Here is a 121,896-nt window from a genome sequence, read left to right as displayed (position 1 = left end):
CACCAGTCTACTCAACCCCTGTCCAACTGATCTCCGCCCATCCCACTGATCTCCACCTGGCTCCACTCAACTCCTGTCCCACTGATCTCCACCCTACTTCACTCAACTGCCGGTCCACTGATCTCCACACTAACATAGTCAACCCTTGTCCCACAGACCTCTCCCCAACCCCACTAAACTCCTGCCCCACTGATCCCCCACCCACCCTACTCAACTCCCGTCCCACTGAACTCCCCCCTAACCTAGTCAACCATTGTCCCAGAGACATCCCCCCGACCCCACTCAACTCCTGTCCCACTGAACTCCCCCCAGCTTCACTCAACTCACTTTCCACTGATTTCCCCCTATCCCACTCAACTCCTGTCCTACTGATCTCCTCGCTACTTCACTCAACTCCCATCCAACTGATTCCCACCCAACTTGTGCTGTCCCCTATTCTCCAGCCCACTCCACTCAAATGCTGTTCCACTGCTCTCACTCCCTACGCTACTCAACTACTGATCTCACCGCCAGCCCTCTCAACTCTGTACCACTAATCTCCTCCCCAGCCCACTCAACTCCTATCCCACTGATCTCTCCACAAATCCACTCAACTCCTGTCCCACTGATCTCCCCCCAACTCCAGTCAACTCCCATTCCACTGATCTCTCCCCGACCCCACTCAACTACGGTCCCACTGATCTCCGCGCAACTCTACTCAAGTGCTGTCCCCAATCTCCCGCCTGCTCCAATTAACTGCTGTTCCACTGATCTCCACTCAACTCCCATTCCACTGATTTCACCCCAACTCACTCAACTCCTGTCCCATTGATCTCCCCCGACTCCACTCAACTCTGTCACACTGATCTCCCCACCACTCCACTCAAGTGCTGTCCCTTGATCTCCCCACCCACTCCACTCCACTCCTGTAAAACTGATCTCCGCCCACCCCACTCAACTCCCATTGCACTGATCTCCCCGCAACTCCATTCAACTCCCATTCTACTGATCTCCCCCAACTCCACTCAACTCACGTCCCATTGATCTCCCACCTACTCCACTCAACTCCTGTTCCACTGATCTCACCCACAATGAACTCAACCCTCGCCCCTGATCTCCTCCCTGCTCCACTAAACTCCTGACCCATTGATCTCCCCCATACTCTATTGAACTCCTGCCCCATTGATCTCCACCCCATTCCACTCAACACCAGTTCCATTGATCTCCCCCAAACTCCAATCAACTCCCGTCCCACTCATTTCCACCTTGCCTCACTCAACTCCCTTCCCACCAATCTCCACCTAACTGCAATCAAGTCCTGTTCCACTCATCCTTCCCCCAACACCACTCAACTCCCGTCCCGCTGATTGACCCGCAAGGCCACTCAACTCCCATCTCATAGATGGACTCCCCCAACTCCCCCTAACTCCTAGCAACTCTTGTCCCACTGATCTCCCCTACCCCAATCAACTCCCGTCCCAATGATTTCCTCACAACTCCATTCAACTCCTGTCCCACTGATCGCCACCTTATTTCACTCAACACCCCTTCCATTGATCTCCCCCCGATTGCACTCAACTCCCCTCCCACTGATCCTGCCCCCCACCCCACTCAACTCTTGACCCACTGATCTCCCACCCACTTCACCCAACTCCCGTCCTGCTGATCTCCACCTTACTTCACTCAATTCCCATCCCACTGATCTCCCCTATCTCCCCCCGACTCCACTCAACTCCCATCCCATGGATCTCCCCCCCCACCGCACTTAACTGCAGTCTTACTGATCTCACCCCCACTCCACTCCACTCCAGTCCCACTGATATTCCGCCCACCCCACTCAACTGCAGTCCCACTGATCTCCCCCGCAACTCCACTCAACTCCAGTCCCACTGATCTCCGACCCATTCCACTCAGCTCCAGTTCCGCTGATCTCCCTCCCACTCGACTCAACTCCAGTCCCACTGATCTCCCCCCACTCCACTCAACTCCTGACCATTGATCTCCCCCACAATACTCGTGGCCCATTCAACATCATCTCAAAGCCCACCTGCTTATTGATATTGTTAATAGCTCCATTTCCTGATGCACTGTCCTTTCTCTTTGAACACTGCTGTCTTCAATCGCTTCAAAATTCACTCAACCCATCCATTGTCATCAACTTGTGTCCCATCTATAACTTTCTTTTCCTAAGATATTCAAATTGTGTGTGTTGGAAGGTTACAGTACCTTTCAATACTCTACCCATTTTTCAGTTTTTCAGATGCTTCCTGTCAGACTGCTCACAGCACCCATATTGCGTTTGCAAAATTCACAAACCACTGCAACCAAGGTGCACCGTCCTTCCTTAAGTTCTTAGATTTCTCTGAAATGTTGGAAAATGCGGCCAATGCCACCCTCCTCCATTCCTACCTCTCCGAATGCAGTCGGAACATCACCAGCAATGGTTTCTCTATTGACCTCCAAAACTTAACTTCCTAACGGTTTATCCTTGGCATCCTCCTCTTCCTTATCTACATGCTGCCGCACATCTACAGATATTAACAAAGAGCTCGACCTCTCCAGCACATCTCCCAACCATGTCAGCACACATTTGTCACACTGCTTGCTCATCAGCAATTGTGGATGAGTCACAATCTCTTTCAACTGAACTTGAGGAAAACTGAAGCCATCGTTTTCAGTTCGGGTTCACTGCCACTGACTCCCCTTTCCCTAACCATGAACTGTGAAAAAACCTGTTCAACTACAACTAAGCTTCAGAATCCATACCCTATCCATTACCAAGACTGCCTACTTCAAACAATCATTGCCCATTTCTGTTCTTACTTCAGTCAATCCAGAGTTGAAATTCTAACCCTTGCCTTTGCCATCTCTAGATTACTACACGTATTAAATTTACATCCTCATTCTCATCCTCATCCTCCCAAGATGTGCATAGTCTTGCCTCACTCCTCCAATCATATATCCTCTCCCTGTTTTCTTCAATCCGATAACGCTGGTCTTTTATATATCGTCCCCCACAGCTCAGCTCAGCACCGCTATCTGAATTTTGATCCCTAGCTCCTTGACATCTCCATTTCTCACTCCTCCTTTGAAAACCTTGGCAAGACTAATTTTTACAATTAAGCATTTGGTCACCTATTGGAGCCTCCCACTCCAACGGCATGGTATTCATTTCCAATTATTGAGGGTTGTGAAGTACCTTGTGGCCTTTTTAAAGATAATGGTGTTATTTGGATGATTTATAGGGGACATAGAGGGAAATAATTTCCTCAAATGAGGGAAACCAAAACATAGGGTTCCCAATCCTCTCACAATCAGTCAATATAGGGTAGGGCACTGCCTCTAACAGCACACAGGTTCTTGAAATGAATGCAATTGGACCATGGGATCCTTCACCACAAGTGACTATGAAGGTGGGGACTAAATTTAATATAAAAGGGAATGAGGATAAATATCTGAAAAGGAGAATATAAAAGGATCTGGGGATTTCAGGAGAGGGTGACAGTACTTGGTGCAACTTCTGCAATTTCTTGCTTTCTCCTCACACCTGCTCATGAGCGTCCTCCTGGTTCTTCAAATTACTCTTATAACATAGAGTCATTTATGGCACAGAGGAAGGCCATTCCATCCATCAAGTCCATGCTGGCTCTCCAAGGAGAACTCTAATCAATCCTGTTTCTGTTCTACCCCCATAGCCCTGCAGGTTTGTTTCCTTCAAGTGTCCATCCATTTGAAATCATTGGTTGTTTCTGCTTCCAGCACCATCATGGGCAGCGAGTTCCAGGTCATTACCACTCATTGTGTAAAGCTCTTTTTAATTCCCCCTGCACCCCTTGCCTAAAACCTTAAATCTGTGCCTCCTAGACTTTCTACCATCAGGTAATGGGAACAGTTTTTTTTTGTTTACCTTATCTAAACCTACCATTTTCTTGTTCACCTGTGTCAAATAGCCCCTCAATCTCCTTTGCTCCAGATAGAACAACCCCAATTTCTCCAACCCAATGTTGTAGCTATAATCCCCCATCTCTGGAACCATTCTGGTAAATCTCCTCTGAATGTTCTCAAAGACCCTCATGTTCTTCCTAAAGTGTGGTGACCATAACTGGATACAATACTTTAGATGTGGCCAAACCAGAGCTTTATAAAGGTTCAGCATAATCTCCCTATTTTTGTACTCAATACCTCTATTTATGAAACACAAGATCCCATATGTTTTGCTAACCACTCTCTCAATATGTCCTGCCACCTTCAATGCCACCATGCAAATGCCAGGACACTATGCTCCTTCACACTCTTTAGAAATGTGCCATTAAGTCTACCTCTCCTTATCCCTTCTGCCAAAATATATCACATCACACTTCTGCTGTGAAACCACAAGTAAATATTCACAACGTCAGGGAATCCATTAAGGTAAATGCAATAACATTTTTATGTGTCATATAGCCAGAATGTCACATTATGAAAGATTTAGAAGCGCCTGTATCCAGGCTGTTCTGCGGTGATTCTAGAATCATAGAATGGTTATAGCACAAAAGGAGGCCATTTGGACTGTCGAGTCTGTGCTGGATCTCTGCAAGAACAACTCACATTTTTGCATTCCCAGCCTTTTCCCTGTAGAAATACGCATTTTTTTCTTCATATAATTATCCAATTCTCTTCTGAAAGCCTCAACTGAATCTGTCTCTCAGGCAGGGCATTCCAGATCCTAATCACTTGCTGTGTGAAAAAGATTTTCTTCATGTTGCTGTTGTTTCTTTTGTTAATCGTCTTAAATCAGCATCGTCTGGTTCTTGACCCTTCCACCGATGGGAATAGCTTCTCCCACACTGCCCAGACCTTTCTAATTTTGAGCACCTTTATCAAATCTCCTCTTAATCTTCCCTTCATTAAGAACAACCTCAGCCTCTCTAATCTATCTATGTAACTGAAATCACTCATCACTATTCTCAGAAAGTCAGGAGATAGTGAAACTCTAGAGCTCTCTCCCATGAAAAGATGTTGAAGCTGGGGGTTGATTTAAAATTCCAAAATTGCCATCAGTAGATTTTTGAAATAAAAACAGAAAATGCTGGAAATACTCAAACATTTTGACATCTGCAGAGAGAGAAAAACATAGTAAAAATTAGGGTGACCAACCGTCCGGAATTGTCTCGGAATTTGGCTTCCCATCCCGCTTCCTGGGACACCATTTGTCCCGGATTCCTCAGGGCAATGACTGTGGAGACTGCTCAGAGTGTACCCTCTTTCCACTGCCAAACATCTTTGGTGTCTGCATATGCACATTCCGGAGCCTACGCTCAGGCATGAAGGAGGAGGACAGGTTGACACTCTCCTCCCTAAGAGTTGTTTGACTTCGGCAAGTTGTTGGGGTTAGGGGGTCCAGCAGTGGGAAAGGGGTCCCAGCTGGCGGCGGCAGCAGTACTCAGGCCTGATTCAGGCTGGGGGTGTTACTGATCGGATCTGGTGGCAGCATTCTTGCGCCCGAATCCAGGGTATCGAGACCTGCAGAATCCCAGGAGGAAGGGGGTACTTGGCAGGCCCAAAGGGGAGGGGGGTGTGGCAGGTCTGAGAAGGGAGGGGGGTCTGGACAGACTCAAGGGGGATGGGGGCCTGGCAGGTCAGCGGGCGAGGGTGGGGTCTGGCAGATCTGAGGCAGATGGGAGTCTGGCAGGTTCGAGGGGGTGGTTGGGGAGAGGGCTTCTGAGTGAGCAGGGAAAGGGGGATTTGGGGAGAGGGGATTTTGAATATGTCTGTCAGGGGAGGGGAGCTGAGCAAAGGATGTTTATTTGTTGAGGAGCAGTATGGAACTTCGAGGAACAAAATCAAAAAGGAAAAATGTAAGTGAAGAAATTTATATGCAGTATGTTGTGATAGGCATAACCTTTTACCTGAACAATTTATTTGGGCTTCCTCGACCCTGATGATGCTGATTCCCTAAACCTCCCGCCCCCAGGTCTCTGACCCCCCTCTCCACTGGTGAGGTGACTACTCTCATTTACCCTCAGTTGGTTAACATATCAGGTCAGTAACCTTTCCATAGATGCTGCCTGACCTGCTGAATACTTCCAGTTTTGCCCATTTTTATTTTCGATTCTCAGTATTCTGCTTTTGGACCAATAGATTTTTGTTGGTTAAAGAGTATTTAAGGATATGGAACCAAGGTGGGTGGATGAGGTTAAAATACAGATCAGCCATGACCGAATTAAATGGCTAGACGACTTGACCGTCCTCCTCTTGCTCCTAGACACAAGGCGTTATGGGAAAGGGAATTAATTAAACAATATTTTGGGTGTTTGGTTTAAATTTCTGGCCTGAGGCCTATCTCACCACCCCGTTGCCATGACGCCGGAGTGGCTGACGGGCGCATGCGCACTGGCTCCCGGAGCCGCTGAGCGCCGCCGCCATCTTGGAGCCGCCTCTCCTCGGGTCAGTGACCTTTAACCCGGCTCTGACGGTCCGGCCCGCGCCGCCGTTCCACGTGAGTTAATGTTCGATACCAGCCGCCCCTCCCCCTCTCACTCCTGCCACTTCCACCGGCACCGGGCTGCCCCGGGCCCTGTCCAATCCACAGGCAGTTCCCGGCTTCCGCGGCTGCCCGTTCCCCTAGCCAGCTGCCGGGCCGCGGCTCGGACAACCACTTGACCCCCAAACCCGAGCCCCCAACTCCCTCCCCGAACCCCAAACCCGGGCCCCCAACTCCCTCCCCGAACCCCAAACCCGAGCCCCTAACTTCTTCCCTGACCCCCAAAGCCGGGCCCCCGCCCCCAACTCCCTCTTCGATCCCTAATCTCCACCCCAACCCCCAAACCTGGACCACCAATGCCCTCCCTGACCCCCAAACCCGGATCCCCAATCCCCTCCCCGGCCCCCAATTCACTCCCTGACCCCCAACCCCTCCCCAGCCCACAGCTCCCTCCCCGACCCCCAAAACGCAGGCGCCCAACCCACTCCCCGGCTCCCGACCCCCAAACCTGGACCCCCAATTCCCTCCCTGCCCCCTCCCCCCCTCCCCTCCCCTCCCCTCCTCTCCCCTCCCCTCCTCTCCCCTCCCCTCCCCTCCCCGGCCTCCAAACTCCTGCCCGACCCTGACCACCCCAACTCTCACTCCAACCCCCCCCCCAAACTTTCACTCTGAACGCACCCTGGCCCCCCGACTCCTCTCCCCCCCCCAACTATTTCTTCCCCACTGGCCCCCAACTACTCCACCCCCCCACTTCCACTTCCTGCCTCCCACCCCTCACCTTCTTCCCCTAGTCCATCTCGTGGCCCCTGCTTACCCCCAACTCCTCTCCCCCCTACCCTATCATTCCCCCCCCCCCAACCTTCCCTGCCCCTTTTATTCATACCATTGTGGTTTTGAGTTCACTCGAGGCTTTTTGCACAAGAGTGTAGGCTGACATTCCAGTGCAGTACTGAGGAAGTGCTGTACCGTTGTCAGAAATGCCATTTTTCAGATATGATGTTCTAAGAGGCCCCATCTGTCCTCTGAGCTGTTTGTGAAAGATCCCATGGTTGGATTTGAATAAGGGTGGGGCATTCTCCAGGCCAATATTTATTCCTGAACCATCATCCCAAACTGATGATCTGGTCATTATCACATTGCTGTTTGTGGGAGCTTGCTGTGTACAAATTGGCTGCTGTGTTTCCGACACTACAACAGTGACTACACTTCAAAAGTACCTCATTGCCTGGAAAGCATTTTGGGACATCTGGTCTTCATGAAAAATGCTATATACATGCAGGTTACTGTCTTTTTCTTCACATAGACCTGGACTCTCTTTCCCCCATTGCTTTCCTCCCCCTCCCCTGTACTCCCGTCTTTTACACACCCATACACCACCTCCCTCTTCCCTTGTATCACCCCCGCCACCCCTGGACAGAGTAGATAGGGTGAAACTGTTCCCATTGATGGGAGAACCAGAAGCAGAGGACACTGATTTAAGGCAAAAACAAAACAAAGGTGACTTAGAAAAACTTTTTTTTATGCAGTGAGTGCTTAGGATCTGGAATGCACTGCCTCAGAGTGGTGAAAGCAAATTCATTTGTGGATTTCAAAAGGGAATTGAATAAGCTAATAAAGGGAAAAAATTTGAAGGGCAATCAGTACAAGCTATATAGAGAATAGCTAAGTATCTCTTGCAGCTGACATGGGCTAGTCGGGCTCAGTGGCTCCTTCATTTTGTCAACACCATCTTCTTCAATCTATCCACACATCTCTGGAACCATTCTCAGAAAGCTGCATCCTCTCTAAAAATCTTCACATCTTTCCTAAAGTGCTCATAATTGGACACAATACCAGGTGAGGCTGAACAAGTGTTTTTTAAAGGCTTACTTGCTTTTGCACTCGATGCTGCTATTTAGACAACCTGGAACCCATTTGCCATTTTAATGACTTTCACCATCTGCTCTATACCTTCAATGATTTGTGTACATATACCCAAGCTCTCTTTTCCTACACCCACTTTAGAATTGTACCCTTTACTTTATATTGCACCTCCTCATTCTCCCTACCAAAATGTATTACTTCAAACTCTGCATTAAATTTCATCTGCTACCTGTCCATCCATTCCACAAGCCTGTCTGTGTCCTGTTGAAGTCTATCACTGTTCTCCTCACAGTTCACACTCAATGTTGTCGTTGTGTTCTGTAAAAGTAAGTGAAGCAAATTTAAGTGAATCATGGGTTCCCATAGGAATCAGTGTTAAAACTGGAGTTAGGTTCCTTCGGATGTTTCTTGCTTAGAAAACCCAACGTACAAGCTGACATACTGTACTGTGCATTCTTAGCTGAAATAACTATAAATTGTATAATAAACAAACTGTACCAAATGTTGTGTAAATTCTAATTAGAGAACACTAACCAGTCCCTCACCTTAGACAGGCCCTCGGGTTTGGAGATAACTTGCCTTCACTCAAGTTCGTTAGGTTCTGAGATGGCTGTAAGTCCAATGCATGATCTGCAGACTCTGCTACTATACATGTGGGTCAGGTGTTGCTTGGAATGCCAGTTAAATGAGTCATTTGGAGGCTTTTGCACTCTCTTCGTGGTTTTGATTTCCCCTTTCTACATTCACAATGAAGTCTCTCTGTGTTCGGTGCCTTACCAAATGAATGTTCTCTCATTTCAGTCGACCGCCATGAGGCAGTGGAGATGTTTGACCCCTTAAGGGATCCTTTAAGGACATCCTTAAAGCTTTTCAATGGAGGTGACTTTGAGTGATTAGCGCCTCGATGATGCTGTGATTAGAACCTCGAAAATGGGTGTGATTGGCGCCTCGAAGATGGGCATGAGTAACGCCTCGAAGATGGGCGTCATTGGTGCCTCGAAGATGGGCGTCGTTGGTGCCTCGAAGATGGGCGTTATTGGTGCCTCGAAGATGGGCGTGATTGGCGCCTCGAAGATGGGCGTGATTGGCGCCTCGAGGATGGGCGTGATTGGCGCTTCGAAGATGGGCGTGATTGGCGCCTCGAAGATGGGCGTGATTGGCATCTCGAAGATGGGTGTGATTGGCGCCTTGAAGATGGGCGTAACTAGCACCTCTGGGCATGCCTCGTGCCTCAAAGGAGGGCGTGATTAGCATCTCGAAGATAGGCATGACTAGTGCCTCGAAGATGCGCATGATTAGCGCCTCTGATGGGCGTGATTGGTGCCTTGGTGATGGGCGTGATTGGTGCCTTGGTGATGGGCGTGACTAGTGCCTCGGTGATGGGCGTGACTAGCGCCTCAAAGATGGGCGTGACTGGCGCCTCGAAGATGGGCGTAACTAGCACCTCTGGGCGTGCCTCGTGCCTCAAAGGTGGGCGTGATTAGCATCTCGAAGATAGGCATGACTAGTGCCTCAAATTTGCGCATGATTAGCGCCTCTGATGGACGTGATTGGTGCCTTGGTGATGGGCGTGACTAGTGCCTCGGTGCTGGGCGTGACTAGCGTCTCGGTGATGGGCGTGACTAGTGCCTCGGTGATGGGTGTGACTAGCGCCTCAAAGATGGGTGTAACTAGAGCCTCTGGGTGTGACTCGCGCCTCAAAGATGGGCATGATTAGCATCTCGAAGATGGGCGTGACTAGTGCCTTGAAGATGCGCGTGATTAGCGCCTCTGGGCGTGACTAGCGCCTCAGTGATGGGCCTGATTAGCGCCTCGGTGATGGGCCTGATTAGCGCCTCGGTGATGGGCCTGATTAGCGCCTCGGTGATGGGCCTGATTAGCGCTTCGGTGATGGGCCTGATTAGCGCCTTGGTGATGGGCCTGATTAGCACCTCTGATGGGCGTGATTGGCGCCTCAGTGATGGGGGTGATTGGTGCCTCGCTGATGGGCGTGATTAGCGCCTCGATGATGGGCGTGATTAGCGTTTTGATGTTGGCTTGGAAAAAGACCTTGCTGTTGTACTGTCTGTCTTGTCACTGGACCTGGAGGATCTTTTGAAGACATTGCTGATGGTGCTTTGAGGTCCCTGCTGCAACCCGCAAGCAATTGAGACTCCCAAGTCTCAAAAACATAGCTAGGAGTGAAGAAACCACTGCTGCCTGGTGAACCATCGCCCTTAGTCTTGGGTTTCAAATCCTGGTTTTCAAATGCTCTTATTCTCAGTCGGCTGAGTTGGCACATCGGCAGCAATGATGAATTTCATCCTGTTTGCCCCAAATTAATCTTAATTGACAGAAGGGTGTTGTGCTATGGGCAGGCTGAAAGAGGAACTTTGTTTTCTGGGCATTGGTCGTAAAAGGCCCATTTTCTCATATGTTTTCTGAGTGGGCATAGGCACAAATGTCTTCTATATATAGAAACTAGGAGCAGGAGTAGGCCATTTGGCCCTTCGAGCCTGCTCCGCCATTCATTATGATCATGGCTGATCATCCAACTCAGTAGCCTGCTCCTGCTTTCTCCACATACCTTTTGATCCCTTTCACACCAAGAGCTATATCTAACTCCTTCTTGAAAACATACAATGTTTTGGTCTCAACTACTTTCTGTGGTAACGAATTCCACAGGCTCACCACTCTTCTGGGTGAAGAAATTTCCCCTCAGCTCAGTCCTAAATGATCTACCCCATATCCTCAGACTGTGACCTCCTGGTTCTGGACTCCCCTACCATCGGGAACATCCTTCCTACATCTACCCTGTCCTGTTTGAATTTCATAGGTTTCTATGAGATTCCCCCGACATTTTTCTGAACTCCAGCGAATATAATCCTAATCGACTCAATCCTTCTTCATATGTCAGTCCCGCCATCCCAGGAATCAGTTGGATAAACCTTCATTGCACTCCCTCTATAGCAAGAACATCCTTCCTCAGATAAAGAGACCGTAACTGCACATAATATTCCAGGTGTGGTCTCACCAAGGCCCTGTACAATTGCAGCAAGACATCCCTGTTCCTGTACTCGAATCATCTCGCTACGCAGGCCAACATACCATTTGCCGCCTTTACTGCCTGCTGCATCTGCATGCTTACCTTCAGCGACTGGTGCACGAGGATACCCAGGTCTCGTTGCACATTCCCCTCTCTCAATTTATAGCCATTCAGATAATAATCTGCCTTCCTGTTTTTGCTACCAAAATGGATAACCTCACATTTATCCACATTATACTGCATCTGCCATGAATTTGCCTACTCACTCAGCTTGTCCAAATCACACTGAAGCATCTCTGCATCCTCCTTGCAGCTCACCCTCCCACCCAGCTTTGTGTTATCTGCAAATTTGGAGATATTACATTTAATTCCCTCATCTAAATCATTAATATATATTGTGAATAACTGGGGTCCTAGCACCGATCCCAGCGGTACCCCACTGCGTGCCATTCAGAAAATGACCCGTTTATTCCTACTTTTTGTTTCCTGTCTGCCAACCAGTTTTCTATCCATCTCAATACACTACCCCCAATCCCATGCACTTTAATTTTACACGCCAATCTCTTATGTGAGATTTTATCGAAAGCCTTCTGAAAGTCCAAATAAACCACATCCACTGGCTCCCTCTCATCAACTCTACTAGTTACATCCTTGAAAAATTCCAGTAGATTTATCAAGCGTGATTTCCCTTTCATAAATCCATGCTGACTCTATCCGATTTTGCCACTGTTTTCCACATGCTCAGCTATTAAATCTTTTATAATGGACTCTAGAATTTTCCCCACTACCGACGTCAGGCTGACTGGTCTATAATTCCCTGTTTTCTCTCTGCCTCCCTTTTTAAATAGTGGGGTTACATTAGCTACCCTCCAACCTATAGGAACTGTTACACAGTCTATAGAATCTCAGAAGATGACCACCAATGCATCCATTATTTCTAGGGCAACTTCCTTAAGTACTCTGGGATGTCGATTATCAGGCCCTGGGGATTTATTGGCCTTCAATCCCATAAATTTCCCCAACACCATTTCCCTACCGATACTGATTTCTTTCAGTTCCTCCGTCTCACTAAATCCTGTGTTCCCCAACATTTCTGATATGTTATTAGTATCGTCCTTTATGAAGACAGAACCAAAGTATGTATTTAGTTGGTCAGCCATTTCTTTGTTCCCCATTATAAATTCCCCTTGTTTCTGACTGTAAGGGACTTACATTTGTCTTCACCAATCTTTTTCTCTTCATACACCTATAGAAACTTTTATAATCAGTTTTTAGGTTCCCTGCAAGCTTACTCTCGTACTCTATTTTCCCCTTCTTAATCAATCCATTGGTCCTCCTTTGCTGAATTTTAAACTGCTCCCAATCCTCAGGTCTGTGTTATTTCTGGCCAATTTGTATGCCTCTTCCCTGCCTCTAATGCTATCTCTAATTTCTCTTGTAAGCCATGGTTTGGCCACCTTTCCTGTTTTACTTTTGCGCCAGACAGGAATAAACAATTGTTGCAGTTCACCCATGCGCTCTTTGAATGTTTGCCATTTCCTATCCACCGTCATCCCTTTAAGTAACGTTTCCTAATCCATCATAGCCAACTCACGCCTCATACCACTGTAGTCTCCTTTATTAAGATTCAGGACCCAAGTTTCAGAATCAACTACGTCAGTCTCCATCTTGATGAAGAATTCTATCATATTATGGCCGCCCATCCCCAATGGGCCTCGCACAACAATTGCCAATTATTCCTTTCTCATTACACAATACCTAGTCGAGGATGGCCTGTTCTCTAGTTGGTTCCCCAATGTATTATTCCAGAAAAACATCCCATATACACTCCAGGAATTCGTCCTCTACGGTATTGTTACTAATTTGATTTGCCCAATCTATATGCATATTAAAGTCACCCATAATTACAGATGTTCCTTTATTACATGCATCTCTAATTTCCTGTTTAATGCCATTCCCGACATCACCACTACAGCTTGGGGTCTATATACAATTCCCACTGACGTTTTTTGCCCCTTATTGTTTCTCAGCTCTACCCATACAGATTCCACATCGTCGAAGCTATCTTTCCTCACTATTGTGTTAATTTCCTCTTTAACCAGCAATGCAACTCCACCCCCTTTTCCTTTTTGTCTGTCCTTCCTAAATACTGAATACACCTGGATGTTCAGTTCCCATCCCTGGTCACCCTGCAGCCATGTCTCTGTAATCCTGACTATATCATACCTGTTTACATATATTTGCACGGTTAATTCATCCACTTTATTTCGAATGCTCCTCGCGTTAAGGCACAAAGCCTTAAGGCTTGTGTTTTTAACATTACTTGTCCTGTTCCCACTATTTTTCATTGAGGCCCTGTTTGATTCTTGCCCTTGATTTTTCTATCACTGTTCTTATTCCGCTTTCTGTCTTTTGTCCTTGTCTTTGATTCCTCTTCCTCTGACTCCTTGCATAGGTTCCCATCCCCCTGCCATAAAAGCTCAATGACTGAAGTTGGAGTGATTTTGGTTTTGAATTGAAGGCGGTGTAGGTTGAACAGCCAGGTCCTGGTAGACTTAATGGAACAAAGGGTCAGGATCGTCAACAAGTTTGAAAAATTTATCCAAGGACAGTTGGATGGTTTTCTTTTTCTTCTGCTGGTAAATCTTGTAGCAGTTAATGGTACCATTTGGCCAACCTAACCCCGTTTGTTTGGGTTATCCTTGTGAAGATTTCCTTTGCTTCTTCCATGAGTTGGAAAGCTCTTGACGGTTGTTTCGTTGACAAAATTCAAGGGGGTCTTCAGTTCTTGATTCTCTAGCTGCATTAAGTCTTCAAAGGACTGGCTTCTCTGCCTCACCTTTAACAAATGCCTCTCTCACTGGCTTTAAAATGTGCCTCACCTGCTGCAAAGTTAAAAATGGCCTAACTTGGGGCTCCAAAATTAATCAGATGATTGCAGAATCAGGCTCCTGAAGGCTAAGTACTGCACCCTGGATTTTTTACCCAAACAAGCCCTGAGATATGGAAAGCGATTGCACAGTAGCAAATGCCTCTCTCCCACAGTCTGCATCACCCAATGTAAAGCTCCACAGCAGGCACGACGGGCTGCAAAATTGAAATTGTCTCGCAGGACCAAGAAATGGTCCTTTTCTCCACAGAAATGAACATTCCTTGCTTCAACTTCTTCCTTGCAAAATAAACTTGTTGGTTTGAATATTCTTCATTGAGGACTTTGCTTCAGAATTTTTTGAAAAAAAAAATCACAGTTCCCTACAGTGTGAGCAAACACCTCTGGTTGCACTCACTTCAGAATAGCGGCGATCAGGTCACGGGACCCAACATTGGTGCACGACAATGTGAAATGACGCAAAGAACATTAAATCGATATTGAAGATGCAAATCGAGAATATTGGCCCTAAAACTGCATGACATTAAAACGGAAGGATTTAAAGGGACTTACTGTACTTCCAAGTTTTGTGTCTTCTGCAAATTTTGAAATAGTGTCATGCACACCCAGGTCCAGGTGGTTAATGTATATCGAGAAAAGGAATGATTCTCATTTTGATCCAGGAGCACCACCTTCCTTCAGACCACAAAACAACCATTCACCGCTACTCTAATATGAAAGCAAAATACTGCAGATGCTTGAGGTTGAAAATTAAAACACAAATTGCTGGAAAACCTCAGCAAGTCTGACAGCATCTGTGGGGAGAGAAACAGAGTTAACGTTTCAAGTCCGGTATGACTCGTATTCCGAACACAGCCTTTTGGAAATCCATATACACCAAATTACCCTCATCAACCTCCATCAGAAAACTCAAATTCGATAAGTTAAACATAATTTTCCCTTTACACACCTGTGCTGCTGGTTTTCCTTCATTAACCCACACTTGTCCACGTGACGGTTAATTTTGCCATGGATTATTGTTATTAAAAGCATTCCCACCACCAAGATTAAACTAACTGGCCAGTAGTTGTTGGGTTTAACCTCAGATCCTTTGTTGAACAATGGTGTAGATTTGTAATTCTCCGATCCTCTGGCACCACCATTGTATCTAAGGGGGATTGTAGGATTATGGGCATGCCTCTGTGATTTCCGCTGTTACTTCCCTCAGCACCTTAAGGTGTATTCCATTCAACTTCAAGTACAGCCAGCCTTTTTAATACCTCTTTATCATTGTCTGTACTTTGCCATGGGAGAGCAACTCATTGTGTATTTAAATTCTTATCGATTCGCAAACTTCCTGTTCCCAAAACTGCTTGATGGCCTGATTTTTGACTCTATTTCTTTTTGTGTCATCAATGAGCTGTTAAGATTCATGCCTCCAAACCAACAGATGGCCTCCCCCAGCACCTTTTACCCAGTATGTGTGTACCTGCATCATTGCATAACAGCCTGTCGTCTTGAACTCTGTCTGGACTCCAATTTGGGGAACTATTTCTCGAGCTTTTTGTTAGCCATTTTCCATACATCCCTTTAACTTAAAAGCAAAATACTGTGGATGCTGGAAATCTGAAACAAAAACAAAAATTGCTGGAAAAACTCAGCGGGTCTGACAGCATCTGTGGAGAGAAAGACAGAGTTAATGTTTCGAGTCCGTATGACTCTTCTTCAGAAGCTTTAATTTTCCCTTTCTATTTCTTCAATCTATGACAGTCTTGTTCTTTCATCTTAACCCATCCCCACACTTAGCCAGCACTGCTCCAAGGTTCATTTTAACTGGTAATCTACACCACTATCACATTTCCCAGCTGGTTCAGCAGAGAATCGATTAGGACGGAGAGCAAGGATAATGGGTATTGATGAAAAAAAGAGATACTGAGGAAGCTTTTCATCTTACACTCATCAGGTCAGAACCACAAGAATATCAAATTTCACAGAGAACGACAAATTTATACTGCATGAGAAAAGCATGTTGGTTGGATAGATAGTGGACTTTGAGTGGTAGAGGTGTTACCATGGAGAATGCACCAAGGAATAGTTATTTCCCAAGCTTCAACTTTGATTGGTCAAGGCGTTGCCAAGAGGAATGAACCAGGGAAAAAAATGCAATGCCTGGACATATTTTTTCTGTTTGCATAGGAGAGGCCCCTGCATATGAATATATATAGCTTCTAGCACACATAAGTGAGCCACATTGCAAGCTCAATTGATCATTTTAAATTGGCTGTTAGTTTAATTAGCACAATCAGGATCGTTTAGTAACTGTTGTGCAATCATAAAATCGCATCTGATGTTGGATACCGTATTCTGAGTTTTCCAAGCACAGACTGTACTGTATGGTCAGTACTTTGCCTGTTACGAACAGCTGAATGAACGTGCTGTTTGATATGATCCACCAGTTGGGACATATAGCCTTACATACCTGGCAACACACCAGCACTGAAATTCATACACCACATTATTCATTTGTGTGGTAGGCATTATGTCTTTTTGACTTGATGGCAGCATCCTGTTAGTGGAGAATACTATTCATGTTGCTACTGCATAGAAGCAGCATGAAATGGCTAGCTTCACCTGTTGCTCAAATGTTTGAGACACCTCACCCTTCCAGGATAATCTGAGGCACTGAAGTTCTGTACTACCAAATGACTATTGAGAGTGAGTATGTACACCAAGGCCTCAGCTATTATCAAGAGTTGCAGAACCAAGGTGGCGAGTTGGAGTTAAGGTGTGGATCAGCCACAATCTAATGGAATGGTGAAACAGGCTTGGGACCTGAATAGCCTCTTCCAGTCCCTGTTTTCCCCTCACTATCAAATATCCTGGCTCCACTCTATAGGACACCCTGTATCAAGGGCAAACCCAACCCCCTTTTCTTTCACTCTGCACACCAACCCATCCAGGCCCCATCTTTTCCCACCTGCTCCTGATTCACTTGTCCTTTTGATATTTGTTTATATCACAATTACTGCTCCTGTTTCCTTACTTTGAAGGTTCTATATAAATTCCAGTTATTTTAATTTCACACACAAACATTATGTAACCTGGTTTCATCCCTACCCCAACCCCTCCCCCTCCCCCATTTCTCTCTGTTTTTCTTTTAAATTCCGCTAGCTCTTTACTTAATAATATTTAGAATTGTGTGGCTATTACACGTTATTAGGAATTTAGCCTTGCAGTCTCCTTTGTATATAGTGGGTGGGATCATGCTGACGTGATTTGCCTGCTCATGGTAAGCAATTACCTAAGCAATAGGTAAAACCAATACAGTGAAGTAACTCCAGAGGTTACCTGAAGTCTTCACTTTCTGATTGCTGGGAAACACAAACTTGGACATGTGTAACTTGGTTGATGTATTTTCTTACACAGTTAACGGGGCAAAAGGCTGATGGAGACTCCAGGCAGCTTCGATCAGTTGACAAACTGCCTGAAACCAGTGGAGCTTTTAAATGGGTGAGTATTCATTGAACTGCCCACAATAGTTGGTGGTGCTGAATATCCTTTCATAATTGACACGTTTGATGATAACATATGGTTTGTGCCACTTGCCCAATATAGGGACTTTCCCAGCAGGTATAAATGGTGGTGGCTGTATTTATAATTTGCTGTATGAATCATTTTGGGAGATTTTCTGGGTCTGAATATGGGCGTGTTGGACTTTTTACAGTCCTGGTCCTGCACTGTGACCCATATCTGCTGCGTCCAGACAGCCCAGTGTGCTGGGCTATAGACGCTGGAGAATCATCCCCTCGCTTAATACTCGCATCTAATGACCGACATAGCTGGTTAATATCTATGCACTTAATTCCCAACGTATCTAATTAGAATTTCCTGGCTGTTTACACTGGTCTGTACCCCTCAGCCAGGACTGCTCAGTGCTAATCCCATTTGCTCTTTGATGTTTTTATAGCATGTATCCTGTGCACCATAGGAGTATTGCTGTGTGACATGTGATTAGCACAGCCTTCTAAAAGGCTGGAACCTTTATCAGCAGGTTAGGGCTGCAGTAACTAGGTTAATTATCAGGAGCTGTGAACATTGGCTCATGTGTTATTTTTGTGCCACTTTTTAAAGCATGTCTTCTAATGGAGGATCTGGGATCAACAGCCAAATGAGAGAGCATTGCAGTTCAAAGAGACAGAGGAGAAGAGCTCAAAATTTCACGGATAACGATCTCCAAACCCTTCTGAATGAGATGCAACCAAGGAGAGACAGATTGCTTGGTGTGCATGGCAGGAAACCTCAGAAACCTATTTCACGTGCCATGTGGAGGGAGGTGGCAATGGCACTGAATGCCACCTCTCTCACCTCCAGGACTGCAGACCAGTGCCGAAAAAAGTTCAATGACTTGACGAGGGCAGGCAAGGTAACACACTGGGCAAAAACAGAAAATGCTGGAAATACTCAGCAGGTCAGGTAGCATCTGTGGAGAGAGAAGAAAAGTTAACTTTTCTAGTCAAAGCCTTGTCATCAGAACTGGGAAAAGTTAAAAAAGGCAAGTGAAAGGAGGGAGGGTGGGAAAAAAAACAAAATTGTTGGAGTTAATTTTCAGTGCCCAATTCACAACGTAACCTTTGCTTTCATTTTCTTCTTTTTTTCCTTGCAGCTTTTGGTTTTCACAGAATCACAGTGCAGAAGAGGCCCTTCGGCCCATCGAGTCTGCACCGACATGTGAGAAACACCTGACCTACCTACCTACCTAACCCCATTTACCAGCACTTGGCCCATAGCCTTGAATATTATGATGTGCCAAGTGCACATCCAGGTACTTTTTAAAGGATGTGAGGCAACCCACCTCTACCACCCTCCCAGGCAGTGCATTCCAGACCGTCACCACCCTCTGGGTAAAAAGGTTTTTCCTCACATCCCCCCTAAACCTCCTGCCCCTCACCTTGAACTTATGTCCCCTCGTGACTGACCCTTCAACTAAGGGGAACAACTGCTCCCTGTCCACACTGTCCATGCCCCTCATAATCTTGTACACCTCAATCAGGTCACCCCTCAGTCTTCTCTGCTCCAATGAAGACAACCCAAGTCTATCCAACCTCTCTTTATAACTTAAATGTTTCATTCCAGGCAACATCCTGGTGAATCTCCTCTGCACCCCTTCCAGTGCAATCACATCCTTCCTGTAATGTGGCGACCAGAACTGCACACAGTACTCCAGCTGTGGCCTTACCAAGGTTCTTTACAACTCCAGCATGATCTCCTTACTTTCGTAATCTATGCCTTGATTGATAAAGGCAAGTGTCCCATATGTCTTTTTCACCACCCCACTAACATGCCCCTCCGCCTTCAGAGATCTATGGACATACATGCCAAGATCTCTTTGTTCTTCAGAACTTCCTAGTGTCATGCTGCTCATTGAATACTTCCTTGTCAAATTACTCCTTCCAAAGTGTATCACCTCACACTTATCAGTGTTAAATTCCATCTGCCCATTTGACCACCCGTCTATATCTTCCTGCAGCCCAAGACACTCAACCTCACTGTTAACCACCCGGCCAATCGTTGTGTCATCAGCAAACTTACTAATCCTACCCCCCACATAGTCTATGTCGTTTAAATAAATGACACTGGCTTCCAGTCACTAAAGCACCCTTCTGTCATCACCCTCTGCCTCTTACAACTAAGCCAATTTTGAATCCATCTTATCAAATTACCCTGTATCCCATTTGCCTCCTTTATAAGTCTCCCACGTGGGACCTTGTCAAAGGCTTTGATGAAATCCATATAAACTACATCAACTACACTACCCTCATCTACACACCTGGTCACCTCCTCAAAAAATTCAATCAAATTTGTTAGGCATGACCTCCCTCTGACAAAACCATGCTGACTATCCCTGATCAAACCTTGCCCCTCCAAGTGGAGATAGGTTCTCTCCTTCAGAACTTTCCCCAATAGTTTCCCTACCACTGACGTGCCACTCAGTGGCCTGCAGTTCCCTGGCTTATCTCTATAACCCTTCTTAAATAGCGGAACCACATTAGCTGTTCTCCAGTCCTCTGGCACCTCCCCTGTGGCCAGAGAGGAATTAAAAATTAGGGTCAAAGCCCCTGCGATCTCCTCCCTTGCCTCCCTCAGCAGTCTAGGACACAAATCATCCAGACCTGGAGATTTGTCCACTTTTAAACCTGCCAACACCTCCAATACCTTGTCACTCCCTATATCAATTTGCTCAAGAACCTCGCAGTTTCTCTCCCCGAGTTCGATACCTTCATCCTCATTTTCTTGGGTGAAGACGGATGTGAAGTATTCGTTCAACACTCTAGCGATGTCCTCTGGCTCCACCCATAGATTGCCCCCTTGGTCCCAAATGGGCCCTACTCTTTCCCGGGTTATCCTCTTCCCATTGATATACTTATAGAATATCTTGGGATTTTCCCCACTTTTACCAGGCAGAGCTTTCTCATATCCCCTCTTGGCTCTCCTATTTACTTTCGTAAGCTCCACCCTGCACTTTCTGTACTCCACAAATGCCTCTGATGATTTGCTTTCCTTGTACCTGCTAAAAGCCTCTCTTTTCCTTCTCATCGTATCCTGAACATCTCTGGCCATCCATGGTTCTCTGGGCTTGTTACTCCTTCCTATCACTTTAGAGGGAACATGTTGAGCCTGTACCCTCCCCATTTCCTTTTTGAATGCCCCACACTGCTCCTCTGTAGATTTCCCCACAAGTGGCTGTTCCCAGTCTACCTTGGCCAGATCCTGCCTTATTTTACTAAGATCCGCTCTCCCCAATCCAAAACATTTTTTGCAACTTGTCTATTTCTTTGTCCATAACAAGCTTAAATTGTACCATGTTGTGGCCGTTATCACTAAAATGCTCCCCCACCACCACCTAAAAAGTTCAAGAAATCCACTCCATCCAAGCCCTTAACATTATGTCTATCCCAATTAATGTTGGGAAAGTTGGAATCACCCTATTGTTATTGTTTTTACACACAACTGCAAATTGTGCACATATTTGCTGTTCAATTTCCCGCTGACTATCTGGAAGTCTATAATAAACACCTAACAATGTGGCTGCCCCTTTTTCATTCCTAAACTCTACCCACGAAGCTTCATTCTATGCCCCCTCCAAGATATCATCTCTCCTTACTGCAGCAACTGACTCCTTAACTAATAATGCAATGCCTCCTCTTCTTTTACCCCCTCCCCTGTCTTGCCTGAAGATTCTATACCCCAGAATGTTGAACTGCCAATCCTGTCCATTCTTCAACCACGTCTCAGTGATGACTACTATATCACAATTCCACGTGTCGATCCTCACCCTTAACTCATCTGTTTTACCTGTAATACTCCTGACGTTAAGGTAGAGGCCATCCACCTTGCCTTACTCCCTTGAAACCTAATGCAGCTGTACCGCCTCTGACTTGATTGTTTTACTGTATTATGATGTGTCCCTATTCTGCTAACTTATTGTCTTCCTATCCCCTGCCGAATTAGTTTAAACTCCTCCGAACAGCACTAGCAAACCCGCCGTCAAGGATGTTAGTCCCACTCTGGTTCGGATGCAGACCATCCTGCTTGTACAGCTCCCACCTTCCCCAGAAATGGTCCCAGTGATCCAGGAATCTAAAACCCTCCCTCTTCCACCAACTCTTAAGCCACATATTCATCTGCGCTATCCTCCTGTTTCTGAGCTCGCTAGCGCGTAGCACTGGGAGTAATCCAGAGATTACAACCCAAGAGGTCTTGCATTTTAGTCTACTGCCTAACTCCCTGAATTCTTGATGCAAGACCTCATCCTCTATCTACCTATGTCATTGATACCAACATGTACCATGATCTCTGCCTTATCACCCTCCCCCTTCAGGATGCCCTACAGCCATTCAGTGACATCCTGGACCCTGGCACCAGGTGGCAACACACCATCCTAGAGTCACGTTGACGGCTACAGTAGTGCCTTTCTGTTCGTCTGACTGTAGAATCCCCTATTACTATTGCTTTTCCTCTGTTCCTCCTTTCCTGTACAGACAGGCTGCTTGTGGTGCTAGAAGCTTGGCTCTGTCTGCATTCCCTGGAGGAACCAGCGCCCTCATCAGCCTCCAAAATGGAATACCATTTTGCGAGCGGGACCCCAGAGGACTCCTGAACTACCTGCCTGTTTCTCTTGGTCTGCCTGGTGGTCACCCATTCCCTTCCTTCCTCAAGTCCCTTCATCTGTGGTGTGACCATCTCTTTAAACGTGCTACCCACGATGCTCTCTGACTCACGGATGCTCCACAGTGTCTCCAGCTGCTGTTCCAGCTCTGAAACCCGAGCATCCACGAGCAGCAGCTGGACACACTTCCTGCACACATGCTGGTCCCGGACACTGGCAATATCCCCAGCTTCCCACATGGAGCATGAGGAGCACACCATGGCTTGAGCTTTCCTGCCTTGACATATCTTTTTAAATTAAACCTTTTAAATCAATTACTCTAGGGCCCTTCTTTCCTGATCCTCATTACTGCAGAATATACAAACTAAACCATAAAGGACCTTAAACTATAAGCGTTAAAGATAGTAAATACTTACCCGTCCTTACCCACTACTTATCAGTCATTCCTTTCCCTTGTAGCCTCTACTGCTGCAGCAGGGCAAGACCACTCTCTGAAGATTTAAGAAGTTGGAGAGCAAAGAAAAAATGCAAAGAGCACCTCTTACCCTATGCACCAAATTCCCACTGTGCACCAAATTGTCAATATCCACACTCACTCTGGCTGTGTCTCACTTAGGATGAGTTCTCTCCCCTGTTCGTGTGTAAGCACACTGTAGTGCGCATCTAAATAGTCCCTTTCACTGTTCTCTTGTTTTGCATTCACGCAACAGCTGTACATCATTCTGTGATTCACACCTCCTTTAGACACACCTTCCTTTTTCCATTATCACTTCCTTTAATAGCTTTTTTTCTAGTTCCGATGAAGGGTCATCAATCTGAAACATTAACTCTGTTTCTCTCCCCACAGATGTGATCTCCACCGAGCATTTACTGCACTTTGCTTTTATTTCAGATTTCCAACATTCACAGTATGTTGCTTTTGTAACACACTGGACACTTTGGTGCTATCATGTTGTTCACCTCTCTACTTAATAACTACATAGCCATTCCTGCACATGACACTGTGGTAAAGGGGAGGTGGGGGCACTGACTTGGGATTTCATAATACGTGTTGCCAGGACCCTGACTAATTCCTTGCACCCAAAACCTTAAACATCTTTGTGAACTTTAACTACCATATCTAGAACTTCAGTGTTTGATTCAATCTGGGAAAACTTTCTCAAATGCCAAGTGAAACCTAATGACCCATTCTTTTTACAGGAGAAACTTATGCACAATGCCCGTGAGAGGCAGGAGTGCAGAGGAGGCATTCCCAACATTAAGGAGCTCACCCCCTATGAGGAGCAGGCTGTGGAGCTGCTGGGCAGGCAGTGCGGTCTCGCCGTGGTGGCAGATGGAGAAATAGGTGTAACAGTGCAGACTGCAGGTTAGTGCCAGCCCATCTGGACAGACACCATAGTATCCCAGCCACTAACCACAAACTGACTCCTTGATCCCTTGGGTTGTTATGTTTAGAGATCCTGAGCTTATCTTGTTTTCTTGCAGAGCCATCACAGCAATGGGGGCCAGAGGATGATGATGATGATGATGATGATGAGGAGGAGGAGGAGAAACTATGCTTCCTCATAGATTATGATGATGAGGAAGAGGATGACGAGAACAAGCCAGATCGTGAGTCCTTGCAGCTTGATCCAGCTCCGTGTTCCTCTGTCCCAATTCCCTCAGTCTCACCCCCTGCATCTCTGGCTTTCTCACTCCCACGCTCGGGCTCAGATATGGTCACCCGAGCACAGTTAGATGGTGTTAGCGAGGAAGTGGCACTGGGTGATTCCCAAGGCATTAGGGAACCAGAGGAGTGGGGAATGAGTGATGATGTGCCACTCCCCCAGCGGAGGCTAAGGAGAAGAGTGCCCCTGACTTCAGAGCCCTGGGAGCCTGACTTCATGGGCACTCGCCCGAAGAGAAGGATGTTCAGTGAGCATCATACATACGTGCAGGCTCTGCGTTCAGTCTTCGAAGATGTGCAGCATCTGACAGCTGTGACTTTGGAATCTACAGCCCTCATTTGTAACAGCATCAAGGAAGCTTTCACTTCACTGCAGACATCAATGGAGCATGTGGCAGCTTCATTGGAATCTGCAGCACACCCTCACCTCAGAAATGCCCAGGAGCCAGTCCATACGCCCAACCCCACAGAAGTGCAAAGTGCTGCCCTGGCAGTAATAGGGGAGAGAATAGACAGTACCCTATGTGTTGGCTTTCAGACTCTGGGGGCTGGGATACAAGCTGCTGTGTCTCAGGGCTTTCAGGATCTGATAGCTGCCATTAGACCAACCATCCCGCTGGTCAATGGGAATACAAATCCAGGGCCTAGTGCAATGGCAGTGCCTGAGGGTGACTTGCCTGGAGCAGCTAGCTCTCAGGACAGCCATGCATGGCAGGCCTCTGACCTACCCTCTCATAGTACCAGGCCAGCAGACTTTAGGAGGCGATACCAGACTGCCCACACAGAAGCTCAAGCGATGCAACCAGCGGCGGCTCCCTGCCAGGAGCAAGCTGCCCTAGGAGGAGGGCCGCCTCAATCCCATGAGCCTTTTGTAGCGCAGGAGCAGCCAATCACCTCTTGTGATACTCACATTACACCGAGGAGAAACAGTAGAATAGGAGACAGAAAGGCCCGTTTAGCTACTCCAGGAAAACACTGCGTGAAAAGAAAGTAGGACAAAGTGTTTACTTTTGGGTTGATTGTAAAAAAGGAGAATGTGGACTTACTTTGTGCTCAGACATCCAATCAGTTAAGTAAGATTTGGATGATCATGTTGAGCCAACAAAGTATGATGTGATAATCTAGGATGGATACCAGAGTGAAGGATTTATCATTTGTCTGGAGGAGGGTAGGAGGAGTTCTTGGAGTTGTGGCAAAGGTGCTGTCCTAAGATGAGAGGACCTCAGTGCTCAGTTTTGTGCAGCCTCTGAGGAGTCCTTGTAGCAAAAGTCAGCCTGATGCTCCTCCATATTGATCTGCCTCCAGAACAGCTAGGCTTAGCTCCCCAGGCATGTACCTGTCCATGTCCAGGCCTTTTTTTTTTTAGATTGCTATGTTGTGCAGGCCACAGCAAGCATTAAGGATATGGGGCACATGATCTGGAGTGTACTGCAGAGCCCTGCTGCTTTAAGACATGGATGGTCCTCTCAGTGACCATTCTGGTAGAAGTGTAGCCCTTGTTTCATTTCTGCACACCTGTTCTCACACCTTTTAGTGAGGTCATTAACCACGGCAGCAAGGGCTAGACTTCGCCCCTCAAAGCAATCGTTGACCTCGTTAATGAGCAAGAATTCCTCAGAATGAATGCATCATGGCAACTTCATGCACATCTCCCATGGAGAATTTTTTGCACGCTGTTACAGACAACCTTGTCATTCACAGAGTGAAAGCTGTTTCTGCTCATGGTGGTCGCAGGACTGTCAGTGATGGAGGCAGTTGCTGTTGACCATGGGACCTTGTAAAACCACATTGATGGCAAACTGGGCGATTTTACACCGATCCCCTGTGTGCCTGAGATGACCGCGACAACTCAAAAGTTAAGTGCGGTCATCACTCTCACAGCTACAGACAGAGCTGTCTGGACCAGTGATCTTGACCGCAGATCTTCACGCAGTAACGGCCATAGTTCTTCTACTGCCTGTTTGTTCAAAGGCACTCTTCTCACTCAATGCTCCTCACTAAAGTCTGCATAAACTGTGTAGCCTGTAAATTATTTTAAAGGGAAGGTAATATATTGCTCAGAAGCTGCCTCAGTCTTCTTTCCTTCATCCTCTCCTATTCCTATCCTAACTTTATAATGGAAGAGAAAGGAATTCTCAAACCTGGTTCTTAGTGTCTCATTGGGGCTCAGAAGTAAAGGGTCTCAGACCCCCAGGCCAATAGAAACATGTCCGGTGCCATCTGTGGAGAAAAAAGCAAAACAAAGTAATTTACTCAACAAATCTTTCGAGCTGCAGAAACTTGTTGACAAAGTTCCTGCCCCTCTTAAGGGTCAAAAGTTCTTCACTTCCGCCAGTCTCAGCTGATCCTTGAAGCAAGTGAGCTTTCAGAACTTTGTTCTGTTTTCAGCCTCAGTACATTGGAAGTGTCACTTCCAGAAATCTGCTGCCCTAATTCTGCTGCCTTCATAATAATACGTTTAAATGATCAGCCTTAATCTATCCGAATGGCGGAGCAGGCTCAATGGGCTGAATGATCTACTCCTGTTCCTATGTTCCTAACTTCAGTGGGGCTTGGTGGTGGTATGTGGAGTGGATCAGCACGTGCTCAGGAACTTGGCTCTATTGATTTTAAGTTGAAAAACCAGCAGAATTGGCTTCCACCTCAATCTGCAGAGTAGATTCAGTTGTCCTGATTTTGCACCACAGAACGCAAAACTTTCAGGGCTCTTGAGCTTAGTGAGCTTCTATTTACACTGTGCCTTTACCACATTGGCCCTCCATTTCCCTATTGCCATTTTAGCTTGTCTCCTTGATCATACGTTCCATAAATTACAGCACATTCAAAATGCTGTTCCGTGTTTTTGATCCCCACATATTCCCCCACTCCCATCATCCTCCTCTTTCTAAGATCCACTGCCTCCCTGGCCCTCAGTGAAACAGTTATATGATTATTAATCATACTTTTAAGCCCTATTCTGGACCCTAACACTACCTGCTCGATCTGTCAGTCATACATTCATGACCTCAACACCTTATCTGCTATCAAGTGCCCACTGTTCTGGTCACTACATCCTTGTCTTCCTGTCTTACCAGCTCCCTGCTCTCAAAAGCTGCCTCAGAGCACATATTCTGACTCTGCCTTCATTTCTTGTGAATTATTTCCCAAGAAAGTTATGGATTGCTCTTGAAAGATCGAATGTTTTGGTCCCAGTAGACAGGCCCTGTTTTCTGTTCCGCTCAGAGTTGCTTTCTTATAGGCAATTTTTAAAGTGTAGCAGAAAGATTTCTGAGGGCTGTTGGGGTCCAGGAATTGTCACACCAAGGAAAGAAAAGTAAACCATGCAAGATGGACTGTCGTATAACCACATTAAATTTTGTGCAGCTTTTTCTCAGAAGATTAAATAGGTTGGATGAAGTTAGAAACATAGAAAAATAGAAGCAAGAATAGGTCATTTGGCCCTTCAAGCCTGCTCTGCCAATCAGTACGATCATGGCTGATCCTCTATCTCAATGCCATACTCCCACTCTCTCCCCATACTCCTTAGCGCCTTTAGATCATCCTTACTTCTTAAATATATCCAGTGACTTGGCTTCCAAAGCCTTCTGCGACAGAGAATTCCACAGGTTCACCACCCTCTGAGTGAAGAAGTTTCTCCTCTTCTCAGTCCTAAATGGCCTAGCCCGTATCCTGAGACTGTGACCCCTTGTTCTAGACCCCCCAGCCAGAGGAAGCACCATCCCTGCATCCAGTTTGTCTAGCCATGTCAGAATTTTATACGTTTCAATGAGATACTTTTTCATTCTTCTAATCACCAGTGAATATATGCCTAGCTGGCCCAGTCTCTTCTCATACGATAATCCTGCCATCCCAGGAATCAGTCTGGTGAACCTTTGCTGCACTCCCTCTATGGCAAGTATATCCTTTCTTTGGTAAGGAGACCGAAACTGCACACAATACTCCAGGTGTGGTCTCACCAAGGCCCCGTATAGCTGCAGTAAGACATCCTTGCTCCTGTACTCAAGTCCTCTTGCAATGAAGGCCAACATACTATTTGCCTTCTTAGCTGCATGTTTGCTTTCAGTGATTGGTGTACAAGGACACTCAAGTCCCTTTGTACATTAACATTTCCTGATCTATCACCATTTAAATAATACTCTGCCATTCTGTTTTCCCTACCAAAGTACACTTCTCCACGTTATACAGCATCTGCCATGTATTTGCCCACTCACTCAACTTGCCTAAATTGCCTTGAAGCCTGTTAACATCCTCCTCAGCACTCACATTCTCACAAGTTTTGAGTTGTCAGCAAACTTGAAAATATTACATATGGTTCCCTCATCCAAATCATTAATATATATTGTGAATAGCTGGGGCCCTAGCACTGATCCCTGCGGTACCCCACTATTCACCACCTGCCACTCTGAAAAAGACCCATTTATTCCTACTCTCTGTTTTCTGTCTGCCAAACAAGTTTCAATCCATGCCAATATATTACCCCCAATCCCATGTGCTTTCATTTTGCACGCTAACCTCTCATGTGGGACTTTATCAAAAGATTTCTGAAAATCCAAATACACCACAATCAGTGGTTCTCACTTATCTATTTGTCCTCAAAAAACTGCAGTAGGTTTGTTGATCATAGCTGGTTGCTAGAAAAGTGGTTACAATGGCCCAGTGGCTGGACAGCCCTTTTTTGTTATACTTTTCTTTTCATTTCAATGCATCTGCTATCCTTTTGCCCATTTAATTGATAGGTCTGATGTCTTGATTGGTTTAATCTCAACTGCACTGCTTGCTTGACATGTAGCTAAACGTCATCAGCTTTTTTTACAATATTATTGGAGTTATTATTAAAGTTTGACACTTTAGTGCAGTACTGAGGGAGCATAACACTGTTGGAGGTGCCGCCTTTCGGATGAGATGTTAAACTGAAGTCCCGGCTGCTTCTTCGGTTGGATGTAAGGGATTCCATGGCACTATTTCAAAGAAGCGCAGGGGTATTATACCAAGTGTACTTGCCAATATTTATCCCTCAATCAATGTCACAAAAATAGGTTATTCATTCATTGTCACAATCATGTGTGTGGGAGTTTGCTGAGCGCAAATTAGCTGCCACGTTTTCTACAATACAACTGTGGCTACACTTCGAAGAGTACTTTATCGACTGTAAAGCACTTTGTGACATCCAGTTGTCATGAGAAGTGCTATATAAATGCAAGTCTTTTCTTTGCCAACACCCTTCTTTGTACTTTTTGCACTCTTGTTACATGATCCAACCCCAAAATGAACATCCCACCCTCACCCCTCCATTACTAAACCATCTACCTGGCCAGCCTCCCATTCTCCACCTGTCGTAAAATTCACTTCATCCAAAATTCTGACCGTATCCTACCGCGTAGCAAGACCCTTTCACCCATTGCCTGCTCAAGGACAATTAGAGATGGCCAATAAATGTTGCCTTTGCCGATGACCCTCACACCCCAAAGATAAATAAAAATAAAATTACCCTTGTTCTTGATGACTTACATTTGCTTCCTAACCCCCAATTATTCAAACTTAAAATTCTCATCTTTGGGCTGAAATCCCATCATTGGTCTTGCCGTTCCCTAACTCAATAACCTTTGCCAGCCTTATAACCTGCTTCACCGCTCCTGCCTCCCGCTTGATTCACCCCATTATTGGATATTTGCCGTCAGCCATCCATGCCCAATGCACTGGAACTGCCTTTACCTCTCACTTCACCCGTATAAACCCACCCAATTAACAGGCTTAAAATTAACCTTCCTACTATCTCCTTTGTTGTAGCATCCATTTTTGTCCAAGTACACCCTTGAAAAATGAGTTCTGAGATGTTTTTCTGGATTGATAGTAGTATAGGAGTGAAAACTGATTTTGTCCAATGACTGAACAACAGCCTTTCCCTGTAACCAAGTTAGAATCACTGACATGTCATAGTCGTTCTAACAACCTCCAACCCTTCACTCACAGCCGCAGGGTCAGCATGAAGCTCACTGCTCACAACCCCACGGTCATAAAACCATGAGACGTAGGAGCAGAAATAGGCCATTCGGTCCATTGTGTCTGCTTCGCCATTCAATGATATCATGGCTGATCTGCTAACCCTTAACTCCACTTTCCTGTCTTTTCCCCATAACCCTTAATTCCCTTACTGATTAAAAATCTTTCCATCTCAGCTCTGAATATACTTAACCCAGCCTCTACAGCCCTCTGTGGTAAAGAATTCCACAGATTAATCACCTCTGAGTGAAGAAATTCCTCATCTTTGTCTAAAATGAGCGACCCTTTTCTCTGAGTTTATGCCCCCTGACCCTAGACTTTCCCACAAGGGGAAACATCCCCTCAGCATCTACCCTGTCAACCCTCTTAAGAATCTTATATGTTTCAATAAGGCCACCTCTCATTCTTCTAAACTCCAATGGGTATAGGCCCAACCTACTCAACCTCTCCAAATTAAAAAAATACCTCCTTCCTGGGATCAACCCAGTGAACCTTCTTTGGATTGCCTCTAATGCCAGTACGTAGAACCATAGAAAAGTTACAGCACAGGAGGAGGCCATTCGGCCCATCTTGTCCATGCCAGCTGGAGGACACCCAGGTGCCCTTTCTAATACCACCTTCCTGCACCCGGCCCATAGCCCTGCAGCTTAAAGCACTTAAGGTGCAGATCCAGGTACTTTTTAAGAGTTTAGAGTTTCTGCCTCTACCACCAACTTGGGCAGCGAATTCCAGACAGCCACTACTCTCTGCGTAAAAAAGTTCTTCCTCATGTCCCCCCTAAACCTTCTGCCACTTAACTTGAATCTATGTCTCCTAGTTCTAGAATTCTCCATGAAGGGAAACAATTTTATCCTGTCCACTCTATCTATTCCCCTAATAATTTTGTACACCTCAATCAAGTCACCTCTCAGCCTTCTTTGTTCCAAGGAAAATAACCCCAACCTATCCAATCTCTCCTCATAGCTACACTTTTCTAACCCTGGCAACAATCTTGTAAACCTCCCCTGCACTCTCTCCAGAGCTATTATGTCCTTCCTGTAATGTGGTGACCAGAACTGCACACAATACTCCAGTTGTGGCCTCACCAGTGTTTTGTACAATTCCAACATTATATCCTTATTTTTATATTCTATACCTCTGCCAATGAAGGAGAGCATTCCATATACCTTCTTTACAACCTTGTCTTCTTGAACTGCTACATTCATGGACCTGTGTATTTGTACGCCCAGATCTCTCACTTCATCTACCTCTCTTAGTATATTCCCATTGTGTAATCCCTGTAACTGTTTGACCTCCCTAAATGTATGACCTCACACTTGTGTATGTTAAAATCCATCTGCCACTTTACCACCCACTCCACCAACCTTTCTATATCTTTTTGGAGATCATGGCTCTCCTCTACACTATCCACTACTCGGACAATCTTTGTGTCATCTGCAAATTTCCCAATCGTGCCCCCCATGTTCACGTCCAAATCGTTAATATATAACACAGACAGCAAGGGTCCCAACACCGAACCCTATGGAACACCACTTGAGACTACTTTCCATTCGCAAGGGCATCCATCGACTATTGCCCTTTGTTTCCTGTTACAAAGCCAACCTTTTATCCAGTTTGCCATGTTACCCTGAATCCCATGGGCTTTTACTTTCCTGACCAATCTGCCATGTGGGACCTTGTCAAATGCCTTGCTAAAATCCATGTACACAACATCCTCTGCACTACCTTCATCAAACCTTCTTGTCACTTCCTCAAAGAATTCAATCAGATTTGTGAGGCAAGACCTCCCTTTAACAAATCCATGCTGACCATCCCTGACTAGTCCATGTCTTTCCACATGACAGTTAATCCTATCTCTCAGAATTGATTCTACTAATTTGCTCACCACTGATGTAAGACTAACTAGCCTATAATTGTTTGGCTTTTTAAAACCATTTTTAAACAATGGAACTATGTTTGCATTTCTCCAGTCCTCCAGTACCTCCCCTGTATATAGTGAAGATTGGAAAATCATCCTCAGAGCTTCTGCTATCTCCTCCGTGACTTCCTTCAGCAGCCTTGGAAACAATCCATCTGGCCCTGGTGACTTATCAACTTCGAAGGATTTCAACCCTTCGAGTACTTCCCCTCTCTTTATGACTAACCTGTCCAATATCTTGCAGTGTTCCTCCTGAACTACTATATCTGTAGTTTGTAAATGTGGAGACAAAATATTCATTTAAAACCCTTCCCACAGACTCTGCATCTACACACAAGTTTCCATCTTCATCTCTGATAGGTCCCACTTTTTCCTTAACTAACCTTTTAGCATTAATGTATTGGTAAAACATCTTTGGGTTATCTTTAACTTTCCTTGCTAATCTTTTTTCGTGCCCTCTCTGATTTCCTTATTTCCTTTTTACTCTGCCCCTGCACTTCCTATATTCACCTAGGCTAGTGCTTAGTTCTTTGTGCTTATTGTACATTTTCTTTTTCTGTTTGATCTTCCCCTGTATTCCTCTAGATAACCAGCGGGGTCTAGATTTGGCAGTACCACTCTTATTTTTGCAGAGGACATGTCTACTTTGTACAATTAGGATCTCTCTTTTTAGAGCTTCCCACTGGTTTCCAATGTTTTATCCTCCAGCAGTGCTGTCCCGTCCACCTCAGCCAAGTCCCTTCTCATTTCTGCAAAATTTGCCTTCCCCCAGTTCAAGACTTTTACTCCTGCCATATTTCTGTCCTTTTCCATGGTAATGCTAAATCTAACTGAATTGTGATCACTGTCCCCGATATGATCGCCAACTGTCACTTCACCCACTTGCCCTTCTTTGTTCCCCAAGACTAGGTCTAGAATTGCATCTCCTCTCATTGGGTTTGTCACTAATTGGTTGAAAAATTTTTTCTGGACACACTGCATGAATTTTTCTCCCTCAGTGCCCCTTATATTGTTTGAATCCCAGTTGATATTAGGATAGTTGAAGTCTCCTTCTTGTTCTTACAAGCAGAAATTTGCCTACATATTTGTTCTTCTATCTCCCTCTGACTATTTGGGGGCCTGTTGTATACTCCCAATAGTGTGACTGTCCCTTTTTTATTTCTAAGCTCAATCCATAAAGCCTTGTTTGTTGACCCATTTAGTATCTCATCCCTTCTCACAACTGGAATTGATTCTTTAACCATTAGTGCTACCCCCCTCCTTTTTTATCTCCTCCTCTATCGTGTCTGAAGACTCTATAACCAGGGATATTAAGCTGCCAGTTTTGTCCCTCCTTTAGCCAGGTCTCCGTCATAGCAATGACATCCTGCTGCCAGGTGTCTACCTGTGCCCTTAATTCATCTACCTTGTTTGTAATACTCCTTGCATTGAAGTATAAACTTCATGTCTATCACAACGTCCCTAGCTAATGTTCTACCTCCATTTTTCTGATCTGAATCTGAGCTATCTGATCCTACTCCTGGGATCCCATCATCCTGCCACACTAGTTTAAATACTCCCCAACAGAACTAGCAAAAGCCCCCGCAAGAACACTGGTCCCAGCTCTGGCTGGGTGCAGCCCGTCTGGTTTGTACAGGTCCCACCTTCCCCAGAACCGGTCCCAGTGCCTCAAGAATCTGAATCCCTCCCGGCTACACCATCTCTCCAGCCATGTGTCATTTGGTCTATCCTTTTATTCCTGCTTTCCTTAGATAAGAGGACCAAAACTGTTCACAGTATTCTAGGTGTGGTCTAACAAGTGCCTTGTATAATTTTGGCAAGACTTCCCTATATTTATACAGGGTCAATGTGATACTCGCCACTCCCATTCCTGGGTCTGTGTGGCACTCCCCATTCATTCCCCCCTCACTCCCCCAGGAACCTAAGAAATAGGAGCAGAAGTAAGTCATTCGGTCCATCGAGCCTGCTCCGCCTTTCAAACAGATCATGGCTGATCATCTTTCCCTACGTCATTTTCCTGCACTATTCCCTTATCCCTTGATTTCATTGGTATCCAGAAATCTATCAATTTCTGTCTTGAACACGCTCAATGATTGAGCTTCCACAGCCCTCTGGGGTGGAGAATTCCAAAGATTCACCACCCTCTAAGTGAAGAAATTCCCCCTCATCTCAGTCTTAAATGGCCTGCTCCTTATTCTGAGACTGTGTCTCTGGTTCTAGACTCACCAGGGCAAACCTCCTATCTACATCTACCCTGTCACGCCCTTTAAGAATTTTGTAAGTCTTAATGAGATCAACTCTCATTCAAAACTCTAGAGAATACAGGTCCAGTCTCCTCAATCTCTCCTCATAAGACAATACTGCCATCCTAGGAATTGGCTTGGTGAGCCTCCGTTGCACTCCCTCTATGGCAAGTATAACCTTTCTTCTGTAAGGAGTCCAAAACTGTACACAATAGTCCAGGTGCACTCTCACCAAGGCTCTAAAAGATTGCAACAAGACATCTTTACTCCTATACTCAAATCCTCTTGTGATAAAGGCCATCATTCTATTTGCCTTTCTAATTGCTTGCTGTACCTGCATGCTAGCTTTTAGTGATTCATGAACAAGCACACCCAGGTTGCTTTGGACATCAACACTTTCCAAACTCTCACCATTTAGGAAATACTCTGCCTTTCTGTTTTTTTTATGAAAGTGGATAGCTTCACACATTTTCACATTATTTTCCATCTGCTCACACACTTAGTCTGTCCAAATGCCCTTGAAACCTCCTTGCATCCTCTTCACAACTCACATTCCCACCTAGTTTTGTGGCGTCAGCAAATTTGGAAATATTACATTTGGTCTCTACATCCAAATCATTTCTATAGGTTGTGAATTGCTCTGGCCCCAGCACTGATCCTTGGGATACCCCACTAGTAATAGCCTACCATCCTGAGAATGACCCATTTATACCTACTCTTTGTTTTCTGTCTGTTAACCAATCTTCAATCCATGTCAGTGTATTAATTCCAATCCCATGTGCTCTAATTTTATTTACTAACCTCCTATATGGGACCTTATCAAAAGCCTTCTGAAAATCCATATACACCACATCTACTGATTCTCCTTTATCTATGCTACAAGTTACATACTCAAAAATCTCCAACAGGTTTGTCAAACTTGATCTCCCTTTCAAAAATCCATGTTGACTCTGCCCAATCTTATCATTATTTTCTAAGTGTCCAGTTATCACAACTTTTATAATAAAATCTAACATTTTCAGTACTACTGATATCAAACTAACAGGTCTGTAGTTCTCTGTTTCCTCCCTCCCTCCTTTCTTAAACAGTGGGGTGACATTTGCTACTTTCCAGTCTGCAGGAACCTTTCCAGAATCTATAGAATTTTGAATGATGACCACTAAATGCATCCACTATCTGCATAGCCATCTCCTTCAACACCCTAGGATGTAGCTCATCTGGTCCAGCAATTTAACAATCTTCTTTCCCATTAATTTTTGAGTACTTCTCCTCCTCTTTCAGGTACCAGGCCCTAAGAGGGCATTGGTGACCATGGACTTCCATTGGATTTGTCCATGATTATGTTTGGCAAAGTACTGCAGTGCTTTGCCGTTGCCTTCTGCAGTATGGCTGACCAGGAAACTCTCCCGTTCTTACCAGCTGCTATCAGGCGTATTGGAAGGATTTACAGGCGGATAATCAACCTGTTTGGCTCCAAAGCAGCGACACAACCCACTGCACCACAAGACCCCAATATTTGAGTCCTACTTTTTCATTAATTCTGGTGTCTTTCAGCTCTTCGTTTTTGCAATGCCTTAGTCCCCTAGTATTTCTGGGGAAAAAATTATGTACATTCATGAAGACAAACACAAAAAATAATCCAACTTTGTTCTTCTCCGCCGATACTGCCAGACTGGCTGAGTTTTTCCAGGTATTTCTGTTTTGGTGACAAAAAATAATTGTTAGTTTCTCTGCCATTTCCCTATTCTCCATTGTAAATTCCCCTATTTCCACCTGCAATGCACCCAGATTTCTTTTTGCTAACCTTTTCCAGGGACAGTGTGATCTACCCCTTTCACAGCCCCAGGGTCAGTGTGATCATCCCCACTCTCAGCCCCAGGGTCAGTGTGAAACTGCCCACACCCTGCCCCAGGGTCAGTGTGATAGTCCCCACTCTCAGCCCCAGGGTCAGTGTGAAAGTCCCCACTTTCAGCCCCAGGATCAGTGTGATACCCCCCACTCTCAGCCCCAGGATCAATGTGATACCCCCCAATCTCAGCCCCAGGGTCAGTATGATACTGCCCACACCCTGCCCCAGGGTCAGTGTGATAGTCCCCGCTCTCAGCCCCAGGGTCAGTGTGATACTGCCCACAACCTGCCCCGGGGTCAGTGTGTTACTCCCGATTCTCTGCCCCAGGGTCAGTGTGTTCCTCCCCACTCTCAGCCCCAGGGTCAGTGTGATACTCCCTACTGTCAGCCCCAGTGTCAGTGTGATACTCCCTTCTCTCAGCCCCAGGGCCATTGTGATACTGCCCACACTCAGCATCGGGGTCAGTGTGATACACCCCAGTTTCAGCCCCAGGTTCAGTGTTATACTCCCCACTCTCAGTGCCAAGGTCAGTGTGATACTTCACACACCCTGCGCCAGGGTCAGCATGTTACTCCTTACTCTCAACTGCATGGTCATTGTATTAATCCCCAATCTCAGCCCCAGGGTCAGTGTGTTACTCCCCACTCTCAGCCTGAGGGTCAGTGTGATACTGCTCACACCCTGCCCCAGTGTCAGTGTGTTACTCCACACTCTCAGCCCAGGGTCAGCGTGGTACAGCCCACACCCTGCTCCAGGGTCAGTGTGTTGCTCCCCACTCTTGGCCCAGGGTCAGCATGATACAGCCCACACCCTGCCCCAGGGTCAGTGTGTTACTCCCCACTCTCAGCCCCAGAGTCAGTGTGCTACTCCCCACCCTCAGCCCCAGGGTCATTGTGATACTGCCCACTCTCACCATCAGGGTCAGTACGATACTACCCCCTGTCACCCCCAGGGTCAGTGTGATACTCCCCACTCTCAGCCCCAGGGTCAGTGTGTTACTCCCCACTCTCAGCCCCAGGGTCCGTGTAATACAGCGCACACCCTGTCCCAGGGTCAGGGTGTTACTCCCCACTGTCAGCCCCAGGGTCAGTGTGATACTGCTCACACCCTGCCCCAGGGTCAGTGTGGTAAACCAAGCTCTCAGCCGCAGGGTCAGTGTGTTACTCCCCGCTCTCAGCCCCAGGGTCAGTGTGCTACTCCCCACTCTCAGCCCAGGGTCAGCGTGGTACAGCCCACACCCTGCTCCAGGGTCAGTGTGTTGCTCCCCACTCTTGGCCCAGGGTCAGCATGATACAGCCCACACCCTGCCCCAGGGTCAGTGTGTTACTCCCCACTCTCAGCCCCAGAGTCAGTGTGCTACTCCCCACCCTCAGCCCCAGGGTCATTGTGATACTGCCCACTCTCACCATCAAGGTCAGTACGATACTAACCCCTGTCACCCCCAGGGTCAGTGTGATACTCTCCACTCTCAGCCCCAGGGTCAGTGTGTTACTCCCCACTCTCAGCCCCAGGGTCCGTGTGATAAAGCGCACACCCTGTCCCAGGGTCGGGGTGTTACTCCCCACTGTCAGCCCCAGGGTCAGTGTGATACTGCCCAAAACCCTGCCCCAGGGTCAGTGTGGTAAACCAAGCTCTCAGCCGCAGGGTCAGTGTGTTACTCCCCACTCTCAGCCCCAGGGTCAGTGTGCTACTCCCCACTCTCAGGCCCAGGGTCAGTGTGATACTGCCCACAACCTGCCCCAGTGTCAGTGTGTTACGCCCGACTCTCAGCCCCAGGGTCAGTGTGTTACTCCCCATTTTCAGCCCCCGGGTCACTGTGATACTTCCCTCTCTCAGCCCCAGGGTCAGTGTGATACTCTCCACTCTCAGCTCCACGGTCAGTGCGATACTCCCCACTCTCAGCCTTAGGATTAGCATGATACTTCACTCTCTCAGCCCCAAGGTCAGTATGATACTCCCCACTCTCAGCCCCAGGGTCCGTGTGATACTCCCCACTGTCATCCCCAGGATCAGTGTGAGACTTCCCTCTCTCAGCCCAAGGGCCAGCGTGACACTCCCCACTCTCAGACCCAGGGTGAGTGTGATACTGCCCACACCCTGCCCCAGGGTCAGTGTGTTACCCCCCACTCTCAGTTTCATGGTCAGTGTGATACTTCCCTCTCTAAATCCCAGGGTCAGTGTGATGCACCCCACTCTCAGTCCCAAGGTCAGTGTGATACTTCCCACACCCTGCCCCATGGTCGGCGTGTTACTCCCCACTCTCAGCCCCATAGTCAATGTGATAGTCCCCAGTCTCAGCCCCAGGGACAGTGTGGTACTGCCCACACCCTGCCCCAGGGTCAATGTGTTACACCCCACTCTCAGCCCCTGAGTCAATGTGATACTCCCCACTCTCAGATCCCGGATCACTGTGATATTCCGCACTCAGCCCCTGGGTCAGTGTGCTACTCCCCACTCTCAGGCCCTGGGTCAGTATGATACTGCCCACACGCTGCCCCAGTGTCAGTGTATTACTCCACACTCTCAGCCCAGGGTCAGCGTGGTACAGCCCACACCCTGCTCCAGGGTCAGTGTGTTACGCCCGACTCTCAGCCCCAGGGTCAGTGTGTTACTCCACACTCTCAGCCCAGGGTCAGCGTGGTACAGCCCACACCCTGCTCCAGGGTCAGTGTGTTACGCCCGACTCTCAGCCCCAGGGTCAGTCTGATACTCCCCACTCTGAGCCCCAGGGTCAGTGTGATACTGCCCACAACCAGCTCCAGAGACAGTGTAATACACCCCACTCTCAGCCCCAGGGTCAGTGTGTTACTCCCCACTCTCAGCCCCAGGGTCAGTATGATACTGCTCACACTCTGCCCCAGGGTCAGTGTGTTACTCCCCACTCTCAGTCCCAGAGTCAATGTGATAGTCCTCACTCTCAGCCCCAGGGTCAGTGTGATACTGCCCACACCCAGCCCCAGGGACAGTGTAATACACCCCACTCTCAGCCCCAGGGTCAGTGTAATACTTAACTCTCTCAGCCCCCGGGTCAGTGTGACACTCCCCTCTCTCAGACCCAGGGTCAGTGTGATACTTCCCTCTCTGAGACCCAGGGTCAGTGTGATACTTCCCTCTCTCAGGCCCAGGGTCAGTGTGATACTGCCCACTCTCTGACCCAGGGTCAGTGTGATAGTCCCCTCTCTCAGCCCCAGGATCAGTGTGATACCCCCCACTCTCAGCCCCAGGGTCCGTGTGATACTCCCCACTGTCATCCCCAGGATCAGTGTGAGACTTCCCTCTCTCAGCCCAAGGGCCAGCGTGACACTCCCCACTCTCAGACCCAGGGTGAGTGTGATACTGCCCACACCCTGCCCCAGGGTCAGTGTGTTACCCCCCACTCTCAGTTTCATGGTCAGTGTGATACTTCCCTCTCTCACCCCCAGGGCCAGTGTGATACTCCCCACTCTAAATCCCAGGGTCAGTGTGATGCACCCCACTCTCAGTCCCAAGGTCAGTGTGATACTTCCCACACCCTGCCCCATGGTCGGCGTGTTACTCCCCACTCTCAGCCCCATAGTCAATGTGATAGTCCCCAGTCTCAGCCCCAGGGACAGTGTGGTACTGCCCACACCCTGACCCAGGGTCAATGTGTTACACCGCACTCTCAGCCCCTGAATCAATGTGATACTCCCCACTCTCAGATCCCAGATCAGTGTGATATTCCGCACACAGCCCCAGGGTCAGTCAGATACTCCCCACTCTGAGCCCCAGGGTCAGTGTGATACTGCCCACACCCAGCCCCAGGGTCAGTGTGTTACTCCCCACTCTCAGCCCCAGGGTCAGTATGATACTGTCCACACTCTGCCCCAGGGTCAGTGTGTTACTCCCCACTCTCAGCCCCAGGGTCAGTGTGATACTGCCCATACCCAGCCCCAGGGACAGTGTAATACACCCCACTCTCAGCCCCAGGGTCAGTGTGTTACTCCCCACTCTCAGCCCCTGGGTCAGTGTGCTACTCCCCACTGTCAGGGCCTGGGTCAGTATGATACTGCCCAGACCCTGCCCCAGTGTCAGTGTGTTACTCCACACTCTCAGCCCAGGGTCAGCGTGGTACAGCACACACCCTGCTCCAGGGTCAATGTGTTGCTCCCCACCCTCGGCCCAGGGTCAGCGTGAAACAGCCCACATCCTGCCCCAGGGTCAGTGTGTTACTCTCCACTCTCAGCCCCAGGGTCCTTGTGATACTGCCCACTCTCAGCATCAGGGTCAGTACGATACTACCCCCTCTCACCCCCAGGATCAGTGTGATACTCCCTACTCTCAGCCCCAGGGTCATTGTGATACTGCCCGCAGTCAGCATCAGGGTCAGTGTGATACACCCCAGTTTCAGCCCCAGGTTCATCGTTATATTCCCCACTCTCAGTGCCAAGGTCAGTCTGATACTTCCCACACCCTGCCCCAGGGTCAGCGTGTTACTCCTCACTCTCAACCGCAGGGTCAGTGTGATAGTTCCCACTCTCAGCCCCAGGGTCATTGTGTTACTCCCCACTCTCAGCCCCAGGGTCAGTGTGATACAGCGCACACCCTGTCCCAGGGTCAGGGTGTTCCTCCCCACTGTCAGCCCCAGGGTCAGTGTGATACTGCTCACACCCTGCCCCAGGGTCAGTGTGGGAAACCAAACTCTCAGCCGCAGGGTCAGTGTGTTACTCCCCACTCTCAGCCCCAGGGTTAGTGTGCTACTCCCCACTCTCAGGCCCAGGGTCAGTGTGATACTGCTGACAACCTGCCCCAGTGTCAGAGTGTTACGCCCGACTCTCAGCCCCAGGGTCGAGTGTGTAACTCCCCATTTTCAGCCCCCGGGTCACTGTGATACTTCCCTCTCTCAGCCCCAGGTCAGTGTGATACTCTCCACTCTCAGCTCCACGGTCAGTGTGATACTCCCCAGTCTCAGTCTTAGGATTAGCGTGATACCTCCCTCTCTCAGCCCCAAGGTCAGTATGGTACTTCCCACTCTCAGCCCCAGGGTCCGTGTGATACTTCCCACTCTCAGCTCCAGGTTCAGTGTGATACTTCCCTCTCTCAGCCCCAGGGTCAGTGTGATACTCCCTACTCTCAGCCCCAGGGTCATTGTGATATTACCCACTCTCAGCATCAGGGTCAGTGTGATAAACCCACTCTCAGCCCCAGGGGCAGCGTTATTCTCCCCACTCTCAGTCCCAAGGTCAGTGTAATAGTTCCCACACCCTGCCCCAGGGTCAGTGTGTTACCCCCCACTCTCAGTTTCATGGTCAGTGTGATACTTCCCTCTCTCAGCTCCAGGGTCAGTGTGATGCGCCCCACTTTCAGCCTCCGGGTCAGTGCGATACTTCCCTCTCTCACCCCCAGGGTCAGTGTGATACTCCCTACTCTCAGCCCCAGGGTCATTGTGCTACTACCCACTCTCAGCATCAGGGTCAGTGTGATAAACCCACTCTCAGCCCCAGGGGCAGCGTTATACTCCCCACTCTCAGTCCCAAGGTCAGTGTGTTACTTCCCACACCCTGCCCTATGGTCGGCGTGTTACTCCCCACTCTCAGCCCCAGGGTCAGTGTGATGCGCCCAACTCTCAGCCTCCGGGTAGGTGCGATACTTCCCGCTCTCAGCCCCTTGGTCAGTGTGATACTTCCCACACCCTGCCACATGGTCGGCGTGTTACTCCCCACTCTCAGCCCCAGGGTCAGTGTGATACTGCCCACACCCTGCCCCAGGGTCAGTGCGATACTCCCGACTCTCAGCCACTGGGTCAGTGTGACTCCCCACTCTCAGCCCCAGGGTGTGTGAAACTCCCCACTCACAGCCCTAGGGTCAGTGTGATACTGCCTCCACCCTGCTCTAGGGACAGTGTGATACTGCACTCACCCTGTCCCAGCGTCAGTGTGATACTCCCCACTCTTAGCCACAGGGTCAGTGTGACACGCCACACACCCTGCCCAGGGTCAGTGTGATACTTCCCTCTCTCAGCCCTAGGGCCAGCGTGACACTCCACACTCTCAGACCCAGGGTGACTGTGATACTGCCCACACCCTGCCCCAGGGTCAGTGTGTTACCCCCACTCTCAGTTTCATGGTCAGTGTGATACTTCCCTCTCTCAGCCCCAGGGTCAGTGTGATATCCCCACTCTCAGCCGGGTCAGTGTGATACTCCGCACTCTCAGCCCCAGGAACAATGTGATACTCCCCACTCTCAGCCACAGGGTCAGTGTGACATTCCACACACCCTGCCCCAGGGTTAGTGTGATTCTCCACACACCCTGCCCCAGGGTCAGTGTGATACTGTCCACACCCTGCCCCTGTGTCAGTGTGTTACTCTCCTTCTCAGCCCAGGGTCAGTGTGATTCAGCCCACACACTGCCCCAGGGTCAGTGTGTTACTCCCCACTCTCAGCCCCAGGGTCAGTGTGTTACTCCCCACTCTCAGGCCCAGGGTCAGTGTGATACTGCACACACTCAGTCCCAGGGTTACTGTGATACTCCCCACTCTCAGCCCCAGGTTCAGTGTTTTACTCCCCACTCTCAACCCGAGGGTCAGTGTGATACTCCCCACTCTCATCCCCAGGGTCAGTGTGCTACTCCCCACTCTCAGCCCCAGGGTCATTATGATACTGCCCACTCTCAGCATCAGAGTCAGTGCTATACTTCTCCCTCTCACCCCCAGGATCAGTGTGATACACCTTTCTCTCACCCCCAGGGTCAGTGTGAAACACCCCACTTTCAGCCCCAGGGTCAGTGTTATACTCCCCACTCTCAGACCCAATGTTAGTGTGATACTGCCCACGCCATGCCCCAGGGTCAGCGTGTTACTCCCCACTCTCAGCCCCAGGGTCATTGTAATACTGCCCACTCTCACCCCCACGGTCAGTGTGATATACCCCACTTTCAGCCCCAGGGTCAGTGTTATACTCCCCACTCTCAGTCCCAAGGTCAGTGTGACTTCCCACTCTCGGCCCCAGGGTCAGTGTGATACTTCCCTCTCTCAGCCCCAGGGTCAGTGTGATACTTCCCACTCTCAGCCCCAGGCTCAGTGTGATACTCCCCACTCTCGGCCCCAGGGTCAGTGTGATACTTACCTCTCTCAGCCCCTGGGTCAGTGTGATACTTTCCTCTCTCAGCCCCAGTGTCATTGTGATACTGCCCACAGCCTGCCCCAGGGTCAGTGTGATACCCCCACTCTCAGCCCAAAGGTTAGTGTGTTACTCGCCAGTCTCAGCCCCCGGGTCATTGTGATACTCCCCACTCTCAGTCCCGGGGTGTGTGATACTCCCTACTCATAGCCCCAGGATCAGTGTGGTACTGCCTCCACCCTGCCCTAGGGACAGTGTGATACTCCCCACTCTCAGCTCTAGGCTCAGTGTGACTCCCCACTCTCAGCCCCAGGGTCATTGTGATACTCCCCACTCTCAGCTCTAGGGTCAGTGTGATTCTCTCCACTCTCAGCCCCAGGGTCAGTGTGTTACATGCCACTCTCAGCCCCGGGGTGTGTGATACTCCCTATTCATAGCCCCAGGGTCAGTGTGGTACTGCCTCCACCCTGCCCTAGGGACAGTGTGATACTCCACACACCCTGCCCCAGGGTCAGTGTGGTACTGCCCACACCCTGCCCCAGTGTCAGTGTGTTACTCCCCTTCTCAGCCCAGGGTCAGTGTGATACAGCCCACACCCTGCCCCAGGGTCAGTGTGTTACTCCCGATTCTCAGCCTCAGGGTCAGTGTGTTACTTCCCACTCTCAGACCCAGGGTCAGTGTGATACCCCCACTCTCAGCCCCAGGGTCAGTGTGTTAATTGCCACTCTCAGCCCCTGGGTCATTGTGATACTCCCCACTCTCAGCCCCAGTGTCAGTGTGATACTTCCCTCTCTCAGCCCCTGGGTCAGTATGATACTGCCCATCTCAGCCCCAGGGTCAGTGGATAATCCCCACTCTCAGCCCCAGAGTCAGTGTGATACTGCCCACTCTCAGCCCCAGGGTCAGTGTGATACTCCCCACTCTCAGCCCCAGGTTCAGTGTGATACTGCCCACAGCCTGCCCCAGGGTCAGTGTCATACCCCCACACTCAGCCCCTTCGTCACTGTGATACTCCCCACTCTCAGCCCTAGGGTCAGTGTGATTCTCTCCACTCTCAGCATCAGGGTCAGTGTGATTCTCTCCACTCTCAGCATCAGGGTCAGTGTGATTCTCTCCACTCTCAGCCCCAGGGTCGGTGTGTTACTCCCCATTCTCATCCCCAGGCTTAGTGTGATACTCCCCATCTCAGCTCCAGGGTCAGTGTGATCCTCCCCATTCTCAGCTCCAAGGTCAGTGTGATGCTCCCCACTCTCAGCCGGGTCAGTCTTATACTCCGCACTCTCAGCCCCAGGGTCAGTGTGACACTCCACACACCTTGCCCCAGTGTCAGTGTGATACTCCACTCACCCTCCCCCAGGGTCAGTGTGATACTGCCCACGCCCTGCCCCCGTGTCAGTGTGCTACTCCCCAGTCTCAGTCCCAGGGTCAGTATGATACTGCCCACACCCTGCCCCAGTGTCAGTGTGTTACTCTACACTCTCAGCCCAGTGTCAGTGTGATACAGCCCACACCCTGCCCAAGGGTCAGTGTGATGCTCCCCACTCTCATCCCCAGCGTCAGTGTGATACTCCCCACTCTCATCCACAGGGTCATTGTGCTACTCCCCACTCTCAGCCCCAGGGTCATTGTGATACTGCCCACTCTCAGCATCAGGGTCAGTGCGATACTTCCCCCTCTCACCCCCAGGATCAGTGTGATACTCCCTTCTCTCACCCCCAGGGTCAGTGTGATACTCCCTACTCTCAGCCCCAGGGTCATTGTGATACTGCCCACTCTCAGCATCAGGGTCAGTGTGATACACCCCACTCTCAGCCCCAGGTTCAGTGTTATACTCCCCACTCTCAGTCCCAAGGTCAGTGTGATTCTTCCCACACCCTGCTCCAGAGTCAGTGTGATACTGCCCACTGTCAGCCCCAGGGTCAGTGTGATACTCCCCATTCTCAGCCCCAGGGTCAGTGCGATACCCTCCACTCTCAGCCCCAGGGTCACTGTGATAATCTGCACACTCAGCCCCAGGGTCAGTGTGACACTCCCCACTCTCAGCCCCAGGATCAGTGTGATACACCCCACTCTCAGCCCCAGGGTCTGTGTGATACTGCCCACAGCCTGCCCCAGTGTCAGTGTGTTACTCCCAACTCTCAGCCCAGGATATGTGTGATACAGCCCACACCCTGCCCCTGGGTCAGTGTGTTACTCCCCACTCTCAGCCCCTGGGTCAATGTGTTACTCCCCACTCTCAGCCATAGGGTCAGTGTGATACACCCCAATCTCATCCCCAGGGTCAGTGATATACTCCCCACTTTCAGTCCCAAGGTCAGTGTGATACTTCCCACACCCTGCCCTAGGGTCAGCGTGTTACTCCCCACTCTCAACCGCAGCGTAAATGTAATAATCCCCAATCTCAGCCCCAGGGTCAGTGTGATACTGCCCACACCATGCCCCAGGGTCAGTGCGATACTCCCCACTCTCAGCCCCAGGGTCAGTGCGATACTCCCCACTCTCAGCGCCAGGGTCAGTGTGTCTCCGCACTCTCAGCCCCAGGCGCAGTGTGATACTTTCCTCTCTCAGCCCCAGGGTCAGTGTGACACTCCCCACTCTCAGCCCCAGGATCAGTGTTATACTCCCCACTCTCAGTCCGAAGGTCAGTGTGATACTCCCCACTCTCAGCCCCAAGGTCAGTGTGATGCTCCCCACTCTCAGCCGGGTCAGTCTTATACTCCGCACTCTCAGCCCCAGGGTAAGTATAATACTCCCCACTCTTAGCCCCAGGGTCAGTGTGATATTCCCCACTCTCAGCCACAGGGTCAGTGTGACACTCCACACTCCCTGCCCCAGGGTCAGTGTGATACTCCTCACACCCTCCCCCAGGGTCAGTGTGATACTGCCCACACCCTGCCCCAGTGTCCGTGTGCTACTCCCCACTCTCAGGCCCAGGGTCAGTATGATACTGCCCACACCCTGCCCCAGTGTCAGTGTGTTACTCCACACTCTCAGCCCAGTGTCAGTGTGATACAGCCCACACCCTGCCCCAGTGTCAGTGTGATACTCCGCACTCTCAGCCCCAGCGTCAGTGTGATACACCCCATTCTCAGCCCCAGGGTTAGTGTTATACTCCCCACTCTCAGCCACAGGGTCATTGTGATACTGCCCACTCTCAGCATCAGGGTCAGTGCGATACATCCCCCTCTCACTCCCAGGTTCAGTGTGATACTCCCTTCTCTCAGCCCCAGGGTCAGTGTGATGCGCCCCACTCTCAGCCTCAGGGTCATTGCGATACTTCCCTCTCTCACCCCTAGGGTCAGTGTGATACTCCCTACTCTCAGCCCCAGGGTCATTGTGATACTGCCCACTCTCAGCATCAGGGTCAGTGTGATACACCCCACTCTCAGCCCCAGGGTCAGTGTTATACTCCCCACTCTCAGTCCCAAGGTCAGGATGATACTTCCCAAACCCTGCCCCAGGATCGGCGTGTTACTCCCCACTCTCAGCCCCAGGGTCAGTGCGACACTCCCGACTCTCAGCCTCAGGGTAAGTGTTATACTCCCCACTCTCAGTCCCAAGGTCAGTGTGATACTTCCCACACCCTGCCCCAGGGTCAGCATGTTACTTCCCGCTCTCAACCGCAGGGTCATTGTAATAATCCCCAATCTCAGCCCCAGGGACAGTGTGATACTGCCCACACAATGCCCCAGGGTCAGTGCGATATTCCCGACTCTCAGCCCCAGGGTCAGTGTGATAATCCCCACTCTCAGCCGCTGGGTCAGTGTGACTCCCCATTCTCAGCCCCAGGGTCAGTGTGATACTCCCCACTCTCAGCCCCAGGGTCAGTGTGATACTGCCCACTCTCAGCCCCCGGGTCATTGTGATACTCCCCACTCTCAGCCCTAGGGTTAGTGTGATTCTCTCCACTCTCAGCCCCAGGGTCAGTGTGTTACTCCCCACTCTCAGCCCTAGGGTGTGTGATACTCCCCACTCACAGCCCCAGGGTCAGTGTGTAACTCCCCACTCTCAGCCCTAGGGTCAGTGTGATACTGCCCACAACCTGCCCCAGGGTCAGTGTATTACTCCCGATTCTCAGCTTCAGTGTCAGTGTGTTACTCCCCACTCTCAGACCCAGGGTCAGTGTGTTAATTGCCACTCTCAGCCCCTGGGTCATTGTGATACTCCCCACTCTCAGCCCCAGGATCAGTGTGATACTCCCCAATCTCAGCCCCAGGGTCAGTGTGTTACTCCCAACTCTCAGCCCCAGGGTCGGTGTGTTACTCCCCATTCTCATCCCCAGGGTTAGTGTGATACTCCTCATCTCAGCTCCAGGGTCAGTGTGATACTCCCCACTCTCAGCCCCAAGGTCAGTGTGATGCTCCCCACTCTCAGCCGGGTCAGTCTTATACTCCGCACTCTCAGCCCCAGGGTAAGTATAATACTCCCCACTCTTAGCCCCAGGGTCAGTGTGATACTCCCCACTCTCAGCCACAGGGTCAGTGTGACACTCCACACTCCCTGCCCCAGGGTCAGTGTGATACTCCTCACACCCTCCCCCAGGGTCAGTGTGATACTGCCCACACCCTGCCCCAGTGTCCGTGTGCTACTCCCCACTCTCAGGCCCAGGGTCAGTATGATACTGCCCACACCCTGCCCCAGTGTCAGTGTGTTACTCTACACTCTCAGCCCAGTGTCAGTGTGATACAGCCCACACCCTGCCCCAGTGTCAGTGTGATACTCCGCACTCTCAGCCCCAGCGTCAGTGTGATACACCCCATTCTCAGCCCCAGGGTTAGTGTTATACTCCCCACTCTCAGCCACAGGGTCAGGGTGCTACTCCCCACTCTCAGCCCCAAGGTCATTGTGGTACTGCCCACTCTCAGCATCAGAGTCAGTGCGATACATCCCCCTCTCACTCCCCGGTTCAGTGTGATACTCCCTTCTCTCAGCCCCAGGGTCAGTGTGATGCGCTCCACTCTCAGCCTCAGGGTCATTGCGATACTTCCCTCTCTCACCCCTAGGGTCAGTGTGATACTCCCTACTCTCAGCCCCAGGGTCATTGTGATACTGCCCACTCTCAGCATCAGGGTCAGTGTGATACACCCCACTCTCAGCCCCAGGGTCAGTGTTATACTCCCCACTCTCAGTCCCAAGGTCAGGATGATACTTCCCAAACCCTGCCCCAGGGTCGGCGTGTTACTCCCCACTCTCAGCCCCAGGGTCAGTGCAACACTCCCGACTCTCAGCCCCAGGGTAAGTGTTATACTCCCCACTCTCAGTCCCAAGGTCAGTGTGATACTTCCCACACTCTGCCCCAGGGTCAGCATGTTACTTCCCGCTCTCAACCGCAGGGTCATTGTAATAATCCCCAATCTCAGCCCCAGGGACAGTGTGATACTGCCCACACAATGCCCCAGGGTCAGTGCGATATTCCCGACTCTCAGCCCCAGGGTCAGTGTGATAATCCCCACTCTCAGCCGCTGGGTCAGTGTGACTCCCCATTCTCAGCCCCAGGGTCAGTGTGATACTCCCCACACTCAGCCCCAGGGTCAGTGTGATACTGCCCACAACCTGCCCCAGGGTCAGTGTGTTACTCCCGATTCTCAGCCTCAGGGTCAGTGTGTTACTCCCCACTCTCAGACCCAGGGTCAGTGTGTTAATTGCCACTCTCAGCCCCTGGGTCATTGTGATACTCCCCACTCTCAGCCCCAGGATCAGTGTGATACTCCCCACTCTCAGACCCAGGGTCGGTGTGTTACTCCCCACTCTCAGCCCCAGGGTGTGTGATACTCCCCAGTCATAGCCCCAGGATCAGTGTGATACACCCCACTTTCAGCCCCAGGGTCAGTGTTATACTCCCCACTCTCAGTCCCAAGGTCAGTGTGACTTCCCTCTCTCAGCCCCAGGGCCAGTGCGATACTCCCCACTCTCAGCCCCAGGGTCAGTGTGAAACACCCCACTTTCAGCCCCAGGGTCAGTGTTATACTCCCCACTCTCAGACCCAATGTTAGTGTGATACTGCCCACACCATGCCCCAGGGTCAGCGTGTTACTCCCCACTCTCAGCCCCAGGGTCATTGTAATACTGCCCACTCTCACCCCCACGGTCAGTGTGATATACCCCACTTTCAGCCCCAGGGTCAGTGTTATACTCCCCACTCTCAGTCCCAAGGTCAGTGTGACTTCCCACTTTCGGCCCCAGGGTCAGTGTGATACTTCCCTCTCTCAGCCTCAGGGTCAGTGTGATACTTCCCACTCTCAGCCCCAGGCTCAGTGTGATACTCCCCACTCTCGGCCCCAGGGTCAGTGTGATACTTACCTCTCTCAGCCCCTGGGTCAGTGTGATACTTTCCTCTCTCAGCCCCAGTGTCATTGTGATACTGCCCACAGCCTGCCCCAGGGTCAGTGTGATACCCCCACTCTCAGCCCAAAGGTTAGTGTGTTACTCGCCAGTCTCAGCCCCCGGGTCATTGTGATACTCTCCACTCTCAGCCCTAGGGTCAGTGTGATACTCCCCACTCTCAGCCCCAGTGTCATTGTGATACTGCCCACAGCCTGCCCCAGGGTCCGTGTGATACCCCCACTCTCAGCCCAAAGGTTAGTGTGTTACTCGCCAGTCTCAGCCCCCGGGTCATTGTGATACTCCCCACTCTCAGCCCTAGGGTCAGTGTGATTCTCTCCACTCTCAGCCCCAGGGTCAATGTGTAACTCCCCACTCTCAGCCCCAGGGTCAGTGTGATACTGCCCACAACCTGCCCCAGGGTCAGTGTGTTACTCCCGATTCTAAGCCCCAGGGTCAGTGTGTTACTTCCCACTCTCAGCCCCAGGGTCAGTGTGACAATCCCCACTCTCAGTCCCAGGGTCAGTGTGATACTTCCCACTCTCAGCCCCAGGGTCAGTGTGATACTCCCTACTCTCAGCCCCAGTATCAGTGTGAGACTCCCCACTCAGCCCCGGGGTGTGTGATACTCCCCACTCATAGCCCCAGGGTCAGTGTGGTTCTGCCTCCACCCTGCCCTAGGGACAGTGTGATAGTGCACACACCCTGCCCCAGGGTCACTGTGATACTCCCCATCGGAGCTCCAGGGTCAGTGTGACACTCCCCATTCTCAGCCCCAAGGTCAGTGTGATGCTCCCCACTCTCAGCCGGGTCAGTGTGATACTCCGCATTCTCAGCCCCAGGGTCAGTGTGATACTGCCCACACCCTGCCACAGGGTCCGTGTGATACTCTCCACTCTCAGCCCCAGGGTCAGTGTGTTACTCCCCACTCTCAGCCCCAGGGTCAGTGTGTTACTCCCCACTCTCAGGCCCAGGGTCAGTGTGATACTGCACACACTCTGTCCCAGGGTTACTGTGATACTCCCCACTCTCAGCCCCAGGTTCAGTGTTTTACTCCCCACTCTCAACCCGAGAGTCAGTGTGATACTCCCCACTCTCATCCCCAGGGTCAGTGTGCTACTCCCCACTCTCAGCCCCAGGGTCATTATGATACTGCCCACTCTCAGCATCAGAGTCAGTGCTATACTTCTCCCTCTCACCCCCAGGATCAGTGTGATACACCTTTCTCTCACCCCCAGGGTCAGTGTGATACACCCCACTTTCAGCCCCAGGGTCAGTGTTATACTCCCCACTCTCAGACCCAATGTTAGTGTGATACTGCCCACACCATGCCCCAGGGTCAGCGTGTTACTCCCCACTCTCAGCCCCAGGGTCATTGTAATACTGCCCACTCTCACCCCCACGGTCAGTGTGATATACCCCACTTTCAGCCCCAGGGTCAGTGTTATACTCCCCACTCTCAGTCCCAAGGTCAGTGTGACTTCCCACTCTCGGCCCCAGGGTCAGTGTGATACTTCCCTCTCTCAGCCCCAGGGTCAGTGTGATACTTCCCACTCTCAGCCCCAGGCTCAGTGTGATACTCCCCACTCTCGGCCCCAGGGTCAGTGTGATACTTACCTCTCTCAGCCCCTGGGTCAGTGTGATACTTTCCTCTCTCAGCCCCAGTGTCATTGTGATACTGCCCACAGCCTGCCCCAGGGTCAGTGTGATACCCCCACTCTCAGCCCAAAGGTTAGTGTGTTACTCGCCAGTCTCAGCCCCCGGGTCATTGTGATACTCTCCACTCTCAGCCCTAGGGTCAGTGTGATACTCCCCACTCTCAGCCCCAGTGTCATTGTGATACTGCCCACAGCCTGCCCCAGGGTCCGTGTGATACCCCCACTCTCAGCCCAAAGGTTAGTGTGCTACTCGCCAGTCTCAGCCCCCGGGTCATTGTGATACTCCCCACTCTCAGCCCTAGGGTCAGTGTGATTCTCTCCACTCTCAGCCCCAGGGTCAATGTGTAACTCCCCACTCTCAGCCCCAGGGTCAGTGTGATACTGCCCACAACCTGCCCCAGGGTCAGTGTGTTACTCCCGATTCTAAGCCCCAGGGTCAGTGTGTTACTCCCCACTCTCAGCCCCAGGGTCAGTGTGACATTCCCCACTCTCAGACCCAGGGTCAGTGTGATACTCCCCACTCTCAGTCCCAGGATCAGTGTGATACTTCCCACTCTCAGCCCCAGGGTCAGTGTGATACTCCCTACTCTCAGCCCCAGTATCAGTGTGAGACTCCCCACTCAGCCCCGGGGTGTGTGATACTCCCCACTCATAGCCCCAGGGTCAGTGTGGTTCTGCCTCCACCCTGCCCTAGGGACAGTGTGATAGTGCACACACCCTGCCCCAGGGTCACTGTGATACTCCCCATCGGAGCTCCAGGGTCAGTGTGACACTCCCCATTCTCAGCCCCAAGGTCAGTGTGATGCTCCCCACTCTCAGCCGGGTCAGTGTGATACTCCGCATTCTCAGCCCCAGGGTCAGTGTGATACTGCCCACACCCTGCCACAGGGTCCGTGTGATACTCTCCACTCTCAGCCCCAGGGTCAGTGTGTTACTCCCCACTCTCAGCCCCAGGGTCAGTGTGTTACTCCCCACTCTCAGGCCCAGGGTCAGTGTGATACTGCACACACTCTGTCCCAGGGTTACTGTGATACTCCCCACTCTCAGCCCCAGGTTCAGTGTTTTACTCCCCACTCTCAACCCGAGGGTCAGTGTGATACTCCCCACTCTCATCCCCAGGGTCAGTGTGCTACTCCCCACTCTCAGCCCCAGGGTCATTATGATACTGCCCACTCTCAGCATCAGAGTCAGTGCTATACTTCTCCCTCTCACCCCCAGGATCAGTGTGATACACCTTTCTCTCACCCCCAGGGTCAGTGTGATACACCCCACTTTCAGCCCCAGGGTCAGTGTTATACTCCCCACTCTCAGACCCAATGTCAGTGTGATACTGCCCACACCATGCCCCAGGGTCAGCGTGTTACTCCCCACTCTCAGCCCCGGGGTCATTGTAATACTGTCCACTCTCACCCCCACGGTCAGTGTGGTACACCCCACTTTCAGCCCCAGGGTCAGTGTTATACTCCCCACTCTCAGTCCCAAGGTCAGTGTGACTTCCCACTCTCGGCCCAGGGTCAGTGTGATACTTCCCTCTCTCAGCCTCAGGGTCAGTGTGATACTCCCCACTCTCAGCCCCAGGCTCAGTGTGTTACTCCCCATTCTCGGCCCCAGTGTCAGTGTGATACTTCCCTCTCTCAGACCCTGGGTCAGTGTGATACTTTCCTCTCTCAGCCCCAGTGTCATTGTGATACTGCCCACAGCCTGCCCCAGGGTCATTGTGATACTCCCCACTCTCAGCCCTAGGGTCAGTGTGATTCTCTCCACTCTCAGCCCCAGGGTCAATGTGTAACTCCCCACTCACAGCCCCAGGGTCAATGTGTAACTCCCCATTCTCAGCCCCAGGGTCAGTGTGATACTGCCCACAACCTGCCCCAGGGTCAGTGTGACATACCCCACTCTCAAACCCAGGGTCAGTGTGATACTCCCTACTCTCAGTCCCAGGGTCAGTGTGATACTTCCCACTCTCAGCCCCAGGGTCAGTGTGATACTCCCTACTCTCAGCCCCAGTATCAGTGTGAGACTCCCCACTCTCAGCCCCGGGGTGTGTGATACTCCCCACTCATAGCTCCAGGGTCAGTGTGGTTCTGCCTCCACCCTGCCCTAGGGACAGTGTGATAGTGCACACACCCTGCCTCAGGGTCACTGTGATACTCCCCATCTGAGCTCCAGGGTCAGTGTGACACTCTCCATTCTCAGCCCCAAGGTCAGTGTGATGCTCCCCACTCTCAGCCGGGTCAGTGTGATATTCCGCATTCTCAGCCCCAGGGTCAGTGTTATATTCCACACACCCTGCCCCAGGGACTGTGTGATACTCCCCACTCTCAGCTGCAGGGTCAATGTGATACTGCCCACACCCTGCCACAGGGTCCGTGTGATACTCTCCACTCTCAGCCCCAGGGTCAGTGTGTTACTCCCCACTCTCAGCCCCAGGGTCAGTGTGTTACTCCCCACTCTCAGGCCCAGGGTCAGTGTGATACTGCACACACTCTGTCCCAGGGTTACTGTGATACTCCCCACTCAGCCCCAGGGTCAGTGTGATACTCCCCACTTTCAGCCCCAGTGTCAATACGATATCCCCCACTCTCAGCCCCAGGGTCAGTGTGACACCCCCCACTCTCAGCCCCAGGGTCAAAGTGATACCCCCCACTCTCTGCTCCAGGGTCACTGTGCTACTGTACACAACCTGCCCCAGGTTCAGTGTTTTACTCTCCACTCTCAGGCCCAGGGTCAGCCTGTCACTTCCCTCTCTCAGCCCCATGGTCAGCCTGTCACTTCTCTCTCTCAGCCCCAGGGTCAGTGTGATACTCTCCACTACCTGCTCAGAGTCAGTGTGAAACTCCCTTTCCTTGGTCAATGTGATATTTCCCCATTGACTATGCATGCTCGGCTCTACTGGCATCAATTTTTTTCATCTTCTGGATATTCAGATGCAGCTGATTTCTAGTTCCGCCATTCTTGTGCTGTTTTGCTTTCTTCCACCAGTCACTAAGACAGCTCCTAGAAACCAGGTGAATCCTCTGGCTGACAGTCTGTATCATTGATGATCCTTCATTTCCCATGAAATGATTAAGTTTGTGTGAAGAAGGGCATTGTTCCTTCTTGTTCCATTCATCTCCTGGTCTTAACAGCATTGGATTTATGCATTGTATTTGAAACTGCGAATGAGATCTGCTGTATTCCCTGCAGATTGTGTGCCATTTGCAGAGATCATAATGAGTGCAACTGGGTACAGAACAAGATGGCTCCTCTCACTGCATGAGAAGTCACACCAGAGAGCGGCAAAAAAATTAAGTAGCTGCAGTATAAATTACACAATGCCTAGTTTGACATTCTCTGTTGAGCATCGAGAATGAAGTTGACAATTTTCTATTTTAGCACTGCTAGGCAGTGCTGTTCACTGACACTGAGCACTCAGTCCCACTTTGAATGGGACTAAACTAAGTTAAATGTAGACTGATCTTTAAATCACTGTTTTAAGTGGAGAGGGGAGACTGAGCAGCTAACTGAAGAGCTGTTCAAAGTGAGAAATGAACTTTAAGCCCATTATATTAATTATTTGAATTATAGAGCAAACTGATCGTTCACGACCAGATTCAACTATGCCAAGATTTTGGATACTTTATCACTTTGGAATGGTTTAAGTATTGTGTAAATCAAGTATTGTAATGTTACTTGCTGTGTTTGTCTGTAATTTCTTACTTGTAAATAAATTGGAATATTACTTTTAGCCTGTGGTCCAATTATGTGTTATTTATTCTTTCCTGGACAGCAAAGGGTAGAGAGCAGCTAGTGTGGTCTCTGTTACATGATTGTGTGATGAACGGGCAATTGATAGCTTCATGACATAATTAGTTGTTGACCACATGCAGAAATTTGCAAGTGTCCGATCTGATCCGCTTGAGGAAACTCTTCTCTGCTGTTGATTTGACTGAAATGTGCGAGGACAGCTCATATTGTAACACTTAGAGGCAGCTATAGTGGGATCAATACAAACAGATTGTTTATAGTTTTAATTAAAATACCAAAAGCAAACAGCACTGACAGCAAGAACACAGATCTCAAACAGGCACAGGTAGAAAACTAAAATTGGCTGGTTTAGGAAAAGAAAATAGGTCCTACTGCATGAATGTATGTTCATGAATTGGTGGCTAGAAAGTACACGAGGAGGAAATGGCACAAACACAAGCATATTCTTCACAACAAAAACAAAAACAGAATTACCTGGAAAAACTCAGCAGGTCTGGCATCATCGGCGGAGAAGAAAAGAATTGACGTTTCGAGTCCTCATGACCCTTCAACAGAACTTGAGTTCGAGTCCAAGAAAGAGTTGAAATATAAGCTGGTTTAAGGTGTGTGTGTGGGGGGCGGAGAGAGAGAGAGAGAGGTGGAGTGGGGGTATGGTTGTAGGGACAAACAAGCAGTGATAGAAGCAGATCATCAAAAGATGTCAACAACAATAGTACAAAAGAACACATAGGTTTTAAAGTTAAAGTTGGTGATATTATCTAAACGAATGTGCTAATTAAGAATGGATGGTAGGGCACTCAAGGTATAGCTCTAGTTGGGGTGGGGAGAGCATAAAAGATGTAAAAAAAAAAAAAATTTTTTTTTTTCCTTTTTTTTTCCCTTTTTTCATATAATGGAAATAGGTGAGAAAAGGAAAATCTATATAATTTATTGGAAAAAAAAGAGAAAAGGAAGGGGGAAACAGAAAGGGGGTGGGGATGGGGGAGGGAGCTCATGACCTAAAGTTGTTGAATTCAATATTCAATCCGGATGGCTGTAAAGTGCCTAGTCGGAAGATGAGGTGTTGTTCCTCCAGTTTGCGTTGGGCTTCACTGGAACAATGCAGCAAGCCAAGGACATATTCTTCAATTCCTTTCCCCCTCATGCTTCTACAGTTCCCCATAAATGCATTTTTATTATTTACAGCAGCAGCCCCCTTTAGTAGTGAGTTCCACATTCTAATCACACTCTGGGTAAAGACATTTCTCTTGAATTTCTTATCAGATTTATTAGTGACTATCTTACACATATGGCCTCTAGTTACAGTCTCCCCCACAAGGGAAAACTCCCCCTCTAGGTCTACCCTTTAAAAGCTTTTCATAAACCTAACTCTATTGGGTCACTTCATCTTTCTCTTTTCTAGGGGAAATAATCCCTCTCAGTTTTTGCACCTTCTCCAGTACCTCTATATCTTTTTTATAATATGAAGACCAGCACCGTTCTAAGTACTACAAGTGTAGTCTAACCAAGGTTCAATACAAGTTTAACATAACTTTTCTGCTTTTCAATTCTATTCCTTGAGAAATATTTGCTTTTTTTAATGACTTTATTAGTTTGTGTTGGCATGATTATGATTTGTATATCTGTAACTCTAGATTTCTCTGTTCTTCTCACCCATTTAGACTCTTATTTCCAAGGAATATGTGTCCTCCTTATTCTTCCTATCAAATGCACCACCTCACATTAAATTATATTGAATTAATTTGCCAATTACGCACTCATCCTGCAAGTTTATTAACGCTTCCTTGTATTCTGTCACAGTCTTCTTCAGAATTAACAAAATCCCCCAAATTGGTGGTGTCCACATATTTTAAAATTGTACTTCCAATCCCCGAGTCCAAATCAAGAATGTTACTGGGGTGAAAAGGACTGTGCTTTGAGAAGTTGCACAGACCGAGTTTATAATTTCATAAGTATAAAAGATGAATGATTTAATTGCTGTGTTTAAGATGATTAAAGGTGTTGATAAAGTACGTAGAGAGAAACTATTTCCTTTGTAGCGGAGTCCAGAACAATGAGGCATAACCTTATGAATAGAGCCTGGCTGTTCAGGGGTGACATTGGGAAGCATCTCATCACACAAAGGGTAGTAGAAATCTGGAACTTCCCAAAAAACTGTTGGCATCCTTTCAAGAAGTGTCCTTCCTTGGTATTCTTTCTAATATTTGGTAGCCAGAACTGGATACAACGCCCTAGCTGAGGCAAAGGCAATGAGTTACAAAGGCTTATTGTTACTATTTTGCTTTTGCTCTCTGTATCTATTAATAAAGCCAAGGATCCCTTTTGCTTTTTAATGGCCTTTTCAGCTATTCTGGCATCTTCAAAGATTTGTGTATGTACACTCCCAGGTCCCCCTGTTCCTGCACTTACTTTAAAATTATACCATTTATATTGCATCTCCATATTGTTCCTTGCAAAATGTATAACTTCATACTTCCCTGCATTAAATTTCATCTGCCATGTGCCTGCCTATTTCATCAGTTGGTTCCAGTCTTCCTAAATCCTGCTATTGCTGTCCCCCTGTTTACTACATTTCTGAGTTTCCTGCCACCTACAAACAATTATTCCCCGTATAAATGTATATCAAAAAGAGATGACTCCTGAAAATACTGTACACTCCTCCAGCCTGTGAAACAACTATTCTCTTTGCTTTCTGTTTCTTAGTAAAATTTGTCTCCCCAATGCCCCTTTAATCCCACAAGCTTCAATTTTGGTCACCAACCAGGTGCTTTATCACCTCCTTTTGAAAGTCCATATGCACACCTTCAACCACACTACCCTTATCAACCATCTGCAGAACTTGATCAAAAATATCAATCAAGTTTTGTCAGATAAGATTTATCTTTGCAAATTATATGTGCTGGCTTTCATTTATTAATTCATTTTGTTCTGGATTTTGTTTCTAAAGGTTTCCCCACCACTGGTGTTAGGTTGACTGGCCTACAGTTACCTCTCTGCTTCTCCAGGTGACCCCATTGCTGTTTGAAGTGTGATTTTGTCTGAGGAGCTGCCCATTCCAGTTTGGGTTATGGCGTGCACCAGGCCCCACTGAAATATCACTGTACAATTCCGGGGATAGGCATCAAATTCCCTGTCCTTGTTGGAGATTGATGAATTATTGTGGGACCTGAGTGCCACCTGTATCAATTAGAAGAGAGAACAACTAAAGTATTATAGTTACATTCTCATCCAATCAGCAGCAATGTGGTCTTCAGCATTAAGGCTTATCACATTATGTCTATCTAATTCAGCACCTTCTCCTCACTTGAGCATCTTAAATTGCTCTGTCTGAATTCCTCCGAAGGTCCACATTGACTTCCTTATTAAGCTTTCTTCCTGACGTTTTCACACTCCTGTGCTCACACAACTTCATCCAGCCCATCAATTCACCAGCTGAAGTTATCCCCACAATCTTGCCATCACTTGAGTCCTGTGCTGACCTGAAGGTTTTGATTATTGGCAAAGGCTATCTACCCCATCCATAGCTACTTACTTTCCTCTAATTTACGAGTTATGTTGTACATTCCCAGAGCAAAATGATGCATCAGGGGTTGAGTTCTTTATTATAATTCAAAAATGAGGATTTAAAACTTGCTTTATCATTCTACAGAGATCATGGTGGGGTTTGACCTAGGCCGTAAACTCACCGGTAGTCCATGAAACCATCCCTCAAGTTTGTTCTTGTGACTCCCAGATTTTACATTCTCTAGCTTTCTCTGATTGCTGTGAGCATCAGTGAGCTACGATAAACACAAGGCCCAATACTGCGGGGAAAGGAAGTTTACGCCCGTGATTTGAGTTACATTGCTGAACCAGGACATCCAGGGCTCCACCTGATGTGCTGGACTGAGATTACTCAAGGGGAGAGTTCATACCTTTACATTCCCCTGTATGTATCTCAAGGGAAGGTTACTTGCCACTTGTCAGCCCAAGCCTAGATATTGTCCAGGCCTTGCTGCATCTGGATATGGACTGCTTCAGTATCTGAGAAGCCACGAATGGTGTTGAACTTTATGCAATCATTAGCAAATATCTCCAGTACTGACCTTATATTGGAGGGAAGGTCATTGATGAAGCAGCTGAAGATGGTTGGGCCTAGGACACTACCCTGAAGAATTCCTGCAATGATATCCTGGAACTGAGATGATTGACCTCCAACAACTACAATCATCTTCCTTTATGCTAGGTATGACTCCAACCAGTGGAGAGTTTTCCCCCTAATTCCCATTGAGTTCAGTTTTGCTGGGGCTCCTTGATGCCACACTTGGTCAAATGCTGCCTTGATGTCAAGGGCAGCTACTGTCACCTCAACGCTTGGGTTCAGCTCTTTTGTCCATGTTTGGACCAAGGCTGTAATGAGGTCAAGAGCTGAGAGGCCCCAGCAGAACCAAAACCTAGCATCAATGAGCAGGTTATTACCGAGGAAGTGCTGGTCGATAGCACTGTCGACGACACTTTCCATCATTTTGCTGATGATCGAGAGTAGACTGATGAGGTGGTAATTGGCCGGGTTGGATTTGTCCTGTTTTATGTGTACAGGACATGCCTGGGCAATTTTCCAAATTATCGGGTTTATGCCAGTGTTGTAGCTGTACTGGAACAGCTTGGCTGGGGGTGCAGCTAGTTCTGGAGCATTAGTCTTCAGAATGTTGTCAGGACCCATAGCCTTTTCAGTATGCAGTGCCTTCAGCCATTTCTTGATATCACAAGGAGTGAACTGAATTGGCTGAAGACTGGCATCTGTGGACCTCAGGAGGAGACCGAGATGGATCATCCACTTGACGCTTCTGCCTGAAGATGGTTGCAAATGCCTTACCTTTTGCACTGGTGTGGTGTCCTCCCTCCCCCATCATTGAGGATGGGGATATTTGTGGAGCCTCCTCCTCCTCCGGTGAGTTGTTTAATTGTCCACCACCATTCATGACTGGATGTGGCAGGACTACAGAGCTTAGATGTGATCCATTGGCTGTGGGATCACTTAGCCCTGTCTACCACTTGCTGCTTATGCTGCTTGACACGCAAGTAGTCCTGTGTTGTAGCTTCACCAAGTTGACACCTCATTTTTTGGTGTGCCTGGTGCTGCTCCTGGCATGCTCTCCTGCACTCTTCATTGAACCAGATCCCATGACATGGTGGTAATGGTAGAGTTGGGGATATGCCGAGCCACGGGGTGACAGATTGTGATTGAGTACAATTCTGCTGCTGCTGATGGCCCACAGTGCCTCATGGATCCCCAGTTTTGAGTTGCTAGATCTGTTCAAAATCTATCCCATTTAACACAGTGGTAGTGCCACACAACACAATGGAGGATATCCTCAATGTGAAGACAGGACTTCATCTCCACAAGGATCCTGCAGTGATCACTCCTACTAATACTGTCATGGTCACATGCATCTGCAGCAGCCAGGTTGATGAAGATGTCAAGTATGTTTTTCCCTCTTGTTGGTTCCCTCGTCAGCTGCCGCACACCCAGTCTAGCAGCTATGTCCTTTAGGACTTGGCCAGCCCGGTTTGGGCTGGTGCTACCAAGGCACTCTCGGTGATGGACATTGAAGTCCCCCACCCAGAGCACATTCTGCACCCTTGCCACTCTCATTTCTTCCTCCAATTAGAGTTCAACATGGAGGAGCACTGATTCATCAGCTAAGGGAGGGCGGTATGTGGCAATCAGCAGGAGGATTCCTTGCCCATGTTTGACCTGATGCCATGAGCTGTCATGGAGCCTGGAGTTGATGTTGAGGACACCCAGGCAATTCCCTCCCGACTGTACATCACTATGCTGCCACCTCTGCTGGGTCTGTCCTGCTGATGGGACAGGACTTACCCAGGGATGGGGATGGTGATGGTGGTGTCTGGGATCTGATCTGTATGGTATGATTCTGTGAGGATGGCTATGTCAGGCTTTTGTTTGACTGATCTGTGAGACAGCTCTCCCAATTTTGGCACAAGCCCCCAGATGTTAGTAAGGAGGATTTTGTAGGGTTGACAGGGCTGGAATTGCTGTTGCTGTTTCTGGTGCCTAAATCAATGCCGGGTGTTCTGTCTGATTTCATTTCTTTTTATTGACTTTTGAACGGTTGGACACAACTGAGTGGCTTGCTAGGCCGTTTCAGAGGGCGTTTAAGAGTCAACTACATTGTTGTTGATCTGGAGTCACGTGTAGGCCAGACCAGGTAAGGACAGCAGATTTCCTCCCCTAAAGGATGTTAGTGAACCAGTTGGGTTTTTACAACAGTCGACAATGGTTTAATAGTCATCATTAGACTTTTAATTCCGGATTTTTATTACATTCAAATTCCACCATTTGCCATGATGGGATTTGAATGCAGGTCTCCAGAGTATTACCTTGGGTCTCTAGATTGTCCAGTGACAGTACCACTACAAAAGCAAGGAAGTTTTGCTAATCTGAGCTAAAACACCAACTAGAGTATAGTGTCCAACTTTGGAGGGGTGGAGAGGTGTGAAGGCTTATTCGAGGTGATTTACCAGAAAGTTTCAAGGGAAGAGGGAGGACAGTGTTGTGGATAGACTGGAGAAGCTGGGATTATTCTCCTTAGAGCAGAGAAGACAGACATTTCATAGAGATGTTTAAAACCGTGAAGTGTTAAATAGAGTAAATAAAGAGAAACCGTTTCCAATGGCTGAAGGGTTAATAACCAAAAAGCATAGATTTAAGTTGATTGACAAAAGAAGGTGACGTAAGGAAAAGTGTTTTTACACATATGGTCAAGATTTGGAATGCACTGCAGATTCATTAGGAGCCTTCAAAAGAGATTTGCATAAACTCTTGAAGGAGGAAAAAAATTGCAGTGCTACAGTACGACTAACTTGATAACTCTTCAAAAGAACTGGCGCAGGTTTGGTGGGTTGAATACTCTCCTTCTGTGCTATAAGAATCCACGATCCAATTAAGTTCCTCTATTTTGCCTTTAACCCTTGGAAAAACTATCTGCCAACCAGCTCACAATTGTCCTCACACTCTAACTCCTCCCCCACCCCCGTTCTCCTGATGACAGTGATGCATCTGTCAATCTTCCAGAATATCAGACTGTCTCCATGCCATTACCAACCCATCCTTTTCTTCTGCTACAACAGTCCCCCTCTGTAGCACCAACTTTGCCACAGTACAATTAGTGCACAAATGTTCGTACATCACCCAATATATCTCAGCCACCTTAAGCCCCACTATCACTGTCTTACCATAATCTTCTCAAGGCATTTCAATGGCTCTATTAACCATTCAAATGTAGAATATACTAATACCTCCCCTTCAAAGTTAAAGTAATTTGCTTTTCTTCCTTAGCTGTGGGACAGATTGTCGGGTCTTACTCTTCATCACCCAACTGCACCCCACTCCCTCCCAAAATTCCTCATCACCATGGAAGACAGTTTGATGAGGTGCTCACTTACTCGGTTGGAGGAAATATCAAAGACTGCATTATCCTGGGAAGCTGTGGTCGGCTCCTAGCAGGTAGTTAGACTCACTTGGTCGTGATCTGATTCACAATTGACTCCTTATTTTTTTGGTGTTCTTTTATACTAGAGATTTTCTGTTTTATTCCCTCTTCCATATAGGGTTTCAATAGCCCTGTGGATCTGTATTGCCGAACAAATGACATTCTCTACTTGGAGCTGATTTCATATTGATTCAATGTCGTTCAATTCACCTTCCTTATTCCGAGAACTTGTAATATGATCAGAATAGGACCATTGGTAACATCCGGAATCTATAAATGACATACAAGAGCATAAGTTCCTCACTATTTTTAATTTGAATGTATAATGATACTGTTGTTTGCTTGAATGAATTGTACCCTTTAATCATAGAATAGAATCATAGAATGGTTACAGCACAGAAGGAGACCATTCAGTCCATCATGTCTATGCTGGCCCTATGATGGAATAGCTCACCTGGTGCAACTTTCCTGCGTTTTCCCCATGGCACTACAAATTTTTCCTTTTCAAGTAATGATCCAATTCGCTCTTGAATACCCCAATTGAACCTGCTTCCACTACTCACTTAGGCAGTGCATTCCTGATCCTAACATTTCATTGCATGAAATCAGTTTTTACTTGTGTCGCCATTACTTCTTTTGAAAGTTCTCGATCCTTCCATCAATAGGAACAGTTTCTCCCTATCTATCCTGTTCACACCCCTCGTGATTTTGAAAACCTCTATTAAATCTCCTCTCAAACCTCCATTCCCCAAGGACAACACTCCTAACTTCTCCAACTTATCCAGGAATGTTCCTCATCCCTGGAACCATTCTCATGAATATTTTCTGCACTCTCTGCAATGCCTTCACATCCTTCCTAAAGTGTGGTGCCCAGTACTGGGCAACTCCAGTTGAGGCCAAACTAGTGTTTTATACAATTTTAACATAACGTCCATGCTTTTGTACTCTATGCCCCTATTAATAAAGCCTAGATTGTGTAATGCTTAAATAATCGTGCTCTTAACCTCTCTTGTCACCTTCAATGATTTATGCACACACATACAGGGTTTTGGTGAGACCACATCTGGAATACTGTGTACAGTTTTGGCCTCCACATTTAAGGAAGGATATACTTGCATTAGAGGCGGTACAGTGAAGGTTCACTAAATTGGTCCCTGGAATGAGAGGCTGAGTAAATTGAGCCTACCTTCTCTGGAGCTTAGAATGAGAGGTGACCTCATTGAAACATTACAAATCTGAAGGGGTTTGATAGGGTGGACGCTGAGAGATTGTTTCTGCTGGTCGGAGAATTTAAAACACAAGGTCACTGTCTCAGGTATTGGCTGATCATTTATGACTGAGATGAGGAGAAACTACTTCACTTAAAGGGTTGTGAATCTTTGGAATTTTCTACCCCAAAGGCTTGTGGATGTTCCATCATTAAATATATTTAAGGCTGGCATAGACAGACTTTTAGTGTCTCAGGGAATTAAGGGATATGGGAAGCAGGTGGGAAAATGGAGTTGAAGTCCAAGATCAGCCATGATCATATTGAATGGCAGAGCAAGCTCAATAGGCCTTATGGTCTACTCCTGCTCCTATTTTTTATATTCTTATATTTTGTATTCAGTTTTGCCTGGTACTGGGAGTAATCCAGAGATTATTATTTTAGAGGCCCTGCTTGCTAATTTCCTACCTAGCTCCCTAAATTCTGACTGCAGGACCACATCCCTGTTTCTGCCTATATCATTGGTACTAATATTGACCAAGGCCACTGGCTGTTTACCCTCCCTCCTCAGGGAACTCTGAAGCCATTTGGTGATATCCATGACCTTGGTGATATCCTGGATTCACACCTGCAGCTGCAGAAACTCCTGTCCATACCCCTAACTATTGAATATTTTAGTACTATTGCTCTTCCAGTCTTCTGTGTCTCCTCCATGTACATCTGAGCCATCCTTAATGCCAGAGATTTGCCTCTGGTCACACTGCCCAGGTAAGCCATCACTTTCATCAGTATTCAGAAATGAATATTGGTTGGAGAGTGAGATGCACTCAGGGGACTCCTGCTCTACCTTTTTGGCTACCTGATAGTCACCTCCTCTCTCTCTCCCTGCATACTCTTAAGCTCTGGCATGACCACATGTGCAAACATAATATCCACATAGCTCTCAACATCGCTGATCCACAGTGACGCCAGTTGCAGCTCAAGTTCCGAAACCCAGTGCTAGAGCTACTGTAGCTGATGACACTTCCTGCATATATGGCTATCCAGACAGGAAATGGAGTTCCCCATGGAAGAAGATGTTCACTCCAGGGGTTGAAGTGGCCCTCCCATTCCTCTATCTATAATAAATCTTCAGAGATTAAAAAAATATAAAGACTCACCAGTGACTTATTTTTCTTCTGCTGTCACTTAAATATAGAGAGGTTAATTAAACAGCTTAACTCTTTTTTAAAAAGAATGACATTTTTAATTTTCCAGCTCAAACTAATTTCTTAACTTTGGAGAAAAGGAAACAAAGCCCACAATATTCAGCAGCCAATCAACGCAAGCCCTTCCTGTGGTGTTACAGTTTGATATATTTTCTCTTCAATTCAGTGATCCCGGTCTGCTTCACATCCCTCATGGTCTGCTTCACATCCCTCATTTCCTGCTTCACAGTGATCCCGGTCTACTTCACGCTCCTCCTAGTCTGCTTGACAGTGATCCCAGTTTGCTTCACGCTTTCCCGATCTGCTTTACACTCCTCCCGGTCTGCTTCATGGTGATCCAGGTCTACTTCACAGTGAAAACAGAATTACCTGGAAAAACTCAGCAGGTCTGGCAGCATCGGCGGAGAAGAAAAGAGTTGACGTTTCGAGTCCTCATGACCCTTCGACAGAACTTCAAGTTCTGCCAGACCTGCTGAGTTTTTCCAGGTAATTCTGTTTTTGTTTTGGATTTCCAGCATCCGCAGTTTTTTTGTTTTTATCTACTTCACAGTGATCCCAGTCTGCTTCACACTCCTCCTGGTCTGCTTCACAGTGATCCCAGTCTGCTTCACAGTGATCCCGATCTGCTTCACACTCCTCCTGGTCTGCTTTACAGTGATCCCAGAGATAAAAACAAAAAAACTGCGGATGCTGGGAATCCAAAACAAAAACAGAATTACCTGGAAAAACTCAGCAGGTCTGGCAGCATCAGCGGAGAAGATAAGAGTTGACATTGGCGGAGAAGAAAAGAGTTGAAGAAAAGAGAATCATCAACTCTTTTCTTCTCAGCCGATGCTGCCAGACCTGCTGAGTTTTTCCAGGTAATTCTGTTTTTGTTACAGTGATCCCAATCTGCTTTACCTTGATCCCAGTATGCTTCACAGTGATCCCCATCTTCTTCACAGTGATCCTGATCTGCTTGACACTCTTCCCAATCTGTTTCACAGTGATCATGGTCTGCTTTACAGTGAGCCTGACATTCACACTCCTCTTGGTCTGCCTTGCACTCCTACCAGTCTGTTGATAGTGATTGCCACCTGCTGCACATCCTCCCGGTCTGCTTCACAATGATCCTGACCTCCTTCACACTCCTCCTGGTGATTTTTTAAATTGTTTCATGGGATGTCAATGTCACTGGCTAGGCCATTATTTATTTCCCATTCCTAATTGCCCTTGTGAAGGTGATAGAGAGTCACCTTCTTGAACTGCTGCAGTCCATGTGGTGTAGGTACACCCACAGTTCTGTTAGGAAGGGAGCTCCAGGATTTTGACCCAGCAACAGTGAAGGAACAGCGATATATTTCCAAGTCAGGATGGTGTGTAGCTTGGAGGGGAACTTCAGGTGGTGATATTCCCATGCATCTGCTGTTCTTGTCCTTCTTGATGATATAGGTCGTGGGTTTGGAAGGTGCTGTCAAAGGAGCCTTGGTGAGATGCTGCAGTGCATCTTGTAGATGATACACATTGCTGCCACTGTGCATTGGTGGTGGAAGGAGTGAATGTTTGTGGATGTGGTGTCAATCAAGTGGACTGCTTAGTCCTGGATGGTGTCGAGCTTCTTGAGTGTTGTGGGAGCTGTGCTCATCCAGACAAGTGGAGAGTATTCCATCATACTCCTGAATTGTGCCTTGTAGATGGTGGACAAACTTTGGGGAGTCAGGAAATGAGTTACGTTCCACAGAATTCCCAGCCTCTGGCCTGCTCTTGAAGTCACAGTATTTATATGGCTGGTCCAGTTCAGTTTCTGGTCAATGGCAACCCTCAGGATGTCGATAGTGGGGGATTCAACGATGGTAATGCAATTGAATGTCAAGGGATGATGGTTAGATTCTCTCTTGTTAGAGATGGTCATTGCCTGCCACTTGTGTGGCGTAACTGTTACTTGCCACTTATCAGCACGAGCCTAGATGTTGCCCAGGTCTTGCTGAATTTGGACATGGACTGCTTCAGTATTTGAGGACTTGCGAATAGTGTTAAACATTGTGCAATCATCAGCAAACATCCCCACTTCTGACCTTATGATGGAGGGAAGGTCATTGATGAAGCAGCTGATGATGTTTGGGCCGAGGACACTACCCTGAGGAACTCCTGCAGTGATGTCCTGGAGCTGAGATGACTGACCTTCAACAACCACAGCCATCTTTCTTTGTGCTGGGAATGACTCCAACCAGTGGAGAAATTTCCCTCTGATTCCCATTGACTCCAGTTTTACCAGGGCTCCTTGACGCCACACTTAGTCAAATGCTGCCTTGATTCAAGGGCAGTCACTCTCATCTCACCTTGGGAGTTCAGCTCTTTTGTTCATGTTTATACCAATGCTGTAATGAAGTCAGAAGCTGAGTGGCCCTGGCAGAACCCAAACTAGGCATCAGTAAGCAGGTTATTGCTGAACAAGTGCCACTTGACAGCACTGTTGATGACCCTTCCATCAATTTACTGATGATGGAGAATAGCCTGAATGGGGCAGTAATTGGATGGGTTCGATTTGTCCTGTTTTATATGGAGAGGACTTACCTGGGTAATTTTCCACATTGCCAGGTAGACGCCAGTGTTGTAGCTGTACTGGAACAACTTGGCTAGGGGCATGGCAAGTTCTGGAGCACAAGTCTTCAGTACTATTGCTGGAATATTGTCAGGCCCCATAGCCTTTGCAGTATCCAGTGCCTTCAGCTTTTTTTTTATTCAGTCACAGGATGTGGGCTTCGCTGGCTGGGCCAGCATTTATTGCCCATCCCTAGTTGCCCTTGAGAAGGTGGTGGTGAGCTGCCTTCTTGAACTGCTGCAGTAGGTAAACCCACAGTGCTGTTAGGGAGGGAGTTCCAGGATTTTGACCCAGCGGCAGTGAAGGTACAGCGGTACATTTCCAAGTTGGAGTGGTGAATGACTTGGAGGGGAACTTCCAGGTGGTGGTATTCCCATCTATGTGCTGCCTTCGTCCTTCTAGATGGTACTGGTCATGGGTTTGGAAGGCGCTGTTGAAGGAGCCTTGGTGAATTCCTGCAGTGCATCTTATAGATGGTACACAGTGCAGCTACTGTGTGTTGGGGGTAGAGGGAGTGACTGTTTGTGGATGTGGTGCCAATCAAGCAGGGCTGCTTTGTCCTGCACTCAGCCAGGCAAGTAGGGAGTATTCCATCACACTCCTGACTTGTGCCTTGTAGATGGTTGACAGGCTCGGGGGAAGTCAGGATTTGGTCAATGGTATCCCCCAGGATGTTGATAGTGGGGGGTTCAGTGATGGTAATGCCGTTGAATGTTAAGGGCGATAGTTGGATTCTCGCTTGTTGGAGATGGTCATTGCCTGACACTTGTGTGTTGCGAATGTTACTTGCCACTTGTCAGTCCAAGCCTGGATATTGTCCAGGTCTTGCTGCATTTGGACATAGACTGCATCAGTATTTGAGGAGTCCCAAATGGTGCTGAACATTGTGCAATCATCAGCAAACATCCCCATTTCTGACCTCATGACGGAAGGAAGGTCATTGATGAAGCAGCTGAAGATGGTTGGGCCGAGGACACTACCCTGAGAAACTCCTGCAATGATGTCCTGGAACTGAGATGATTGACATCCAACAACCACAACCATCTTCCTTTGTGCTAGGTATGACTCCAACCAGTGGAAAATTTTCCCCTTGACTCTCATTGACTCCAGTTTTGCTAGGGCTCCTTGATACCACACTCAGTCAAATGCGACATTGCTGCCAAGGGCAGTCACTTTCACCTCACCTCAGGAGTTCAGCTCTTTTGTCCACGTTTGAACCAAGGCTGCAATGAGGTCAGGAGCTGAGTGGCCCTGGCAGAACCCAAACTGGGCATCAGTGAGCAGGTTATTGCTAAGTAAGTGCCACTTGATAGAAAGGGGTGACCCCTTCCACAACTTGACTGATGATGGAGAGTAGACTGATGGGGTGGTAATTGGTCGGGTTAGATTTGTCCTGCTTTTTGTGTACAGGACATACCTGGGCAATTTTCCACATAGCTGGGTAGTTACCAGTGTTGTAGCTGTACTGGAACAGCTTGGCTAGGGGTACGGCAAGCTCTGGAGCACAAGTCTTCGGTACTATTGCCGGGATATTGTCAGGACCCATAACCTTTGCAGTGTCCAGTGCCTTTAGCCATTTCTTGATATCATGTGGAGTGAATTGAATTGGCTGAAGACTGGCATCTGTGATGCTGGAGACCTCCAGAGGAGGCCAAGATGAATCATCCATTTAGTATTTCTGGCTAAAGGCTGTTGCAAATGTTTCAGTGATATCTTTTGCACTGATGTGCTGGGCTCGTCCATCATTGAGGATGAGGATATTTGTTGAGCCTCCACCTCCAGTGAGCTGTTTAATTGTCCACCACCATTCATGACTGGATGTGGCAGGACTGCAGAACTTAGATCTGATCCATTGGTTGTGGGATCGCTGAGCTCTGTCTATCACTTGCTGCTTATGCTGTTTGGCACGCAAGTCGTCCTGTATTGTAGCTTTACCAGGTGACACCTCATCTTTAGGTATGTCTGGTACTGCTCCAGGCATGCCCTCCTGCACTTTTCATTGAACTAGGGTTGATCCCCTGGCTTGATAGTAATGGTAGAGTGGGGGATATGCCGGGCCATGAGGTTACAGATTGTGTTTGAGTACAATTCCGCTGCTGCTGATGGCCCACAGTGCCTCATGGATGCCCAGTTCTTGAGTTGCTAGATCTATTCGAAATCTATCCCATTTAGCATGGTATTAGTGCCACACAACGTGATAGAGGATATCCTCAATGTGAAAGCGGCACTTCGTCTCCACAACGACTGTGTGGTGGTCACTCCTACTGATACTGTCATGGACAGGTCCATCTGCGACAGGCAGGTTGGTGAGGATGATGTTGAGTATGTTGTTCCCTCTTGTTGGTTCCCTCACCACCTGCTGCAGACCCGGTCTAGCAGTTATGTCCTTTAGGACTCAGCCAGCTCGGTCACTAGTGGTGCTACCAAGCCCCTCTTGTTGATGGACATTGAAGTCCCACCCAGAGTACATTATGTACCCTTCTCACACTCAGTGCTTCCTCCAAGTGATGTTCAATATCAGCTGAGGGAGGGCGTTATGTGGCAATCAGCTGGAGATTTCCTTGCACGTGTTTGACCTGATGCTATGAGACCTCATGGAGTTGATGTTGAGGACTCCCAGGGCAAATCCCTCCTGACTGTATACCACTGTGCTGCCACCTCTGCTGGGTCTGTCCTGCCAATGGGACAGACATACCCAGGGATGGTGATGGTGGAGTCTGGGCCATTATCTGTAAGATATGATTCCATGTGGATGACTATGGCAAGCTGTCGCTTGACTAGTTTGTGAGACAGCTCTTCTAATTTTGGCACTAGCTGCCAGATGTTAGTAAGGAGGACTTTGCAGGGTCGACAGGACTGCAATTGCCAATGTTGTTTCCGGTGCCTAGGTCAATGCCGTGTGGTCTGTCCGGTTTCATTCCTTTTTTGTGACTTTGTAGCGGTGTGTTACAACTGCTTCTGATTACCACCTACAGCCCCCTGACATCCCGATGGCCGCCCCGTGCCCACCCTCCTCGAGGGGAGGCAATGGCATAGTAGTAATCCAGAGACGCAGCGTAATGCTCTGGGGACCCGGGTTTAAAACCCACCTCGGCAGATGGCGGAATTTGAATTCAATAAAAATCTGGAATTAAAAGCCTATTGATGGCCATGAAACCATTGTCGATTGTTCTAAAAACCCATCTGGTTCACTAAAGCCCTTTTGGGAAGGAAATCGCCGTCCTTACCTGGTCTGGCCCACGTCACTCCAGATCCACAGCAATGTAGTTGACTCTTACATGCCATCTGAAATGGCCTAGCAAGCCACTTCTGCTGGGACAGGACATAACCAGGGAGCGTGATGGTGGTGTCTGGGACATTTTCTGTAAGGTATGATTCCACGAGTCAGGCTGTTGCTTGACTAGTCTGTGAGACAGTTCTCCCAATTCGGCACAAGCCCCCAAATGTTAGTAAGGAGGACTTTGCAGGATTGACAGGGCTGGGTTTGCCAGTGTCATTTATGGTGCCTGGGTCAATGCTGGGTTGTCTGCCCAGTTTCATTTTTTACCAACTTTTCTGTACCAGTTTGATACAACTGAGTGGCATGCTATGCCATTTCAGAGGGTAGTTGAGAATCAAATATAATGCTGTGAGTCTAGAGTCACATCTAGGCCAGACCAGGTAATGACTGCAGATTTTCTTCTCTAAAGGATATTAGTGAACCAGATGGGTTTTTACAACAATCAACAATGGTTTCCTGGTCACTATTACTGAGAATAGCTTTTAATTCCAGCCTGGATGTGAACCCATTTACCCAGAGCATTAGCCTCTGGATTACTAGTCCAGTGACTTTACCAGTACACCTGGCGTCCGCCTCCCCAGTCTGCTTCATGCTCCTCCCAGCCTGCTTCACCCTCCTCCTGTCCAGCTTTACAGTCCTCCCGGTCTGCTTCACCCTCCTCCTCTCTAGCTTCATCCTCCTCCTGCCCAGCTCCACACTCCTCCTGCCCAGCTCCACACTCCTCCTGCCCAGCTCCACATTCCTCCTGTCCAGCTTCACACTCCTGTCCAGCTCCACACTCCCCTGGTCTGCTTCACCCTCCTCCTGTGCAGCTTCACACTCCTCCTGCCCGGCTTCACCCTTCTCCTGTCCCACTTCACCTTCCTCCTATCCAGCTCCACACTCCTCCTGTCTAGCTTTACCCTCTGCCTGTCCAGCTTCACATTCCTCCTGCCCAGCTTCATATTCCTCCCGGTCTGCTTCACCCTCCTCCTGTCCAACTTCACCATCCTCCTGTCCAGCTTCACACTACTCCCAGTCTGTTCAGACTGTCCACCCACCCACCAACTCACCCAGAAAGGCTTTGAACAGGGAACTGAGCAGTGTAAAATCACACATTTTATAATTTTCTGTGTGCTTTTATATGTCAATGTACGTCTCTGTGTGTATGCATCAGTGTGCATATGTATCAGTGTGCATTTCTGTGTATGTATCAGCCTGGGATTCTGTGTGTATGTATCAGCGTGTGTTTCTGTGTCTATGTATCATTGTGTGTTTCTGTGTGTATGTATCAGTGTGTATTTCTGTGTGTATATATCAGTGTGTATTTCTGTGTGTATATATCAGTGTGTATTTCCGTATGTATGTATCAGTGTGTATTTCCATGTGTATGTATCAGTGTGCGTTTCTGTGTGTATGTATCAATGTGTTTTTCTGTGTGTATATGTATCAATGTGCGTTTCTGTGTGTATGTATCAGTGTGCGTTTCTGTGTGTATGTATCAGTGTGCGTTTCTGTGTGTATGTATCAATGTGCATTTCTGTGTGTATGTATCAATGTGTTTTTCTGTGTGTATGTATCAATGTGCGTTTCTGTGTGTATGTATCAGTGTGCGTTTCTGTGTGTATGTATCAGTGTGCGTTTCTGTGTGTATGTATCAATGTGTTTTTCTGTGTGTATGTATCAATGTGTTTTTCTGTGTGTATGTATCAATGTGCGTTTCTGTGTGTATGTATCAGTGTGCATTTCTGTGTGTATGTATCAGTGTGCGTTTCTGTGTGTATGTATCAATGTGTTTTTCTGTGTGTATGTATCAGTGTGCGATTCTGTGTGTATGTATCAGTGTGTGTTTCTGAGTGTATGTATCAATGTGTTTTTCTGTGTGTATTTATCAATGTGCTTTTCTGTGTGTATGTATCAGTGTGCGTTTCTGTGTGTCTGTATCAGTGTGCGTTTCTGTGTGTATGTATCAATGTGTTTTTCTGTGTGTATGTATCAATGTGTTTTTCTGTGTGTATGTATCAGTGTGCGTTTCTGTGTGTATGTATCAGTGTGTGTTTCTGAGTGTATGTATCAATGTGTTTTTCTGAGTGTATGTATCAGTGTGCGTTTCTGTGTGTATGTATCAGTGTGCATTTCTGTGTGTATGTATCAATGTGTTTTTCTGTGTGTATGTATCGATGTGTTTTTCTGTGTGTGTGTATCAATGTGCGTTTCTGTGTGTATGTATCAGTGTGAGTTTCTGTGTGGATGTTTCAGCCTGGATTTCTGTGTATGTATCAGCCTGGGTTTCTGTGTGTATGTATCAGTGTGTGTTTCTGTGTGTATATTTTTGTGTGTATATATCAGTGTGTATTTCCGTGTGTATGTATCAGTGTGTATTTCCGTGTGTATGTATCAGTGTGCGTTTCTGTGTGTATGTATCAATGTGTATTTCTGTGTGTATCAGTATGTATTTCTGTGTGTACGTATCAGTGTGTATTTCTGTGTGTATGTATTAGTGTGTATTTCTGTGTATATATCAGTGTGTGTTTCTGTGTGTATGTATCAGTGTGCGTTTCTGTGTGTATGTATCAATGTGTTTTTCTGTGTGTATGTATCAATGTGCGTTTCTGTGTGTATGTATCAGTGTGCATTTCTGTGTGTATGTATCAATGCGTTTTTCTGTGTGTATGTATCAGTGTGCGTTTCTGTGTGTATGTATCAATGTGTTTTTCTGTGTGTATGTATCAGTGTGCGTTTCTGTGTGTATGTATCAGTGTGCGTTTCTGAGTGTATGTATCAATGTGTTTTTCTGTGTGTATGTATCAGTGTGCGTTTCTGTGTGTATGTATCAGTGTGCATTTCTGTGTGTATGTATCAATGTGCGTTTCTGTGTGTATGTATCAGTGTGAGTTTGTGTGTGGATGTTTCAGCCTGGATTTCTGTGTGTATGTATCAGCCTGGGTTTCTGTGTGTGTTGCTGTGTGTATATTTCTGTGTGTATATATCAGTGTGTATTTCTGTGTGTATGTATCAATGTGCGTTTCTGTGTGTATGTATCAGTGTGTGTTTCTGTGTGTATGTATCAATGTGTTTTTCTGTGTGTATGTATCAATGTGTTTTTCTGTGTGTATGTATCAGTGTGCGTTGCTTTATATGTATCAATGTGTTTTTCTGTGTGTATGTATCAATGTGCGTTTCTGTGTGTATGTATCAATGTGTTTTTCTGTGTGTATGTATCAGTGTGCGTTTCTGTGTGTATGTATCAGTGTGCGTTTCTGAGTGTATGTATCAGTGTGTTTTTCTGTGTGTATGTATCAATGTGCGTTTCTGTGTGTATGTATCAGTGTGCGTTTCTGTGTGTATGTATCAATGTGTTTTTCTGTGTGTATGTATCAATGTGCGTTTCTGTGTGTATGTATCAGTGTGTGTTTCTGTGTGTATGTATCAGTGTGCGTTTCTTTGTGTATGTATCAATGTGTTTTTCTGTGCGTATGTATCAGTGTGCGTTTCTGTATGTATGTATCAATGTTTTTTTCTGTGTGTATGTATCAGTGTGCGTTTCTGTGTGTATGTATCAGTGTGCGTTTCTGAGTGTATGTATCAATGTGTTTTTCTGTGTGTATGTATCAGTGTGCGTTTCTGTGTGTATGTATCAGTGTGCATTTCTGTGTGTATGTATCAATGTGTTTTTCTGTGTGTATGTATCAGTGTGCGTTTGTGTGTATGTATCAGTGTGCGTTTCTGAGTGTATGTATCGATGTGTTTTTCTGTGTGTGTGTATCAATGTGCGTTTCTGTGTGTATGTATCAGTGTGTGTTTCTGTGTGTATGTATCAGTGTGCGTTTCTGTGTGTATGTATCAATGTGTTTTTCTGTGTGTATGTATCAGTGTGCGTTTCTGTGTGTATGTATCAATGTGTTTTTCTGTGTGTATGTATCAGTGTGCGTTTCTGTGTGTATGTATCAGTGTGCGTTTCTGTGTGTATGTATCAGTGTGCGTTTCTGAGTGTATGTATCAGTGTGTTTTTCTGTGTGTATGTATCAATGTGCGTTTCTGTGTGTATGTATCAGTGTGCGTTTCTGTGTGTATGTATCAATGTGTTTTTCTGTGTGTATGTATCAATGTGCGTTTCTGTGTGTATGTATCAGTGTGTGTTTCTGTGTGTATGTATCAGTGTGCGTTTCTTTGTGTATGTATCAATGTTTTTTTCTGTGCGTATGTATCAGTGTGCGTTTCTGTATGTATGTATCAATGTTTTTTTCTGTGTGTATGTATCAGTGTGCATTTCTGTGTGTATGTATCAGTGTGCGTTTCTGAGTGTATGTATCAATGTGTTTTTCTGTGTGTATGTATCAGTGTGCGTTTCTGTGTGTATGTATCAGTGTGCATTTCTGTGTGTATGTATCAATGTGTTTTTCTGTGTGTATGTATCAGTGTGCGTTTGTGTGTATGTATCAGTGTGCATTTCTGAGTGTATGTATCGATGTGTTTTTCTGTGTGTGTGTATCAATGTGCGTTTCTGTGTGTATGTATCAGTGTGTGTTTCTGTGTGTATGTATCAGTGTGCGTTTCTTTGTGTATGTATCAATGTGTTTTTCTGTGTGTATGTATCAGTGTGCGTTTCTGTGTGTATGTATCAATGTGTTTTTCTGTGTGTATGTATCAGTGTGCGTTTCTGTGTGTATGTATCAGTGTGCATTTCTGTGTGTATGTATCAATGTGTTTTTCTGTGTGTATGTATCAGTGTGCGTTTGTGTGTATGTATCAGTGTGCGTTTCTGAGTGTATGTATCAATGTGCGTTTCTGTGTGTATGTATCAGTGTGCGTTTCTGTGTGTATGTATCAATGTGCGTTTCTGTGTGTATGTCTCGATGTATTTTTCTGTGTGTGTGTATCAATGTGCGTTTCTGTGTGTATGTATCAGTGTGTGTTTCTGTGTGTATGTATCAGTGTGCATTTCTTTGTGTATGTATCAATGTGTTTTTCTGTGTGTATGTATCAGTGTGCGTTTCTGTGTGTATGTATCAATGTGTTTTTCTGTGTGTATGTATCAGTGTGCGTTTCTGTGTGTATGTATCAGTGTGCGTTTCTGAGGGTATGTATCAATGTGTTTTTCTGTGTGTATGTATCAGTGTGCGTTTCTGTGTGTATGTATCAGTGTGCGTTTCTGTGTGTATGTATCAATGTACGTTTCTGTGTGTATGTATCAGTGTGAGTTTCTGTGTGGATGTTTCAGCCTGGATTTCTGTGTGTATGTATCAGCCTGGGTTTCTGTGTGTATGTATCAGTGTGTGTTTCTGTGTGTATATTTCTGTGTGTATATATCAGTGTGTATTTCTGTGTGTATGTATCAATGTGCGTTTCTGTGTGTATGTATCAGTGTGTGTTTCTGTGTGTATGTATCAATGTGTTTTTCTGTGTGTATGTATCAATGTGTTTTTCTGTGTGTATGTATCAGTGTGCGTTTCTTTGTATGTATCAATGTGTTTTTCTGTGTGTATGTATCAATGTGTTTTTCTGTGTGTATGTATCAATGTGCGTTTCTGTGTGTATGTATCAGTGTGCGTTTCTGTGTGTATGTATCAATGTGTTTTTCTGTGTGTATGTATCAATGTGCGTTTCTGTGTGTATGTATCAGTGTGCGTTTCTGTGTGTATGTATCAATGTGTTTTTCTGTGTGTATGTATCAGTGTGCGTTTCTGTGTGTATGTATCAGTGTGCGTTTCCGAGGGTATGTATCAATGTGTTTTTCTGTGTGTATGTATCAGTGTGCGTTTCTGTGTGTATGTATCAGTGTGCGTTTCTGTGTGTATGTATCAATGTGCGTTTCTGTGTGTATGTATCAGTGTGAGTTTCTGTGTGGATGTTTCAGCCTGGATTTCTGTGTGTATGTATCAGCCTGGGTTTCTGTGTGTATGTATCAGTGTGTGTTTCTGTGTGTATATTTCTGTGTGTATATATCAGTGTGTATTTCTGTGTGTATGTATCAATGTGCGTTTCTGTGTGTATGTATCAGTGTGTGTTTCTGTGTGTATGTATCAATGTGTTTTTCTGTGTGTATGTATCAATGTGTTTTTCTGTGTGTATGTATCAGTGTGCGTTTCTTTGTATGTATCAATGTGTTTTTCTGTGTGTATGTATCAATGTGTTTTTCTGTGTGTATGTATCAATGTGTGTTTCTGTGTGTATGTATCAGTGTGCGTTTCTGTGTGTATGTATCAATGTGTTTTTCTGTGTGTATGTATCAATGTGCGTTTCTGTGTGTATGTATCAGTGTGTGTTTCTGTGTGTATGTATCAGTGTGCGTTTCTTTGTGTATGTATCAGTGTGCGTTTCTGTGTGTATGTATCAGTGTGCGTTTCTGTGTGTATGTATCAATGTGTTTTTCTGTGTGTATGTATCAGTGTACGTTTCTGTGTGTATGTATCAGTGTGCGTTTCTGAGTGTATGTATCAATGTGTTTTTCTGTGTGTATGTATCAGTGTGCGTTTCTGTGTGTATGTATCAGTGTGCATTTCTGCGTGTATGTATCAATGTGCGTTTCTTTGTGTATGTATCAGTGTGCGTTTCTGTGTGGATGTTTCAGCCTGGATTTCTGTGTGTATGTATCAGCCTAGGTTTCTGTGTGTATGTATCAGTGTGTGTTTCTGTGTGTATATTTCTGTGTGTATATATCAGTGTGTATTTCTGTGCGTATGTATCAGTGTGCGTTTCTGTGTATGTAATAATGTGTATTTCTGTGTTTATGTATCAGTGTGCGTTTCTGTGTGTATGTATCCGTGTGCGTTTCTGTGTGTACGTATCAGTTTATATTTCCGTGTGTATGTATCAATGTGTTTTTCTGTGTGAATGTATCAATGTGCGTTTCTGTGTGTATGTATCAGTGTGCGTTTCTGTGTGGATGTATCAATGTGTTTTTCTGTGTGTATGTATCAATGTGCGTTTCTGTGTGTATGTATCAGTGTGTGTTTCTGTGTGTATGTATCAGTGTGCGTTTCTTTGTGTATGTATCAATGTGTTTTTCTGTGCGTATGTACCAGTGTGCGTTTCTGTATGTATGTATCAGTGTGCGTTTCTGTGTGTATGTATCAATGTGCGTTTCTGTGTGTATGTATCAGTGTGAGTTTCTGTGTGGATGTTTCAGCCTGGATTTCTGTGTGTATGTCTCAGCCTGGGTTTCTGTGTGTATGTATCAGTGTGTGTTTCTGTGTGTATATTTCTGTGTGTATATATCAGTGTGTATTTCTGTGTGTATGTATCAATGTGTGTTTCTGTGTGTATGTATCAGTGTGTGTTTCTGTGTGTATGTATCAATGTGTTTTTCTGTGTGTATGTATCAATGTGTTTTTCTGTGTGTATGTATCAGTGTGCGTTTCTTTGTATGTATCAATGTGTTTTTCTGTGTGTATGTATCAATGTGTTTTTCTGTGTGTATGTATCAATGTGTGTTTCTGTGTGTATGTATCAGTGTGCGTTTCTGTGTGTATGTATCAATGTGTTTTTCTGTGTGTATGTATCAATGTGCGTTTCTGTGTGTATGTATCAGTGTGTGTTTCTGTGTGTATGTATCAGTGTGCGTTTCTTTGTGTATGTATCAGTGTGCGTTTCTGTGTGTATGTATCAGTGTGCGTTTCTGTGTGTATGTATCAATGTGTTTTTCTGTGTGTATGTATCAGTGTACGTTTCTGTGTGTATGTATCAGTGTGCGTTTCTGAGTGTATGTATCAATGTGTTTTTCTGTGTGTATGTATCAGTGTGCGTTTCTGTGTGTATGTATCAGTGTGCATTTCTGCGTGTATGTATCAATGTGCGTTTCTTTGTGTATGTATCAGTGTGCGTTTCTGTGTGGATGTTTCAGCCTGGATTTCTGTGTGTATGTATCAGCCTAGGTTTCTGTGTGTATGTATCAGTGTGTGTTTCTGTGTGTATATTTCTGTGTGTATATATCAGTGTGTATTTCTGTGCGTATGTATCAGTGTGCGTTTCTGTGTATGTAATAATGTGTATTTCTGTGTTTATGTATCAGTGTGCGTTTCTGTGTGTATGTATCCGTGTGCGTTTCTGTGTGTACGTATCAGTTTATATTTCCGTGTGTATGTATCAATGTGTTTTTCTGTGTGAATGTATCAATGTGCGTTTCTGTGTGTATGTATCAGTGTGCGTTTCTGTGTGGATGTATCAATGTGTTTTTCTGTGTGTATGTATCAATGTGCGTTTCTGTGTGTATGTATCAGTGTGTGTTTCTGTGTGTATGTATCAGTGTGCGTTTCTTTGTGTATGTATCAATGTGTTTTTCTGTGCGTATGTACCAGTGTGCGTTTCTGTATTTATGTATCAGTGTGCGTTTCTGTGTGTATGTATCAATGTGCGTTTCTGTGTGTATGTATCAGTGTGAGTTTCTGTGTGGATGTTTCAGCCTGGATTTCTGTGTGTATGTATCAGCCTGGGTTTCTGTGTGTATGTTTCAGTGTGTGTTTCTGTGTGTATATTTCTGTGTGTATATATCAGTGTGTATTTCTGTGTGTATGTATCAATGTGCGTTTCTGTGTGTATGTATCAGTGTGTGTTTCTGTGTGTATGTATCAATGTGTTTTTCTGTGTGTATGTATCAATGTGTTTTTCTGTGTGTATGTATCAGTGTGCGTTTCTTTGTATGTATCAATGTTTTTTTCTGTGTGTATGTATCAATGTGTTTTTCTGTGTGTATGTATCAATGTGTGTTTCTGTGTGTATGTATCAGTGTGCGTTTCTGTGTGTATGTATCAATGTGTTTTTCTGTGTGTATGTATCAATGTGCGTTTCTGTGTGTATGTATCAGTGTGTGTTTCTGTGTGTATGTATCAGTGTGCGTTTCTGTGTGTATGTATCAATGTGTTTTTCTGTGTGTATGTATCAGTGTACGTTTCTGTGTGTATGTATCAGTGTGCGTTTCTGAGTGTATGTATCAATGTGTTTTTCTGTGTGTATGTATCAGTGTGCGTTTCTGTGTGTATGTATCAGTGTGCGTTTCTGCGTGTATGTATCAATGTGCGTTTCTTTGTGTATGTATCAGTGTGCGTTTCTGTGTGGATGTTTCAGCCTGGATTTCTGTGTGTATGTATCAGTGTGCGTTTCTGTGTGTATGTATCAGTGTGTGTTTCTGTGTGTATATTTCTGTGTGTATATATCAGTGTGTATTTCTGTGCGTATGTATCAGTGTGCGTTTCTGTGTATGTAATAATGTGTATTTCTGTGTTTATGTATCAGTGTGCGTTTCTGTGTGTATGTATCCGTGTGCGTTTCTGTGTGTACGTATCAGTTTATATTTCCGTGTGTATGTATCAATGTGTTTTTCTGTGTGAATGTATCAATGTGCGTTTCTGTGTGTATGTATCAGTGTGCGTTTCTGTGTGGATGTATCAATGTGTTTTTCTGTGTGTATGTATCAATGTGCGTTTCTGTGTGTATGTATCAGTGTGTGTTTCTGTGTGTATGTATCAGTGTGCGTTTCTTTGTGTATGTATCAATGTGTTTTTCTGTGCGTATGTACCAGTGTGCGTTTCTGTATGTATGTATCAATGTTTTTTTCTGTGTGTATGTATCAGTGTGCGTTTCTGTGTGTATGTATCGGTGTGCGTTTCTGAGTGTATGTATCAATGTGTTTTTCTGTGTGTATGTATCAGTGTGCGTTTCTGTGTGTATGTATCAGTGTGCATTTCTGTGTGTATGTATCAATGTGTTTTTCTGTGTGTATGTATCAGTGTGCGTTTGTGTGTATGTATCAGTGTGCGTTTCTGAGTGTATGTATCAATGTGTTTTTCTGTGTGTATGTATCAGTGTGCGTTTCTGTGTGTATGTATCAGTGTGCGTTTCTGCGTGTATGTATCAATGTGCGTTTCTGTGTGTATGTATCAGTGTGCATTTCTGTGTGTATGTATCATAGTGCGTTTCTGTGTGTATGTATCGATGTGTTTTTCTGTGTGTATGTATCAATGTGCGTTTCTGTGTGTATGTATCAGTGTGTGTTTCTGTGTGTATGTATCAGTGTGCGTTTCTTTGTGTATGTATCAATGTGTTTTTCTGTGTGTATGTATCAGTGTGCATTTCTGTGTGTATGTATCAATGTGTTTTTCTGTGTGTATGTATCAGTGTGCGTTTCTGAGGGTATGTATCAATGTGTTTTTCTGTGTGTATGTATCAGTGTGCTTTTCTGTGTGTATGTATCAGTGTGAGTTTCTGTGTGGATGTTTCAGCCTGGATTTCTGTGTGTATGTATCAGCCTGGGTTTCTGTGTGTATGTATCAGTGTGTGTTTCTGTGTGTATATTTCTGTGTGTATATATCAGTGTGTATTTCTGTGTGTATGTATCAATGTGCGTTTCTGTGTGTATGTATCAGTGTGCGTTTCTGTGTGTATGTATCAATGTGTTTTTCTGTGTGTATGTATCAATGTGTTTTTCTGTGTGTATGTATCAATGTGCGTTTCTGTGTGTATGTATCAGTGTGCATTTCTGTGTGTATGTATCAGTGTGCGTTTCTGTGTGTATGTATCAATGTGTTTTTCTGTGTGTATGTATCAGTGTGCGATTCTGTGTGTATGTATCAGTGTGTGTTTCTGAGTGTATGTATCAACGTGTTTTTCTGTGTGTATTTATCAATGTGCGTTTCTGTGTGTATGTATCAGTGTGCGTTTCTGTGTGTATGTATCAATGTGTTTTTCTGTGTGTATGTATCAATGTGTTTTTCTGTGTGTATGTATCAGTGTGCGTTTCTGTGTGTATGTATCAGTGTGTGTTTCTGAGTGTATGTATCAATGTGTTTTTCTGAGTGTATGTATCAGTGTGCGTTTCTGTGTGTATGTATCAGTGTGCATTTCTGTGTGTATGTATCAATGTGTTTTTCTGTGTGTATGTATCGATGTGTTTTTCTGTGTGTGTGTATCAATGTGCGTTTCTGTGTGTATGTATCAGTGTGAGTTTCTGTGTGGATGTTTCAGCCTGGATTTCTGTGTATGTATCAGCCTGGGTTTCTGTGTGTATGTATCAGTGTGTGTTTCTGTGTGTATATTTCTGTGTGTATATATCAGTGTGTATTTCTGTGTGTATGTATCAGTGTGTATTTCCGTGTGTATGTATCAGTGTGCGTTTCTGTGTGTATGTATCAATATGTATTTCTATGTGTATGTATCAGTGTGCGTTTCTGTGTGTATGTATCAATGTGTATTTCTGTGTGTATCAGTATGTATTTCTGTGTGTACGTATCAGTGTGTATTTCTGTGTGTATGTATTAGTGTGTATTTCTGTGTATATATCAGTGTGTGTTTCTGTGTGTATGTATCAGTGCGTGTTTCTGTGTGTATGTATCAATGTGTTTTTCTGTGTGTATGTATCAGTGTGCGTTTCTGTGTGTATGTATCAGTGTGCGTTTCTGTGTGTATGTATCAATGCGTTTTTCTGTGTGTATGTATCAGTGTGCGTTTCTGTGTGTATGTATCAATGTGTTTTTCTGTGTGTATGTATCAGTGTGCGTTTCTGTGTGTATGTATCAGTGTGCGTTTCTGAGTGTATGTATCAATGTGTTTTTCTGTGTGTATGTATCAGTGTGCGTTTCTGTGTGTATGTATCAGTGTGCATTTCTGTGTGTATGTATCAATGTGCGTTTCTGTGTGTATGTATCAGTGTGAGTTTGTGTGTGGATGTTTCAGCCTGGATTTCTGTGTGTATGTATCAGCCTGGGTTTCTGTGTGTGTTTCTGTGTGTATATTTCTGTGTGTATATATCAGTGTGTATTTCTGTGTGTATGTATCAATGTGCGTTTCTGTGTGTATGTATCAGTGTGTGTTTCTGTGTGTATGTATCAATGTGTTTTTCTGTGTGTATGTATCAATGTGTTTTTCTGTGTGTATGTATCAGTGTGCGTTGCTTTATATGTATCAATGTGTTTTTCTGTGTGTATGTATCAATGTGCGTTTCTGTGTGTATGTATCAATGTGTTTTTCTGTGTGTATGTATCAGTGTGCGTTTCTGAGTGTATGTATCAGTGTGTTTTTCTGTGTGTATGTATCAATGTGCGTTTCTGTGTGTATGTATCAGTGTGAGTTTCTGTGTGTATGTATCAATGTGTTTTTCTGCGTGTATGTATCAATGTGTGTTTCTGTGTGTATGTATCAGTGTGTGTTTCTGTGTGTATGTATCAGTGTGCGTTTCTTTGTGTATGTATCAATGTGTTTTTCTGTGCGTATGTATCAGTGTGCGTTTCTGTATGTATGTATCAATGTTTTTTTCTGTGTATGTATCATTGTGCGTTTCTGTGTGTATGTATCAGTGTGCGTTTCTGAGTGTATGTATCAATGTGTTTTTCTGTGTGTATGTATCAGTGTGCGTTTCTGTGTGTATGTATCAGTGTGCGTTTCTGAGGGTATGTATCAATGTGTTTTTCTGTGTGTATGTATCAGTGTGCGTTTCTGTGTGTATGTATCAGTGTGCGTTTCTGTGTGTATGTATCAATGTGCGTTTCTGTGTGTATGTATCAGTGTGAGTTTCTGTGTGGATGTTTCAGCCTGGATTTCTGTGTGTATGTATCAGCCTAGGTTTCTGTGTGTATGTATCAGTGTGTGTTTCTGTGTGTATATTTCTGTGTGTATATATCAGTGTGTATTTCTGTGTGTATGTATCAATGTGCGTTTCTGTGTGTATGTATCAGTGTGTGTTTCTGTGTGTATGTATCAATGTGTTTTTCTGTGTGTATGTATCAACGTGTTTTTCTGTGTGTATGTATCAGTGTGCGTTTCTTTGTATGTATCAATGTGTTTTTCTGTGTGTATGTATCAATGTGTTTTTCTGTGTGTATGTATCAATGTGCGTTTCTGTGTGTATGTATCAGTGTGTCTTTCTGTGTGTATGTATCAGTGTGTGTTTCTTTGTGTATGTATCAGTGTGCGTTTCTGTGTGTATGTATCAGTGTGCGTTTCTGTGTGTATGTATCAATGTGTTTTTCTGTGTGTATGTATCAGTGTACGTTTCTGTGTGTATGTATCAGTGTGCGTTTCTGAGTGTATGTATCAATGTGTTTTTCTGTGTGTATGTATCAGTGTGCGTTTCTGTGTGTATGTATCAGTGTGCATTTCTGCGTGTATGTATCAATGTGCGTTTCTTTGTGTATGTATCAGTGTGCGTTTCTGTGTGGATGTTTCAGCCTGGATTTCTGTGTGTATGTATCAGCCTAGGTTTCTGTGTGTATGTATCAGTGTGTGTTTCTGTGTGTATATTTCTGTGTGTATATATCAGTGTGTATTTCTGTGCGTATGTATCAGTGTGCGTTTCTGTGTATGTAATAATGTGTATTTCTGTGTTTATGTATCAGTGTGCGTTTCTGTGTGTATGTATCCGTGTGCGTTTCTGTGTGTACGTATCAGTTTATATTTCCGTGTGTATGTATCAATGTGTTTTTCTGTGTGAATGTATCAATGTGCGTTTCTGTGTGTATGTATCAGTGTGCGTTTCTGTGTTGATGCATCAATGTGTTTTTCTGTGTGTATGTATCAATGTGCGTTTCTGTGTGTATGTATCAGTGTGTGTTTCTGTGTGTATGTATCAGTGTGCGTTTCTTTGTGTATGTATCAATGTGTTTTTCTGTGCGTATGTACCAGTGTGCGTTTCTGTATGTATGTATCAATGTGTTTTTCTGTGTGTATGTATCAGTGTGCGTTTCTGTGTGTATGTATCAGTGTGCATTTCTGTGTGTATGTATCAATGTGTTTTTCTGTGTGTATGTATCAGTGTGCGTTTGTGTGTATGTATCAGTGTGCGTTTCTGAGTGTATGTATCAATGTGTTTTTCTGTGTGTATGTATCAGTGTGCGTTTCTGCGTGTATGTATCAGTGTGCATTTCTGCGTGTATGTATCAATGTGCGTTTCTGTGTGTATGTATCAGTGTGCATTTCTGTGTGTATGTATCAATGTGCGTTTCTGTGTGTATGTATCGATGTGTTTTTCTGTGTGTATGTATCAATGTGCGTTTCTGTGTGTATGTATCAGTGTGTGTTTCTGTGTGTATGTATCAGTGTGCGTTTCTTTGTGTATGTATCAATGTGTTTTTCTGTGTGTATGTATCAGTGTGCGTTTCTGTGTGTATGTATCAATGTGTTTTTCTGTGTGTATGTATCAGTGTGCGTTTCTGAGGGTATGTATCAATGTGTTTTTCTGTGTGTATGTATCAGTGTGCGTTTCTGTGTGTATGTATCAGTGTGAGTTTCTGTGTGGATGTTTCAGCCTGGATTTCTGTGTGTATGTATCAGCCTGGGTTTCTGTGTGTATGTATCAGTGTGTGTTTCTGTGTGTATATTTCTGTGTGTATATATCAGTGTGTATTTCTGTGTGTATGTATCAATGTGCGTTTCTGTGTGTATGTATCAGTGTGTGTTTCTGTGTGTATGTATCAATGTGTTTTTCTGTGTGTATGTATCAATGTGTTTTTCTGTGTGTATGTATCAGTGTGCGTTTCTTTGTATGTATCAATGTGTTTTTCTGTGTGTATGTATCAATGTGTTTTTCTGTGTGTATGTATCAATGTGCGTTTCTGTGTGTATGTATCAGTGTGCGTTTCTGTGTGTATGTATCAATGTGTTTTTCTGTGTGTATGTATCAATGTGCGTTTCTGTGTGTATGTATCAGTGTGTGTTTCTGTGTGTATGTATCAGTGTGCGTTTCTGTGTGTATGTATCAATGTGTTTTTCTGTGTGTATGTATCAGTGTGCGTTTCTGTGTGTATGTATCAATGTGTTTTTCTGTGTGTATGTATCAGTGTGCGTTTCTGTGTGTATGTATCAGTGTGCGTTTCTGAGTGTATGTATCAATGTGTTTTTCTCTGTGTATGTATCAGTGTGCGTTTCTGTGTGTATGTATCAGTGTGCATTTCTGTGTGTATGTATCAATGTGCGTTTCTGTGTGTATGTATCAGTGTGCGTTTCTGTGTGGATGTTTCAGCCTGGATTTCTGTGTGTATGTATCAGCCTGGGTTTCTGTGTGTATGTATCAGTGTGTGTTTCTGTGTGTATATTTCTGTGTGTATATATCAGTGTGTATTTCTGTGTGTATGTATCAGTGTGTGTTTCTGTGTATGTAATAATGTGTATTTCTGTGTTTATGTATCAGTGTGCGTTTCTGTGTGTATGTATCCGTGTGCGTTTCTGTGTGTACGTATCAGTTTATATTTCCGTGTGTATGTATCAATGTGTTTTTCTGTGTGAATGTATCGATGTGCGTTCCTGTGTGTATATATCGATCTGTATTTCTGTGAGTATGTATCAGTGTGTGTTTCTGTGTGTATGTTTCAGCCTGGGTTTCTCTGTGTATGTATCAGTGCGTGTTTCTGTGTGTATGTATCAGTGTGTGTTTCTGTGTGTATATTTGTGTGTATTTATAAGTGCGCGTTTCTGTGTATATGTATCAGTGTGTCTTTTTGTGTGTATGTATCAGTGTGCGTTTCTATGCGTATGTATCAATGTGTATTTCTGTGTGTATGTATCAATGTGCGTTTGTGTGTATGTATCAGTGTGTATTTCTGTGTGTATGTATCAGTGTGCATTTTTGTGTGTATGTTATGTGTGTATTTCTGTGTGTATGCATCAATGTGCGTTTCTGTGTGTATGTATCAATGTGCATTTCTGTGTGTATGTATCAATGTGCGTTTCTGATGTATGTATCAATGTGTGTTCCTGTGTGTATGTATCAATGTGTTTTCCGTGTGTATTTATCGGTGTGCGTTTCTGTGTATATGTATCAGTGTGTCTTTCTGTGTGTATGTATCAGTGTGTGTGTGTATATCAGTGTATGTATGAGTGTGACTGAATGTTAGTGTTAATTTAAAGTGAATTGCATCTCCTAATCATTGCCCAGGATGACTTGTGTCCATAGGTGGAGTTGTAGGTTCTGTGCTTTATATTCATCAGCTTTATAACTGACACCATCCCTCCAACATCCAGCTAAGCTTTGACACAGCAGAAATCCTGGAGGGAATAATTAGCTTCCTTTTAAAATGTCTCAACACGACCTAATGATTTGAGCTGAAGCTGATTCTAATTATTGGAAGTCATTATACAAGCACTGCTTCCTTCTCATAGTATTTTAATAGACCCTCAAAGTGAGTTTCATTAAACTAGCTTTCCATCACACTAGCTGACTTTGCAATAAAGAGACATGCTTGTGGTCGGCAGTCCATAGTATGCAATTAATCTGGGCTCCAGCAATGATATTTTGTCACTATTGCAATGTTTTATTGGTGCTCTCAGCTCCACTTAACCCCCTTCAATCGACCCGATAGATTACAAGGGGGGAGTGAGGGTAGGAAGGGATACAGCTATGAAATCCAGTGGTTTATGGATTTGATGTGGTTGTGTATTTTGTACTAAGTAGCTTGTTACAGCCACATTTTGCATCTCAGCTGAAAGATGGTCCTGTTGACAATGCATCATTCGGTCAGGACTGCTATGAGGTGTCAGAGCCTGGGCTCAAGAACATGGAGTTGGACTTAATGTAAATATTTTATTGAAATCCTGACTATGTCACCTAGGAAATTCCCCAACATTCAGGTTTGCCTCAGTGAATGGTCTACTTGTGTAGGATGACAAGTAGGAAGCCATATACAGATCAGCTAAAGAGCTCGGCCATGCAATGCTTTAAGCCAATTCTCAAGCATATTTCTTTGTTCCATTTGTTACAGTTGCTTCGAGTAGTCTGGAATCTTGGGGCTGGATTTTTATCATGGAGGTGGGAATTGAGAGTCTGGAATTTTCCCCACATCGACATCCTGCCTCTGTCCCAGCATTTCTGGCAGGCAGGATTTTCATCTCCTGGAACGGTCTGGAGTTGGAGGCAGGCCAATGCCAAGGCAGCCAGTTTAAAAGGAAACATTGGCTCAGTTCTTCAGATCAGTGTAAAGTCACCCTCACCTTCATCCACATAATCCCCTTCACTCCCTAGCCCCTTACCTCTGCTTCACCCCCTCCTCCCCATTCCCCTCCCCCACAGCATTCACACAGTATCCATTTTATAAAAAGAACTCACAAGCCCTATAATACCATTTAGAAGTCACTGAAAAGCTCATAAATCTGTCAAAATAAAAAACCTTTATTTGAATAGACACTTCAAAACGTCATCCTCTTTCATATTTCTTTAATCTATTCTAATGAATCCGAAGACTTCTCCACTTTTAAAGTACTGTTCCTTCACCTGACAGCTTACCATTTGCCAGAAGTAACAACTGTCAACCACATTATCTAATGGTCACGTACCTTTTACAATCACAGCACTGTCAACACTCATTTTAATAAACATAGATGTAACTCAGGCTGGAGTATTTCATGATGAACTCGAAAGTGAATAAAACTACATTTTATTCAGCTTTTATACTCTTCCTGCTTCCAATCATGGTTCATACCTTTAGTCTACAGACATGATTCAGAAAGGCTTCCAAAACATGACCACTTTGCACGAGTTCTGAACTGCTCACATCTAGAATGGTGTCAGCTACTTCTAACCAGTAGTGCATGGGGACCCGAACTACCCTCTTCTCCACTTAGCTGAAAATAACCAGGGGAGGAAATGGAGGCAGGACTTCCAACCTTGCTGCTCAGCAATCATTTTACTCTAATTCCAGACTCTGTGCAGACCCAAACAGGACCAGAAAATCAGACCCTTAGTGTCAGCTCATGTGACACAGCTTTTTTTTATTTAATAGCTGTAACATTACCCCAAGTCCTCTAGACCAATGGGAGGAGAAAATGAATGAGCAATGGAGGAAATTTGGAAATTGTTGATGGTTGACTGTGACAGAACAGAGTGTTCTATTGTTGATGGCTGATTGTGACACGGGGAATGTTTTATTATTGATAGTTGACCGTGGCAGGCAGAGTGTTTTAATGTTGATCGTTAACAGTGATACACCGGAGTGTTTTATTGTTGATGATTGATTGTGACTCGCAGAGTGTTTATAATTGATGGTTGACTGTGACAGGCAGAATGATATCTTATTGATGGCTGATTGTGATGCACAGCATGCTTCACTGTTGATGGTTGACTGTGACAAGCTGCCGTGTTTTATTGTTGATGGTTGACTGTAACAGGCCAGTGTGTTTTATTGTTGATGGTTCATTGGGCGAGGCTGGAGTACTTTATTGTTGATGGTTGATTGTGACACGGGGAGTATTTTATTGTTGATGGCTGATTGTGACTCGCAGAGTGTTTTATTGTTAATGCTTCACTGTGACAAACCCGAGCATTTTATTGTTGATGCTTGACTGTGACAGACCAGAGTGTTTTATTTTTGATGGTTGACTATGACATGCAAAGTGCTTTATTGTTGATGCATCACTGTGACAGACCTGAGTGTTTTAGAGGCTGAGTGTCAACTCGCAGACACTTCCTCCTACCTCTCCCTGGACCATGACCCCACCACTGAACATCAAGCCATTGTTTCCAGGACTGTCACTGACCTCATCTCCTCTGGAGATCTTCCTTCCACAGCTTCCAACCTGATAGTCGCCCAACCTCGGACGGCCCGCTTCTACCTCCTATTCAAAATCCACAAACAGGACTGTCCCAGCAGACCGATCATGTCAGCTTGTTCCTGCCCCACGGAACTCATTTCTCGCTATCTTGACTCCCTTCTCTCTCCCCTTGTCCAGTCCCTTCCCACCTACATCTGTGATTCCTCTGACACCCTACGTCACATCAACAATTTCCAGTTCCCTGGCCCCAACCGACTCCTCATCACCATGGACGTCCAATCCCTCCACACCTCCATCCCCCACCAGGATAGTCTGAGGGCCCTTAGCTTCTTCCTTGAACAGAGGCCCGAACAATCCCCATCCACCACTGGCTGAACTTGTTCTCACACTGAACAATTTCTCCTTTAACTCCTCTCACTTCCTTCAAATAAAAGGTGTGCCTATGGGTACCCGCATGGGCCCCAGCTATGCCTCTCTCTTTATGGGGTATGTGGAACATTCCTTGTTCCAGTCCTACTCCGGCCCTGTCCCACAACTCTTTCTCCAGTACATCGATGATTACTTCGGTGCTGCTTCATGCTCTCGTTGGGACCTGGAAAAATTTATTAATTTTGCTTCCAATTTCCACCCCTCCATCATTTTCACGTGGTCCATCTCTGACACTTCCCTTCCCTTCCTTGACCTTTTTGTCTCAATTTATGGTGATAGACTGTCCACCAATATCCATTACAAGCCTACCGACTCCCACAGCTACCTCGACTACAGCTCCTCACACCCCGCTTCCTGTAAGGACTCCATCACATTCTCTCTGTTCCTTCGCCTCCGTCGCATCTGTTCTGATGATGCCACTTTCAAAAACAGTTCCTCTGACATGTCCTCCTTCTTTATTAACCAAGGTTTTCCACCCACGGTGGTTGACAGGGCCCTCAACTGTGTCCAGCCCATCTCCCACACATCCGCCCTCACACCTTCCTCTCCCTCCCAGAAACATGATAGGGTCCCCCTTGTCCTCACTTATCACCCCACCAGCCTCCGCATTCAAAGGATCATCCTCCGCCATTTCCGCCAACTCCAGCATGATGTCACACGAAACACATCTTCCCTACACCCCCCTGGCGGCATTCCTTTGGGATCGTTCCCTCCGGGACATCCTGGTCCACTCCTCCATCACCCCCTACTCCTCAACCCCCTCCCACGGCACCTTCCCATGCAACCGCAGAAGTTGCAACACCTGCCCCTTCACTTCCCCTCTTCTCACCGTCCAAGGGCCCAAACACTCCTTTCAAGTGAAGCAGCATTTCACTTGCACTTCCCTCAACTTAGTCTACTGCATTCGTTGCTCCCAATGCAGTTTCCTCTACATTGGAGAGACCAAACGCAGACTGGGTGACCACTTTGCAGAATACCTTCGGTCTGTCTGCAAGCATTACCCAGGCCTCTCTGTCGCTTGCCATTTCAACACTCCACCCTGCTCTCATGCCCACATGTCCATCCTTGGCTTGCTGCATTGTTCCAGTGAAGCTCAATGCAAACTGGAGCAACAGCACCTCATCTTCCGAATAGGCACTTTACAGCCTTCCGGACTGAATATTGAATTCAACAATTTTAGATCATGAACTCTCTCCTCCATCCCCATCCCCTTTCCATTTTTTCCCCCTCCTTTTTGTTTTTTCCAATAAGTTATATAGAGTTTTCTTTTCCCACCTATTTCCATTATTTTTAAATGTATTTCCATCCATTGTTTTATCTCTACCTTTTAGCCTTTTTAGAATTCCTTTACCCCACCCCCATGGGGGCTATCTGTACCTTGTTTGTCCTGCTTTCTACCCTTAATTAGCACATGTCTTTAGATAATATCACCACCTTCAACACCTCTTTGTCCTTTTGTCTGTGACATCTTTTGGTTATCTCCACCTATCACTGGCCCTTTACCTAGCTCTTCTTGTCCCAAACGTCGTCCCCCCCTCCCATAAAGCAGCTTATATTTCACCCCTTTCCTATTTTTACTTAGTTCTGTTGAAGGTTCATGAGGACTCAAAACTTCAACTGTACTCTTCTCCACCGATGCTGCCAGACCTGCTGAGTTTTTCCAGGTATTTCTGTTTTTGTTTTTGTTCTGAGTGTTTTATTGTTGATGCTTCACTGTGACAAGCAGAGAGTTTTATTGTGGATGATTGAATGTGGCATGTGCAGTGTTTTATTATTGATGGTTGATTGTGACACGCAGGGTGTTTTATTGTTGATAGTTGACTGTGACAAGCAGCGGTGTTTTATTGTTGATGGTTGACTGTGACATCCAGGGGGTTTTATTGTTGATGGTTGACTGAGAGAGGCTGGAGTGTTTTATTGTAGATGATTGACTGTGACAATACGCAGTGTTTTATTGTTGATGGTTGACTGTGACAGACTAGAACGTTTTATTGTTGATGGTTCATTGTGAGAGGCTGGAGTGTTTTATAATTGATGGTTGACTGTAACAGGCAGAGTGATATCTTATTGATAGCTGATTGTGATGCACAGGGTGCTTCACTGTTGATGGTTGACTGTGACAAGCTGCCGTGTTTTATTGTTGATGGTTGACTGTAACAGGCCAGTGTGTTTTATTGTTGATGGTTCATTGGGAGAGGCTGGAGTACTTTATTGTTGATGGTTGATTGTGACTCGCAGAGTATTTTATTGTTGATGCTTGACTGTGTCAGACCAGAGTGTTTTATTGTTGATGGTTGATTGTGACATGGAGAGTATTTTATTGTCGATGGTTGACTGTGACACGCAGAGTGTTTTATTGTTAATGCTTGACTGTGACAGACCCGAGCGTTTTATTGTTGATGCTTGACTGTGACAGACCAGAGTGTTTTGTTGTTGATAGTTGACAGTGACATGTGAAGTGCTTTATTGTTGATGCATCACTGTGACAGAGTGTTTTATTGTGGATGATTGAATGTGACATGTGCAGTGTTTTATTATTGATGGTTGATTATGACACGCAGGGTGTTTTATTGTTGATGGTTGACTGTGACAAGCAGCTGTGTTTTATTGTTGAGGATTGACTGTGACACCCAGGGGGTTTTATTGTTGATGGTTGACTGAGTGAGGCCGGAGTGTTTTATTGTTGATTATTGACTGTGACAATCCACGGTGTTTTATTGTTAATGGTTGACTGTGACAGGCTAGAACGTTTAATTGTTGGTGGTTCATTGTGAGAGGCTGGAGTATTTTATGGTTGATGGTTGACTGTGAGAGTCCGGAGTGTTTTATTGTTGATGGTTGACTGTGACATGCAGGGTATTTTATTGTTGATGGTTGACTGAGAGGCCTGGAGTGTTTTATTTTTGATGCTTGGCTGTGTCAGACCAGAGTGTTTTATTTTTGATAGTTGGCTGTGACACGCAGAGTGTTTTATGGTTGATGGTTGACAGTGATACGCGGAGTGCTTTATTGCTGATGCTTCACTGTGACAGACCCAAGTGTTATATTGTTGATCCATGACTGTGTCTGACTGGAGTGTTTTATTGTTAATGCTTCACTGTGTCAGACCGGAGTTTTTTTATTGTTGATGGTTGGCTCTGACTGGCCTGAATGTTTTATTGTTGATGGTTCACTGTGAGAAGCAGACTGTTTTATTGTTGAATGTTACATGCGCCGTGTTTTATTGTTGATGGTTGACGGTAATATGCGCAGAGTTTTATTATTAATGGTTGACTGTGAAAGGCCATAGTGTTTTCTTTTTCATCGTTGACTGTGACGCAATGCAATGTTTTATTGTTGGTGGATTACAGTGACAAAAGGAGTGTTTTATTGTTGATGTTTGACGGTGACACGCTGGAGTGTTTTTATAGTTAATGGTTGACTGTGATGCACAGGGTGTATTAATGTTGATCGTTGACAGTGAGAGGCTGGAGTTTTTTATTGTTGATGGTTGACTGGGACAGGCCCTAGTTTTTTATTGTTGATGGTTGACTGTGACTGACCGGAGAATTTTATTCTTGATGGTTGACTTTGAGAGGCCTGAGTTTTTTATTATTGATGATTGACTGTGACGCACGGAGCCTTTTATTGTTGATGGTTGACTGTGACATGCAGGGTGTTTTATTGTTGATGGTTGATTGTGACAGGCAGATTGTTTTATGGTTGATGGTTAATTGTGACAGGCCGCAATGTTTTATTGTTGATGGTTGACTGTGACACACCGGGTGTTTTACTGTTGATGGTTAACTGTGACATGTGGAGTGCTTTATTGTTGATGCTTCACTGTGACAGACCAGAGTATTTTAGTGTTTATGCTTCACTGTGTCAGACTGGAATTTTTTTATTGTTGATGGTTGATTGTGATCAGCCTGAGGGTTTTATTATTGATAGGTCACTGTGAGAAGCAGACTGTTTTATTGTAGGTGGTTGGCTGTGACATGCGCAGTGTTTTATTATTAAAGGTTGAATGTGAAAGGCCAGAGTGTTTTCTTGTTGATGGTTGACTGTGATACAATAGAGTGTTTTATTGTTGGTGAATTACTATGATACAAGGAGTGTTTTATTGCTGATGGTTGACTGTGAGAGGCGGAGTGTTTTATTGTTGATAGTGGACTGTGCCTGACCGGAGTTTTTTATTGTCGACGTTTGACAATGACAGGCCGCATTGTTGATGTTTGACTGTGACTCGCAGGGTGCATTAATGTTGATGGTTGACTGCGAGAGGCTGGAGTTTTTTATTGTTGCTGGTTGACTGGGAGAGGCTGTAGTGTTTTATTATTGATGGATGACTGTGGTGGCTGGAGTGTTTTATTGTTGATTGCTCACTGTGAGAGGCTGGAATATTTTATTGTTAATGGTTGACTGTGACACGCTGGGGTGTTTTATTTTTGATGATTAACTGTGACAGGCCGCAATGTTTTATTGTTGATGGTTGACTGTGGCACAATGGAGTTTTATCGTTGGTAGATTACTGTGACAAAAGGGGTGTTTTATTGTTGCTGTTTGACTGAGACGTGCAGAGTATTTTGTTGTTGATGCTATCTATGCCACTTTGGTTTTTGACTGTGACAAGTTGGACTGCTTCATTTTTGATGGTTGTCTGTTTAAGGTTAGAGTGCTTTGTTGTTGATGGTTGACTGTGACATGCAGGTTGTTTTGTTGTTGATGGTTTACTGTGAGAGGCTGTGGTCTTTTATTGTTGATGGCTGACTGTGAAACAATGGAGTGTTTTATTGTTGATGATTGACTGTTACACACAGGGTGCTTTAGTGTTGATGGTTGACTGTGAGAGGCAAGAATGTTTTAGTGTTGATGGTGGACTGTGCTTGACCGGCGTTTTTTATTATTGATGTTTCACTGTGGCAGGCCGCAATGTTTTATTGCTGATGGTTGAATGTGACATGCAGGGTGTTTTATGTTGATGGTTGACTGTGAGAGGGCAGAGTATTTTATTGTTGATGGTTAACTGTTTCACGCAGACTGTTTTATTACTGATGTTTTCCTGTGATGTTTGACTGACAGGCCAGAGTGTTTTATTGTGAATAGTTGTCTGTGATAGGCCAGAGAGTTTTATTGTTGGTGATTGACTGTAACATGCCAGTATGTTTTATTGTTATTGTGTGACTGTGACTGTCCAGCATGCTTTACTGTTGATGTCTGACTATGCATGGCCGGAGTGTTTGATTGTTACTGGGGGACTGTGCCGGACTGGAGTTCTTTAGTGTTGACGGTTGACTATGACACACAGGCTATTTTATTGTTGATGGGCGACTGTGAGAGGCCACAGTGTTTTATTGTTGATGGTTGACTGTGTCAAACCGTAGTGTTATATTTTTGATGATTGAATGTGTCAGACTGGAGTGTTTCATTGTTGATGGCTGACTGTGTGAGTCCGCAATGTTTTATTGTTGTTGTTGACTGTGACATGCAGGGTATGTTAATGTTGATGGTTGACTGTGAGAGGCCGGAGTGTTTTATTGTTGATGGTTGACTGTGATTGTACAGTGTTTTATTATTAATGGTTGACTGTGAAAGGCCAGAGTGTTTACTTGTTGAAGGTTGACTGTGACCTAACAGAGTGTTTTATTGTTGGTGGTTTACTGTGACAGGCCGGAGTGTTTCATTGTTGATATGTGACAATGAAACGCAGAGTGGTTTACTGTTGAAAGTTGACTGTGACATGCCGGAGTATTTTATCGATGATTGTTGTCTGTGACATGCTGGAGTGTTTTATTGTTGATAATTGACTGTGGCAGACCGGAATGTTTTATTTTTGATGGATCACCTTGACAGGCCTGAGTGTTTTATTGTTGTTGATTGATTGTGAGAGGCCGTAGTGTTTTATTGTTGATGGTTGACTGTGACATGCTGGGTGTTTTATTGTTGATGTTTGAACTTGATAGGCCTGAGTGTTTTATTGTTGATGCTTGACTCTGCCAGATTGGATTGTTGTATTATTGATGGTTGACTGTGACATGTGGAGTATTCCATTGTTCATGGTTGATTGTGAATGGCCAGAATGTTGATTTGTTGATGGTTGACTGTAACACGTGGAGTGTTTTATTGTTGATACTTGACTGTGACACTCTGAGTCTTTCATTCTTCTATTGTTCATGGTTCACCATGCCTTGCTGGAGTGCTTTATTGTTGATGGTTGACTGTGACAGGCCAGAGAGTTTTATTGTTGATAGTTGACTGTGACAGGCCGATATGTTTTATTGTTATTGGGTGACTGTGGCAGTCCAGTGTGCCTTACTGATAATGTTTTACTGTGTGTGTCCGCAGTGTTTTATTGTTGCTGGTGGACTGTGCCAGACTAGAGTTTTTTATTATTGACAGTTGACTGTGACACACAGGTATTTTATTGTTGATGGGTGACCGTGTCAAACCGCAGTGTTTTATTTTTGATGATTGACTGAGACAGACCCGAATGTTTTATTTTTGATGCTCAGACTGGAGTTTTTTTATTGTTGATGTATTATTATGTCAGACCAGAATGTTTTATTGCTGATGGTTGACTGTGACATGCAGGGTTTTTTATTGATAGCTGACTGTGACAGGCAGGGTGTTTCATTGTTGATGGTTGACTGTGTCAGGCTGGAGTGTTTTATTGTTGATGGCTTACATTGACAGGCTGCAGTGTTTGATTGTTGACCTGTTACTGTGACAGACCGCAGTGTTTTATTGTTGATGGCTGACTGTGACAGATGAAGTGTTTTATTCTTGATTGCTGACTGCGACACGCAAGATGTTTTATTGTTGATGGTTGACTGTGAGAGGCCAGACTGTTTTATTGTTAATGGGTGACTGTGACAGGCTAGCGTGCTTTACAAATTATGTTTGACTACGAGTGGCTGCAGTTTTTTATTGTTGATATTTGATTGTGACGTGCGCAGTATTTTATTGTTGATAGTTGACTGTTAAAAGTCGGGTTGTTTTATTGTTTGTGGTTTACTGTGACAGACTTGTGAGATTTATTGTTCTAGGTTGACTGTGACACGGGGAGAGTTTTATTGTTGATGCTTGACTTACAAACCTTGTATTTGAATGGTGATAGTTGACTCCGTCAGACAGGAGTGTTTTCTTGCACTGCCTCACCCAGCACTGCCTTACCCAGCTCTGACGCACCCAGCACTGCCTCACTCATCACTGCCTCATCCAGCCCAACTCACTCAGTACAGCCTCATCCAGCACTACCTTATCCAGCACTGCCTCACCCAGCACTGCCTCATCCAGCACTGCTTCATCCAGCACTGCTTCATCCAGCACTGTCTCACCCAGCACTGCCTCACCCAGCACTGCCTCACCCAGCACTGCCTCGCCCAGCACTGCCTCGCCCACGACTGCTTTGAACAGCACTGCCACACAGCCATTGCCTCTCCCAGCATTATTTCATCCAGCACTGCCTCATCCAGCACTGCTTCACCCAGCACCTTCACCCAGCACTGCCTCACCCACGACTGCCTCGAACATCACTGCCACACAGCACTGCTTCTACCAGCACTGCCTCACTCAGCACTGCCTCATCCAGCACTGCCTCACCCAACATTGCCTCACACAACACTGCCTCACCCAACACTGTCTCACACCGCACTAGCTCACCCAGCACTGCCTCGAAAAGCACTGCCACACTGCGTTGCCTCACCCAGCATTGCCTCACCCAGCATTGCCTCACCCAGCGTTGCCTCACCCAGCGTTGCCTCACCCAGCATTGCCTCACCCAGCATTGCCTCACCCAGCATCGCCTCACCCAGCATTGCCTCACCCAGCATTGCCTCACCCAGCCTTGCCACATCCAGCACTGCCTCGACCAGCACTGCCTCACCCAGCATTGCCTCACCCAGCATTGCCACATCCAGCACTGCCTCGAACAGCACTGCCTCACCTAGCACAGCGTCGTCCAGCAGAGCCTCGCGCAGCACCCCCTCAACCAGCACTGCCTCACCCAGCACCGCCTCAACCTGCACTGCCTCATCCAGCACTGCCTCACCCAGCAACGCCTCACCAAGCAACGCCTCACCAAGCAACGCCTCACTCAGCACTGCCTGATTCAGCACGGCCTCATCCAGCACTGCCTCACCCAGCACTGCCTCACCCAGCAACGCCTCAACGTGCAGTGTCTCACCCAGCAATGCCTCAACGTGCACTGCCTCATCCAGCACTGCCTCATCCAGCACGGCCTCATCCAGCACTGCCTCACCCAGCACTGCCTCATCCAGCACTGCCTCATCCAGCACTGCCTCATTCAGAGCAGCCTCACCCAGCACCGCCTCACCCAGCACTGCCTGACGCAGCACTGCCTCACCCACCACTGCCTCATCCAGCAGTGCCTCAATCAACACTGCCTCATCCAGCACTGCCTTACTCATCACTGTCTCGAACAGCACTGCCACACAGCATGGCCTCACCCTGTACCGCCTCACCCAGTTTTGCCTGACCCAGCACAGCGTCATCCAGCAATGCTTCAGCCAGCCCCGCCTCACCCAGCAGTGCCTCACCCAGCACCCCCTCACCCAGCACCCCATCACCCAGCACCCCCTCACCCAGCAACCCCTCACCCAGCAACGCTTCACCCAGCACCGCCTCAACCAGCACTGCCTCACCCAGCACTACCTCACCCAGCATTGCCTTATCCAGCACTGCCTCGTCTAGCACTGCCTGATGCAGCACTGCCTCATCCAGCGTTGCCTCATCCAGCACTGCCTCACCCAACACTGCCTCATTTAGCACTGCCTCATCCAGCACTGCCTAATTCAGAACTGCCTCATCCAGCACTGCCTCATCCAGCACTGCCTCACCCAGCACTGCCTCCTCCAGCAGTGCCTCAACCAACACTGCCTCATCCAGCACTGCCTTACTCATCACTGTCTCGAACAGCACTGCCACACAGCATGGCCTCACCCTGTACCGCCTCACCCAGCACTGCCTCACCCAGCACTGCCTCACCCAGCAACGCTTCACCCAACACCGCCTCATCAGGCACTGCCTCACCCAGCACTACCTCACCCAGCACTGCCTCTCCCAGCACTGCCTCACTCAGCACTGCCTCACCCAGCACTACCTCACCCAGCACTGCCTCTCCCAGCACTGCCTCTCCCAGCACTGCCTCTCCCAGCACTACCTCACTCAGCACTGCCTCACCCAGCACTACCTCACCCAGCACTGCCTCACCCAGCACTGCCTCATCCAGCACTGCCTCTCCCAGCACTACCTCACCCAGCACTGCCTCTCCCAGCACTGCCTCACTCAGCACTGCCTCACACAGCACTACCTCACCCAGCATTGCCTCATCCAGCATTGCCTCATCCAGCACTGCCTCGTCCAGCACTGCCTGACGCAGCACTGCCGCACCCAGCACTGCCTCAACCTGCGCTGCCTGATGCAGCACTGCCTCATCCAGCGTTGCCTCATCCAGCACTGCCTCACCCAGCACTGCCTAATTCAGAACTGACTCACCCAGCACTGCCTCACCCAGCACTGCCTCAACCAACACTGCCTCATCCAGCACTGCCTCATCCAGCACTGCCTCAACCAGCACTGCCTCACCAGCACTGCCTCATCCAGCAGTGCCTCAACCAACACTGTCTCATCCACCACTGCCTCATCCAGCACTGTCTCATCCAGCACTGCCTCAACCAGCACTGCCTCACCAGCACTGCCTCATGCAGCACTGCCTCAACCAGCACTACCTCAACCAGCACTGCCTCACCCAGCACTGCCTCTCCCAGCACTGCCTCACTCAGCACTGCCTCAACCAGCACCACCTAACCCAGCATTGCCTCATCCAGCACTGCCTCTCCCAGCATTGCCTCATCCAGCACCGCCTCTCCCAGCACTGCCTTACTCATCACTGTCTCGAACAGCACTGCCACACAGCACTGCCTCACCCTGTACCGCCTCACCCAGTTTTGCCTCACCCAGCACAGCCTCACCCAGCACCCCCTTACCCAGCAGCCCCTCACCCAGCAACGCTTCACCCAACACCGCCTCATCAGGCACTGCCTCACCCAGCACTACCTCACCCAGCATTGCCTCAGCCAGCACTGCCTCACCCAGCACTACCTCACCCAGCACTGCCTCACCCAGCACTACCTCACCCAGCATTGCCTCAGCCAGCACTGCCTCACCCAGCACTGCCTCATCCAGCACTGCCTCACCCAGCACTGCCTCGTCCAGCACTACGTCAACCTGCGCTGCCTGATGCAGCAGTGCCTCATCCAGCACTGCCTCAACCTGCGTTGCCAAATGCAGCACTGCCTCATCCAGCGCTGCCTCATCCAGCACTGCCTCACCCACCACTGCCTCATTCAGAACTGCCTCACCCAGCACTGCCTCACCCAGCACTGCCTCAACCAACACTGCCTCATCCAGCACTGCCTCAACCAGCACTGCCTCACCAGCAGTGCCTCAACCAACACTGCCTCATCCAGCACTGCCTCAACCAACTCTGTCTCATCTACCACTGCCTCATCCAGCACTGCCTCACCCAGCACTGCCTCATCCAGCACTGCCTCACCCAGCACTGCCTCATCCAGTACTGCCTCATCCTGCACTGCCTCACCCAGCACTGCCTCGACTAGGACTGACTCACCCCGCCCCGCCTCACCCAGCACTGCCTCTTCCAGCACTGCGTCAACCAGAAATGCCTTGCCCAGCACAGTCTTACTCAGCATTTCCTCACCCACCACTGCCTCATCCAGCATTGCCTCACCCAGCACTGCCTCATCCAGCACTGCCTCACCCAGCACTGCCTCATCCAGTACTGCCTCATCCAGCACTGCCTCACCCAGCACTGCCTCATCCTGCACTGCCTCACCCAGCACTGCCTCTCCCAGCACTGCCTCTTCCAGCATTGCCTCACTCAGCACTGCCTCACCCAGCACCACCTCACACAGCACTGCCTCATCCAGCACTACCTCAACCAGCACTATCTCAACCAGCACTGCCTCACCCAGCACTGTCTCAACTTGCGCTGCCTGATGCAGCACTGCCTCATCCAGCGTTGTCTCATCCAGCGCTGCCTCACCCAGCACTGCCTCATTCAGAACTGCCTCACCCAGCACCGCCTCATCCAGCACTGCCTGACACAGTACTGCCTCATCCAGCACTACCTCAACCAACACTGCCTCATCCAGCACTGCCTCAATCAACACTGCCTCATCTTGCACTGCCTCACCCAGCACTTCCCCATTCAGCACTGCCTCACCCAGCACTGCTTCACCCAGCACTGCCTCACCCAGCTCTTCCTCAACCAGCACAGCCTCATCTATCACCGCCTCACTCAGCACTGGCTCACCCAGCACTGCCTCAACCTGCACTGCCTCATCCTGCACTGCCTCACCCAGCACTGCCTCACCCAGCACTGCCTCATCCTGCACTGCCTCACCCAGCACTGCCTCACCTAGGACTGACTCACCTTGCACCGCCTCACCCAGCACTGCCTCTTCCAGCACTGCGTCAACCAGAAATGCCTTGCCCAGCACAGTCTCACTCAGCACTTACTCACCCACCACTGCCTCAACCACCATTGCCTCATCCAGCACTGCCTCATCCAGCACTGCCTCATCCAGCACTGCCTCACCCAGCGCTGCCTCATCCAGCATTGCCTCATCCAGCACTGCCTCACCCAGCACTGCCTCAACCAACACTGCCTCATCCAGCACTGCCTCATCCAGCACTGCCTCAACCAGCACTGCCTCACCAGCACTGCCTCATCCAGCAGTGCCTCAACCAACACTGTCTCATCCACCACTGCCTCATCCAGCACTGTCTCATCCAGCACTGCCTCAACCAGCACTGCCTCACCAGCACTGCCTCATGCAGCACTGCCTCAACCAGCACTACCTCAACCAGCACTGCCTCACCCAGCAGTGCCTCACTCAGCACTGCCTCAACCAGCACCACCTAACCCAGCATTGCCTCATCCAGCACTGCCTCTCCCAGCATTGCCTCATCCAGCACCGCCTCTCCCAGCACTGCCTTACTCATCACTGTCTCGAACAGCACTGCCACACAGCACTGCCTCACCCTGTACCGCCTCACCCAGTTTTGCCTCACCCAGCACAGCCTCACCCAGCACCCCCTTACCCAGCAGCCCCTCACCCAGCAACGCTTCACCCAACACCGCCTCATCAGGCACTGCCTCACCCAGCACTACCTCACCCAGCATTGCCTCAGCCTGCACTGCCTCACCCAGCACTACCTCACCCAGCACTGCCTCACCCAGCACTACCTCACCCAGCATTGCCTCAGCCAGCACTGCCTCACCCAGCACTGCCTCATCCAGCACTGCCTCACCCAGCACTGCCTCGTCCAGCACTACGTCAACCTGCGCTGCCTGATGCAGCAGTGCCTCATCCAGCACTGCCTCAACCTGCGTTGCCAAATGCAGCACTGCCTCATCCAGCGCTGCCTCATCCAGCACTGCCTCACCCACCACTGCCTCATTCAGAACTGCCTCACCCAGCACTGCCTCACCCAGCACTGCCTCAACCAACACTGCCTCATCCACCACTGCCTCATCCAGCACTGCCTCAACCAGCACTGCCTCACCAGCAGTGCCTCAACCAACACTGCCTCATCCAGCACTGCCTCAACCAACTCTGTCTCATCTACCACTGCCTCATCCAGCACTGCCTCACCCAGCACTGCCTCATCCAGCACTGCCTCACCCAGCACTGCCTCATCCAGTACTGCCTCATCCTGCACTGCCTCACCCAGCACTGCCTCGACTAGGACTGACTCACCCCGCCCCGCCTCACCCAGCACTGCCTCTTCCAGCACTGCGTCAACCAGAAATGCCTTGCCCAGCACAGTCTTACTCAGCATTTCCTCACCCACCACTGCCTCATCCAGCATTGCCTCACCCAGCACTGCCTCATCCAGCACTGCCTCACCCAGCACTGCCTCATCCAGTACTGCCTCATCCAGCACTGCCTCACCCAGCACTGCCTCATCCTGCACTGCCTCACCCAGCACTGCCTCTCCCAGCACTGCCTCTTCCAGCATTGCCTCACTCAGCACTGCCTCACCCAGCACCACCTCACACAGCACTGCCTCATCCAGCACTACCTCAACCAGCACTATCTCAACCAGCACTGCCTCACCCAGCACTGTCTCAACTTGCGCTGCCTGATGCAGCACTGCCTCATCCAGCGTTGTCTCATCCAGCGCTGCCTCACCCAGCACTGCCTCATTCAGAACTGCCTCACCCAGCACCGCCTCATCCAGCACTGCCTGACACAGTACTGCCTCATCCAGCACTACCTCAACCAACACTGCCTCATCCAGCACTGCCTCAATCAACACTGCCTCATCTTGCACTGCCTCACCCAGCACTTCCCCATTCAGCACTGCCTCACCCAGCCCTGCTTCACCCAGCACTGCCTCACCCAGCTCTTCCTCAACCAGCACAGCCTCATCTATCACCGCCTCACTCAGCACTGGCTCACCCAGCACTGCCTCAACCTGCACTGCCTCATCCTGCACTGCCTCACCCAGCACTGCCTCACCCAGCACTGCCTCATCCTGCACTGCCTCACCCAGCACTGCCTCACCTAGGACTGACTCACCTTGCACCGCCTCACCCAGCACTGCCTCTTCCAGCACTGCGTCAACCAGAAATGCCTTGCCCAGCACAGTCTCACTCAGCACTTACTCACCCACCACTGCCTCAACCACCATTGCCTCATCCAGCACTGCCTCATCCAGCACTGCCTCATCCAGCACTGCCTCACCCAGCGCTGCCTCATCCAGCATTGCCTCATCCAGCACTGCCTCACCCAGCACTGCCTCAACCAACACTGCCTCATCCAGCACTGCCTCATCCAGCGCTGCCTCAACCAGCACTGCCTCACCAGCACTGCCTCATCCAGCAGTGCCTCAACCAACACTGTCTCATCCACCACTGCCTCATCCAGCACTGTCTCATCCAGCACTGCCTCAACCAGCACTGCCTCACCAGCACTGCCTCATGCAGCACTGCCTCAACCAGCACTACCTCAACCAGCACTGCCTCACCCAGCACTGCCTCTCCCAGCACTGCCTCACTCAGCACTGCCTCAACCAGCACCACCTAACCCAGCATTGCCTCATCCAGCACTGCCTCTCCCAGCATTGCCTCATCCAGCACCGCCTCTCCCAGCACTGCCTTACTCATCACTGTCTCGAACAGCACTGCCACACAGCACTGCCTCACCCTGTACCGCCTCACCCAGTTTTGCCTCACCCAGCACAGCCTCACCCAGCACCCCCTTACCCAGCAGCCCCTCACCCAGCAACGCTTCACCCAACACCGCCTCATCAGGCACTGCCTCACCCAGCACTACCTCACCCAGCATTGCCTCAGCCAGCACTGCCTCACCCAGCACTGCCTCATCCAGCACTGCCTCACCCAGCACTGCCTCGTCCAGCACTACGTCAACCTGCGCTGCCTGATGCAGCAGTGCCTCATCCAGCACTGCCTCAACCTGCGCTGCCAAATGCAGCACTGCCTCATCCAGCGCTGCCTCATCCAGCACTGCCTCACCCACCACTGCCTCATTCAGAACTGCCTCACCCAGCACTGCCTCACCCAGCACTGCCTCAACCAACACTGCCTCATCCACCACTGCCTCATCCAGCACTGCCTCAACCAGCACTGCCTCACCAGCAGTGCCTCAACCAACACTGCCTCATCCAGCACTGCCTCAACCAACTCTGTCTCATCTACCACTGCCTCATCCAGCACTGCCTCACCCAGCACTGCCTCATCCAGCACTGCCTCACCCAGCACTGCCTCATCCAGTACTGCCTCATCCTGCACTGCCTCACCCAGCACTGCCTCGACTAGGACTGACTCACCCTGCCCCGCCTCACCCAGCACTGCCTCTTCCAGCACTGCGTCAACCAGAAATGCCTTGCCCAGCACAGTCTTACTCAGCATTTCCTCACCCACCACTGCCTCATCCAGCATTGCCTCACCCAGCACTGCCTCATCCAGCACTGCCTCACCCAGCACTGCCTCATCCAGTACTGCCTCATCCAGCACTGCCTCACCCAGCACTGCCTCATCCTGCACTGCCTCACCCAGCACTGCCTCTCCCAGCACTGCCTCTTCCAGCATTGCCTCACTCAGCACTGCCTCACCCAGCACCACCTCACACAGCACTGCCTCATCCAGCACTACCTCAACCAGCACTATCTCAACCAGCACTGCCTCACCCAGCACTGTCTCAACTTGCGCTGCCTGATGCAGCACTGCCTCATCCAGCGTTGTCTCATCCAGCGCTGCCTCACCCAGCACTGCCTCATTCAGAACTGCCTCACCCAGCACCGCCTCATCCAGCACTGCCTGACACAGTACTGCCTCATCCAGCACTACCTCAACCAACACTGCCTCATCCAGCACTGCCTCAATCAACACTGCCTCATCTTGCACTGCCTCACCCAGCACTTCCCCATTCAGCACTGCCTCACCCAGCACTGCTTCACCCAGCACTGCCTCACCCAGCTCTTCCTCAACCAGCACAGCCTCATCTATCACCGCCTCACTCAGCACTGGCTCACCCAGCACTGCCTCAACCTGCACTGCCTCATCCTGCACTGCCTCACCCAGCACTGCCTCACCCAGCACTGCCTCACCCAGCACTGCCTCATCCTGCACTGCCTCACCCAGCACTGCCTCACCTAGGACTGACTCACCTTGCACCGCCTCACCCAGCACTGCCTCTTCCAGCACTGCGTCAACCAGAAATGCCTTGCCCAGCACAGTCTCACTCAGCACTTACTCACCCACCACTGCCTCAACCACCATTGCCTCATCCAGCACTGCCTCATCCAGCACTGCCTCATCCAGCACTGCCTCACCCAGCACTGCCTCATCCAGCATTGCCTCATCCAGCACTGCCTCATCCTGCACTGCCTGACGCAGCACTGCCTCATCCAGTACTGCCTCATCCAGCACTGCCTCATCCAGCACTGCCTCAACCAACAGTGCCTCATCCAGCACTGCCTCATCCCGCACTGCCTTACTCATCACTGTCTCGAACAGCACTGCCACACAGCACTGCTTCACCCTGTACCGCCTCACCCAGTTTTGCCTCACCCAGCACAGCCTCTTGCAGCACTGCCTCATCCAGCGCTGCCTCATCCAGCACTACCTCACCCAGCACTGCCTCAACAGAACTGCCTCACCCAGCACCACCTCACCCAGCACTGCCTCATCCAGCACTACCTCACCCAGCACTGCCTGACGCTGCACTGCCTCATCCAGCACTGCCTCATCCAGCACTGCCTCACACACCATTGCCTCATCCAGCAGTGCCTCAACCAACAATGCCTCATCCAGCACTGCCTCAACGAACAGTGCCTCATCCAGCACTGCCTCATCCAGCACTGCCTTACTCATCACGGTCTCGGAAAGCACTGCCACACAGCACTGCCTCACCCTGTACCGCCTCACCCAGCACCCCCTCACCCATCAATGTTTCACCCATCAATGTTTCACCCAGCCTCGCCTCATCCTGCACTGCCTCACCCAGCACCACCTCACCCAGCACTGCCTCTCCCAGCGCTGCCTCTCCCAGGCACTGACTCACTCAGCACCGCCTCTCCCAGCACTGCCTCTCCATGCACTGCCTCACTCAGCACTGCCTTACCCAGCAGCACCTCATCCAGCATTGCCTCGCCCAGCACTGCCTCACCCAGCACTGCCTCATCCAGCACTGCCTCACCCAGCACTGCATCGTCCAGCACTGCCTCATCCAGCACTGCCTCACCCACCACTGCCTCATCCATCAGTGCCTCAACCAATACTGCCTCATCCAGCACTGCCTCATCCAGCACTGCCTCAACCAACACTGCCTCATCCTGCACTGCCTCATGCAGCACTGCCTCACCCAGTACCACCTCACCCAGTACCGCCTCACACAGCACTGCCTGACGCAGCACTGCCTCATTCAGAACTGCCTCACCCAGCACCGCCTCACCCAGCACTGCCTGACGCAGCACTGCCTCATCCAGCACTGCCTCACCCACCACTGCCTCATCCAGCAGTGCCTCAACCAACACTGCCTCATCCAGCACTGCCTCAACCAACACTGCCTCATCCAGCAGTGCCTCAACCAACACTGCCTCATCGAGCACTGCCTCAACCAACACTGCCTCCTCCAGCACTTCCTCACCCAGCACCGCCTCACCTAAGACTGCCTCATCCAGCACTGCCTCATCCAGCACTGCCTCATGCAGCACTGCCTCACCCAGTACCACCTCACCCAGTACCGCCTCACACAGCACTGCCTGACGCAGCACTGCCTCATTCAGAACTGCCTCACCCAGCACCGCCTCACCCAGCACTGCCTGACGCAGCACTGCCTCATCCAGCACTGCCTCACCCACCACTGCCTCATCCAGCAGTGCCTCAACCAACACTGCCTCATCCTGCACTGCCTCAACCAACACTGCCTCATCCAGCAGTGCGTCAACCAACACTGCCTCATCGATCACTGCCTCAACCAACACTGCCTCCTCCAGCACTTCCTCACCCAGCACCGCCTCACCTAAGACTTCCTCATCCAGCACTGCCTCATCCAGCACTGCCTTAACCAGCACCGCCTCAGCCAGCACCGCCTCCCCCAGCACTCCCTCGCCCACAACAACTCGCCCAGCACTGCCACACAGCACTGCCTCACCTGGCACTGCCTCAACCAGCTCTGCCTCACCTTACACTATCTCACTCAGCACTGCCTCACCCAGCACTACCTCATCCAGCACTGCATTGTCAAGCACTGCCTCACCCAGCAGCCCCTGATCCTGCTCTGCCTCACCCAGCACATACTCATCCAGCACAGCCTCACCTAGGACTGACTCACCCAGCGCCGCCTCATCCAGCACCGCCTCATCCAGCACTGTCTCTTCCAGCACTGCCTCTTCCAGCACTGCGTTAACCAGCACTGCCTCATCCAGCACTGCCTCATTCAGCACTGCGTCAACCAGAAATGCATTGCCCAGCACTGTCTCGTTCAGCATTTCCTCACCCACCACTGCCTCACCCAGTACTGCCTCACCCAGCACTGCCTCATCCGGCACTGCCTCAACCAACACTGCCTCACCCAGCACTGCCTCACCCAGCACTGCCTCATCCTGCACTACCTGACGCAGCACTGCCTCATGCAGCACTGCCTCATCCAGTACTGCTTCATCCAGCACTGCCTCACCCAGCACTGCCTCATCCTGCACTGCCTGACGCAGCACTGCCTCACCCAGCACTGCCTCAACCAGCACTGCCTTATCCTGCACTGCCTCACCCAGCACTGCCTCACCTAGGAGTGACTCACCCCGCCCGCCTCACCCAGCACTGCCTCTTCCAGCACTGCGTCAACCAGAAATGCCTTGCCCAGCATAGTCTCGCTCGGCACTTCCTCACCCACCACTGCCTCATCCAGCACTGCCTCACCCAGCACTACCTCATCCTGCACTGCCTCACCCAGCACTGCCTCATCCAGCACTGTCTCACCCAGCACTGCCTCATCCAGTACTGCCTCATCCTGCACTGCCTCATCCAGCACTGCCTCACCCAGCACTGGCTCATCCTGCGCTGCCTGACGCAGCACTGTCTCATCCAGCACTGCCTCATCCAGCACTGCCTCATCCAGCACTGCCTCATCTAGCACTGCCTCATCCAGCACTGCCTCATCCAGCACTGCCTTACTCATCACTGTCTCGAACAGCACTGCCACACAGCACGGCCTCACCCTGTACCGTCTCACCCAGTTTTGCCTGACCCAGCACAGCGTCATCCAGCATTGCCTCACCCAGCACCCCCTCACCCAGCACCCCCTCACCCAGCAATGCTTCACCCAGCCCCACCTCATCCAGCACTGCCTCACCCAGCACCAACTCACCCAGCACTGCCTCATCCAGCACTGCCTCACTCAGCAATGCCTCACCCAGCACCGCCTCATCCAGCACTGCCTCATCCAGCACTACCTCACCCAGCACTGCCTCATCCAGCACTGCCTCATCCAGCACTGCCTCACCCAGCAATGCCTCATCCAGCACTGCCTGAGGCAGCACTGCCGCACCCAGCACTGCCTCAACCTGCGCTGCCTGATGCATCACTGCCTCATCCAGCGCTGCCTCATCCTGCACTGCCTCACCCAGCACTGCCTCATTCAGAACTGCCTCACCCAGCACCGCCTCACCCAGCACTGCTTCACCCAGCACTGCCTCAACCAACACTGCCTCAACCAGCACTGTCTCACCAGCTCTGCCTCATCCGGCAGTCCCTCAACCAACACTGCCTCATCCAGCACTGCCTCAACCAGCACTGCCTCATTTAGCACTGCCTCAACCAGCACTGCCTCAACCAGCACTGCCTCATCCAGCACTGCCTCAACCAGTGCTGCCTCATGCAGCACTGCCTCAACCAGCACTGCCTCATCCTGCACTGCCTCACCCAGCACTGCCTCACCTAGGACTGACTCACCCCGCACCGTCTCACCCAGCACTGCCTCTTCCAGCACTGCTTCACCCAGCACTGCCTCACCCAGCACTGTATCATCCAGTACTGCCTCATCCAGCACTGCCTCATCCTGCACTGCCTCATCCAGCACTGCCTCATCCAGCAGTGCCTCATCCAGCACTGCCTCAACTAGCGTTGTCTGATCCAGCACTGCCTCATTCTGCACTGCCTCATTCTGCACTGCCTCACCCAGCACTGCCTCATCCAGCACTGCCTCATCCAGCACTGCCTCATTCAGAACTGCCTCACCCAGCACCGCCTAATCCAGCACTGCCTGACGCAGCACTGCCTCACCCACCACTGCCTCATCCAGCAGTGCCTCAACCAACACTGCCTCATCCAGCACTGCCTTACTCATCACTGTCTCAAACAGCACTGCCACACAGCATGGCCTCACCTTGTTTTGCCTCTCCCAGCACAGCGTCATCCAGCAATGCTTCAGCCAGCCCCGCCTCACCCAGCAGTGCCTCACCCAGCACCCCCTCACCCCGCACGCCCTCACCCAGCAACGCTTTACCCAGCACTGCCTCATCCAGCACTGCCTCATCCAACACTACCTCACCCAGCACTGCCTCTCCCAGCAGTGCCTCACTCAGCACTGCCTCAACCAGCACCACCTAACCCAGCATTGCCTCATCCAGCACTGCCTCAACTAGAGTTGTCTCATTCAGCACTGCCTCACCCAGCACTGCCTCATCCAGCACTGCCTCACCCAGCACTGCCTCATTCAGAACTGCCTCACCCAGCACTGCCTCATCCAGCACTGCCTCACCCAGCACTGCCTCATTCAGAACTGCCTCACCCAGCACTGCCTCATTCAGAACTGCCTCATCCAGCACTGCCTCATCCAGCACTGCCTTACTCATCACTGTCTCGAAAAGCACTGCCACACAGCATGGCCTCACCCTGTACCGCCTCACACAGTTTTGACTGACCCAGCACAGCGTCGTCCAGCATTGCCTCACCCAGCACTGCCTCTCCCAGCACTGCCTCTCCCAGCACTGCCTCACCCAGCACTACCTCACCCAGCATTGCCTCATCCAGCACTGCCTCACCCAGCACTGCCTCATCTAGCACTGCCTCATCCAGCACTGCCTCATCCAGCACTGCCTCGTCCAGCACTGCCTGACGCAGCACGGCCGCACCCAGCACTGCCTCATCCAGCGCTGCCTCATCCAGCACTGCCTCACCAGCACTGCCTCATCCAGCACTGCCTCACCCAGCGCTGCCTCATGCAGCACTGCCTCAACCAGCACTACCTCAACCAGCACTGCCTCATACAGCACTGCCTCATCCTGCACTGCCTCATCCTGCACTGCCTCACTCTGCACTTCCTCACCTAGGACTTACTCACCCCGCCCCGCCTCACCCAGCACTGCCTCTTCCAGCACTACGTCAACCAGAAATGCCTTGCCCAGCACAGTCTCACTCAGCACTTCCTCACCCACCACTGCCTCATCCAGCACTGTCTCATCCAGCATTGCCTCACCCAGCACTGCCTCATCCAGCACTGCCTCACCCAGCACTGCCTCATCCAGCATTGCCTCACCCAGCACTGCCTCATCCAGTACTGCCTCATCCAGCACTGCCTCATCCAGCATTGACTCACCCAGCACTGCCTCATCCAGCACTGCCTCACCCAGCGCTGCCTCATCCAGCATTGCCTCACCCAGCAGTGCCTCACCCAGCACCCCCTCACCCCGCACGCCCTCACCCAGCAACGCTTCACCCAGCACTGCCTCATCCAGCACTGCCTCATCCAACACTACCTCACCCAGCACTGCCTCTCCCAGCACTGCCTCACTCAGCACTGCCTCAACCAGCACCACCTTACCCAGCATTGCCTCATCCAGCACTGCCTCAACTAGAGTTGTCTCATTCAGCACTGCCTAACCCAGCACTGCCTCATCCAGCACTGCCTCACCCAGCACTGCCTCATTCAGAACTGCCTCACCCAGCACTGCCTCGTCCAGCACTGCCTCACCCACCACTGCCTCATCCAGCACTGCCTTACTCATCACTGTGTCGAACAGCACTGCCACACAGCACTGCCTCACCCTTTACAGCCTCACACAGTTTTGACTGACCCAGCACAGCGTCATCCAGCATTGCCTCACCCAGAACTGCCTCTCCCAGCACTGCCTCACCCAGCACTGCCTCAACCAGCACTGCCTCAACCAGCACTGCCTCACCAGCACTGCCTCATCCAGCACTGCCTCACCCAGCGCTGCCTCATGCAGCACTGCCTCAACCAGCACTACCTCAACCAGCACTGCCTCATCTTGCACTGCCTCACTCAGCACTGCCTCACCTAGGACTGACTCACCCTGCCCCGCCTCACCCAGCACTGCCTCTTCCAGCACTACGTCATCCAGAAATGCCTTGCCCAGCACAGTTTCACTCAGCACTTCCTCACCCACCACTGCCTCATCCAGCACTGTCTCATCCAGCATTGCCTCACCCAGCACTGCCTCATCCAGCACTGCCTCACCCAGCACTGCCTCATCCAGCATTGCCTCACCCAGCACTGCCTCATCCAGTACTGCCTCATCCAGCACTGCCTCATCCAGCATTGACTCACCCAGCACTGCCTCATCCAGCACTGCCTCTCCCAGCACTGCCTCATCCAGCATTGCCTCACCCAGCAGTGCCACACCCAGCACCCCCTCACCCCGCACGCCCTCACCCAGCAACGCTTCACCCAGCACTGCCTCATCCAGCACTGCCTCATCCAACACTACCTCACCCAGCACTGCCTCTCCCAGCACTGCCTCACTCAGCACTGCTTCAACCAGCACCACCTTACCCAGCATTGCCTCATCCAGCACTGCCTCAACTAGAGTTGTCTCATTCAGCACTGCCTCACCCAGCACTGCCTCATCCAGCACTGCCTCACCCAGCACTGCCTCATTCAGAACTGCCTCACCCAGCACTGCCTCGTCCAGCACTGCCTCACCCACCACTGCCTCATCCAGCACTGCCTTACTCATCACTGTCTCGAACAGCACTGCCACACAGCACTGCCTCACCCTGTACCGCCTCACACAGTTTTGACTGACCCAGCACAGCGTCATCCAGCATTGCCTCACCCAGAACTGCCTCACCCAGCACTGCCTCTCCCAGCACTGCCTCACCCAGCACTACCTCACCCAGCATTGCCTCATCCAGCACTGCCTCACCCAGCACTGCCTCATCTAGCACTGCCTCATCCAGCACTGCCTCATCCAGCACTGCCTCATCCAGCACTGCCTCGTCCAGCACTGCCTGACGCAGCACTGCCGCACCCAGCACTGCCTCATCCAGCGCTGCCTCATCCAGCACTGCCTCACCCAGCACTGCCTCATCCAGCACTGCCTCACCCAGCACTGCCTCAACCAGCACTGCCTCACCAGCACTGCCTCATCCAGCACTGCCTCACCCAGCGCTGCCTCATGCAGCACTGCCTCTAACCAGCACTACCTCAACCAGCACTGCCTCATCCTGCACTGCCTCACTCAGCACTGCCTCACCTAGGACTGACTCACCCCGCCCCGCCTCACCCAGCACTGCCTCTTCCAGCACTACGTCAACCAGAAATGCCTTGCCCAGCACAGTCTCACTCAGCACTTCCTCACCCACCACTGCCTCATCCAGCACTGTCTCATCCAGCATTGCCTCACCCAGCACTGCCTCATCCAGCACTGCCTCACCCAGCACTGCCTCATCCAGCATTGCCTCACCCAGCACTGCCTCATCCAGTACTGCCTCATCCAGCACTGCCTCATCCAGCATTGACTCACCCAGCACTACCTCATCCAGCACTGCATTGTCAAGCACTGCCTCACCCAGCAGCCCCTGATCCTGCTCTGCCTCACCCAGCACATACTCATCCAGCACAGCCTCTCCTAGGACTGACTCACCCAGCGCCGCCTCATCCAGCGCCGCCTCATCCAGCACTGTCTCTTCCAGCACTGCCTCTTCCAGCACTGCGTTAACCAGCATTGCCTCATCCAGCACTGCCTCATTCAGCACTGCGTCAACCAGAAATGCATTGCCCAGCACTGTCTCGTTCAGCATTTCCTCACCCACCACTGCCTCACCCGGTACTGCCTCACCCAGCACTGCCTCATCCGGCACTGCCTCAACCAACACTGCCTCACCCAGCACTGCCTCACCCAGCACTGCCTCATCCTGCACTGCCTGACGCAGCACTGCCTCATGCAGCACTGCCTCATCCAGTACTGCTTCATCCAGCACTGCCTCACCCAGCACTGCCTCATCCTGCACTGCCTGACGCAGCACTGCCTCACCCAGCACTGCCTCAACCAGCACTGCCTTATCCTGCACTGCCTCACCCAGCACTGCCTCACCTAGGAGTGACTCACCCCGCCCGCCTCACCCAGCACTGCCTCTTCCAGCACTGCGTCAACCAGAAATGCCTTGCCCAGCATAGTCTCGCTCGGCACTTCCTCACCCACCACTGCCTCATCCAGCACTGCCTCACCCAGCACTACCTCATCCTGCACTGCCTCACCCAGCACTGCCTCATCCAGCACTGTCTCACCCAGCACTGCCTCATCCAGTACTGCCTCATCCTGCACTGCCTCATCCAGCACTGCCTCACCCAGCACTGCCTCATCCTGCGCTGCCTGACGCAGCACTGTCTCATCCAGCACTGCCTCATCCAGCACTGCCTCATCCAGCACTGCCTCATCTAGCACTGCCTCATCCAGCACTGCCTCATCCAGCACTGCCTTACTCATCACTGTCTCGAACAGCACTGCCACACAGCACGGCCTCACCCTGTACCGTCTCACACAGTTTTGCCTGACCCAGCACAGCGTCATCCAGCATTGCCTCACCCAGCACCCCCTCACCCAGCACCCCCTCACCCAGCAATGCTTCACCCAGCCCCACCTCATCCAGCACTGCCTCACCCAGCACCAACTCACCCAGCACTGCCTCATCCAGCACTGCCTCACTCAGCAATGCCTCACCCAGCACTGCCTCATCCAGCACTGCCTCATCCAGCACTACCTCACCCAGCACTGCCTCATCCAGCACTGCCTCATCCAGCACTGCCTCACCCAGCAATGCCTCATCCAGCACTGCCTGAGGCAGCACTGCCGCACCCAGCACTGCCTCAACCTGCGCTGCCTGATGCATCACTGCCTCATCCAGCGCTGCCTCATCCTGCACTGCCTCACCCAGCACTGCCTCATTCAGAACTGCCTCACCCAGCACCGCCTCACCCAGCACTGCTTCACCCAGCACTGCCTCAACCAACACTGCCTCAACCAGCACTGTCTCACCAGCTCTGCCTCATCCGGCAGTCCCTCAACCAACACTGCCTCATCCAGCACTGCCTCAACCAGCACTGCCTCATTTAGCACTGCCTCAACCAGCACTGCCTCAACCAGCACTGCCTCATCCAGCACTGCCTCAACCAGTGCTGCCTCATGCAGCACTGCCTCAACCAGCACTGCCTCATCCTGCACTGCCTCACCCAGCACTGCCTCACCTAGGACTGACTCACCCCGCACCGTCTCACCCAGCACTGCCTCTTCCAGCACTGCTTCACCCAGCACTGCCTCACCCAGCACTGTATCATCCAGTACTGCCTCATCCAGCACTGCCTCATCCTGCACTGCCTCATCCAGCACTGCCTCATCCAGCAGTGCCTCATCCAGCACTGCCTCAACTAGCGTTGTCTGATCCAGCACTGCCTCATTCTGCACTGCCTCATTCTGCACTGCCTCACCCAGCACTGCCTCATCCAGCACTGCCTCATCCAGCACTGCCTCATTCAGAACTGCCTCACCCAGCACCGCCTAATCCAGCACTGCCTGACGCAGCACTGCCTCACCCACCACTGCCTCATCCAGCAGTGCCTCAACCAACACTGCCTCATCCAGCACTGCCTTACTCATCACTGTCTCGAACAGCACTGCCACACAGCATGGCCTCACCTTGTTTTGCCTCTCCCAGCACAGCGTCATCCAGCAATGCTTCAGCCAGCCCCGCCTCACCCAGCAGTGCCTCACCCAGCACCCCCTCACCCCGCACGCCCTCACCCAGCAACGCTTTACCCAGCACTGCCTCATCCAGCACTGCCTCATCCAACACTACCTCACCCAGCACTGCCTCTCCCAGCAGTGCCTCACTCAGCACTGCCTCAACCAGCACCACCTAACCCAGCATTGCCTCATCCAGCACTGCCTCAACTAGAGTTGTCTCATTCAGCACTGCCTCACCCAGCACTGCCTCATCCAGTACTGCCTCACCCAGCACTGCCTCATTCAGAACTGCCTCACCCAGCACTGCCTCATCCAGCACTGCCTCACCCAGCACTGCCTCATTCAGAACTGCCTCACCCAGCACTGCCTCATTCAGAACTGCCTCATCCAGCACTGCCTCATCCAGCACTGCCTTACTCATCACTGTCTCGAAAAGCACTACCACACAGCATGGCCTCACCCTGTACCGCCTCACACAGTTTTGACTGACCCAGCACAGCGTCGTCCAGCATTGCCTCACCCAGCACTGCCTCACCCAGCACCGCCTCATCCAGCACTGCCTCACCCAGCACTGCCTCAACCAGCACTGCCTCACCAGCACTGCCTCATCCAGCACTGCCTCACCCAGCGCTGCCTCATGCAGCACTGCCTCTAACCAGCACTACCTCAACCAGCACTGCCTCATCCTGCACTGCCTCACTCAGCACTGCCTCACCTAGGACTGACTCACCCCGCCCCGCCTCACCCAGCACTGCCTCTTCCAGCACTACGTCAACCAGAAATGCCTTGCCCAGCACAGTCTCATTCAGCACTTCCTCACCCACCACTGCCTCATCCAGCACTGTCTCATCCAGCATTGCCTCACCCAGCACTGCCTCATCCAGCACTGCCTCACCCAGCACTGCCTCATCCAGCATTGCCTCACCCAGCACTGCCTCATCCAGTACTGCCTCATCCAGCACTGCCTCATCCAGCATTGACTCACCCAGCACTACCTCATCCAGCACTGCATTGTCAAGCACTGCCTCACCCAGCAGCCCCTGATCCTGCTCTGCCTCACCCAGCACATACTCATCCAGCACAGCCTCTCCTAGGACTGACTCACCCAGCGCCGCCTCATCCAGCACCGCCTCATCCAGCACTGTCTCTTCCAGCACTGCCTCTTCCAGCACTGGGTTAACCAGCATTGCCTCATCCAGCACTGCCTCATTCAGCACTGCGTCAACCAGAAATGCATTGCCCAGCACTGTCTCGTTCAGCATTTCCTCACCCACCACTGCCTCACCCGGTACTGCCTCACCCAGCACTGCCTCATCCGGCACTGCCTCAACCAACACTGCCTCACCCAGCACTGCCTCACCCAGCACTGCCTCATCCTGCACTGCCTGACGCAGCACTGCCTCATGCAGCACTGCCTCATCCAGTACTGCTTCATCCAGCACTGCCTCACCCAGCACTGCCTCATCCTGCACTGCCTGACGCAGCACTGCCTCACCCAGCACTGCCTCAACCAGCACTGCCTTATCCTGCACTGCCTCACCCAGCACTGCCTCACCTAGGAGTGACTCACCCCGCCCGCCTCACCCAGCACTGCCTCTTCCAGCACTGCGTCAACCAGAAATGCCTTGCCCAGCATAGTCTCGCTCGGCACTTCCTCACCCACCACTTCCTCATCCAGCACTGCCTCACCCAGCACTACCTCATCCTGCACTGCCTCACCCAGCACTGCCTCATCCAGCACTGTCTCACCCAGCACTGCCTCATCCAGTACTGCCTCATCCTGCACTGCCTCATCCAGCACTGCCTCACCCAGCACTGCCTCATCCTGCGCTGCCTGACGCAGCACTGTCTCATCCAGCACTGCCTCATCCAGCACTGCCTCATCTAGCACTGCCTCATCCAGCACTGCCTCATCCAGCACTGCCTTACTCATCACTGTCTCGAACAGCACTGCCACACAGCACGGCCTCACCCTGTACCGTCTCACCCAGTTTTGCCTGACCCAGCACAGCGTCATCCAGCATTGCCTCACCCAGCACCCCCTCACCCAGCACCCCCTCACCCAGCAATGCTTCACCCAGCCCCACCTCATCCAGCACTGCCTCACCCAGCACTAACTCACCCAGCACTGCCTCATCCAGCACTGCCTCACTCAGCAATGCCTCACCCAGCACTGCCTCATCCAGCACTGCCTCATCCAGCACTACCTCACCCAGCACTGCCTCATCCAGCACTGCCTCATCCAGCACTGCCTCACCCAGCAATGCCTCATCCAGCACTGCCTGAGGCAGCACTGCCGCACCCAGCACTGCCTCAACCTGCGCTGCCTGATGCATCACTGCCTCATCCAGCGCTGCCTCATCCTGCACTGCCTCACCCAGCACTGCCTCATTCAGAACTGCCTCACCCAGCACCGCCTCACCCAGCACTGCTTCACCCAGCACTGCCTCAACCAACACTGCCTCAACCAGCACTGTCTCACCAGCTCTGCCTCATCCGGCAGTCCCTCAACCAACACTGCCTCATCCAGCACTGCCTCAACCAGCACTGCCTCATTTAGCACTGCCTCAACCAGCACTGCCTCAACCAGCACTGCCTCATCCAGCACTGCCTCAACCAGTGCTGCCTCATGCAGCACTGCCTCAACCAGCACTGCCTCATCCTGCACTGCCTCACCCAGCACTGCCTCACCTAGGACTGACTCACCCCGCACCGTCTCACCCAGCACTGCCTCTTCCAGCACTGCTTCACCCAGCACTGCCTCACCCAGCACTGTATCATCCAGTACTGCCTCATCCAGCACTGCCTCATCCTGCACTGCCTCATCCAGCACTGCCTCATCCAGCAGTGCCTCATCCAGCACTGCCTCAACTAGCGTTGTCTGATCCAGCACTGCCTCATTCTGCACTGCCTCATTCTGCACTGCCTCACCCAGCACTGCCTCATCCAGCACTGCCTCATCCAGCACTGCCTCATTCAGAACTGCCTCACCCAGCACCGCCTAATCCAGCACTGCCTGACGCAGCACTGCCTCACCCACCACTGCCTCATCCAGCAGTGCCTCAACCAACACTGCCTCATCCAGCACTGCCTTACTCATCACTGTCTCGAACAGCACTGCCACACAGCATGGCCTCACCTTGTTTTGCCTCTCCCAGCACAGCGTCATCCAGCAATGCTTCAGCCAGCCCCGCCTCACCCAGCAGTGCCTCACCCAGCACCCCCTCACCCCGCACGCCCTCACCCAGCAACGCTTTACCCAGCACTGCCTCATCCAGCACTGCCTCATCCAACACTACCTCACCCAGCACTGCCTCTCCCAGCAGTGCCTCACTCAGCACTGCCTCAACCAGCACCACCTAACCCAGCATTGCCTCATCCAGCACTGCCTCAACTAGAGTTGTCTCATTCAGCACTGCCTCACCCAGCACTGCCTCATCCAGCACTGCCTCACCCAGCACTGCCTCATTCAGAACTGCCTCACCCAGCACTGCCTCATCCAGCACTGCCTCACCCAGCACTGCCTCATTCAGAACTGCCTCACCCAGCACTGCCTCATTCAGAACTGCCTCATCCAGCACTGCCTCATCCAGCACTGCCTTACTCATCACTGTCTCGAAAAGCACTGCCACACAGCATGGCCTCACCCTGTACCGCCTCACACAGTTTTGACTGACCCAGCACAGCGTCGTCCAGCATTGCCTCACCCAGCACTGCCTCTCCCAGCACTGCCTCTCCCAGCACTGCCTCACCCAGCACTACCTCACCCAGCATTGCCTCATCCAGCACTGCCTCACCCAGCACTGCCTCATCTAGCACTGCCTCATCCAGCACTGCCTCGTCCAGCACTGCCTCGTCCAGCACTGCCTGACGCAGCACGGCCGCACCCAGCACTGCCTCATCCAGCGCTGCCTCATCCAGCACTACCTCACCCAGCACTGCCTCATCCAGCACTGCCTCAACCAGCACTGCCTCAACCAGCACTGCCTCACCAGCACTGCCTCATCCAGCACTGCCTCACCCAGCGCTGCCTCATGCAGCACTGCCTCAACCAGCACTACCTCAACCAGCACTGCCTCATACAGCACTGCCTCATCCTGCACTGCCTCATCCTGCACTGCCTCACTCTGCACTTCCTCACCTAGGACTTACTCACCCCGCCCCGCCTCACCCAGCACTGCCTCTTCCAGCACTACGTCAATCAGAAATGCCTTGCCCAGCACAGTCTCACTCAGCACTTCCTCACCCACCACTGCCTCATCCAGCACTGTCTCATCCAGCATTGCCTCACCCAGCACTGCCTCATCCAGCACTGCCTCACCCAGCACTGCCTCATCCAGCATTGCCTCACCCAGCACTGCCTCATCCAGTACTGCCTCATCCAGCACTGCCTCAACCAGCACCACCTTACCCAGCATTGCCTCATCCAGCACTGCCTCAACTAGAGTTGTCTCATTCAGCACTGCCTAACCCAGCACTGCCTCATCCAGCACTGCCTCACCCAGCACTGCCTCATTCAGAACTACCTCACCCAGCACTGCCTCGTCCAGCACTGCCTCACCCACCACTGCCTCATCCAGCACTGCCTTACTCATCACTGTCTCGAACAGCACTGCCACACAGCACTGCCTCACCCTGTACAGCCTCACACAGTTTTGACTGACCCAGCACAGCGTCATCCAGCATTGCCTCACCCAGAACTGCCTCTCCCAGCACTGCCTCTCCCAGCACTGCCTCACCCAGCACCACCTCACCCAGCATTGCCTCATCCAGCACTGCCTCACCCAGCACTGCCTCATCTAGCACTGCCTCATCCAGCACTGCCTCATCCAGCACTGCCTCGTCTAGCACTGCCTGACGCAGCACTGCCGCACCCAGCACTGCCTCATCCAGTGCTGCCTCATCCAGCACTGCCTCACCCAGCACTGCCTCATCCAGCACTGCCTCAACCAGCACTGCCTCAACCAGCACTGCCTCACCAGCACTGCCTCATCCAGCACTGCCTCACCCAGCGCTGCCTCATGCAGCACTGCCTCAACCAGCACTACCTCAACCAGCACTGCCTCATCTTGCACTGCTTCACTCAGCACTGCCTCACCTAGGACTGACTCACCCCGCCCCGCCTCACCCAGCACTGCCTCTTCCAGCACTACGTCAACCAGAAATGCCTTGCCCAGCACAGTTTCACTCAGCACTTCCTCACCCACCACTGCCTCATCCAGCACTGTCTCATCCAGCATTGCCTCACCCAGCACTGCCTCATCCAGCACTGCCTCACCCAGCACTGCCTCATCCAGCATTGCCTCACCCAGCACTGCCTCATCCAGCACTGCCTCACCCAGCACTGCCTCATCCAGCATTGCCTCACCCAGCACTGCCTCATCCAGTACTGCCTCATCCAGCACTGCCTCATCCAGCATTGACTCACCCAGCACTGCCTCATCCAGCACTGCCTCACCCAGCACTGCCTCATCCAGCATTGCCTCACCCAGCAGTGCCTCACCCAGCACCCCCTCACCCCGCACGCCCTCACCCAGCAACGCTTCACCCAGCACTGCCTCATCCAGCACTGCCTCATCCAACACTACCTCACCCAGCACTGCCTCTCCCAGCACTGCCTCACTCAGCACTGCTTCAACCAGCACCACCTTACCCAGCATTGCCTCATCCAGCACTGCCTCAACTAGAGTTGTCTCATTCAGCACTGCCTCACCCAGCACTGCCTCATCCAGCACTGCCTCACCCAGCACTGCCTCATTCAGAACTGCCTCACCCAGCACTGCCTCGTCCAGCACTGCCTCACCCACCACTGCCTCATCCAGCACTGCCTTACTCATCACTGTCTCGAACAGCACTGCCACACAGCACTGCCTCACCCTGTACCGCCTCACACAGTTTTGATTGACCCAGCACAACGTCATCCAGCATTGCCTCACCCAGAACTGCCTCACCCAGCACTGCCTCTCCCAGCACTGCCTCACCCAGCACTACCTCACCCAGCATTGCCTCATCCAGCACTGCCTCACCCAGCACTGCCTCATCTAGCACTGCCTCATCCAGCACTGCCTCATCCAGCACTGCCTCATCCAGCACTGCCTCGTCCAGCACTGCCTGACGCAGCACTGCCTCATCCAGCACTGCCTCACCCAGCACTGCCTCAACCAGCACTGCCTCACCAGCACTGCCTCATCCAGCACTGCCTCACCCAGCGCTGCCTCATGCAGCACTGCCTCACCCAGCACTGCCTCAACCAGCACTGCCTCACCAGCACTGCCTCATCCAGCACTGCCTCACCCAGCGCTGCCTCATGCAGCACTGCCTCTAACCAGCACTACCTCAACCAGCACTGCCTCATCCTGCACTGCCTCACTCAGCACTGCCTCACCTAGGACTGACTCACCCCGCCCCGCCTCACCCAGCACTGCCTCTTCCAGCACTACGTCAACCAGAAATGCCTTGCCCAGCACAGTCTCACTCAGCACTTCCTCACCCACCACTGCCTCATCCAGCACTGTCTCATCCAGCATTGCCTCACCCAGCACTGCCTCATCCAGCACTGCCTCACCCAGCACTGCCTCATCCAGCATTGCCTCACCCAGCACTGCCTCATCCAGTACTGCCTCATCCAGCATTGACTCACCCAGCACTGCCTCATCCAGCACTTCCTCACCCACCACTGCCTCATCCAGCACTGCCTCATCCAGCACTGCCTCACCCAGCACTGCCTCACCCACCACTGCCTCATTCAGCGGTGCCTCAATCAACACTGCCTCATCCAGCACTGCCTCAACCAACGGTGCCTCATCCAGCACTGCCTCATCCAGCACTGCGTTACTCATCACTGTCTCGAACAGCACTGCCACACAG

General features: G+C 49.0%; 1 protein-coding gene across 6 annotated transcripts; it reads left to right on the top strand.

Moving 5' to 3' along the window:
- Positions 1 to 6,366: 6,366 nt before the first annotated feature.
- LOC121291511 lies at positions 6,367 to 87,767 on the top strand. Of its 6 annotated transcripts, none has more exons than XM_041212802.1 (7): positions 6,367 to 6,457; positions 17,626 to 17,709; positions 18,331 to 18,622; positions 23,567 to 23,732; positions 23,852 to 23,977; positions 62,188 to 62,355; positions 62,460 to 63,181. In XM_041212802.1, the coding sequence occupies exons 2-7, from the start codon at positions 17,645 to 17,647 to the stop codon at positions 62,468 to 62,470; spliced, it is 828 nt and encodes a 275-aa protein (XP_041068736.1). In that variant the 5' UTR covers positions 6,367 to 6,457; positions 17,626 to 17,644; the 3' UTR covers positions 62,471 to 63,181. The 6 variants fall into 6 exon arrangements, with proteins under 6 accessions (XP_041068736.1, XP_041068737.1, XP_041068734.1 ...); XM_041212803.1 differs by lacking the exons at positions 62,188 to 62,355; positions 62,460 to 63,181 and adding exons at positions 27,830 to 27,923; positions 54,666 to 54,802; XM_041212801.1 differs by lacking the exons at positions 62,188 to 62,355; positions 62,460 to 63,181 and adding exons at positions 8,122 to 8,278; positions 87,279 to 87,767 and having other exon boundaries at positions 6,408 to 6,457.
- Positions 87,768 to 121,896: the final 34,129 nt, after the last annotated feature.

This window comes from Carcharodon carcharias, chromosome 19 (genome assembly GCF_017639515.1).
Source record: "Carcharodon carcharias isolate sCarCar2 chromosome 19, sCarCar2.pri, whole genome shotgun sequence".
Classification (NCBI taxonomy): Eukaryota; Metazoa; Chordata; class Chondrichthyes; order Lamniformes; family Lamnidae; genus Carcharodon; species Carcharodon carcharias.
Note: the sequence above shows the minus strand (reverse complement) of the source record. Positions and strands in the feature narration are given on the sequence as shown.

What these genes read in the sequence shown, in the direction of transcription:
- LOC121291511 (XM_041212800.1), top strand. Translation starts at nt 17,645, where the DNA reads ATGGAGACTCCAGGCAGCTTCGATCAGTTGACAAACTGCCTGAAACCA. An exon ending in TGTAACAGTGCAGACTGCAG is followed by an intron (nt 23,733 to 23,851) that starts GTTAGTGCCAGC and finishes GTTTTCTTGCAG; the next exon opens with AGCCATCACAGCAATGGGGG. An exon ending in TGACGAGAACAAGCCAGATC is followed by an intron (nt 23,978 to 87,278) that starts GTGAGTCCTTGC and finishes CATTTGTTACAG; the next exon opens with TTGCTTCGAGTAGTCTGGAA.